The sequence below is a fragment of the Notamacropus eugenii genome, chromosome 6 (genome assembly GCF_028372415.1).
Source record: "Notamacropus eugenii isolate mMacEug1 chromosome 6, mMacEug1.pri_v2, whole genome shotgun sequence".
Taxonomy (NCBI): domain Eukaryota; kingdom Metazoa; phylum Chordata; class Mammalia; order Diprotodontia; family Macropodidae; genus Notamacropus; species Notamacropus eugenii.
The window spans coordinates 256328384-256460483 of NC_092877.1; the positions used below are offsets into that span (position 1 = coordinate 256328384).

At 36.7% G+C, this 132100-nt stretch overlaps 2 long non-coding RNA genes and 1 pseudogene across 3 annotated transcripts; 1 reads left to right on the forward strand and 2 right to left on the reverse strand.

Moving 5' to 3' along the window:
- Window positions 1-8323: 8323 nt before the first annotated feature.
- On the reverse strand, window positions 8324-18465 carry LOC140512802 (uncharacterized). The gene is made up of 4 exons (XR_011969921.1): window positions 18389-18465; window positions 17613-17642; window positions 10033-10256; window positions 8324-9172 (listed from the first exon to the last, which is right to left on the reverse strand). It is a non-coding gene; the product is annotated as an uncharacterized lncRNA (long non-coding RNA).
- Window positions 18466-24407: 5942 nt separating this feature from the next.
- LOC140511357 (transmembrane protein 14A pseudogene) lies at window positions 24408-24690 on the reverse strand (annotated as a pseudogene).
- Window positions 24691-62314: 37624 nt separating this feature from the next.
- Window positions 62315-121301, forward strand: LOC140512804 (uncharacterized). Of its 2 annotated transcripts, none has more exons than XR_011969924.1 (3): window positions 62315-62449; window positions 84465-84599; window positions 121158-121301. It is a non-coding gene; the product is annotated as an uncharacterized lncRNA (long non-coding RNA). The 2 variants fall into 2 exon arrangements; XR_011969923.1 differs by lacking the exon at window positions 121158-121301 and adding an exon at window positions 113295-113575.
- The last annotated feature ends 10799 nt before the right edge of the window (window positions 121302-132100 follow it).

Genomic DNA, 132100 nt, shown 5'->3' on the forward strand with positions numbered 1-132100 from the left:
TTGGAAGCTCTGAGAGTTTAAATGAGTTGCCCAAAGTCCTATAGCTAGCAGTAGATCTGGAATACAAGACTTTCTCCTGAACCACAAGAGGCAGCTATGACAAAATAGCTAAAGAACTTTTCTTTTAGCCAAGAAAATTTGGGTTCAAGTCTCATTTTTGATATATTCTTGCTGGGTGACCCTGGGCAAGTCATTTAATTTCTCAATGCCCCAGGCTACCATCAAAGACTATAGTTAAAGAGTAAGTTCCAATTTGCATAGATATTATCCACATCTCATTATATTGCAAGACAGAATCATCTGTCAGTACCCTCAGCCCTTCTGACTGAACCTTCTGGTTAGAGAGAGGAGCCCCACTTAAGATGACGTCCCATGAATAAATTGTAGTATATAAATTTAATGGAATACTGTTGTGCAACAAGAAATGATGAACAGGCAGATTTCAGAAGAAAACCTGGAAAAACTTGGTGAAACTGATGCAAAGTGAAATCAGTAGAACCAGAAAAACATTGTACACAGTAACAACAGCATTGTGAGATGATCAACCTTGAATGACTGTGCTTTTCTCAGCAACACAGTGATCTAAGACCCATGATGGAAAATTCTATCCACATGCAAATAAAGAACTCATGGACTCTGGATGCAGATCAAAGCATACTTTTTTTCACTTACTTTGTTTTCTTTATTTCTTTTTCCTTTTGTTCTGTTTCTTCTTTTACAACTGTGACTAATAAGGAAATATGTTCTACATGATTGCCCATATTATAATCTATATCAAATTGTTTACCATTTTAGGAATGGGGAGAGGGGAGAAAAATTTGGAACTCAAAATCTTGTGAATGCTGAAACTGCCTTTACGTATAATTAAGAAAAATATTACTAATAAAATAAGATACAGGTCCAGTACAGTCTTTTCCCCATTTCCTACCAACTATATACTGTGCCCTTTAGACTTCTGCATCATATTCCTGAAATGGGTAACCTTTTCGCCATCCCCTACTTTTTAGCTTCCTTTTGTATGTCTTCCCATCCAATAGATTTTAAGCTTTTTGAGGAGAAAGATTGTCTTTCTTTCTAATTTATATCCCTAGCACTTAACATAGTACTTGGCACATAGCAGACATTTAATAAATGTTTGTTGGTTAACTGACTAAACAAAGGGAGTTTCCTTCCCAGTAGTTACCTAAATGAGCAAAGTAATAAATAATTTCCCTCCTCCAAATTTTATCCGTTTCATTAAAATGTCTGTAGCAGGGGTGGGGAACCTGAGACCTCGAGGTCACATGTGGCCTTCTAGTTCTTTGGGTGAAGTCCTTTGACTGAGTTCAAGTTTTACAGAACAAATCCTTTTATTAAGGAGCTTTGTTCTGTGAAGTTTGGATTCAGCCAAAGGGCCACACTTGAGGACCTAGAGAGCCACATGTGGCCTCAAGACTGCATGTTCTCCACCCCTTGTCTTTAGGCTCCCAAAGAAGAAAGATGATATTATATCTACCTCCCCACTTCTTTGCAGAAGTGGAAACTATGGGTTTAAAATACTTCACCTACCGTTGGACATTTTCTGAAGTTAAAGTGGGTTACAGTTTTGAGAAATCACTTCACCTGATCCTAAACTTCCACTACAGAGTACTTGATTCAAAATCAGACAATTTATATTTTAATCCCAGATTTGCTACTTTGGCCTTAGTCAAGACACAACCCCTGTGGACCTCAATTTCCTTTGAGGTCCCTTTCAATTCTAAATTGATGATCAAGTGTACCTTGTACTTTACTTCCCTTTTAGGAATAAATGTAGGTCCCTAGAAAAGGAAATAAGATATCCTCCATGTGCAAACAAAATAGTTTGTTTTTACATTGTACATTCTTCAGGTAGAATGTGAGCCTTATATCCTTTCATAAGAGGACATAGATTGAATCTAATATGTATATATGTATATGTATATATATGTATTTACACACATGTATGTACATAATTAAGCTTTGATGTAGTTAGTTCAGTTACTATGGCTTTCAAAATAACTGGCTCAGGTCATTCATGGTGAATTATTTAACAATCAGCTTTGTAGATAGTTAAGTACTGGACTAATAGACCATGAGAGGCAGCATGGCATAGTAGATAGAGGAGACAACTTAGGAGTCAGGAAGACCAAGGTTAAAGTCCATCTTGTCTTAGAAATATAATGGTGTGTGTGTGTGTGTGTGTGTGTGTGTGTGTGTGTGTGTGTGTGTGTCTATTTACAAGCAAGAAAAACTAACTTTGAGGAGGTAATTGTCAGAGTTGGTTGTCTACACTTGTAAATAGAATTAGATTTTGGATTTCACTGGCATAGGGCACTCATAGGTGAAGAACCTGCCTTTATCAATGCAATCAGTATCTTCTTTGCAACTAGCAAATTAAAGAGCTGCCTCTAGAGTATTAACAGGTTAAATGAGTTGCCTAGGGTCACACAGTCTACATGTGTCAGAATCAGGTCTTGAGCCCAATAATTCCAGGCTTTGAAACTAGCTCTCTATACATTAAACTACATTGCCTCTCAAACAGATAAAATTCATTGTGTGATGAAGTTATGTGTGTGTGTATGTGTGTAGATATAGCCTCTGCATCGTGTAGACTTGGCATCACCCTTATATCCTTAACTGTCCAAGTCTTATCTAAGTTTCTATTAAGAAATATGAAAGAACACATTCATATTTGGGTTGTATTAGAATACAAAAACTGAGTTGATTGAAGCATTAAAAAAAATTGAACGTGTGATTTAATCCATGTGGGGAGCTCCCAGTATGAAAATTCTTTTCCATCAGTGCAGAGTGTGAGGAGAATATATTATTATTCTTTGTTCGTATTGTTTGAACTGAGCTTTATGTGACTAGAAAACTGTCTGACCCAAAGCCTATGGTACAGTTCAAGCTGACTTCAGACACATTCTGGGGAAGCCTAATGGTTGCAAGATTTGTTTGGATCCCACCCAAGTGCTGTTGTGGCTCTACCCAAAGCTTGTGTTTTGAATTCCCCAAATTTGAATGTTTATACTTATCTGCTGATATATATCTCAACCTACCCTTCTCTGAAAACTGCCTGCTGCTTACCTGAGGTCAAACAGGCAAATGTCTTTATATGTAATGTAGCCTCACAAAGACTCAGGTGGAAACCACAACCTTTTCGGACTTTCTCCTTTGCCAAATGACTTTAAAAAATTATTTCTAAAACTTTCTCAGGTATTGGGGTTTAAGAATAGCAACTCTTCTGTAACTGACTGTCTTTTCTAGCCTTTACCTATGACCAGGCCTCATCTAGCATCAACATGTGCTCAGGGTAGTACCTGTCTGCAGACAGGGATGATACTGAAGGGAGATTGGTGGGTGGAAAAAGGGGTCAGACCAACACCTGAAGCAGTCCTGTCATTATCCAGGTCCTTAAAGTCATGACTAGGATGGGAGTGATTAGGACTTTGTTTCAGAGCACTGATATTTTTAGAGTATAGAAATGAAAAAATATATATACTCCTTCAAAAAGAGCTAAAAGTCACCATAGCAATTAGTTTTTCTTTCACTCAACTGAATTTGTCTTAGTTGCTTCTTGTATTATTTTTACATCTTGAGCTAAAAAGTGGATTAAGGGCATGATTTGTGTTGCTAACCCCAAGGTGAGGCTGTATTGCTACTTGCCCTTGCAGCCACAATTTCTGGTTACAGTACATTGCCTAAGACAGCCTAACTAACAGTTAGTTAGCCAAAAATATAATGGATTAAATAAGAAACTCCTGCCTTATATCCTTCTTCCTTTTCACAGCTAAACTTTAGAAAAAAAAAAAGCTAAAACTTTTTGCCTTCATTTACCCTTTTTCTCATTTTTTAATCCCTTATAATCTGACTTCTATGCCACCCAAATGAAAATTTTTTTCCCAAATTTACCTTTGAACTTCTGAATTACTAAATTAATAGCCTTTAAAAAGAAGACTTCATCTTTGATCTCTATATTTTTCACTATTTTTTTTACATAGAAAGAAGGATTTTTTTTTAGAATTCATTTAAAAATTCTTCTGAGTTCCAAATTCTCTCCCTCCCTTCTAACCATCCCTTACTTATTGAGAAGGAAAGAAATGTGATATCAGTTATATATGTGAAACCATACAAAAAAGATTTTCATATTAGCCATGTTGCAAAAAAAAGAAAAGAAAAATGAAATGAAAAGTTGTTCTTCAATCTGCAGACTCAACCAGACTCTGGAGGTAGATAGTATTTTTCATTATAAATTCTTTGAAATTGTCTTGTGTTATTGCTTTGATCAGAATAGCCAAGTCACTTGCAGCTGGTCATCATACAAAATTGCTGTTACTGTGTACAATGTGCTCCTGGTTCCACTCACCTCACTCTGCATCAGTTCATACAATCTTCCCAGGTTTTTCTGAAAACATCCTGCTCATAATTTCTTATAGCACAATAGTATTCCATCACAATCTTGTTCTACAAGTTGTTCAGACATTCCCCAATTGATGAGCATCTCCCCAATTTCCAATTCTTTGTCAGAACAAAAAGGCAGTTACAAATATTTTTTTGTACAAATAGGTCCTTCTCCTGTTTCTTTGATTTCTTTAGGATGCAGACCTAGTAGTAGCATTGCTGGGTCAAAGGGTATGCACAGTTTTATAGTCTTTTGGACACAGTTCCAAACTGTCCTCCAGAATGATTGGATCAGTTTACAACTCTACCAACAGTACATTAGTGTCTCGATTTTTCCACATTCTCTCCAATATTTGTCATTTTCCTTTTCTGTCCTGTTAGCCAACTTGATGTGTGTTAAGATGGTACTTTAGAATTGTTTTAATTTTCATTTCTCTGATCAATTATGACCTAGAGCATTTTAAATATGACTATAGATAGCTTTGATTTCTTCATTTGAAAACTGCTTGTTCATATCCTTTGATCATTTATTAATTGAGGAATGACTCATTTTTATAAATATGACTCAGTTTCCTACATATTGGAGAAATGAGGCCTTTATCAGAGAAACTTACTGCAAATTCCTCTGGCCCAAGTTCCCTGTTTTTCTTCTAATCTTGAGTGCAATAGTTTTGTTTGCGCAAAACTTTTAAAATTTAATGCAATCAAAATTATCCATTTTATATCCCATAATTCTCTCCATCTCATTTGGTCATAAATTCTTCTTTTATCCATAAATATGACAGGTAAAAATATTCTATTCTCCCCTAATTTTATTATGATATCACTCTTTATGTATAAATTATGTTCATATTTTATCTTAACTTGGTATGTGGTGTGAAATGATAGTCAATACCTAGTATCTTCCAAATTGCTTTCTAGTTTTCCCAGCAATTTTTGCCAAATAATGATTTCTTTTCCCAAAGATCCCATAGGATCTTTGGATTTTTCAAACACTTGATTACTATGGTCGTTTACTAACGCATATTATGAACTCAATCTATTCTACTTTTCTACTACTCTGTTTCTTATTCAGTACCAGACTGTTTTCATGATTATTGTTATATAATATAGTTCAAAACCTGGTACTACTACAAGGCTACCTCCCTTCACATTTTTTCATTGATTTTTTTGAAAAAATTCTTGACCTTTTGTTCTTCCAGATGAATTTTGTTATTATTTTTCTAGTTCTATAAAACAATTCTTTACTGGTTTCATTGGTGTGGTACTGAATAAGTAAATTAATTTGGGTAGAACTATAATTTTTATTATATTGGCTCAGTCTACCCATGAGCAATGATTATTTCTCCAGTTCTTTAGATTGGTCTTTATTTGTGTAAAGTGTTTTATAAATATAGGGCTTGGGTTTGTCTTGGAAGGTAGATTCCCAGGTATTTTATGTTGTCTGTAGTTATTTTAAATGTAATTTCTCTTTCTATCTCTTCCAACTAGACTTCGTTGGTAATATGTAGAAATGCTAAAGATTTATGTGGGTTTATTTTATATTCATATTTTTATTTACCTTTGCTAAAGTTGTCAAATGTTTCAACTAGTTTTTTACTTGGTTCTCTAGGGAATCTATAAATATACCATAATCTAGTCCACAAAAAAATGATAGTTTTGTTCCTTTATTGCTTATTGTAATTTCTTTGATTTCTTTTTCTTTGCTTATTGGTATAGTTAATATTTTAGTACAGTATTGAATAATAGTGGTGATCATAGGCATCCTTACTTCACCCTTGATCTTGTCAGGAAGGCTCCTAGCTTATCCCCATTGCAAATAATAATTTCTGATAGTTTTGGATAATATTTCTTGTCATTTTAATGAAAGCTCCATTTATTTCTCCGTTTCTTAATATAGTTAATGGAAATAAATGTATTTTGTCAAAAGTTTTGTTCTGTGTCTATTGAGATAATCACATTGTTATTATTAATATGGTCAATTATGCTGATAGCTTTCCTAATATTGACCAAGCCCTGCAATGCTGATATAAATCCCACCCAGTCATAAAGTATGAGCTTTGTGATACATTGCTATAATCTTCTTGCTAGCATTTTATTTAAAATTTTTGCCTGAATATCCATTAGGGAAATTGATTTATACTTTCTCTGTTCTTGCTTTTCATGGTTTAGGTAGCAGACTTATAGTTTATCACACACAAAAAATTAATAGGGCTACTTTGTCTACTTTTTCCAAGTAGTTTACATAGTATTAGAATTAATTGTTCTTTAAATGTTTGGTAGAATTCACTTCTGGTAAATTCACATCTGGTTCTGGGGATTTTTTCTTAGGGATTTCATTTATGGTTTGTTTATTAAATTTCTTTTCTCTAAGATAGGATTATTCAAGTATCCTGTTTTTTTCTTCTGTTAATCTGGGCAGTTTACATTTTTGTAAGTATTTATCCATTCACTTAAATTGTTAGATTTATTGACTTATACTTGGACATTTCAGTTTTGTCTTCATTAATGGTTCATTTAACATTTTCATTTTTGATACTGGTTCTTTCCTTTTTTAAAAATTCAAATTAACTAACCATTTACTATATTTTATTTTTCATAAGACTAGTTCCTAGTTCCTCAACTCTACCTCTCAGAATCCCTAGCTTTCTTCAAGTCTCAGCTCATGTGCTACCTCCTATAGAAAGTCTTTTTTCATTCTCAAAATTGGAGATGCTGATTGGTCATCCTATAGATCCACATCACCTATCAGCTATTAGACATTTCAAACTGGATGTTCTACAAATATCTCAAACTGAATATGCACAGGAAGCCTATTATCTTTCCTTCCAAATGCATTCTTCTTCTGAACTTTCCTATTTCTGTTGAAGACACTATCATTCTTCTAGTTAAATAAGTTCACAATATCTTGGTGTCATCGTTGACTCCTCAGTATCATTCAGCCCACATTTCTGACAAGGTGCTAGTCCTTGTCATTTCTACACATACAATGTCTCTCACATCTGTCCTCTGCCTTCACTCGGAAAAGCATGACCCTAGTTCAGGACCTCATTGCCTCTCACAGCAACCATCACAATTGCCTCCCAATTGGCCTTCCTACTTGAAGTCTTACCTCATTCCAATCCATTCTTCACACAGCAACCAAAGTGGCAAGTTGCCTAATGATTCATTTGAAGTCACTGAGGAAATAAATAGCTTTGAAGCTAGAATATGCACAATTTTATATTGCATCTCCCACATTGATTATAGTTATATCACATTTCCAGGTTATGCTATTATGCATATGGAACAAGTATGGTTGGTGAATTACTCTCCTGATGTCACTGCCTCACCAACTGTATGAAATACGAAGGAAGATCTGGGAAACCATGTAAATTACAGCATTTTGCAAATACTTGCTAGAAAAGAATCATGTTACTGGGATGATAAAAAAAGAGATGAACATAAACAGATGTAGAAAAGTGATGGCAAGTTTGGAACATCTTAGAATCTGGATATTCGAAAAGGGGCAAAATACTTTTCTCAGAAAGTGAACATTCTGGTAGGCATTTTCTCCCCAGAATCTAAAGACATTTACAGTAATGGGTTTTTGTTCCCAGAAATTAATCAAAATAAATCATATTATTCCCAGAAAAATATGGTATAAAAGCTGCTCTTTCTGAAAGGAAATACTCTATTAGGAATTATTACTCAAAGATTAATTCCTTGCCTGGGTTGAGGTAAAAAAAAGTTGGATCATCACCAACATTCTGGTTCTAGATTCTTCTTTTTTCACCGGTGAGAAATGATTTAGTATTTTTATACATCTATTTTGAAGGACACTATTCCTGCTCCTCAACACAACTTACTTATGATATGCTATTTTAGCAAAAGAAGTTCTTTTTATTCCATTTTTTTAAACATTAAAAGCTTATACAACAGATATGCAATTTTGGATCTCCCACAATGTACTTTAAAATCTTTCAAAGATTTCACAAAAAAAACCCTTCTGGGAAAAAGTAGAAATAAAACTGTTACCAGTGTATCAAGAACCTCCATTTTTTTTCAAGATAGATAAGACTTTATTGCTCTAGAAAAGATCTTTGTCACAGAGTGCTTTCATTTTTTTCTTGTGAACAAAGATTCAGATCAACATGTTCCTTTATGATGAGCTGATACACTTTGATTTCCATAGAAAACAGATGTTTTAAATTGTAATTTAAAATCATGTTACTATTAAAGACCATCCTTCCCTTTAGTTCTTTCCTTTTTCTCTTCCTTGTCTTTGCCTCTCCCTTTTTTCTATTTTCAAATTCATTATCATTTACAGATCTCCTCAGAGTTAGCTGGTTTTCAGAAGAGTATGACCTTCCATGTTAAACTATTTTAAGCAAGGCTTCTCTAGGAAATACTTCTTTTCACTTCTGCAAAAGGACATTGCTTGACATTACTAAGATGAACTCTTTCTTTTCCTCCTTGTGTTTTCCTCAGCTATCTTTTTCTCTACTGGTCCCATTTCTTCCTGTTACTATAAGTGTTCTCTCTGCTTTTTCCTCCTTTAATCAGACATAATACCTGCTATTTGCTTTGCATTGAGCTGTTTAAAGACCACTTTCATTATATATCCACTAGCTTTCTCCCTTCACTGCCTCCTTTTCTAAGTGGATGAGAATCAGGTTTGCTCATAGAAAAATAAATCAATGTCATAAAAAAGTAGAAAAAATGGTATAGCTTGAGTGTTCACAATGGGAATTTCTTTTCTTCTGTCCTCTTGGGTTGAACAATTTCAATTCTGAAGTTAAAAGAAATTAGAAAAAGTTGTTGACTTTAATTGCTATTGTTATAGTGTGGCTACCATTATTGTCACACCATAATTGTACCATTAAAAAACATACTTCTGTGGTGATGTTCTTTTTTAAAAAAAAGTTCTCAGGTGAGTTATTGTATAAAACAACAGTAATAATGACAATATCTGACATTTATATGAGACTTTAAGGTTTATGAAAAAGTTTACATGCATTAAAAATTTGATCCTCCCTTTAAAATCATGTGAATTAAATAATTCAAGTATTATTATTCCCATTTCATAGATAAGAAAACTGATGTTGAGAGAGAAGGGTCTTCCCTGTCATCACTAAGCTAGTAAGTATATGAGCTGGGATAGAGATGTCCATTCCAAGTAGATAAAACAGGTTAAAATTTCATTAGCTACAAGGCAAGCCAGTATTCCCCAGGATATTTCTATACCTGCATATGTGAAAGTCACCCAAAGAATTAGTTATGAATTATGTGTTGAAGATTATGGGAATAAAGGTGGCATTTTGATCATCAAATGATCATTATCTCTTTTGTATTGATGAGTAGTATCTCAGAAACAGAAAATACCTATCTAACTTTGACAGTCAGGAAGGTAAATTACTGTTGATATAATCCATTTCTAAGGTAGGAAAAAGTGAACAGGAAGCTGTCCATCTCAATGACATTTTTCCATAATATGTCAACAGAACTTTTTACCCACTGAAATATTAGAAGAATAATTAGGTATCAGTGTTCTTTCTACTCATAAAATATATGTTTGGACAACTGAGCCATGCTATTTTCTATACAGACATAAATATAATTATCCACAAAGAGAATATAATAATATCTTACCTTTGCATTCAGCTTATATTTTATTCTTCAAAGCACTTTTTTTCTACTAACATCACAATGTTTAAAGGTATATATTCTGGATAATTTGCAGGTTAGTAAACTGAGGCATTAAAAGGCTAAATGATTTATCCAAGGTGATGCAGGTGGTGTGACTCTGGGATCATAACCAATAATTTCTAAGAAGTTCAAAGAATTTTCTACTGAAAAGACTACTCCAGGTTGTTCTGAAAAATAAGATCACCAAGTAAATATTTTAGTAACTCCTTATGGCAATGTCTCAAACCTATTCTGGGAAAATCTACATGGCGCAGTATTTTTTTTTTAGATCTCTCTCTCTCTCTCTCTCTCTCTCTCTCTCTCTCTCTCTCTCTCTTTCTCTTACTTAATGCAGAACAAAGGAGAGGTAATCTTCTCTTAAAAGAAAGCCGTTGAGCCTCATCTCTCTAATAATGCTATAAAGGAAGAATATGAAAGGAGTCCAATATGTTAATATCCTTTAGTGTAAAGCAAAACAACAAATAAAATCAGACAACTTGAAAATTTCACCAGGCTTCTGGATAATCACAGAATTTCAGAATTAAAAGGGAACTCAGAGACCAGACAATACAACTTGTGTCTGAAAAACTCTGCCTTGATCCCCTTAACAAGACATAAGTAGTTCAACTTTTGCTTGAAGACACCCAGTAAAATAGAACTCATTACCTTCCAAGACAAACTATTCCACTTTTCAATAATTCTGTTAAGGAACTTTCCTGACATCAAATTTAAATTCATCTCTTTAAACTCTTATCTATCACTCCTAACTTTATCTTCTGATATTATAGAAAAGTTCCTATACTAATTTCATCTATTATATAATCTCCCATCTTCTCTTTTCTAGGCTAATCTTTAACCATTCCTCAAGACATGAACTAGAGACCTTTCAGTATTCTGGTTGCTCTACTCTGGATACTCTCCAGCTTATCAATGCCTTTCATAAAATTCAGTGCCCAGAAGTGAACACAATTATTCAAATACAGTCATAGAATGGTTGTGTATACATGGACTGTTGCTTTCTTATTGCTGGAAGCTATGGCTCTTAATTTAGCCTAATTCCACATTAGATTTTTAAAATTTCCCATATTATATTATTGACTTATATCACACATACATATTTTCTACAATTCGAGCTCTCTGAAATTGGAATGTGTTGTACAATTAGGTAGTGACTTTCCTATCACTCAAAGTTACTTATTATTAACTAATATATATATAATAACATATACAGTATTTTGAAGTTTGCAAAGAGCTTTCCTCACATCAGTCCTCTGGGGTAGCAGAATAAATATTATCACCCCCATTTTATAGAAGAAGAAAGTAAGATTATGAAAGGTTTAGTCATTTCTCCGTGATCATCAGACAAAGAAACTTTTGAGGTAAGATTCAAATTCAGGTCTCATGATTCTGCAACCAGCTCTTTATCCATTATGCCATGCTATTGAAATTTCTTGGAGATTCTATAGAGGATATTTATATAATTCTTAGAGTTTTGGAAAGATAACCTTTAGTTTTCCTTTCCAACTGTAAGATTCAATGAAAGGGGTGCCAGGAAAGGGTAGGACTTTTAGTGAGAAAGAAATCCAGGGAAAATTAAGGGAAGGAATGATCTATTTTAGATTATTGAAACAAACTTTTTGCATTGATTTTCATTTTAAAATTTTGAATTATCTTTGAATGAAATGTGTTTAAAATATACTATATATTCTCATACACCAAATATAATTTAATGTTATTATGATGTCATTTTAAAAATTAAATTTCTCACCCCTCCCCTCAATCTCCATCCCTTTCCTTACTTTTGAACAATTTTTAAAAATCCACATTCAAGTTCTGCCTTTGACCCATACTGACTGGATGACATGGGTTAAATTGCTTAACTTAATTCTCAGTACTCTAGGCAAAGATGCAGAGAGTCTTGACCTACATTAGTAGGTCATTCTTTGCCTGGGAATTTCCTATATCCATGAAATTAAGGTAGGACTCAGTCCCTGCCCTAATGATATTAATAACAGTAATAATAATAAAATGTCCTTCAAATGTCTGACTGTTGTTTTGTGTGCAACATGATGGAAGAAATGCTATTGCAGAAATGTAGATATAGACTATGAACTAAGGAAAGTGACTTTTGGTGGGGAAACCACCACTACATAGTGGTGATGGAAACTACCCAAGGAATGGCAAAATATGTCAGTAAGATTTTTGTTTTGGGGACTGGGGTGTCCTTTGTTTCATCAGGAAGCTAATTTTACCCTGGAAGTATTTCTTCAGATACCATTAATAAAGTTTTAAAACACAACACAGAATAAGAACAAAAATCCTAGCACAACATTTAAAATGATTACATTTGAGATTCATGTGTTGAATATTCCTGAGGATTTCTAGTCTAAATGCTAGACTTTAATCTTTTCAAATTAATTCAGTTGTGCAAGTTGACTACAACTGAAGTCTTAGAATTAAAGGATGTCAGAATTAAAAAGGGTATGAGAGATCACCAGATTACAGGATCATGGATCTAGCACTGGAAAAGGCCATCTATTTCAACATTCTCATTGCATAAATGAGGACACCGAGGCCCAGGTAAGGAAAGTTACTTGCCAAGCACCACAAAGAGAGTAGATGACATCCAGGGTGCTAGATCTAAGGTCTCTTGTGCCCTAGTCCTGTATTCTACCAGTTACATGTCTTTTTCATGGCAAAATCATTTTACAAATATTCTATTTTCCTTTTCAAGGTGGGGAAGGAACCACCTGTTTAAATAATGTCATCAGGTGCCAAATTTTGCATTCAAATTTAGAATGAATTAAAGATGAGGAAGCCTCCATTTGTGAATCTCCCTTGTATCAGGCAAAATATCCTTTGAGTACATGTTTCTATCTTCTTAAAAAGAAAGGGAAGCAATTGAAAGACTACACAAGCCCCTGCATAGAGTGTTCAGATACAAGTGATAAGCTATCCCATTATGTCATCTTTAAAAATTTCATGGAGAGATTCCTAGTTGGGTAATCTCTCAGGATAAGGATGGCCTATAAGGTCAATTTTATTAAAATTTTATTAAAATGATACCCATTTAATTAATTTATAGTCACTGTTTATACATTTTCCCCATCTCCCTTTTAAACATCAGTCCTTATTTATGGTAAGTTAAAAAAGCTGAAAATATCTGTTTTCTCAGTGACACTTTTAAAATAGCCATACAATTTATAGATAGACAATGAGGTGGTATGGAAAGAACATTGACTTTGAAGGGGGAAGATCTGGGTGTTATTATAATCTGGAAGGCAGAGTACTCACACTTTGTTCCACGAAAGGTAGAAACTGTTATCAGTGGTCTTTTCTAAAAATGTATTTTATAATTAATTTATGGAATAAAACAAACATTTCTGTAAAACAGTGTGACAAAATAATTGCACATGAAACTGAAAATCTACTCTGCACAACTTGCTATTCTTTTCAAATATACAGCAAAATTATCACATACATTTCTTTTTTTCTCCTTTTTTTCTCCTTTTTTTTTCTTTCCCTCTTCCTTCCCTCCCTAGAGATGGCTACTATTAGACACAAATAGGTATACATATGTAAAATTATTCTATACTTATTTCTATTTATCAGTTTCTTCTCTGGATGCAGGAAGTGTCTTTCTTTATGTGTCCTTTGTAGTTAATTTGGGTCTTTATAATAGACAAAATAGCTTATTCACTTAAAGTCACTCAAAATAATTTTACTGGTACTTTATCAGTAGTTTTAAGAAAAGCATCAGCCTGTTTCCTACTTAAAAGAAAGGGAAAATCCTAGGTCTCTTTGTTAGTGCTCCTAAAATGGCTCTTAATCTATGGATTATTTTAAAAGCAGAAGTGTGATGAGATACTCTTATATAAGAAAAATACAGCACTAGGGAATCTGGTTTATCTGAATGGCTTTTACTGTGGGTGTCTATCTGTGTCTGTTTCTGTGTTCCTTTTTGTGCTGTTTCTAAGAGGTTTTCTACATTGGACTGAGCTTAAAGCGGCTTGAGATCTTATCAAAGACTGTATAAGGGTTAGGCCATGATGACCATTACAATATCAGAAACATTAGTGTCCTTAACAATGCTTTCAGATCTATTCCCTATTTTCTTGGGAATGCTGTTGGTTTGGTTAGGGGAAGTCAGTGATGTTGGCACCCTGATGGTGGATTCAAATCCCAGCTCTGTCATTAAAACTCTGTGTCACTTCAGGAACATTGTTGGGCCTCATTTGTAAAATGAGTATGAGAGATAGCTTGAAATAGTATGTAGAAGGTAATCTCTAGTGTAGGAAAGACCAGGATTGAAGTCTTGCCTGTGATATGATAGCCATGTGTCCATTGGCGAGTAAGTCATTTAACCTCTTTGTCATTTGGGCAATTCTTTGTTAGTAGAAATTGTAGACTAGTTTGTGATCTTCAACAGCAGAATGAGTTTCTATGCCACAAATTCCTTATACAGATGAAACCACAGCGCCCCCCCCCCCCAAAAAAAAATAGCATTTATATTACCTACCTTGTATGGTTGCTCCTAGGATTGGAGTGAACTCAAGACTTGGAGAGAGGAAGACCTGAGTTCAAATGTGACCTCAAACAATGCTGACTGTGTAACCCTGGGCAAGTCACTTAAACTCTCTCAGCCTCAGTTTTCTCATCTACAAAATAGCACCTATCTCCCAGGGTTTTTACGAGGATAAAATGAGGTAATATTTGTAAAGCACTTTGTAAAGCTTAAAATGCTATATAAATGCCAGTTATTAAGGTACATGAAAGTTCCTTATGAACAGGATAGTTTGTTATTATTCCTATTACTATCATTATCTCAATGTCAAACTGGATTTTACTTAATTTTTCTAGTCATCTTTGCTGACAACATTTTAATAAAGGAATAAGGCCCTTTTAATTCTAGTGGCTCCTGAAAGGAGGGAAAATATTGACTCGAATCACAAAGGGAGAGGCTAAGCTTATATGGGTCTAATTCTCGGATGACTTTCATTGATTTATCTTTGTTTTTATTTTCATTTTTATTTGTACTTTTTGTTTTCATATCCCTTCATTTGTCAATATATACTTTACCATTTCTCTATTAGCGAGCCATCATTTATTATAGATTTTAAAAAGAAAGAGAAAAAGAGGTCAGCAAACTCAACTAACATTAATTATTTCTGACAATATATGCATATAATTCAGAGCAGAGTCTCTCTAATCTTCAAAAAAAGAAAGGAAGTTACATTTTCTTAACTCTTCTTTGGGGTCACTATTGGTTTTTACAATGATATATCATTTTTTCCCCTTTTTTTGTTCTTTTAATTGCTTATTTCCTCCTGCATCAGTTCAGGTAAATCTTCACATGTTTCTTTGAATCTTTCAGGTTCATCATTTCTCATGTCATAGCAATATTTCACTACATTTTTGAACCAAAATTTATTTAGAAATTCTCCAATTGATGGACACCCAGTTAGTTCCAAATTCTTCATTAGACTGGTTTGATTTAAATAAGCAGTTTGACAGAATCCACCAAATCCCTCTTAAGGAGACATCAAGAAAAAGTCTCATTTCCAAGGTTCTCCTTCCAGCAATACTAAACAGAAGCATCTTTACTAGTAATGATGTCAGAATAAAAGGTAAAGTTATATATAACCATGTTATATAACCTATAGCCATGTGATGTGGCTAAAATTGAAGACAAGAAAACCTGAAGTGAGAAGCAAAAACCCCAGTTTCTTCTGAAATCCTTCTGTATGAGGACATGCTGCTCTGAATGAATTTGCCTTCCACTCACTTTCCCATAAGTGACAGTTGAGAATGTGGTGTCCCTTCATTAGAAAATGCTGCAGCCTGCCGAGCAAGCCACTAGCAAGTTGCCCCAGTCATTTTGACATTCCTTTGCAAATTAGCTCGGCTTTGCTAGTACAGGTCTGCTCTACTGCACAGGGGGGCTTTCAACTTTGAGAATCTGGCAGGAGTTCAAGATCAAAGTGTTGCTTTGAACCTACTTGTTAGCCGTGCAAAATAAACACAGTCCACCTTGCAATAAAAAAGCACCAGCAGGAGAAAAAAAGAGAACATTCTAAAACCCTGCACGGAGACTTCAAAAACTCTCACTCTGGCTGCTAAATTAGGGCTGGAAAAATAAATCCTGCTCCTGAAAAGGAGTGGGGGGGCGCAGAGGAGAGAAGAACCATCCCACAACAAACAACAGAAAAATTAGAATCGCTGAGAACTAATTATGTTTTCATGATCACAAGTATATTCAGAGTCTGAAAGCACATGGATGCATCCTGATGTTGCCATAAAATGTTCCCCTGGCTAATGATTTGCCAGTACAACTGTTCACTTCCTGTGGTGGATTTATGCTAAATCCTGTTATTGCAATCTTGGTCTGCAATTGTCATTGTCCATTACTAGAAGCAAGGCTCAAAGGCTACAGTCAGCCTTTTATTACACAACATGTGAATGGAGATTTGACCCAATGTCTGACCACTTCCCCCTTTTGGTTTTTATGTAAGCTTGCTGAGCCTTTCCCTATAAATCACTTGGTTCCAATGAACTTTTACTCTCCCCCATTCCCCTTTTCAACTCTGTAGGGTTTTTTCTTTTCTCTTCTTTTTGGAGTGTCTTTTAAAAAATAAACCATCCCATTTCTCTTTCTCCGAATTTTTTTAGGTCCTTGAAAACATTTCATTACATGTCATTCCTACAGACCTATGCTACAGAAAACATAAGAAAGCAATACTTGAGTTCTGATTTAGTTCAATACTTGACATTGGCGGTTGTGAAAATAAATTACAAATAAATAATTAGGGGAGGGGTGAAGAATAGTTTTAATACAATTTACATTTCAGCAGGGGAATAATTTAAAACAAACATAGCTTTTGTAAAAGTTAAAGACTTCCTGTAGTGCTCCAAGTGACCAACATTTTCCAGAACATTTGATATTTGCTGTGTTTCATCTTAATTTGGCATCACCTTAAATATGCTTTTCTGTTCTCTGTTTAGATGGAAGTGAGACAAACTAGTGGAAAGAAAAAAATCAGGATGGTTTCTTCTATTCTAAAGGTATGGATGTAAATATAATGTGGTCTGTTTTCAGTAAGATGATACTCCATGATAGATGACTTTGAAAAGGTTCTCTAATTTAGAAGCAAATTTAAAGCATTTAATGAAGTCCACGAAATGTTGGACTTTAAAGAGCAAAATAGGTTGTCCTTCTGGACCTATTCATCTACAGAATTTTGTGTAGAAACTCCCTCCATTGATATAAATCACCAATTTGTCCATAACTTATTATCTTAGCAAGATATGAGGGATATGTTAGATAATTTGATCATGGTTACACAGCTAGTATGTATCACAGGAAAGACACAAAACCAGTTCTTCTTGATTCCAAAGCTAGTCTTCTTTCCATCTACTATATTATACTAACTCTCCAAAGGTAGATAAAGCATACTTCCCTTCTCTTGGTACAGAGGTGAGGATCTCTGGTTACAAAATGTCCCATATGTTGTCTGACACAGTAACTGTCAATCGCTTTTCCTTACCTACTTATATTTGGACAAGGGAAGGTTCATCTGGTGGGGGTAGAAAAACGGAAATTGTTATTTAAGGACAAAAAGCATCAATGAGACATATGAAAAATAAATTCAGGAGTTGAAAAATGAAGTAAAGGAAAGCATTAGTGATCACATAATTCACGTCACACCACTGTAGAGAAGATAACTAGAGAATCTTTCGTACATTTTTAATATTTATTTCTTTTTGAGGAGTGATAGAAGGTCTACACCTATTATTTAATCAGAAAGGGAATCTCCCATGGTGAAAATTCTCTTTACTGACACAGATTTGTAGTGATTTTTAGTTTTTGAGCACTGCTTGGGGGCTCTGACATTACAAATGACTTGTTCGCATTCATACCGTGTGTATCAAGGTTACCCTTGAATTCAGGTGTTGTAGAATTTAGGACTGGCCCTCTGTTCACCAGAGTATGCTCCTCCTCATTTTCTTTGTGACACAACATAATGTACATTGTTTTCAGAGCTTTTGTGATTAATGCATGTCTTTGTGATTAAATGTATGCTACTGATTCCTCTCAGAATATTAATTTCAGTCTTAAAGACAAGGAACAGCAACTTCTTGACCTTTCTGCAAACAATCTGAGAGAGTAAATAAGAATGTTTCAGTGGCCTTAATTTTTTTTCCCTCAGTTTTTCCTTATCTAGTTCAGTCAGCAGCTACTAAAACACCTGACAGTTTGATATGCTGCTAATTCTTATGTGATCTGGAAGGGGTGTGTGTATGGGATAACCCCAATACTCACTTGGGCAGCTGTGTTCCAGTTACTGAAGCTGATATGTTGGAAAGTGTTCGAATGTTGCCTTATGCGTGTAAGGGTGTGTTACATAATAATACTGCCTCTGGCCCAGAAGTCTAGTGAAATTCTAGAACCTATCTAGGGTTCTGATAGTTCTTCCTCTGCTTGGTCCACTGTAGTCTGTGGGCCCTATGGCTATTCACTCAATAGAGACAGGAGAGAATCTGGAGTAAGCAGACCAGGGGTCTTTTTAATAGTAGTTATAGCCCTTCCCTCAGGTCTGTCCCTTTGGGGAAGAGGTACAAAGAGCTCAGCAATCATAGTTGCTACTCACCTCTGTCTGCAGATTGATAGACTTCCAGAGTTGGAAGGGTCTATCATATCCACCAAGTTCAACTTATGCCTCAAAACAAAACAAAGCAAACAAAAAAAACAAACAAAGCAAAACCCTCTGCAACGTCCAAGAAGTAGTCAGTTACGAAGTCTTTGCTTCAAAGCACCCAATGAAGGAAAACCCACTACCTCCTGAGAGAGCTTATTCTACTTGTGAGTAGGTACAATTTGGGGGAAGTTTTTTCTCTTATTAAGACTAAATCTGCCACTTTGCAACTGTTACACACTCCATTGCCCCTGGGGCCCTTTGGGTTTGAGCAAAATAGTCTACTCTGTTTTCCAGATGATAGTCATTCAAATGTTGAAAGTCTTTCAACGTTTAAATTCTTTCCAGATTGGTTTCCTACTCTTCTCTCCAGATATGGTACCCCTGAATGAAGAAAGCACTTCCTTTTCTGCCCTCTGAAGATTCCTGCCCACAGAGTCTGGGTGTTCTCTATTGATCTTAAAAGTTACTTCTGTTGCCTCGAATTCTCATTGGCTTTTGCTACTATACATTTTATTCTTACCTCTCTGACCATTTCTCCTTACTTACTCTTTGGTTTCAGACATAGAAAAGAACTCAGAAGTTACCTTGTTCAACTCTCTCATTTTATAGATGAGGAAAGTAAGGCCCAGGGGGAGGTTAAGCCCAGCTGGGGAATGTATCATACATATGGCTCATTAGAGTGGAAAGAGCAATTGTTTCTGTTTTGACCAGAGACCCTGAGGGTCTTCCTCTCCCAGATTGACTTTTTTTTTTAACTAGGTAAGAGGCCATTTTTTTTTTTTTTGCTTCATTTCTTACCTAGCTTTAATCACTGAATGGTTGTTGCCTCAGAAAAACTGGGACCTAGGAAAGATAGCCTAAAAACGCCAGGTTTCCCACTGCATCAGGGGTCATCTCCAGTCACCCTGATCTATATCTTGCCATTGGACCCAGATTGTTCTGGAGGAGAGAATGACGGTGGTGACCTTGCATGGCTCTGCTTCACTTAAATCCAATTGACTTCCAAGTGAAGACATCACCTTCCCAATTTTCTTACACTCTGCCATGTGTACTCTTCCCTTATTTCTTGCTTTCCAGATGTTAAACTGTAGTCACACCCATACTACCATTGCTCTTGGAGAGGTTGTGCCAATGATCTCCCCATTGTCTCCACTCACGTTTCTTTCCTTTGACCACTATTCCTAGATAATTGTTGTCTTCTCCTAATACAATGCACGTTTCTTCAGAGCAGAGACTGTCTTCTTTTTGTATTTGTATCTCCAGCACTTGGCACAGAATAAATACTGAACAAATTGTTTTTCATTTGTTCTTTCAGGGACTTGCCTAAGGTTACACAAATAGTTAGTGGTAAAACTAGTATTTGAACTCATGTCCTTTGACTTCAATGACAGTGTTTCCTCTCTACCATGCATTCTGCTGTTGTTAAAGTTGGATTTATTCATTTGGCAAAGCTTGGCTTCAATATCTGCTATTCAGTTCTAGCATTTGCTCCTTCATCTTTTTAGAAGTTATGTGACTTCAGTAGTAGGTGCTTGTGCCTGTTTGAATTATATCAACCTCCTACAATTACTAGTATCTATTTCTCATCTCTTCCTGCCACACCTAATTGGTGCTTATTCTAAATAATCGTAAAATCTTGGAGGAAAGGAACTGAGATTTCATCTAAGTCTAACCCTGCACTCAGTGCATAAATTCTCCCCTTGCCCCATCATGCCACTTGAATGATTATCCAGACTCCTCCTGGATACTTCTAGTAATTGGCCAAGGCCCTCCATTGTTTTGTTTAGTTTTGTTTTGACAGGTGTAGCTGCTGGAGTTAGACCAGAGATGAAAAATATCATCACTGGTGTTTGACACAAAAGCATGTTTGAATCATTTTCAACTTATTTGACAGGATTAATAAAATTATTTTACATGATAGCAAATTTAAAAGTAAAACATTTTAGAATGTTAAAAAAAATTTAAGCTAGAAGAAAAGCTGGGGTATATATTTTAGCAGGGTAGTTAAATAGTATAGCTGAAGACTAGGATGTTTTCTTTGGTGTTGTTTTAACTTCTGTGATGTTACTAGACAAAATAATGCTTATTAGGTGTAAGACAATGGAAAATAAAAAGAAATGATTCCACAGAAATACAGATAACAGAGAATATCTCTCTTATATTTACTTTCTAGTTATTTCTTAATGTAACTATTTTCATAATGAAAAATTGAGTTATGTAGGGGTTAAGCTCAGGATACTTATTTTTGTGAAAAAGTCATTGCTGATTTCTGAACACATATAGTGGTAATAGTTTTTGAAAGAAACTATGCTATTTTAATTACCAAAATGAACAATTCTGAGTCAGTCACCTTTCTTGCGAGCTGTCAGTGAAAAGTACTGTCTTTGGAGTGATATGACTTGGTATAAGATCTCAGCTGTCCTATTTACTGGATCTTAACTTGAACAAATTATTTAATCTCTCTTAGCCTCAGTTTCCTCATGTGTATGTAACTCATGGCCAAGGCCATCCCTCCTCTCTTATGATTCTGGGTTCCAATGGACTAGATCTGACCTGTGGGGTTGACCCATTACCCCTATCTTTAGTTTACTTCAAGAAAATTCCATGCATAACTCTGCTTGGATTTCCACAACTGTGAGTAATAGGAATCTGTGATTCCTGTACAAGCACAAGTAAAAAAGGACATATGCGTTTCACTCCACAGAAATTAAAAGGACTCATAGGAACCTACAAACAGATACAGAAAGTGCATACTACATTCCAAGGACTCTTACGAACCCATAAGCAAATGCAGAAAGCACATGAAGAATGTATGACACCACATACATTTCCTTTTAGAAGGAACTGAATTTGAGTTGCCGATGGTACCACTTCAAATTCTAGTGAATATTCAGCACATTCACAGGGTCCTACATAGTCCCCCTCCCAAGCATGGAGTGCCCACTCTATTTGAACTTCTACCAAGAAGGCAAACATACTTTGGAGCTGATGAACATTCTGGTGAGTTTCTCTTTTTCAAACCCTTCTCCACACCCCGAGATTCATAGAGGCATTCAGTATTATATACTACTTTGACTGTTCATATTCCCCAAGAATCAAAACATACTTTGGCTGTGTTACATGGTAACTCTCTTTTTTATCATACTTGGATGGCCAGAACAACTCTTTATAATGGTGTGGTGATGGTGGTGGTGGTGGTGGTTGTGCTGATGGTGGTGGTGGTGGTGTGTGTGTGTGTGTGTGTGTGTGTGTGTGTGTGTGTGTGTGTGTTGGTGGGAACAAGGTCCTGGGCTTTTGATCTCACCATGATATGGCTCTAAACTTTAGTACTGCCCCAGTTGTTGGGGCCATGTCCAAGAACTTTGGCAGAAATTCTCTGATTACTCCAGCTGCTGCCATCTCTTGGGCAGGGAAAGTCCATTCTCTGGTCTCTGAGATCTGAGACTTGTTCTCAGAAAGCTGTTGACAAGCCAGGATATTCCAGTACACTTCTGCTTTATGTAGCTGTTGGGGAGCCACTGAAGGAAAAGGGAAGGATGAGAGTGAAATTCACAGAACACAGGTCTTTTCTGTGTTTTCTTTGGTCAGTTCTCTAAAAGAAAAAGGCCAAAAAAATAGAAAAGTGGGAGAGACAAAGGGGCTAAGGGAGTACATTTTCTTTTAACCTAGATGAGAAGGGTGGCTTCATAGGCACAAGTCTGTCCTCCAAGTTCTAACCAGTTGAATTCAATGTTTCCTCAATCTCTGAAAGTCAATCAATAATGATTTCTTGTCTTCTCAAAAAGACACAAACGGGTGCCCATTATAACAAGGTGCTCATCAGATGCCCCAAAGAAAGGGTCATCACTCTGTGAGCTCATCAAAGTGATCTGAGAATTGCCTAGATTGACCTCCTTGAATATAAAATGAATGGGTTGGTCTGAGTTCTTTTCCAACTCTGATGATAATCGTTCCTCAAGGCTCACTAAATTAGCATTTCCAGTCTGACAGATGCTTCTAGCTCAGCTGACTGGTGTACCGGGAGCCTAATGAATGATTTTGCTTTTTTCTAGCACAAGTGTTTAGATACACCCACTTCCCCAGATTCTCTTTGATGACTCATTTAGGTGCTCTCCATAAGGGAGTGACTTTATTCTGGAATGCTTTCACTATAGGCTTACGATGCAAAAATAGTTTGCATGTAAAATAACAACAATAACAACTGATAATTTCCACCATTAGTAAGAAAAGATCTTTTTTTTTTCCATTTTGCTTATCTCATTTTATCACCTAGAGGAAAATGGGGGGCATTCTTGTTCTGATAGTGAATTTTGACTTTGTGTTCTAGGATTCTGCAACATTGTACTTTCAGGAACTCCTCAGCTCTCAGGTAGCACAAACTGAGAATCTAGTGTATTGTCTATTGGACGGGGGGGAAGAGAAAGTAATTCAGAGGTGGGGGAATGGAGAGAGAAGGAGAGACAGGGAGGGAGGATAAAGGAGAGAAGGGAGGCAAGCTGGTAAGATGATTAAATTTGGCAAATGTCAAGCTGTGACTTAGTCAACAATATTGAAGTGGAACTTGGTATCTTATGTAATAATGAGAGTTTCAGTAAGATTTTATTTCTTTCAAGAAACTGACAACTTGGAATTCTTGTAACAACTTGAAATAACCAGAGATGTTACAAGGTTTGCATCTCTGAACCAACTCCTCATTTAGCCTGTCTTGGTACCTGGTATCTCTACTTTAGAGTACTTCTTGGGAACTGACATTATCTCCAAGGAGTGATAGTTTGGTCAGGGAATGAGTTCACATTTAGACTTCTGCACTTACTAGTTTCCTAAATATGGGAGAACACTTCACTTGTCTGAATTTCAATTTCCTCATACATATAATGGTGCTAATAATGTTGGCGTCACCTGCTTCATATGCTGATTTTTGAAGGAAGTGCTATGGCAGTGTGAACTCATTATTATGTCTCCGGGGAGAGGTAACATATTAACCCATTCCTCATAGCATGGTTTAGTTAATGAGATTAACTGGCTACCAAAGAGTAGGGCCCCAAGAAAGGGAGAAAAAGGACAGATAAGTTTTTTTTAAATAGAAGAACTTTTAATTGTTACACTCTACTCCTACATCCAGTATCTGCACAGAGTGGAATAAAATTTAAAATTCAGGACACAAGTATTTCCTATGCCACTTGTAAAACAAACGGAGACTAGGACAATCCACATTTTAGTCAAACTACACATAAGGCATCCTATTAACTGACAAATATTATTGTCATGTCAACATTTGTTTGGTGACATCATTGTTGGGAGTTTTCAGTAAACAAATAAAAAAGAGTTTTAAAATTTATAATGATGGACAATGACTGCACCTATAGTGATAAATAAAAGGAAGGAAAATCAGGATCAATGAGACATGATTTGGTAAGCACTCTTAGGAAGCAATCATTGTCAACTAGAAAGCAGGTGGAAATCTTTTTGGTTTAAAAAAAGGCTTATAAGCTAATACTGATATGAGAAATGTCAGTTTGTTAGTTGTTATGTTTTCCTTACAGATGCTTGACATTTGTTGAAACTTATCTTTCAAGTACAAAGAATGTATTTAGTCTGCTGTGTCTGAAGGATGGGAATTATGTCCTTGGTAGCTGGGGATTCTTATATGAGCATCAAGATGAGTCTCAAAATCTTCAAGAGGCTTCAACCAGCCAATTAGTTTCTTAGATCTCTTGAACTTTATGCCCATGATAGTGGCCAAAAAGAAGGCAGTGAATAGTGACATTTTGACATGTTGGGGGGCATGGGAGCTCCATAACCCACTTAACAAGCCACAGAAAAGACCAGCAACCAAAGATACACTACTTCCTTTGCAATGATATTCCAAAATGGCTCCAAATGCTATTAAGCTAGCATATCCAAAACCAATCCAGTCAATAGTCATCGTAACATATCCTATGCCCAGGAGCCTATCCCACCTCCAGTACCTTCTGAACTCTCCTCTCTTTCTTCTTCCCTCCTCAGCAGTTCCCGGATAAGTTTTGAAAAAGGATCAGGGAAATTCCAGAGCACAAAACACTTCCCAAGGAAGGCAGGTGTTAATAGGGCCCCATAATGAGTGGTCAATGAGAAACATAATGGCACTAGATGCTTGAGGCTAAGATCTAGGGTGCTAAAAAAATCCAAGGGAATTAAGGCAAATTTTTCCTTTTTTCCACTTTCATTTAAGGACAATCCTCTTCATCCATCGTTATCACTTTTTCTTTTCTTTATGGAAGCAAAAATAAAGCCATCTACAACATAAAAACAGTGCTGCCATCCCTCTCCCTGGATTACTTCCCAACCTTCTACTTGTACTCAAAGGCGGCAGTCCCCAGGGGAACCCTCCCATCTGTGTTTCAAACTTTCTGACTTCAACACCATGTTTCAGCTATAATACCACCTTGGGGTCTCCTTCAGTGCCTGGAGCCTCCTCATTTTGGAATAACCATTCTCCCTTGTGGTTTTCTCACCCTGGAACAAACGTTTACCACAATGGCTCCCTTTTCTCATTGATAAGTTCCTCCTGGGGTCTCCATTTTAGGGAGAGGCACAGCTCAGTCAACCTTCATTCTCTCCTGGCTGTGCTTCCGACTTTCTGAACTTCAGCTCTGTGCTTCTCTGTGGTTGCCTCCATCTGCATCTCCCCAACCCCTCCCCATCCCATACTTTTTAACTTTTTTTCATGTATTTTCTTCTCAGTAAAATGCAGTGTTTTCAAGATCAGGGAGTATCCTTCTTTTTGCTTGTATTTGTATCTCCAGCACTTAGCACAGTGCCTAGCACACTTGTGCTTGTCATTTGCCTTGACCAGAGGGGTGATTTACACTTCTTAGGGTTTCAGGATTAACATTTTGGGTCCATTCCTCTAATGTTGTAGGTCACAAGTCCCCACTGTAATGCCTCCCATTAACAATCAGTCAGTAAATTAGTTCTTATTAAAAATCATTTATTCAAATGACATAGTAATGATGGAAGATACAGAACATTGCTCTTGAAAACTAGGGAAACATTTTCACAAATATACATAGCATCCATGGGAAAAATAGGTTCAAATTTGTAACACAATGGTACTAAGCCACACATGTAGAATACACACACACACACATATACATACATATATATATATATGTATGTATATATATATATATATATATATATATATATATATATATATATATATATATATATATATATATATATATATATACACATTTATGTAGCAAAGGGCAACTCAGAATACCAGTACTATCCTTTCTTGCTTTCCTGAATCCAAAGCTGCCATTCTTTGGTACCTTGAGTGGTCTCACTCCTTGAAGTTGCCAACTTCCCTAGATTGCTGTCTTTCCAACATGTCTCTGACACTGGTGCTTCTCTCTGCTCCTGATACAAATATTTCTTCTGCCATGAGCCAGAGCCTGGAATACTGTAGTATATTCCCATGGTATATTGCCATTCCTAGGACTCTACAACAACTTTTAGGCTTCCAAGTCTCTTTGAATCTTTCAAATCAAGTAGCTTGAACACTTATATCTCACAACACTTTATGTTAACTTAAGAGAGAATAAACAAAGAGAGATAGAAGTAAACATGTATTCATAACTGCCATGACCAGGTAAGGTAATGTGTCCAGCCATTCCTTACCTATCCAGCTCTCAGGACACATTTCCAATTAGTTGTGTCTCATACATCATTAGTAAATAAAACATTGGGGGATGAAAGGGGTTGATATTTTTGTATATCTACTTAGTTCAGGACTAGCAGTTAATCGGAGTCTCTTTATCATCCCTTATGTGTAAACCCTTGCTCATGCATAATCAGGCACAGGATCCCCTCAGATGTGGTAGACTTTGGCAGTGAACATCTACACACATTCCAAGACATGGTTAGCATAGACTATTCTACCCATACAATATCTATACTATACTTTGTGGATATTTCTTCATAAATGTCAAAATTCTAATTATATTAGACCTTATCACTAGTCATAGAATGGTGTCACTGAGCTGATCAGATCACTATCAATCAATAAATCAGTGAGCAAGCATTTATTCAGTACTTACTGTGTACCAACAACTATGTTAGGCTTCTGGGACACAAAAATATATCAAGCCAGGAAACGAACCACTTGCAGTGATCCAGTTGTAGTATTTAAGAAGGTTTAAAACCTCAGAAATACATTTGATCAATGGTGCTGATCAATACCTGGAATTTTAAAAAATCCCTTATATTTTCCTTAGCTAATTGACATATTATTAAGAGACACATAATTTTAATATCTAAACCAGCGAAGAATAAAAGACGGAATGAGAACTAGAGGTCATTTTCATTAATAAATATTGATGTAAAACTTTTCATTAAAATCCTAATAAAAGGACTATATACCCACTCAATTATTTATTATGACCAAGTTAGATTTATATAAAGGATAGATGGACAGTTCAATATTAGGAAAATAACATAAAAAATAACATTAAAAACAAGACCAGCTAAAGCCACAAAATTTTAGCATTAAAAGGGAACTCAGCAGCCATGTAGCCCAACAAATACCTAGAGAAGAATTTTTACTATACTCAACAAATTCTTCATTCCACATTTGCTTGAAAATTGGCAATGAGGAGATATTGTTACTTCATATGACAGCCCATTCCATTTTTGTATAGCTCAATTTTTGTTAGGAAATACGTCCTTACATTAAAATTGAATTTATGTGTTTGCAAGTTCTACCCATTTCTACTAGGTTTTTTTTCCCCTTGGGGTCAAATAGAACAAGTTTAATTGCTCTTTTCTCTCTCAAATACTTGAAGACAACTGACATATTTTCTCTGAGCCTTTTCTTTTCCAGGCATCCTCAATTTGTTTTGGAACCAAATTGATCAACTTAGCTATGTCCAACTGTAAACTTCTGATACCATAATCTCCTTCATTTCTTCTTTATTGGAATTTTTTTGTCTTCAGAATTTCATTCTTGAGAGACTTCCCCTTCCTTTGGTTTTTATTTTATCTGTGGAATTTTAGACCATCCTACCAATTTTTCCTCTGTAATTAATTCTCCTAAAATCAAGAGCATATATCAGACCCATTTGTCATCTTTATCATGAAGGCTGGGCCAGAGTAGTCTCTTGTCCCCAAGTTTGTCAACATTCTTCAACACTCAAGTCTTACTTTTGGGTCAGAATCAGATACCGAATAGCATTTGACTTGTTGCTTCCTTCACTTTTTGAAGAACAAAATTATAATTAAGGCAAGTAAAAAGTCATCACAGACAAAGCACTGGAACCTATGAACAGTTGAAATCCCCATAATTACTGTATCCTTCCAAGTTTCAAATTTACTTCCCAAAGCACTTTTCAAATTGCTTCTTTTGAAGAGTTGGTATGTGGTACACATGCATGACAATAACCATTCTGGTTCTCCTTTCCTTGATCCAGATCAAAATGTTCACAGTCACACTTTCTCCCTTGGCTTCCTGGATCATGAGCATATCTCCTATATATATATATATATATATATATATATATATATATATATATATATAATGTCATTCATTTGCTTTTATATAATACATGGCAACCTGTCCTACTGCCGAGTTTATTGGGATCATGGTCTGGATTTGAAAAGAGACTTACTAAGGGCGAGAGGAATAAGGATGATAGTGTCCTTGGAAATGATTAATTATCTTGTTCATATGAACAAAACTATAATTTGTTATCTATCTCCTGATGACAGTTATCATGTGTCCCCTAAGTCTTCTCTTCAAAGTAGGCACCCCATGTTATTTCAACCTATCTTTAGATGGTCTGGAAGTCCCCTGATCATTATGGTTTGCCTTCCTCTCATCACCCTGTCTTATCAATAATACACTTTACTGTCTGTTGTGGTGCCTGAAATTTTACCATCAGATATTCATTCCTCTGGGTCTTAAAGGATTTTCAATCTTTGATTCCCCTGTTAAAATGCAAATTCTCTGGGGAATTTAAGCCTGTATCAACTAACATCTTATGAGGATTAGCTTCTAAGTGATAGCTAGGTGAGAGAACAAGGTCTTTCTGAAACTGGACATAAAATGGACACCTGAAGGCGGAAAAGATAATAGACATAAAAAGACATAAAGATGTCATAGGTAAATAAATGTTAGCTGACAACAATTTTAGAAAATCTTTAGCATTCATTAGTGGCAAAAATCCTTTAATAAAAGATCTCTTATAAAGGCATTTGGTTAGAAATATAATGTTCCATCTTTAAATTGCCTTTAGAACCTGAGAACTTACCTGTGTAAATACATTTAAATCAGGTCTTAAAAGAATTTGATTCTGCTCTGACCATGTGATGATTGAATAAGTTTTTAATGCTGGAAAATTCTCTTTACTACTGAAAAAATTTAGCTTCAGAATCAAGAGTTTAGAAAGGTCACTAGAATCATAAATGATTATGTTGTGATGACATTTGAAAAATGACATCATTTGTAGAAAAAAAAATTTTGATCACATATTGTCCTCTCCCTTTGTATACATACTTGCATAAGATGCTTTTCTCAACCTTTGAGTACATTCTTCTGATGGTCATAAAAAAGTTAACAATTTTAGATCTTATGAGATTTTACTGTAAAACATTCTTTTTTTCCGACTTTAAACTACTTTCCCCCAGTCCTTTGCAGGATATACCAGAAGGAGAAGAAACTAATTTCAAATGGCAATTGAAACTGATCACTTGTGCAGGCAAAATAGGCAGTGTATCTGAGGGCCTCTGAGATATCCTCCTCCCTAAAATCTCTTCAAACGCTATCACCTGTCAAGTCTCTGTTGGGTTATACTGTAAAGGTAAGAGTATTGTCTCCAGAAGGTCACAGTTAAAATGTGTATAAGTGTTAGTAAATTCTTTAACCTTCTTTTATTATCGGAGTAGAGATTTCTGAATTAGAAATAAGTTGGACTAAATGAATTCTAAAATTCCTTCCAAATCTAAGGTCACAGCAGAATAAATAAATTTCACCTTTAGAGACATCATGGCAACAATAAAGCCTGAATAATAGCAAAACTTAATGGATAGAGTAGGAAAGTTGGGTAGAAAGAGACCTGATCTCGGATGAAGTAGCCTTAAGTTTTAGTATTGATTCCACCACCTATCCCTTCTTAACTATATGGTTTTGAGTAACTTGTTATGCTCTTTATCCCTAAATTGATTTTCTTTTAATATCATCAGTTCTTATATCCCATGATGTTAAGATCCTCCTCAATTCTGGTTACTCTTTGAATTTAGTGAAATTTCTTACCATGTTTCCTAAAAGATGGTTCCTGATATCTTGAATGTGTGTCAGTTCCTTGTATATAGTTGATGTTTCACTTTTATCAGAAATATTTGAAGCAAAGATTCTCCCCTACGGAGACAGCTTCTTTTCTTATTCTAGTCGCACTAATTGATTTTTGTTCTTGTAAAAAAATAATTTTATGTAATTGAAAGTATTATTTTCTTTTATAATCACTTCTTTTCCTTCATTTGTTAAGAATTATTCACCCTCAGCAATCATTGTGAAATATACCCCTTCCCATTCTCCTCTGGTTTAATATGATATGAGTTTATAATGAAGGATTGTAGTTGTGTGCTGTAAGATGCTCATCTCAACATATCTTCTCTTAAACTGCTTAGAAGTTTTGTTTTTTTTTTCAAATAGGGACTCTTTCCTCCTGTGACTTACAGTCTTGGGTTTATTAAACACAGTGTTAACCGAATTTGATTGTTTCTAATTTTTACTTATCCAGTCTTCTACTGCCTACTTTTTATTTACTAATGAGTATCAATTGTTTTAATGATTACTATTTATTAACATATTTTGAAGTCTGGACATTCCTGCTTATAAAAATTATTTATTGATTAAACAATTTAGTAACACAACAGATAATAATTCTTTGGAGAATAATTATTAATGATTATTATTAATTATCAATTATCCTACTACAAATTCAAAAGTATAATCACAAAAATTAGAAATCAGACATGAGAGCTCAGCAATTTTGTATGGGGCCTTTATATGAGATTCTAAGTGTCTAAGGTAACTTTTTTATCATTTTGTCTCTATAACACTGAGCATCTTCATGAAAAGTGCAAAATGTAATGATGTGGATTTTGAAATTGTGTAAATAAAATATGGATCTATCTACACATAAACCATTTGATTTTTCATTTGGATGTTGATATGCTATGGAAATATGATTTAAGTGATGACAACAATAAAAGTCTCCAGCTGTGTTCCCCATGACTTTGGTATCACTGCCCCCGGTATGATTTGAGCCAGTAAGCCCTGTATCACCAAAGGACACAGATAATGTCCTTGCTTTCGAATCCATCACAAAACCCTTTTATGTCATAAAATGAACACCGGTACCTCTCACAATGAACTAGTAACAGGCTTTGTCTATATTAGCAAAGGAATGCGCAGAATCATACATTTATGTGTGAAATGTAATGTATAATGTAATCTATAGGGTAACCAACCTGAATAATTTGGGGCAAAATAACTGACATTAGGGGATTGAGTTATTTAAATAATTCAACTCTCAATTTTACAATACTATTTAAAAGTAACATTTCCTGAGTTAGCAATACACATATCTCACATTCACATAGTGTTTTAAAGAGTTTTCATATACAAATCTTTTATTTGATATTCCTATCAGTCCCATGGCATAGGTTACTATTTTCATCTCACAAAGATGGAAACTGAGATTCAGAAGGATTGTGAATTGCTCAAGGTCATGGCTACAAAGTGTACTCATAAAATTTTAACATTGAAAGAAATCTCAGAAGTCATCTAGATCAGGTGTTCTTAACGTCCACAGAAAGATTTCGGGGGGTCAGCGAGTGACAGAGCCAAGACTGATCTCAGGTATTCCATGTGTTCTAACTCTTATAAAGTCTTTAGGCTCTGAGTCAGGCACTCATTCTGTAATACTGACATGCATCTTTGGGTCTGTTTTCTTCTGAAGCAAAGAGGTATGAGCGTTCCATGATAAATTCATATATCCTTGCAACCCAAACAAATGAACAGAAAATACCATAGCATACCACTGAAATGGTTTTGCTATTAGATTGAGAATTATGACCTGTTTTGGCTTCCAATAATTTTACTATAAATTTATTGAAAAAGGAGAGATCACTTTGGCATATTTTAAGAAAAGTGCAATTTATATTTGTTAAGTTGTATTCAGCTGCTTGCAGTCCCATGGTATAGACGAATCATTCATACTGTAGTCCACTGACTCCTTTGTAACCTTCTGGAAGAAATCTAGGTTGTAAAGATGTTTTCAAACAAGATACTGAAACACAAAGTTTGAGTATTTTCTTTGGGGATCAATGTCTGGCACCTAACTTGTTCTTCAGGAAGACGGAGCCACTCTGGCCAAATCTTATGCATGATTACTCTGCGCCCTTTCCCCCTTCCCTTGATGTCAGTTTGGCAATTATGACCAGGCCGTTTATAACTCTTAGAAGAATGTCCTGGAAACAAACTTGCAAACTGAATGATGAATATTTAGAGGTAGGGAAAGATAGAGGAGAATTGCAAAGAGCAAAAACATGGTCAATATCTATTTAATTCTTTACTGTGTAAGGATAATAGTAGTAAATTCTTTTCAGAAAAAAAATCAATGGATTTTTATGTTTCTTGATAGATAAATTGCAAATAATTCCATTATAACGTCATCAAGATGTCCCTGTATGTATAATTGCTTTTTTTCTTTGTTCCAAAAGCAGCAATAATTAGCTGTGTTCAGCTCAACCAAGCTTTACTTTATTGTTACCTTTCTTTTTTCTTCTTTCCTTCCTTCCTCCCCATTTCTCTCTATCCTCCCTTCCCTCCTGCCTGTCTTTGTTTCTGTCTTTCTCCATCTGCCTGTCTGTCTCTGTCTCTCTGTCTATCTGTCTCTCTCTCTCTCTCTCTCTCTCTCTCTCTCTCACACACACACACACACACACACACTCACACATCCTCCATTCTTTACCTCCCTCCCTTTGCTCTGAAAAACATGTAGTTTATGAAAATATGACTATGTTCTGTCTACTTATTAACATCCCCACCTTCTCTTTCCTGAAATATTCATAGAAATCCCACATGTATTTGAGGAGTCAGGCCTGGGGCCCAGTTTTCACAAGCATGCACAATGCCAAGGACTACAGTTGAATTGTGTAATAATACCTATGTATTTTAAAGACTGGCACTGTAGCCAAAACATGTCTGCTTGCATTCCTCATTTCACTTAAGTGGCATTTCTTATAAAAGGTTTTGTTTGTATTGCTGCAGTCAGGGGGAAAAAAGGGAACCTCACTGCATGAGGGAAGCAGAAGAGAAAGACTTTAAAGAGGGTAAAATCCAGATCCTGTCCACCACCACCTGTTCCAATTCAGATGTGAAAGCAAACTTGTGAGCACTTAAGCAGCTTCTAAAATTTAATGCCTCTATTCAGAGTGCAGAAGAAGCTTATGATTCTTAGAAGAGATCCAAGGGGTGCAGAGGTGTGAGGGGGCAGCTCAAATCTAGAGAGGAGGCTTGACAATGAGAAGAAAAGAGAGGAAGTTGGATATCTTCATTTTCTGCTTGGATAACAGAATCCATTTTTCATCTTTTGTAATGTAAGAAGAATGTACTATAGATAGTTGAGAATGAACATTAATTATGAGCCAGATTGGGGTTCCATGCCCATTTATGGGGATTCTTCACACAACCTTCCATAGTATATTTACTCACCCTACTCAAATCTGCTAATATTAGTTAATTTTTTCTTCTTCTTAAATCTGGTTGGTTTATCGAATATTCAGTCTATAAATGTCAGAAGAATTTTTTTTTCTTTTTGAATTTAGGGTCCAAATGTGTTTCAGATTACCTCTTCAGATCCTTATGCTATCATGAGCATGTTTAAAGCATTTTTATTAACATTCACCAGCTGATTTTTTTTCCCACCTCAGAGAAGCTGATTTCAGTTTGAGTATGTTAACTTTTGCCCAAACACACACGCACACACGCGCACATATTCTGGTAAATGTTTTCACATTGAAATGGAAGACGTAAATGAAACCCTGCAGTCGCTGTCTGGTTTTAGTTACAATGTCTGTTTGTTGACATCTCAGATGAAGGCCTGCTGTGTCTCTGGCTCTGTCTACTCCATTTCCCCTCTAATTAGGCTTTGCCCTCAATTAAGTTAATGATGCAACTTTTCCTATAGATCATTTGCCCTTTCAATCAATTAACAGAATATGAAGGGTGCATCCCTCCCTGGCTTGGGATTCATTTGCCTGAGGGCAGACTGTTCAGTTCACAGAAGTACATATGCAAAAAACAAGATGCTTACTCTCAAAACCATAAGCTCAACTGAATTAGGTAGTCTCCATGAAAATCTAAATAAGATTAAAAAGTGCAGTTCACTAATGATTTATGTCACCATGCAGCCCCTATCTCATATCTCTTAAGAGGGTCAGAATTTAAATTTATGTAAATGACATAAATGCAAGAATGATTATATGAATTTAGGTGCAACCCTTGAAAAGAACATGTGAACTCTTCTGAGATTACCAACAGAATTAGTAGCCTCAATGGAAAGAAAAATTTCCTAACAATTCAATCTGAAACTGAATGGGATGATCATAGATTTAGAGTGGGCAAGGGCCCTAGAGGTTATGTGGTCTAATAATCCCTTTATTTCATAGATAAGGAAACTGAGGCTCAGGGAAGTCATAGGACATGTACAAGGTCACACATCTTATATGCAGGCACAAAATCTGAACCCAAGTCTTCCTTGTTCTAAGTGTAGCACTCTAATCATTCTACCATAATATTTCAAAGATGAGAATTTCCTTTCACTGGAGATCTATAAACAGAGATTGTAAGACTATTTGTTAGGAGTCTTGTAGAATTGGTTTCTGTCCATGTGGTTGTTGACCAAATGTTCTGAGGTCTCTTTTAACTCTGACAATCTGTGCTTTTTTAAATGACACTAAATAATAGATTGACAAAATAACCATCTACTACATGTCTCTAGATCTCTTCTCTGTATGTGTGTTCTCTCTCTCTCATGCCTTCACTCTCATGCCTTCATTTATCTCTCCAGTTCAGATGACTACTAAATCTATATCTCTACTTTAGGCCTTTTCTCTACTCCTGCATTTTCAGTGGTCTGTTGCACATCTCCACTGAGATACTCCAGTTTCTCCAAAGCTAAACTCTTTGTCTTCCAAATCCACCCCTTCTAGTTTTCCTGTAGCTGTTCACCATTCCTTTAGTCACTGATATTCAGAATCTTGAAATAATCTTTGACTCTTCCCTATCCCTCCCCCTTCTGTCCTTCCCCTCCTCCTAGCTAATCAGTTGCCAAATCCTGTTGACTCTGTCAGAAATATTTTTCACATCTGCCTCCCCACCTTCACTGAAATGAATTGAAAGCTTTAATACCCTTGGAGTTAGAGAAAAATGATCTGTCCTTAACAGGACCATAATTGTGTGTCACACTTCCATTACCACAGTTTCAAGCCTTCATTGCCTCTGCTAGATTATTGTAGCAGCTTCCTACCTTGTCTCTTCTTCCTCTTCTCTGTCCCCACTATAATCCATCCTTCATAATATTGCCAAAATGATCTTCCTAATGTACAAGTCTGAACATGTAATTCCTCTACTTAAAAGTCCTTAATGGTTCCTCATTGTCTCAACAAGTAGTCACCAGATATATAAAGATGGAAAAAAATAATGGAAAAAAATACGATCTGCTTTCTCTACCCCTGAAGAAACTCCATAATCTGATTCCAGCCTACTCTTTCAGCCACATTCCACACTTCCTCTTTGTTCCTTCTACATTTCAGCTAAATTAGATTGCTAGAGACTCTCTCATCATGTCCTGAGCTTTATTTATGTACCCCATCCTTCATTTCTAGAACAGAATTCTGCCTCTTCTATTTACTGTTGAGAGGATCTTGTGGAGCAAATTGGTCCTCCCTGAGGAGGACTGAAGCTTTACAGCTATGATCACAAGATCTGAGGATCTTTCTACAACTCTGTATATTGATATCTTTCCTGTGATTCAAAATGCCATCCTTCCATGAAGGCAGCTAGGAGTTGTCCCTCTTCCTCAAATCTTTCGTGCCTGCTTGCATTTTCCTTGATGTCTGTCTCTTTCTAACTCATCTAAAGTTATCTATGTTACATTTCACTTGCCTATAATATTGTAAGTTCCTAGAAAGTAGAGAGGGTGTGATTTTTTTTCAATTGTCACTTAATAAATATTCACTCAATTGAATTTAAAGCTTTAATGTTCTTGGATGAACCCATTCCAATAGTACCGTACTTGTGTGCGCAGTCTGTTTATGGATGAATTGGTATTAATTGGTATTAATGGAATGAATTGGTATTAATGAATAAAGATGAGATCATGACAAGACCCATTCACAAGTTCAACCGACATTGGAAAGTTGAAAAGAACAAGGCTTTAAAAGGGAGCTTCCTGACCAATAAAATGTCTGAAGTTTGGGATGATGAAAAAAGCCATTAGAAAAGTTTGATATTTTGTTGAAAAATAGTAACCAGATAGAATAGGATACCCACAGGGACAATCTTTTTCATAACATCTCAAGAAATTTGTGCGATGAACTACCCTTAGTACACCATATTAAGAGAGTAATATTCATTTTATTTGCTGTTACTTCCTTTTTAGAGTGTATGTTCCTATTATAAAGAGGTATGTAGGGAAACCATTTATATTCTTTAAAGAGAAGGATATTAACATACAGTTAGGACTTTTCTCCCTATAAAGTTCATCCTCTCAGAAACTGACTAGCCGTGTTACTAGGGAAAATCATTTATCATCTGTCTCCCTCACTTTTCTCAATTGTAAAATGGGGAGAATAATAGCACCTACCTCCCAGGGTTACTGTGAAGATCAAATGAGTTAATGTTTGTAAAGTGCTTTGCAAACCTTAATGTGCCATAAAAATCCTAGCTATTCTAGCTACTTAAAACAGCCTTTGGAAACAATAAAGAAATACAAATACTAATACAAAATACAAAGAAACTTGGAAATAGTAAATTCCACCAAAAATGGCTAAAGGAATCAAATTTATACCAAGATAGCTTACAGAAGCAAAGACCAATAGAAGACTTTATTTTTATTTTCTTTCAATTTTCTTTAAGTATGAACTTGTAAACATAGATATTTCCTTGTGGAAAAAAAAGAAGGAAATAAAGATTGTCTGTGACAGAAATGTGAAGCTCTGCATTGGGTCAAAAGTGGTCTGCAAAAATCTATAGTGTAGCCTAAACCATAAAAATGAAATTGAGAAATGTTTAATGAAGTAAATAAAAATGCAGTACAGCCTATATAATGTTAATTTCTGGTTTTCTAAATCAATATTAGCCATGCAGGGAAGCACTTCTATTTGAGTTGGACATTACTGGTATATAACCCTGTGAATCTCTCTTACATAAAACTTAGGATTTTTTTAAAAGCATATATGAAATTCAGATCTGTAATTCCAACATCATCCTCCTTGTCTGTGCCCTCTTCTCACCAAAAGATTTTAAAATGCCCTAAAATTATATGAAATTACATTTGAATTTCATTAAGGAACTCCTTTCTAATTCCATTGAAGATAGGATCTATAGTTCTAAAATAGTAGAGCTGGGTGAGACTTTAGTGATCTAGTCACATGTTTTAGTTTTACATTAAAAGTTACTAAAAAGAAAAGAGGGAGGAAATAGGTTCTCCTGAAACCCCAACTTATTCATTTGTAAAATGAAGCAATAGGGTAAGATCTCTCTTCCGTGTCTACAACTATGATCATCAGATCTGAGGGGCCTTCTACAAATTTGGCAAGTTGTTCAAATTCACATTAACTAGTAAGTGGCAGAGTTGGGAATAGAAGTCAAATCTTGACTCAAAGTCCAGTGTTTTTCGGGATTTTCCCCCATTGTACTCCCCTACAATCCTGGAAGAAGGTCATAAATTACAGAGCTTTGAATGAGAGACATTAAGCAGGAACTTACTGACTATATATGTTGTACCACAATCGATTTATATTAAAATGAACCCATAAGCATTCTTCTGAAAAAAAAATCATAAAATAATAGATTGGGAAAAGAATTGACTATCGTCTTGGGGAAATGGTTTATAGCAATTCCTGCTTCATGCAGTGGAACAAGTGCTGAATGTGCAATTCAGAGACATAGGTTTAAATCCGTGCTCCTTTGTGCAACTTTGGTCATGTTACTTCCCTTACCCAAATCTGAATTTCTTTGTTTGTAAAATAGAAATAGCAACATTTCCATTCCCCACATCAAAGAAGTAAGAAAAGTTAGCATTATCTTAAAGTGTTATAAAAATGGGAGTTATTTGTATGTGACCCCTTCAGTGTGTCTTAGGAAGCATAAAATTTTAAAACTCAAAATAATTTTAAAGTCTATAAGCAAAGCAAATTGAGTTTGTCTCATCTAAACTTTTTATGTTGTCCAGTACCTAATTCGTAGTTCCAAAGAAACATGAGATGTGCAAATTTAAAGACATCTTCTCTCCAAGTGTTCATATGGACCATAAGTAGTTGACCTGTGGTACAGCCTTCAGAGTTCATATTGGTTCAATCAGATACACCATACCTTGGCCATAACACAGTGATGTCATTTTGGTCCTTTTCAAGTATGAAGGACAATAAACCCAAACCAAACCAAGACAATTAGTCCTCTACATAAACAGATGCTGAAAAACTAACCCATAGGAGGAAAGATCAAGAGAGGACGTTACTTTTATTTTATTTTTCCAAATATTCTATTTACTTATTGAATTAATCTGTACAAATTCCTTAATTTTACAAGTAAGGAATTTGAGCCCTATAAAGAATTCAATGAGCTGTTCGTGGTCACACAGCTAGTAGTAATGGGCTAAAACTTGAACCCACATTGCTTGATTCTTGGCCAATGGTCTTTCCTCTCCACCATATTGCCTAGTAAGTCATTGCATTAATTTGTTGTTTTTTGGTTTTTATATTTTAGTTATTCTGGATGTAAATCCTCTTCCCTCTCTCCCTTCCTTGTAGCAGAAAAACACATAACCAATGAAAGGAGCATGCTCATCAGTGTACCCAGCATTCTGCTCTTGTGGATCCCCATCTTCCTTAGAGAATGGAAATTTGAGTCTTCATTGTTTTCTTTTACAAGATCAAAATTGACTCATAATGGATCTGAATTAGCTGCCTTTCAGTCATCAGTTCTTAAGATCTAACCTCAAATATCTGAATTTCAGTTGAGACATAACAGAAACGAACTAATGTTGTTACATAGTTATTGTGCCTGACACATCTTCTATAGGCCAAACCAGAGAGCTGATAGTGTCCTGGAGATATATTGGCCCAGGCCATCTCACACTAGGGTTTTTTGGGGGGAATTTCCTAAGCAGGGGAGTGACATTCTTTGACCTGTGCTTAAGGAATATTATTTCAGCAACAATGTGAATATGCTTTGTACTTATTAAATGACTGCTATATTTTTCAGAAGTATGTTCATAGGTGCCTATATTTAGGATTGTAAAGGAATTTAGGGGTTACCTAATCTAGTCTCTTTCATTTTACAGGTGAGAGAACCTAGGCTCTGACTGCCCAAACCTGTACCTTCTTCATCAGTAAGATAGGAACCAGAGAAGATCTTGCAATTTAGTTAAACTTGGTTAAAGCCCAAATAAAAGCAAAGTAGCTTTTCCTAAGCACAAAACAGTTATTTGCACTTCCATCACTTAAAAAGGATTGTGTGGCCTCAGGCAATCCTGCTGGAGGGTTTGCTACCCTAAATGAATTCTGCCCTGACCACCCTTTACCAGTCCCTATCAGAGGACAGTACTTATATCCACAATCAAATTTTGGGAAACTTCTTTTATTACTGCTTTGCAATTCCAGTGAGTTAATAAAATCTACAAATCTATCTATCTATCCATCTTTCTTCCTCCCTCCCTTCCTTCCTTCCTTCCTTCCTCCCTTCCTTCCTTCCTTCCTTCCTTCCTTCCTTCCTTCCTTCCTTCCTTCCTTCCTTCCTTCTTTTCTTCTTTCCTTCCTTCCTTCCTTCCTTCCTTCCTTCCTTCCCTTTCCTTGAGAGTAGGGATTATTTATTTTTGTCTTTCCTTCTCATTATCATGTGCAATGTCTTTCAAATACTATTTTTTAAAATGTTTGTTGAATGGCATTGAATTGAAGTTGGGGTTTACATGAGGCAGCTGCAGTGTATCCAGATGAATTGGACCAGTATACTTTATAACAGTGTAAAGCTTCACCCATTCCTTTGATTTAGGCATAAAACAGAGAGCCTGAAATTCTATTTTTGCCACTTTCTTAGAAACTACTTCTCTTGTAGTACTAACAAGTTGTGCTCATGTAAGCACAGCTCAGGCTATGAAGGAGCAGAACTGAGGCAGAGATTAACTACCATCCAAGTTCGGGAAGCTCTTTAGCCTCCCAGGAAAGGTGCTGAAGAGTGTATGATAGCATTAACGGTTGACATTTACGTAGCACCAGGACACTAGCTGATTTAAGCTTCATAAAACATCTGTGAGGCAGTTACTTTGGGTATTATTTCTATTTTACGGATGAATCTGAGGTTGTAAGAAATGAAGTGAGTTTTCTTGTGTTTTCACACCTAATTTCACAGATCAAATTCTGATCTTTCTGATTCTGAGGCTGTCTCTTTTTTAGGACATGCTGCCTCCCTAGACTAAACCCTAGTTATCAACTATATGCTAGATGATAGAGTGGCCTACAGTTAACTATAAAACCAATTTCAGCAAGGCACGGTCTATAGAAAATTGTAGTGGAATAGAATATGGTTATACAAACCTTCCTGTGCTAATGCAGTTATAGGTCTAAATTCTTTTGTCTAGACCTCAATACAAATGTTGGTTCTTTTGGGAGACTGTTCTGTACTTCCTTAATTTAAAAAATCCTTGGAATTTTTTAGTTTTAATTTTAAGGAAAATTAACAATATTGTTGTTGAGATTAAACAGTATTTGCTGCTTCCTTTTGAAATTATGAAAATATGAAAATTAAGTCAACAACAATATAAAGGAAGAATCATATTTTTAAAAAAAGACTTATCTTACCTACGATTCCAATGGTACAGACTAAAGTAGGACTGTGGGAGCCTTGCCTGTTTCATTCGGTCCCCCACAGAGAATTTTAAAAAAGCATTTTTTTTGGTTTTTGTTTTTTATACTTTAGTTTTTCTGGATAGAGTGCTTCCTCTCTCACCCCCATTGATCCTTTCCTTGTAATAGAAAAATACTTAAACAAAACCAGCTGATGAAAGGAGCCTTCCCAGCAGCATATGCAATATTCTATTCCTGTGGAACCTCAGCTTGCTCCTTAGAGGGCAGAAATGTCTAAATTCCCATCCTAGCTCTCCCCTTTCACACAATGATCTATCTCATTGCTCATCTGGAACCATCTCAATCAGGAGCCAACCCAGGCACCAGCACCTCTGTATGATCATTTGGGCTACCGTCTTGATCTGATTCTATTTATTTTTCCATTCTTTTAAGACCACAATTTGAAATGAAGAAAGAGGAAACAGGATTAGTGACATAAGAGAAAAGGAAGTTCCCCAAAAGTCATATAGATTTTAGTGTTCTCAGTTTTTATTGCATCATAGAAACTGAAACAGAATTGATTACTGGGCTATCCTAAACTGCCTACATAAGAGATTTTGGCCCCAGAATGAAGTCTTGATAGGTGATTTCCTGAAAAGTAGCGTTGATCTGTGGTGCTAGTTTAAGAGCTCTTGAAAGTGTCTCTGTATAACAGGTACATAAACAAAGGGAGTTTTAAAGAAGATGAGAATAGAGGATATCAACAGAGAAGAGGGCCCAGATGGAGTTGATTCCTATCACAGAGGTTTCAGTAATCAGCCCGTGGAAACACATCAAAAGAGAGTATAGATGATAATCAATATGTGTCAATGAAACAGAAGTGAACTCAGTCGTAGCTAGGATTAAGGGAAGTTTAATGTCCAGATCATAGGAAGTGGTAGTCCCACTATACTTTGCCTTGATCAGAACCTATCTGAAGTATTATTTCAGTATGCTCAGTTCTGGGCACCGCATTTTAAGAAGATCATCAAAAAGCTGAATATTATTCAGAAGAAGATGACCAGAATGGTGAGGGAACCTTAAGACCATGCCATATTAAGCCAACATAAGCATTTTTTTAATAGTTTACCATGTGTTACTGCACTAAGACCTGGGAATTCAAATACAAGCAAAAAGAAAAACAGTCCCTGTCCTTAAGGAATATAGATTTTAATGGGTGAAAATAACACATAAAAGTAGCCAAGGGACAAAAGGGAAAGGGAAAAGGAAATACGTCGTGTGATCACCAGCTGAAGAGGTTAGCATGATCCTAACTACTGGTGGAGTTGTTTCCAGAATCAAATATAAGATCCTCTGTCATTCAAAGCCTTTTATAACCTAGCCCTCTTTTACCTTCCCATTCTTCTTATACCTTCCTCCCTGTCATGTACTGCTTGCTGTTTCATCTCTCAGCTCTGGGTATTTTCTCTAACTGAACTCCATGTCTGGAATGATCTCCCTCATCATTTTTACCTACTGGCTTCTCTGATTTCCTTTAAGTCTGGAACAAAATTTCTAACTTTTACAGGAAGCTTTTCACAACCCCTTTTAACTCTAGTGTCTTCTCTCATTTATTTTTGATTTGTATTGTATGTAATTTGGTTATACGTATTTTTTGCTTGTTTTCTCCCGCATTAGATCATGAGCCCCTTGAGGGAAGGGGCTATCTTTTGCCTCTTTTTTGTATCTTCAGAGCTTGGTACAGTGCCTGGCACATAGTAGGTGTTTAATAAATGTTTACTCATTAATTGGTCCTCTAGTGACAAAAGGGATTTTTAGCTCATACCTGGGAAAGGAAATTAAAATTGTATCAGCATAAAAATGGAGTAAACCCAAAGAGTAGAAATAAAATGAAAAATTAGACCACTTGAAAGAGATAATTAAAGAATAAATATCCCAAAGAGTTCAATGCTTTAAGCTCAATTAATATGAGCTTGCATAGTTGTGTCTTTCCTGATTTAAATGCAGACTATACTATAAGATTGCCTCACTGGTAGGAGTAGGTTTTCAAAAATATATATATTACCATGTTTTATTTTTGTATCACTTTGCTTTCCTAATAAATGTTCCCTTTTCCCCATCTAGAAAGTAGTTTTCTAAAATTACTATCCCTTATGATAAAGAATAATAAAGGAGAAAAAGACCTTCTCCTCTATCATGTCCCAGTTTTTAATCTTGATGCCTCACTCCAACTTTGGAATTCAGACAATGGAAATTCCCTCCACTCCTGTAAACTTTCCCTTTTGTTGAATGGCTCCTTGTAGTACTTCCATTTAATGATGCCACCCAGGCCAGCCATACTTCCTTCCTCCCCAGATTTTACTCAGAGATTCCTCTATCATGTTCTCCAACTGGTACCTTTGACCCCTGCTCCCACTCCTTTATTTTTCAGCTCCTTCTTCCATGTGTCTCTCTCCTACTCCATTAGAATGTAAGTTCATTGGGGTAAGTTGATCTTTTTTGCTTATTTTTGTATTCTAGCACTTAGCACAGTGTCTACACAGTAAGTGAGTAACAAATGTTTGTTGACAGATAACAAACTAACCGATATGTCAAGCAAGTTTGATGCTAAAATTACCTCATTCCTAACTCACAGTCCTTCACCTCTGCAAAGAAGGGTGAGGCTTAGTCATTACAATTATGTAATGTTCAGTTTAAATATTTTTATTATTTCTATTTCTATTGTCATCATATATATTATTTTCCTGATTCTGTTTAGTTTGCTGTGCATCAGTTCATGTAAGTCTTCCTATGCTTCTCTGTGTTCTTAATAGTCATTCTTCCTTATGGTACAGTAATATTCCATTACATTGATCTACCCTAATTTGTTTAGCCATTCCCCAATCAATAGACATCCACTTTGTTTCCTATTCTTTGCTATGGAGCATGATTAGTTGAAGAATTTAGAAGTGTTTAGCTTAGAGATGGAGAAATTTGGAAGGACATGTTTGCTTTATTTAAATAGAGGGGACATCCTGGATAGAAGGCTTAATATTGTTCACTTGATGTTAGAAAGAAGAACTAGCGCCAGTAGGTCCTAGGGAGATAGATTTTAGCTCACTGTAAGGAAGAACTTTCTGATAGTCAAACCTTTCACAAGGCACAATGTACTATCTGCTAAGGTCTTTCATTGGAATTGTACAAGTGGAGTATGGATGACCACCTGCTGGGTATGTTATAAAGGAAATTTACCTGTTGGGTAGGAGATTGAGCTAAATGACAACTAAGGTCTCCAATTCTAGAGTACTAAGATTTAAAGTTATTGTGTCCTTTTAAAAGGCAGCCTACATTGTAGTGATCACTGCAGGGAAGGAAGCAAGACTGGGAATCCTGGAACCTTGGTCTTTGGAAGATAAACTCCATGGTCATCTTCTGGTGGGTTGCAGGCAAAGGAAATTGCTGTGAACATACAACAGCAGGACCCACATAGGGAGCCTATAGTCTAGTGGCTCAAACTAGATGATTAAGGAGGAGAAGTGATTTTTGGAGATATAAGCTTTCAGTTTGATTTTCTTTTTTGGCTGTACATTCTATCGTAGAGCCCCACTTCCCAGGGTAACTTGGAAGACACATTTCCAATTATTTTCATTCATTCATTCATTCATTCATTCATTCATTCATTCATTCTTGTTTGCTTTCACAAATCATTCATTTATTATTCTGAAGTTATTTTATCTGTGACTGTAGAGTGGCAACAGCATAGTTCCCTTAGCCTCAGTTCAGTTCCTAAAAGGGAAAAAAGGTATGATATGTCCATAAAATTTTAGCACATGAAAGCTTCAGATTCACTAAGCAAAGTGGAACCAGTCCAGCCTTAGAGGCAACTCAGTAATTTGAGAAATGCCAGATGAAGTTCCTAGTGAAACTGTAACCTTTCCCAGAGTGGAAAAAAAAAAAATGAGGTAGAGAGCATGGGAGAAGGCCTATGAATGGTTTAAGAATAAGTGTGTGTGTGTGTGCATGTGTGTGTGTGTGTGTTTAAAGAGACCTCAGACACCACGCTGATACATCATTAATGAATCACATGGAGAAACATTATACTAGAAACAGCTTGTGCCCAACATATACATATATAAGGTTCCTGCAGACATACAGATGGTATTACAAAGAGACCATCAATGAATCCAGGATGCACATAGATCTCAATTGTGAATAGGCTGACTCCTTTGCAGATAATACAATCACAACTGCAAATCCTTCATGCAGGAATGAAATTAAAAGTGCTTCTCCACTGTCTAGAGCCAGACAGAATCTGGCAAAATGGTCATTGGGGTATGATCCCAAATGATACCTCGGGTCATAGATGTTGCCATTATGACACTTCCCAGACTCCAGTAGCTCCCATTTTTGTCAATATTGTAGCTTCTTATTCCCTTATCCCATTGGTTTGCTTTTAATTTATTTCCCTCATCAGTAGAATGTAAGTTTATTAAGGGTAGGAACTGTGTCATTTTTATTTGTTTAGTTCCAGCAACTAACATAGTGCCTTGGACATAGAAGGCATTTAATAAATGTCTGATGAATTGAATCCCTTTTCCCAGGAGTGGAATATGAACTGTGTTGACTATAGCCTTTCAGCTCTCTTTCATCCTTTTCTGGAAAAAATGTTAAATATCCTGCTATATGATAGTAATTTATGACCTTCCTTCCTTCCTTCCTTCCTTCCTTCCTTCCTTCCTTCCTTCCTTCCTTCTTTCCTTCCTTCCTTCTTTCCTTCCTTCCTTCTTTCCTTCTTTCCTTCCTTCTTTTTTTCCTTCCTACCTTCCTTCCTACCTTCCTTCCTTCCTTCCTTCCTTCATTCCTTCCTTCCTTCCTTCCTTCCCTTCCTCACCTAGAATGGATTTATTAGGGATTTGAATTACAAGTGCTCAGTTAAACTCAATATAATATGTACAACTTCAATGTCATGCCAAACATTATTATTCTCAGTATCACCATTATCAAAAAAATATTTCCATATTAAGACTGTACTTGTGCTGGGCCCTGTGCTGGGCACCGTGCAGGCACAATCCCTACCTTTTAGGAGTCTACAATTGAAAATAACAACATTAACAAAGAAAAAACCAAATGGGAGGAAAATAACCTAGATTCATGACTGTTAAACATACAGAGAGCATGTATGACTCCACAAGTCATCATGTCTAATCAGAATGCTTCTGGGACAGTATTGTGTAGTCCTTCAGAACTTAATTGGGCATCAAGAGAGACCTGGACTTAACTCTGATGCCAATTAACTGTGTGGTGCTTTTAACTGACAACCTCTCTGAATCTACTTTATGTAGCCTATACATCCTCTGGAGATCCTCATCCCAACTCCCATTCATATTGTCAGTTTGGCTGGCTACAGCTTCGCCTCAGAATTTTAAGGGTACTTCTGAAGGCCGATGAAGTAACTCTAATGCTATCCTCTGGAGGTTTCATTCAACTAATTTCTTCCCAGGATGAGTCCCCTTTAATATTCTCTAAACAGCATCAGTTGATTGACCCTGTGATTAGTGCCTCACTATTATTAAACCAGTGCGAAGAAATATTTACTGAGAAGTTAATATTCCCTCAACATCAGGAACACACTGTCTCTTCTACCATCTTGGTTCCTGGGAAGACTCAAGTACAATGCTAGTGAGATCCACATATAAAAAACGCTGTAATATGAAGTATTTATCCCAGGAAATTCACTTCTTAATACAATAAAGCTTAAGGATGAGTTGCTCCTTTGCTGTAGATCATGGCACCTCAGCTATTTAGGTTGATCCTCTACAGGACTAGATTAAGCAGGTAACTCCTGAGGGACTTGAGGGTGCACAGGGCTTAGCTGTGGACTCCAGGGACTGTACTTCTGGTAGCTTACACTTCTGACTTTTTTGAAGTCCACAAGATTGCCACCCTCTTTAACATTCCTTCACCTGAGAGTAAGAAAGAAGAGATACAACAGTAACGGAAAATACTCTCTGTGCTCTCACACTTCCTGGCAACCACATAAGAGAAGGCCACTGATTTGACTGTTTGTGTCTTTTGGACTCATTTATTAGCAAACCTAAGTCTCCTCTTTGTCACAGCAAGTGTACAAGAAATAGTCATAAAGCATCTGAGCATGCTCTGAACTGGAGAGAAGGATCCACCATTATATATTCCTGGAATTCAGCTTACCCAGCTCAGGCAAAACACTGCACTTCCTAGAAGGGGTGGCACTCTAATTTTTGTTCAGGCTTCTGTTACATTATACTTTCATAAAATAGGGATCATGTCTTCACTACCTACTTGACAAGGTCTATAAAACCATGCTAAGACTATATAAATGTGTATTGTTGTTCTAGAGGATTGATCAGGGGATCCTGAATGATTGGTAATAAAGGCTCACTACCAAACACTCTGCTCAATATAGTCTTTCTGAAAATTTCCATATCTCATGCTGGAAAAGTCCATGTTTCAGGCTTGCATAGCCGAGACCCTACTGACCAGCCTTTAAAGTTTTCCTTTGTAGGATACCATATATGAGAAGGCAAGCTTACACATTGAATTGAGAACCTTCTCTCTCTATCTTTATCTGAGTGACTGAGCTACTTTATCATGGAAGTAAAGGAGCCAGGCATCCTACATATCATATATGATTGGTTGAACCTGTATGTACCACGTCCAAGGATGGCTTTCTTCAAGGTAGCTGTTGACCTCATTTATTCCTTCGATCATGATCTTAAGGCTTGAGATTTCCTTTTCCCCAGCAACCGAGGTTTTGTGTATTTTTTGGTCTGACTCTTCTCTTGTCCTTGTTCCTCTGTAACCTTGCCTCTGAGGTTTCTTTTTAAGGATTTGTGCTTTCCCTTGTAAGGTTTTTTTGTTTGTTTTTTTTTTGACAACTAGGCCACAGAGTGGATCAAATCGGCATTCCAGGTCAGCAAGACCTTGTTTCAAGACCTACCCCAGATGCTTATTTTATGTATGACTGAGCAAGTTAATTTTCCTAAGCCTCAGTTTTCCAGTCTGTAAAGTAACAATAAAAATGGCATCTAACTTAGAGTGTTATTGTTCGAGGCTGTATGTAAAGTACTTTGCAAACCTCTAAATGCTTATATGAATGTTAGCAGTGATGATGATGATGATGATGATGACGATGAGGCAACATTATTGGTCTCTCTCATTCTTTTAAGAAATTTCTTCCAAGTCCTCAAAATACTGTAATAGATTGAGATATTTAGTAGTACTGAAAACTGGTTTTTTTTCTCTATCTTGATATGAAGGCTTCAAGCATTACTGAAGTAGGTAAGATGGTTTGACCCTACACCAAGGAGCCCAAACTACTGCACGTTTTTAACTCATCCATCCTTTTTCTGCAGTTCCTTCATTTCTCTTTCTACTAACAGCTAATCACGATTGGCTATTTTCAGTGTGTTGGTTTCCAAAAAGAGATCTGACCCCCATCAATGGATGTAATCTACAGGTTACAGGGTAAACTAGATAACTAGACATTAAATCAGCTTCAATTTTACGTACAATTAAAAGAGCTAATAAACATCATGATGCTGCGACAATGCAGTGAGCTAGGTGGATTAGCTGACAAAGGTCCAGCTAGGGCAGGGATGATGGGAATGGGTCAGGGAAAGACAGATGAGAAACATATTCAAATAATATTAGGAAGCAAACATGCATCTTTAATTGAAATAGACTGTTACATAGCAAAGTCAGTACAATTTTGAGAGAACGATTAGTCTTATAATCCTAATAATTTTTAACATGTCCAGGGAGTGTGAACTGCTTACAAGGCTAAACTGTGGGTCTTTCAGATAAAAAGTTAACAGGCAGATAACAATATTTAAAGCTATTTTTACCTCTAAAATATCTACTTAATTTGCATTGTTGATTTGAAATGGATTTATTTATCAAAATGAAGGGTAAACAAAATCTCATAGGTGGCATTTAATGTGAGTCCCACAGCTATTTGGGCTTATCTTTTGGGAGAGGGGGGTTGAAAACTTTTAACTTGGTGACAAAGTTCAGCTCCCACAATCTGTCCCCAGCTTGGTGGCTAATATATCGTAATATAAATCCCCATTTTTTACCTAAATTGAGGACTCAGACTTCTCTTATAATAAAGGTTCTTGAAAACCAGAAACTGGTGATTTATCCAAAGAAAGTTTTTTTTTTTTAAATTGAGGAGGGAAGAAATTTTATTCTATAGTATTTAAATGATGGTAAAAAAGTCAGAAGTTCTTTTTTTTCCTCTTTATGAATGAATCCAAATAGACAAAAAACATATAACAATTGTGCCCAAAGGTTCATAAGCATCATTCATTCATATTTTCTTTAAAGAATTAGTTGCCTTCTTTTAATGAATGTGACTCTCCATTAAAATAGGTGTACACAACTGTTCATTTGATTATATTATTAAGCTGAGTAACAAACTAATGAGTAGATATAATGAGATCATAGGATCATAGATTGGAATTGGGAGAGAGGATTTTTTTCTTTTCTTTTTTCCCCCAAATTTATTAATTTATTTGCTTTCAATTTTCAACAATCACTTACATAAATTCCAAATTTTCTCCCCCTCCCTCCCTAAGATGACATGCAATCATATATGAGTTCTATACATACATTCCTATTAAATACATTTTCACATTAGTCATGTTGCATAGAAGAATTAAAATGAATGGGAGAAACCATGAGAAAAAAAAATAGAACATAACAAAGGAGAGTGTGTTCCTACTCCATAGTTCTTTCTCTGGATGTGGATGGCATTTTGCATCATGAGTCCTTTGGAAATGTTTTAGGTCCTTACACTGCTGTGAAGGGCTAAGTCTATCAAAAACAGTCCTCAGACCCTGTGACTGTTACAGTATATAATGTTCTCCTGGCTCTGCTCACTTCACTCAGCATCAGTTCATACAAGTCCAGGTTTTTCTAACGTCTATCTGTTCATCGTTTCATATAGCACAATAGTATTCTATTACATTCATATACCATAACTTGTTCAGCCATTCCCCTATTGATGGGCATCCCCTTGATTTCCAGTTCTAGGCCACCACAAAAAGAGCTGCTATAAATATTTTTGTACATGTGGGTCCTTTTCCCATTTGTATGATCTTTTTGGGATACAGCCCTAGAAGTGGTATTAGTGGTCTAAGGATACACACATTTTTGTAGCCCTTTGGGCATAGTTCCAAATTGCTCTCCACAATGGTTGGATCAGCTTACAGCTCCACTAACAATAAATTAGTGTTCCAACTCTGTCCCATCTTCACCAACATTTATCATTTTCCTGTTTTGTCATGTTAGTCAATCTGATAGGTGTGATGTGGTATGTCAGAGTTGTTTTGATTTGCATCTGGAGAGAGTATTTTAAAGATCACTAAGTCCAGTTCTCTCATTTTACTGATGAGAAAACTGAGGCCTGGAGAAATTGTGATTTGTTCACAGTTATAACCACGAATCAGTAACCAAACTATATAAGGACATGTAGCACAAGAGAGATGGTTGCAGTGGGACAACATTATTTATTGCCCAAGGACTACCTCAAATAAAGAAAAATTTACATATCTAAGACTGTGCAAAGGGAAAATCAGACCATGTCTATATACATTTACTAAGCCAAAAGTTTTAGTCATAGTTGGTTTTAGAGCATGCGCACACACTACACATGAGTAAAATGCACATACACTTGTAGTATGTAATGTTACACATATGTGATAGGTGTACATTAATAAAAGCAATATGCGCATGTTATACATGCATAATATGTTTATATGTTCCATACATGTAATATATGTATATACATATATATACACACAGAGAGAGGAAAAGAAAGACTGAGAAAGAGAAAAAGAAAAACAAAGATCAATGTGTGTGTATATGTGTGTGTGTGTGTGTGTATGTATTCTGAATCTTAAGTTATGGATTGAAGGGAGTGAAAAACTGTTAATCACCTGGTGCTGTTTTGTTTCTGAGTGAGGTTAGTTGAAGAAGAGCTCTTGGTGAATGTCCTCTCTCCATAAGTTTTAATAAATGTGTGTTAAATTGCAGTATAGAAACTGAATTCCACCAAAGTCTTCTTATATTACTGCTATGTGATGAAATGGGAAACACCCTTAAGTCATTATAAAGTGGTTTTGGAACCACTCCTAACAACCACCTAAAAAAAATTTTGAAGAATGAAGTAAGCACACTATTTACCATAGTATATGACTTTGTAAATCAGTTTTTTGGGGGGGGTGGGGGGGGGTGGGAGGCAGGCAATCAAGGTTATGTGACTTGTGCAGGATCACACAGTAAGTGTCAATTGTCTGAGGCTGGATTTGAGCTCAAGTCCTCCTGATTCCACAGCTTGTGCCACCTACCTGCCTTTCCTGCTTTTTTTTTCTCCTAAGACATATGGTTTCAGCATCAAAAGAAACTCACCTCCTCATGTTACTGAATTGTAGGAACCAATTGTACATTGATTTTCCCCTTTTCCCATTTTGGCGTCCCTCTTCAAATTTGCTGAGTACGGGGAAATGTTTGAAGCTTGCTTATCCACATCTCCTCTATCTCCACATAAGCCCTTCTGGTATCAACCAACAATCAATCAATCAAATAAGTATTTATTAAGCATCTTTAGTTTGCCAAGAATTGGGGATAAAATTCCAAAAAAATGCAACAATTCCTATTAACAAGTAGCTTACATTCAGACACAACAGGTACATAAAAAAATATGGATGGATGACACACATTAGAGATATTGTACAGGTAGAAAGAACAAGATTTGGCACCTGGTTGGATATGAATAAATGAAGCATTTATTAAGGGCTTACCAGCACAGTGCTAGCACTGGGGATACAAATAGGAAAGTAAGATAGGAACATGAGGATTAAGGAATACTGAGAAGCTGAGGATGACACCTAGTTGAAATAGAAGCTACTTGACCACTGCTTTGAAAATCTATAGTTAGAGAGATGTAGTGCCATAGATGAGTGAGCATTCCTTCATACTGAAAGGAAGAAGGTGGACCAATCAAGACAAACATTGTTTGTCTTCTCCTGACAAGCAAAGACTTATAAAAATAATGTTTTTATGTCATTTGGCATAGTGGACAGAATGGCAAATTGAATCAGTAAGACCTAGGTTTAAATATTACTTTATTCATGTGCTAGCCATGTGACTCTGAGCGATTTACATAACGTTCTTAGTCTCAGTTTTCTCTTCAGTAAAATGGGGGAAATATTAGCACATACCTCATAAGGATGCTGTATGGAGCAAATAAGATTATGCTCACAAAACACTTTACAGGCCTTTAAACTCTATATGAATGTGACCTGTCATTATTATTGTCATTATCATTTTGTTATTTTGTACCTCACAAATTGGGTGGAAGAACTGGGCAACAAGTCATTAACTAGAGGTCTGGGTTTAATTTTATAGCTCTACTACTACTATACAGTTTTTCTTTTCAATAATCTATTTTAACCAGAAAGACAAGTCACCTTTTTTTTTTTTCAGGAGGAAGACTGGGAAATAGGGTAAGAAAGATATAAAGTGGATTTGTTACTTGAAAAAAAGTTGTGAAGTAGTTATCCAATAAAGGATATTTAGGGAATGGAGAATTTTCTCTTGGTGGAATAAGAAAAATTCATATGGAAAAGTAATGGTCTTGATTGAAACCTGGAAAAAAAGGGCAGCAAAATGGAGACCATCCCATTCAAAAATGAAAGGAAAGGCCCTGATATTTGATTTTATTAGCTCCTTCAAAGTCTTCTGTAATTCACAGTCTGACCGGGTTTTGTAACTGGCACTGAATTGAGTATCTAGCAATTGACAAAGCTGTAATTTACCTTAGGAAGAAAACAACAATTAACAAGGTATATCATATAAATATAATTATAAACTGAAAGCAACTGAATAAAATGATGAAATCGCAAAACACTGCACTTCCTAAATTCTAGCTTACAAACTGAAAATTCTCAACCTATATATCTCTGCCTCTTCAGCAAAACAGGAGGTCTGTTTTTGTGCCAACGAGAGTGTGCATAGTATACATTTGGCACCTGCTCTGTGGCTTTATAAGAGTTTGGTCTAACCTTCTTCTTCTGGCTACCTCAAGTAGATCATATTTGATTTCCATAGACCACCACCTCTCCATCTAGAAGAGGGAAGTACTTTCTCCGGCAGTCCTCTGGAGTCATTATTAGCCATTACATTGATCTGAATTCTAATGTCTTTCGTTGTTTACCTTCACGTTATTTTATATTTATTGTTCTTTTGGTTCTTGATTCTTGATGCTGCATTAGTTCATACATGTCTTCCCAAGTTTCTTGGAATTTTTCGTATTTTCACTTCCTATAATGAAATAACAATTCATTATATTCATATATCAGGGTAACATATATGGCTATACCAATATGGCTATGGCCTCCAATCATTTTATAAGGGAAGGATCCTTAACCTGGTTTGTAAACTGGTGTTTTATTCACAGAGCCAGTAAGACAGTGTCTCCTTGAATGGGTCCAGGAGACGAACATTGTTGATAGTGTGGGGTACCAGATGAAACACTCCCCAATTTCCATAGCTGCTGCAATTCTCATTTGAGAGCAGCTAATATCCTATGGCATGGTGCCATCTTAAATAGATTAGTGAAAGCCATCAGAGTGTCAGAAACCACTACAGCTTGGGTAAATTTGACTGTTCCCAGTTTAGAGGAGGCACTTTGACCAGGCTCAGTGATGCCTGACCACAAGAACCATACTGCTGGTGTCGTTGATGTGACGATATCTTTTGAAAATAGATATTCTGCTTTCATTTAGCCAGAGTGAGTCAGAGTTCTCAGAATTATTCATATTTATCACTTCCTACAGTGACATTTCATTTTATTCATATACTACAATTTGACCACCTATTCCTCAATTAGTGGTCACCCATTTCCACTCCTTAGCTCTCATTCTTTCCCTTTTTCCTATAGTAAAAAATACTGCTATAAGTATTTTTGGAATATAGGGCCTTGACTTCCTTGATGGATGGCCTATGGGGAATAGCTTTTCTCCTCTCCATTACTGGTCTTTTGAGTATTTTGCTACTCGTTGAAATTTCATCAAAAATTAAGAAAAAGTATATACTGCTTAACTCAAAACAGAAGTCCCTGCTAGACATCTCATAAAAAATTGCATGAATCGAAGCCTAAAATTATTGACTAGAAGGAGGGTGCTGCGATGCAGTCAAGGTGTAATGGAAAACTCAGTGAATTTAGTCAGAAGTGGCTGAGTTAAGCCCCAGCTCTGCTACTTATTAGTTGTGCAGCCTCTGGTAAGTGAATGAAAACTTATTTTCCCCGTCCATAAAATGAGGATAAAAATACTTATGTTACCTACTTCTCAGGGTGGCTATGAGAATCAAATGAGACATGAATTCCTATAATAATGTGAGAAATCATTATCATTTTCTCTTGTTTTCTGATCCTAATCCTGTCTACACGTTCATAACTCAGACTTTCCTATACAGCAGCCTGTCTCCAGAAACCTCAACTGATGGGATATCAAAATAATAATATCCTATATGCTATGGATATAATATCCTAATATGCTATGAAGAATATTGAAAAGATACAATTAATTTTCATGGATAACTCCATCTTCTGAGAATAAAGCTTACAAAACTAAGAGAACTTAAAAAAACTAATTTAAGTAATATGGCACAAAGAAATAAGTGCTTGGTTTGGAATAAGAAGTCTTGGGTTCAAATCTTAGCTCTATCTATATGACCTCAGGCAAGTCATGTTACCTTTCATGGCCTCAATTGTATCATCTGGCTGAAGAGAGATAATACGGTCATAGATTTAGTGTAAGAAGGAACTTCAAAGGTCATCTAGGCCAAACTTTTCATTTTACATATGAGGAAATTGAGGTCTTGTAGCTTGTCCCATGATATGTACCTTGTAAATGTCAGAGCAAAGAAGGGAAAGATGATTTCTACCTTCCCTTCTAGCTCTATATTTATAATCTTTGAAATATATTTGGTTAGTGACTAATTTAAAACCACTTCAAGAAAGAAAAAAAGTGCTATTTAGTTTTTCCCAATTCTGTGCTCGGGCACCAAGAATATTCATTAGAGATTTCTAGCTAAGTTTATACCGTTGTAAAAAAGGATGGTATCAGTTCCAATAAAAAGGCATCCACCTTAATTATTGTTTGTTACAACACTTCCAGTATAATTAATTGAGGCAAATTTCAACCACACTTGAAAGCCAAAGTATAATCCAGTTCAGGAAGACTTCTGCAAGTGACCTTTGATCTTTATTTCCCTCAGTTAAGGATATAATAATTCCTTTTATCTCATCGTGTTGGCACACATTCCTAAGACTCAGCCTTCAGTTGTGCAAGAAATGATCTGTAGTTTAAATAAAACATTCAAAAAGGAATTCAAAAGACTCTCTAAAAATTATTATTCTCCAATATCTTGACACAGACACTTGTCACGTTGCTTCTTTCTCTCAGTGTAAGGTTCACAATACTTAGTATATTCTGGCCAGCAAAATATGGACCCATATTCCAAATCAAAACTTTTGTTATTCCAGGTTGTTTCTCATAAGAGAGTGAATTCATCAGGGAAATGCATAGGTCTTCTAAGCAGCAGAGCACAGGGCTTGAACAGTTCCCATCATTTATGATGGGAAGTGAAGAATCTCTTTTTCAGCTGAAACTGAAGAAAACTTTTAGGTAGTAGACTCAAGGTATAATTATGTGGTTTGGAATTTAGCCAGGACACTGAAATTTATACTTCTCCACTTACTAGATGTGTCATGGACCCTTTAATTACCTGAAGTGGGTCAGGACTTCTGTTTTCTGCCTATCCCATCGGAAAGACAACATACCTTCATACCTTAGAATAGCAAGTTTCCTTTATGACTCTCTGGGGTGTTTGCTATGTGCTGAGAATATGCCTGATCTCCTTGATTGAGATGTTTTCTGATGTCATACATTTAGAGTTCAAAGGGATCTTAGAGGTCATTTGATCCAACCCCCTCATTTTACAGAGTAGTTTTTGTATACAAAGATTAAATGGAATCTTTTGTATGAGAGTACTGTGGTTTAAAATGAAGGAAGGCATGGGCACCCCACCTACACTCATACATACCAAGTCAGATTGACCTTTTAAACGAGAAGATCTGTGGACCCATGAATTCTCAGGCAAAGCAATAAACTCCATATGTTTCAGGTAAATTAACTCAGTCCAAAATGCACCACTGATTCAGAGGGTGTGGTAGGAGACACTTTCTCACATTCAGGCAGCAGGTCAGAGAGGCAGAGAGCTGTCTGTAAACAAGTTACCCTATAGCAACAACTGAAATTAAGCCAGGACTTGCCTCTTATCCTGTAATAAGTAACCCAGTGTAGACAAGCCTTTAATAGGAGTTGCACCTGCTGAATCATCATCCGGTCCTTTTTTTGCTTCCCCAGCCCACCCCAAGAACTTGTCCCAAAGTCAGCATCAGAATGAAAAGTGTTCACAATCAGACATCCTCTCTCTGTTCAGACCAGACACAGCGATGTGATAGACTCAGTTTGATTTCATCGATGTTCCTCTGACGATATTCATATCAACAAAATACTTAGATTGAGAGTTGGGATGGATGGACCTTAGGCCCTGAGAGGCCCTAAGTTCGTACAGGTGCTAAATGAAAAAGAGGATTTCAACTGAGGTCATCTGACTCTATGGACAACTAGGTGACTCAGTGGAAAGGGCATTAGGCCTGGAGTCAGGAAGACCTAAGTTCAAAGCCATTCTGACACTTACTAGCTGTGTTTAACCTCAAGCAAGTCATTTAACCCTTTTCCCCCCAGTGCCTCACCTGTAAAATGAGCTAGAGAGGGAAATGGCAAATCAGTACAGTATCTTTACCAAGAAAACCCCAAATGGGGTCATGAAGAGTCAGAAACTATTGAACAATATAAACAGAAACAAAAAAACCTCTGACTGAACCCAACACTCCACTGTACCATGCTGTATTTCCTTCTCAAAGGAAGCACAGGATCATAGTTTTAAGATTGGAAGGGAATTTACAAGTCATTGTGTAGACCTCATTTTATAGATGTGGAAACTGAGGTAGAGAGAGTAAGTGATTTGCCCAGGTTCACACAAATAGTAAGTAGCAGAGTCAAGATTTCAACTCAGATCCTCTGACTCCAAATACAACAAGCTTGTCATTGTACCATGCTGCCTTTTGGAGGAAACAATTGAGGGCCACCGAAGAAGCTCTCCAGTTAGGGTAAAATAGCCTGGAATTTAGACTGTTCTTATTTCTGAAGCATTCAGTGCTCTTGTTGACATCTTTTTTAGGTAGACTATAAGCATGAATTAATACAGGTTTTGACAAATGAAAAGGGCCAGAAATTTGTATCATGTAAGTACCTTTCCTAAGTTGGACTATGTCTATACTAAGAAATCAGAGCAGTGGAAACAAGGAAAAAACTTGGGCCAGGATCTACCATAATCATTCATCCTCCAACAGTGCTAGCATAGGGGTTGTCTGGGCAACTAATTCAGATGATCTAAATTGTTTGCCTCCTTTATTGATTCATATAACTCTAATGGCTACTGTTACCCATACTCAATTTTGGTGAATAATAGTCATGTCCTGTCCCCTTTGTCTCTTTCACCCAGAAGTACACGAAGACTATGTTAAGTTTGTTGAAACAGTTTGCTCTGAATATGACTCTACAATATATAGTAGCTAAGTATCTACCATCATCAGGAATAGGGCTTTCTAGATCCGTGGGGCTTGTCATCAAAAATAGTAATAATAGCTAGCATTTATGCAATGCTTTAGGTTTACAAAGTGCTTTATATGTGCTAACTCATTCGACCATTATAAAAACTCTGTGAGGTAGGATGCTATTATTATCCCCAATTTAGAGATGAGGAAACTGAGATGAAGAAAGATTAAATAACTTATCTAGGAACACATACGTAGCAAGTATATAAGGTGAAATTTGAACTCCAGTCTTCCAAACTCCACATACTGTACTCTCTGCACTGTGCCACATAATGATCCTGAAGCCTTAAAAGTTTTCTTAAAACTTTCACCATTTGTAATGGAAATCTTTCTAAAATAAATTACACATTTCCCTGCCTTCTTAAATAGACTATGCTGAAGGTAATTTAACATTTTTGTGGCTATTGATTGTTACTATGAAAAAAATTGGATGTATTGTTATGAAAAGAAAATTTTGGATGAGACAGTGTTGTCCAAAGAAAAGGATCCTGGATTTGAAGTCAGAGGGCTTGATTTATCTATGTCCATCCTTCCCTCCTCCTACTGTGGTCCCCGTTGGCAGCTGAGTCTTGCAACAAATGTAAATAGGAGCACTCAGTATGATAGAATTAAGTCAAGAGGAGAGGTGGCAGTCCCCAGAAAGAAGACCTCTGTTAGTTACAGGGTATGGACTCTAGTTCTTTCCGAAAGCCTTCTAAACCAAGATCACATCATATCAACATCCTACACCAAGGTGTCAGCTGAATCCAAAGGTGACTACAACCAAGCAACGAGGACATATCTTTTGGAGTACATATAGTGGTGTCCAGTGGAGCATCATCTGGCATGAACCAATGGAAGAGACTACAGGACCAAGGTCAGCAGGAGCAGTGGCAAGACATCCATGACCCAGAGCACTAAGAGGGATGAGTAGACCTTCTTCACATGTGCCTTGGCCACCTGTTTTCTCTACATATGTGTCTCACCACTTAAGAAGTCTCTGTATATCCATCCACCTCTTACACTGAGAATGAGTGTATTTGTATGATAGTGTACCTCAGGTCTATAAGGAAATTATTTTTATTGTAACTGTCCTTTCTAGGGTATATCAGTAAATGCTTTTTCTCAAAGATAATTATATCTTCTAGTTGACTAGAGATAAGCTAAATATACTTGTGAGCTCTAGTCTTAGGAACATGAATCCATAGAGCACCTGCAATTTGAAGCAGTCATTTCTCTATGAGCATGAATTGCAGGGTAGCCCAGAGGGGGTGCTAAAAATATTAACTTTTATTTTTATCATAGTTATTAAAATTCCATTAATATTGGTAACTACTGTGTTTGTACAGGTTACAATTTTAGTTCTATTAAAGTTCTCCTCTTTAGAGAATAAGTGCCTTATTGTCGAATATAGAATACCTTGGATTTCCAAACCATAGATCCTGAAGGTACTGAAGTAAGTATAATTTTAGGTGCTATTATTCTATAGGCTTCAATATAATGGATATCTAATAAGTTTATTAATCATCTCTTGTTCATGAAATTTAGAAGATCTTAGCAAGGGCTCAAGTGTACCAATTTTCAGAAAGATTAGATCAAGGTTTGACCAACCCTGAACAAAACTGTGAAATAGGTCAAATCTGTTCTTGATACCTTCTTCAGTCATCCAACAAGCATTTATTAAACACTTACCATATGACAGGCACTGTGTTAAGTGCTTGAGATACAAAGAAGGGCAAAAGATAATCCCTTCTCTCAAAAAATATGGAATCAACTATGTACAAACAAGCTATATACAGGATAAATTGAAGATGTCTCTTTCATTTTCTGCATAATTTCCCTGATGTTGAGTTTCTACTTCTTACTTTCATTTACTGGAACCCTTATCTTTCCTTTTCTCCTCTGTGAAACTCTGCACTCAGGATCTGATAGCAGTTATTTCTATTTCAGAGTGAATTTATTAATGTGTTGCCTCTTCCAGGGTAACCATTTTCATTTAAAGCAAGATTTTTAATTGTGAAATGGAAGGCTTTTTTTCTCTCTTAAAAATATTTCAGACTTCTAAGAGCAGGAATGGTGGGGAAGTGTTTGGGGTAGGAGAGAACAAGAAGCCATTCTGCTCCCCATGAAATTACATCCAATCCAACCAATTAAACACAAATGAACAAGATCCAACTACATGCAAAGCATTGACCTAAGAGTTGGGAAGTGATGCACAAAACCAAAATGAAAAGTCTCTAACCCTAGATAAGGAATATAAGGAAAACAATATGTAGGCACTGTCGACATGATAATTTGAGGTTGAGGAATATGCTTACAACTAGAGTGGGAAGAAAGGAGAGACTTCTCTTAGAAGGTGACACATTAGTTAAGACTTGACAGATGCAATGGCTTCAGAGGGTGAAGATTTCTGGCTTGGGAGACAGTCTATGCAAAGGCAGGAAGGGAAGAAGAATGTGCAATGTTGAGTTCACACAACTTTGTATGAAATGTAGCATGTAAAGGGGGATTAATATGTAATAAAACTGGATAGGTACTCTGGAGCTAAACCTGCAAAAAGCTTTAAATGTCAAACTGATGAATTTGTATTTTATTATAAAGGCACAAGTGAGCCACTGAAAATTCTTGAGCAGAGGAGTAATAATAGCTAAAAAAGATTTTTGTGTTGCCATGAAAAAATCATTGAAACCTGGTCTTACATCCCTCATATAAATCGACTTTGGAAATAAGTACATCATATACATATTTGCCCTAGTTTTTTTGCTTAGCTAAAGGGAACTGTGATATCAGACATAAAGTACTGCAAGCCTGAGATCCAAGGCTCTCCCTTCCCCCTTTCCTTGAGTTCACATGGATCAGATCCAGTTTGGGTGCTTGACCCCAAAAGGTTATATTCTCTTTGGCTTATTGCCCCTACGTGAAGTTTACTTTGGGAAAATATCCAAATATAACTTATTACAGCTTGTGTCCAGGTTTTCACAAATGTGGCTAACAGGATTCCCATGTAATTACTCAACATGACAAATGTCTATTAAGTATAGGACTACTTCCGTTTCATCTCACAGAAAATGCTAAAGACAGAAAGGATTCACAGGAACCCAAAAGCAAATGCTGAAATACAAAATTTGGCCACCCATCAGTAATTAGCAACAACATTTGCATAACATCTACTATGTGTCACCGTGCTAAGTACTTTACAAATATTATCTCATTTGATCATCACAATAACCTTGGGAAGAAGGTGCTGTTATCATCCACATTTTACAGAACAGGAAACCAAGGTAAATAGAAGTGACCATGATCACATAGCTAGCAAGTGACTGAAATTGAATTCTTTCCTGACTCCAGGTCTCAAGCTCTATGTGGACTGTGCTACACAGATGCCTTGCTGTGCAGTCCTTCCTCTGCAATGAGTCCCGATTCTTTTTATCAGGGTCCTAAAGTTCTTCCAGTTTATCACCTTTATGTAGTTTGGGTATCCCTTAGAAGGAAACTTAATTTGAGATTGCCAGTAATGCAACACTCCCACATTCTGTGTGAATCCCTCTCCAGCTGAATCTTACACAAACGTCCCAAATTAGTGTCATTCTGTATCTTGGACTCCTTCCCCATCCTCCTTTAGCTGAGACTTGAAGGAAGTCAAGGAAGCCAGAAGACAACAGAAAATGAAGAGGGAGTTTCACAAATAGAGAATAGCCATTGAAGACTCCTGGAGTTGAGGGATGGACTGTTAACTTCTATTCTTGGGAGGATAGAGTCCTGACTGGAAAAACCAACTAAACCTTCTGTTCTGACCTGTAAAACTTAAACAGACAGACCTGATTAACTTTGAGGCTCCTTTTTTTCCTTGTCTTTAAGATACTGGTAGCATAGCATAGCTAAGAGTGAACCTGGGTCCTGGAGGTTCAGAGTGGAGAAATGTTCTCTGAGCTTTATAAAACTGTCAGTTATTATTATTAGAACACTCCACAATCTGGATGCAACCTGCTTTTGCATTCTTATTACGTTATCACCACTAGGACATTTTTATTACATTATCCCCTGGCCTCTTTGGGCAGTCATTCAATTAGGATCCATATACTCTATCCAATCACCCACATTCTCTAATAGTTATGGCTTGCCTTTGAGTGCCTGGCTCTCCAGACTTCCAGAACATCGATTAAATTAAACTCTAGGTACTCTCTCCGGCCACTTACAACTCCACAGCAATTTTCTTGTTACTTCTGTTACACTCCACCTCCCCACACAATTTCCAGCTACACACTATTGCCTAAAGCCCCAGATTTTGTCTATAAACAATGCTTCCTGTCTGAACCTCTACATACTGATAATTCAGTAACTGAAACCCATCTCCTAGGAGTCACAAGGGACAGCTCTGAACCAACTAACTCTCTTTAGGGTACCAGCACTAGTTCTGATTGCAGAATGTAATTAAGAGTTGTCTTTTGGCCCTTGAACAAGGGTGATATTCTGTAGGGAGAGGCCCATTGAAATGTTCTAGAAGCTCAAAATGAGGGTCTTTATGGACCTACCCAAAAGAAAGAACAAAGAAATGTCGTAGAGTCCAAGCAAAGATCATGAACAAGGAGATACTAAGAAAATGAAGAGGAAAAAGAGCATGTAGGACCATATGCATTTTTCCAAGGCAAAAGAAAAATTATATTGCTTTTCTTTGGGTGTGAACCAGCCTCATAATGACTCTGCTGAGCACTGCAGTGGTAGTGGTTTGTGAGGTCATCTGACTGAAGTCAAGTGTGTGTGGATGGGGCTGAGAGGGTAGAAGAGGATCCAGAATAACATGAAAGAAATGGGAGGACATAAAATGGTAAGTTGTTAGGGAAAAAAGGAGGAATAATAGGAGGGATGGAAATTTATGAAAGGGGCTATACTGGGAGCAGCAAAGGTCACTAAGTCCCTGTCTGGGCCACTAAAAAGAAATGGCTGCAAAGAAGAGACAAATGGACATCAGCTATAAAATAAACCACTTCAAAATTTTGCTGGGAGCTATTTTCAGTCCTTAGAAGTGTCATTACCAGTCCTACATTTAAAAAGTCTCTGATAAAACAGTAAATACCAGAGATTTTCTTCTCAAATGGAAGATTTTCTTCCAAGTTACTTTCTTTAAAAAACCCAATGATTCACACAAGTATTATTAGTATAAAAATATTTGTTATGGTCTATGCAATGTGAATTTGGAAATTGACATTTGAAATTGTCAACAATCTTGTACAGTTTCTCACAAGTCATGCATCAATAATGCATTAATAATGCTGTAGGAACAACTCCAATATCCGCCTGCTATTAAAAATAATTGTCTGTCATGAATGGATTCCTAATTTAAAAAGGTAATGACTACATTTTCAACTGTGAGCCAATTGTGGAAACTGCCACAGATTAAAAAGAAAAAAGTACAGGATGTTCAACAGCATCCTGAATGCAGGAAGAAAAATAAACTATGAATTGCATAGTCTTTGTTCGGAGAATACAAATGACTAAGAGATATGATTTTTGATACATTTTCCAAAATTATAATTGATACACAGAAATTTATCTACTAGGTTGTACTTTAATAGGATACTATATCCAACACAACTGTGATATCCTAGTTTGGGAGATATAGTACAAAAGAAAATATGCTGAATAACAATAGATTATTCTTCTATAATAACAATGTAATCACACATAATGGAATTCATGCTTAATATTACAAAAAAGCAATTGTTTTGCAGCCAAAAAAGTACCCAGTGAATCTATAAGTAAGCCTGTTAGTCTTATCAGGTTTGTTCCTGCCAGAATGTTTTGTGACTAATGCACAGGAACAAACAGAGGAGGATAGATATTCAACAAAAACAGAAATGCGTTTATTTTTCCTGTGTATACCAAGACTTTGTTATAGAGCTACTTCAGATTACAAAAATACCTATGATACCTTTCAGCCAGGCTTATTATGCATCACTTTCTTCCAGGCTCTCTACTGTCCAGTCAAAATGGTCATTTTGCTCTTTCTCTCATGATGTTCTCTTTCTCATCTCCATGCCTTTGCATATTGCTCTTTAATCTTGGCATGTAGTCCTCACTTCAGCCTCTGAGAATCCTTATTTCCCATCACAGTTCTGCTCAAAAGCTGTTCCCATGATTTTTTGCTGTATTCCTCCATCTATTAGTGCTTCCCTCTTCTCTCCACCCCACCAACCACACACACGCACACACACACACACACACACACACACACACACACACACTCTAATACCTTACTTTGTTTTGCATATACTTGCATATTCACATGCTTTCTCTTTCCATTGAATATACACTTTAAAAAAAAGTTTATTGATTGATATTTTTCCAGAAGTATATTTGCTTTATGGAAGAATTTGATCCATAGAAAGAAATCTTCTGGAAATATTTAAAACAACATAAAAATAATGAATTGTAAACTCAACAGATTTCTAAAAAAGAAAACTGCTAATTATTAATAAAAAAACTATTTTAAATCCCAAATTATATGATGTCTACTTTAATACAACAGTGGGTTCATGACCTTATTGCTGTGAGTGCCTCCACTAGTGTAGATAATGACTTCTTCATAATTCTCACACTAAGTGAACCTTGTTCATATCTTTCTAGCTCCCTAAAGAATCTACCTAATGTGATAGAGGCCATCCTCCAGTTCCTTTAGTGGTTAATAGATAAATACCAGAGCAATTCTTGGGATTTTCCTCTGTTATCCCTCCCAATACACTACCAGCCTACGTTCTTTTCCTTTCACATGATCCACTTCATATATATTAGTCCTCATGGTTAATGTATTGCAATCTGCTTTGTCCACCATTTGCTTTTCCTCTTTCCTTTGGATCATCTTCAATTTAGATTCTTTAGACATCATTGATGCTCTTGGAGAGCCTTCATGTTCACATACCACTACCAAAAGAATTTCCATGTTGATATTGGTATATATAATATACACAAAAGACAGCATGAGGTCAGTGGAAAGTTAGCCTTCGAGTCAGGAAGATTTGAGATCGAGTCTTGCAGTTGAGACCGAACCTCTCAGTGACCCCAGGAAGCTCTCTAAGATTTTTAGTACATTACCAAAAGGGGTTTCCTTATTGGATGTTTCCAATGAAATCATAGATCCAGGACAAAAACAATAGGCACAATTCCATAACTTCCAAAACTGAGGGTTATTGAAATCTTTAAGTTCTTCTGTGCATAAGATAGTAGTTGCCATCCAAGTAAATGCTATGCATATGAAGTCTGATAAAGATACCGGGAATGAGAAACGAGAATAGGCACACATAAAACAATATTTTGCTGATACCTTTCTTTTTACATCACAGTCATTTATACTTGTATTTCCACTCCGTCCCCCAATCCCAGTAAGCTTTTATTTGTGACAAGGAAAAACAATTAAGCAAAACCAACCAACGCTGCTTCTTTATCTAACAATGTAAAGAATATTCCACTCATATTCTATCCCACCTTTTCAATGGAACAAGGAGGGTTCATTTTTTAATCTCTTCTTTGGGATCAAATTAATTGTTATTACTTATTATGTTGGTTTTTTCATTGTTATTTTCATTTAAGTCACAGCGGTCATTTTGTATATTATAATCTGGGTTCTATTTACTTTATTCAGAGCCACTTCATATAAACTCCCCATGTTTTCTGAAATCTTTATGTTCATTGTTTTATTATGAACCAATGATATTCCATTACATTCATGTGCCACAGTTTGTTTAGTCATTCCCCAATAAATGGGTATCCACTTTGTTTCTAGTTCTTGGCTAACACAAAAACATGTTGCTATGAATCATTTGGTATATTTGGGACCTTTCTGCTTTTGTCTTTGATTTCCCTGGCTTATCAATGTAAATTAGCAAATGTTTAATTCCCTTGAATCTCCTTCCACCCTGACCATCTCAATTTCAATTCTGATAAGTGCAGTTTTCTTCCTCTTTCATTCCTACTGTTTAACTCTTGAACAACTGCTAGGAAAAGCAAACCAAAAAAGAAATTGTATTGTCTTGGTCTACCATAAAAATGCTCCCTCTTACCTTAATTGGGCTCCCAAAGCTTTTGTTCAGCTTCTTATGGACTCCCTATCACATTCCCCACAGTGGCTCTTCCAAGTCATCTCTTCTCTCCTCTAATATTCAGTTCAACTCCAGCCCCTCACAGCTCATCACTCTTATCATTGTCTGCTTTACTGATAAGCTTAAGTTCATATGATGCGAACTCCTTGAACTACCTTTGCCCATTGCTCTTAATCTTAGTGTCTTCATCTCCCCTCTTATCTTTAATTCTAGTCTCAGAAGAAGTGGTTCATCCTGTTGCTGAAGATAACCCCTCAGCCTATACTCTAGGGACAATCCCGTATGATCATCTTTCTGTCCTTGCTCTATCAATCATCTATTATGTGTATGCTGTCATGGGGAGGGAGAGGCGTAATGGGGGGGAGATGTGGGGGGGATAAAATCTTAATTTTATGGTAGTGATTGTAGAACATTAAAAAAATAATAATAAAATTAAATTAAATAAAATTTTTTTTAAATCATCTATTATGCATTTTCAATTCTCTCTCCCTCTCCTCTCCTATCATCTCATCTCTGTCTTTCTCTGTCTCTGTCTCTCTCTCTGTCCCTCTTTCCCTGTCTCCCTCTCTCTTTACTTCCTCTCTCCCCATTATGATCTTTTCTTTAGTCTACACACACACACTCACATCTCCTTTATCCTAAAAAAAAACAACAAAAAGCTGCTTTTGAATCCATTATTTCCTTCAAGCTCTCGTTACAGAATCATAGAATCTGAGATTTATTAGGGACTTCAGAGGCCATCTAATTCATCCTATACTTGAACAGGAATCTCTTATCCTATGTCTCTCCTTTCCTTTTCTGCCTACATTCTAAAAATTGGATCTCTACTTGTAAATTCCACTTGCTTCCTACCTCCCCATTCATCTTAATAAATAATACCTGAGCTCTGGAGGGATAAACACAGGGCCAGATGAATCTCTTCTGCTAAGTTGTTTTGAGGCACTCCAATAGAGTTGAAGTCTCTGCCCCGGTACTCAATTCATAGACTTGCTGAGGCTGGTATTTTCAGAATTAGGTTAATTGTATAACTATATGGCATCTATAGAAGCAACTCTGCTGGGGCAATGCTAAAAAACATTCTGAAAGCTCTTTTTCTTCTGCTTTTTTCCCCTTTAATACCATATCTTTTTTTACTTTTTTTTAGTGTGTGAAGACCAAATCTACAAAGTGTGTAGAGGCTCTTGAAATTCACAAACCCACAGTGAGTGTTGGTTTAGAAGTTCAGTATTAAGGGTTAGGAATAGATGTATCATGGGGCAGGGCTCTAGGGATTAGACTGGAGACAACTGGTTTATTGTCTCTTTCTACCCAGCTCCAGCAATGAACAGACCAGTCTGTTGAAGATTGTTAAGCTTAGGGCAATGTTGATGGTCTCAACCTAGAACCCTCTGAGCCTCATAGACCCACCTTTGTTATGCATTGAATTACTGAATGAGCCAAAAAAATTTAGATGGGATCTTCACAACTTTGATCGCAACCAAAGTCCAGACTAGATATAGTAGGGGAAAGAAAGGGAATGAGCATTTGTAGAGCACCTCCTATGGGTCAGGCACAATGCTAAGCACTTTACAAGGATCATCTCATTTGATGCTCACAACAATCCTAGGAGGTAGGTGCTATTATTATCCCCATTTTTCAGTTGAGAAAACTGAGGTAAACAGAGGTTAAGTGACTTGCCAAAGATCACACAACTAGTAAGTAAGTACCTGAGGCTGCATTTGAACTCAGGTGTTCCTAGCTCCAGGCCCAGAACTCTATACATTGTACCACCTTTCTGTTTCCTAATAAAGGCATATTGCTAGATGAATATAAGAAAATTAGTGGTGATCCGTCTCCAGACTAATTGATCATGAAATAGGTAGTCAAAAGTCTTTCAGTGATTGTTTGGTCAGGGGAAGGATCATTTACCATTTTCCTTTATTGAGCTGAAGAATATAGTTATTAGCAATTTCTGTTTGAAGAGGAGCATCAGAAGTTTCCTTGAGCTCCCTAAGAAATTCTTCTACACTATCCAAAAGGAGCTTTTTCCTGTAAGGTTGGCAGTTGTGGAATCAGATGATAGGATCATAGATTTAAAATTGGAAAGGACCTTAGAGGTCATACAATTTGACCCTTCTATTTGACAAGTGAGAAACGCGAGGCTCACAGAGATAAAATGACTTTTCTGAGATCAAAAATCAAAGTCAGGATTTGAACTCTGATCTTTCAAATACAGATCCAATGCTATTTTCACTACATGATGCTAACTCTTCATTTACCATTCCAATTCCCTAAGCAAGATATGATATAAACTACTTTGCTCACAGCAAGACATGCACCTGGTCTATAAATGGTTTCTTCTGGTCAGTTGTTTCAGTTGTGTCTGACTCTTCATGACCCCACCTGGGGTTTTCTTGGCAAAGATAGAGGAGTGATTTGTTATTGCCTTTTCTACCTCATTTTACAAAAAGGAAACTGAGGCAAACAAAGTTAAAAAACTCGCCCAGGGTCACACAGTTAGTAAGTGTCTGAGGCTGGATTTGACCTTCGATCTTCCTGACTCTTAAGCCTGGTGCTGCATCCACTGGGCCACCTAGTTACCCATAAATGGCTTACATTAAATAAATGGTTACGTAAATGGTTTACATTACATCAGATACCATCAAATACCATATTGTACGTAATCAATGAAAAATTGAGGAGATTCACTGTGCTGTTGTTGATAGGATGACTAACTTCATTTACTTTCAGAGCTACTCATTTGCTTGCTATGAAAATTCAAACAGTCTCATTTGCATAGCAAGTTTTGCACAGGTGTGTTTGGTTAAACTGTTGATACAGTACTATATGGTCCCATGATTTTACACTAACTTTTAGGACCTACTTTATATTATCAGTTCTGTGTATTTGTCCTATGCCTTTAATAGAGGATGCCTTTTAATTAAGGTATTTTGCTTCTGTTTCTGTGCTTTTACAGACCTCAGGAGACCTTTTCCAATTTGACCTTTGCTAACTTCTTCCCTTGGTGGTTTCTACAGCCATGGTATCCCAGGATCTCCATCTGGAAGGGCTATCCTGTAATCTCTTTCTTTTTACTACAGGTCAATGGTATTCTATGGTCTTTCTCTCATGGAGCCTTATGTCATCTTTCCAGGTCTTTTTCCCACTTTCTTCTCAATTTAATTTTTTCTCCCAGAGCCAGAATTTTTAGTTATAGCTCTGGTTTTCAGGGGAACCAAATCTAAGTCATAAGTAGAATCAAAAATTTCCTAACAATGTGTAAAAGATGTAGAAGCTGACACAAAGTAGATCAGAGAAATATGCTATGAAAAGAAAAAAATAGATCTTGGCAAAACTCTGTTTCATCTTTTCAAACATTTTGAAAGAAGAGTTCTTTTATTCAGTAATATCATAGTCACAACTCTCCTTGAGTTGTACCTTGCAATGCATTGTTATTAACATGGGCTTGGATAAGTACAAGTATCTCCTACTTAATGAAATCTTACCTTTACCATGCTGGTACCAAATGAAAATATCTTTTTCAATTCATATTCCTCATAGAATTTTGTCTGGGACATTCTTTATACACTTTCCCTTACATGGATTATCTGGATTGTTTTATTTTTCCCTTGAAAGGACCTTGAGGATCCTTAAGAGCCAGATCTGTATTGTCAAGATTGAAATTAAGGGAAACTGAGGTACAAAGTTCTTAGTACACTCAATCTATTGATAAGGCTAGCAGTTACCAAAAAAAAAGGGTCTTTGGATTATATCTAATGATGTATCTTCTAGTGCTGACTACAATGTTTGCTTATTAGAGTCTAATAAGCATTTACCAAATAGGTGAATATGATGGTGTCATAATGAATAGAAAACTGGTTTTGAAAAGAGGAAAAATTAGGTTCAAATCCCTTACAGAGAGCCATATCAAGGCAAAAATCTTTCAGTGCCCCCACACAATTCTCCCTTGTCAACTATTCTATTAATCCACTTTTTTAAAAGACCATAAATTTCAAAGTTGCCATTTTACCCTGATGGAAGGATTTTCCTCACCAGAAAACTAACTAACCCAATTAAATCTTAGATACAGTACCCCTACCCTTTATACATGCAAAACAGTACTAAATAAATCTAGAGGAGCTCCAGTGGTATGGCCAATGCTAGTTATCTCTCTAGAACTATGCCATCTTCCTTTTCTCTACAACACTGGCAGTTTACGTAACCTTGGGACAGGATGGTTATACATCACATAATCAGGACCAAAAAGATCTTTAGAAGTGGATACAGTGCTTTTAAACTAACACTACCACTATCATTATTATCGTACTTATTCTTAAATTTAATGTAAATAAATATAAGTTCTCTATCAGCTACACAATTATTAAATTGAAGTGACCTGTCTTAGTAGCAACTAAGAAAAATTGATAGGGGATTATTTCACTAAAAATTTAACATGATTATGATCAGTATAATGATGTAGCTGCCAAAAATGCTATTATAACTTCCATGAAGGTTCGGGTTATGTCTTGGTATCCCCACAGAAGCTAGCACAGGACTTGTTACATAGTTAAAATGATAACTATTTGTTGAGTAAATTAGTAAAATCTAGTATGAATGGTATGTCTTCATTTTCATATACTTTGATGTGCTATTTTTTAAAAAATTAATTGTTTGGGCTCCTGGAAATAAAACCAAGAACGGTTTTACTTCTAATACTCAACATGGAAATAGGCTTGTCTCATGAGAAGTTCTCAGGACCCGCTGGACACATTTGACTAATTAAATAGCTGAAAGAACAATCCCTTTTTTCATTTGACAGGATATTTACCTTCTGTATGTGCTTAATCTGCAGTATTTACTATTGACAAATCTAAGAGAGAGCATATTTGCATTTGCTAATTCAAAAGCAGCCATAATTAGAGCCACTGTTTTGATTGTGAGGTAAAACTGAAAACAGGAGGAAAAAAAAGGAAATATTATCCAAATTCTATTTTGACAGATTAGATAAATTACTATTTATCAATTAATGATAGCGATTGGACCTCTTATTTCATTGGCATAAGAAACTTCCAGACAAGGAAACTCCTCCTCTGCAACTTGTAGCGTTAGAATGTTGCCCAGAGCACTGACGAAATGATTTGTCCAGACAGTTAATATATGTGAGAGGCAGGGAGTTCATACAGACCTTGCTGGTTTTATGGTCGACTTTCTAACTACAATTCCATGCTGCCTCTCCAATTTACTAGCTGATAAAGATTAATCTTCATTATCTTGTATCTTTAAAAGATATTTTCTTTTTATAGCCATTTATTGGGGTTTGGATTCCAGGATAATGCATTTTAAAACTGGAGATCTTCTTGCATTTTACATATACTACCCTTCTACCACTAAAGTTTCCAAGAGACTAAATTTAAGGGTTTTGGCGGAGAAAGGATTTTTAGTGTAGTCTGACCCTATGACATACTAGGTATTCTCCAACTTCAGCTGCTTCACATGGAAGGGGGAGCCTCAGCAAAGTTAGACTATTTCTTTAAAACAAAAGAATACTCAAATAATTTCTATGGCATATTGGAGAAATTCTGCCTACTTCTGTAATTTTCAGCTAGCCTTGCATGACAACAGGGGCAGGGATCAGATGCTCCAAGATGGTGCCATGGAGCTGAGAAAATAACGAATACAGGCTTCAGTATTTGGCAAGATGCAGATACTTGCCACCCCAAATGTCAACCTCTGGAACAATTCAAAGATAGTCTTTATGATCTGATAAGTCGAAAAAAGTCATTACTTTGTGGCTACCCTTCGTAATGCATCTCTCTAAACTTGTCTTTCAAGGGCAGGCACATTGGGTGACTGTGTGTGAGTTCATCCTTCGCTGCTGAAGAAGACCATGCCATCAGAGAAATGATGACATGACTTGCACTTGACTTTGTTTTGAGTGAAGGAGGGCTGTGCAGGTCACCAGTCTCACTTCTGCTCCAGAGCCATCTGAATCCAGTAACCAGATATTCATCAGGATGACTGGAGATGACCCAGGATGAGGCAGTTGGGGGTAAGGGACTTGCCCAAGGTCACACAGCTAGTGAGTGTCAAGTGTCTGAGGTGAGGTTTGAACTCAGGCCCTCCTGACTCGTGCACTGTTGCTCTATGCACTGCACCACCTAGCTGCCTCTCTGTTACTGTAATCATAATTAAAACTAATAAGGTAGTAGTAGATTACTCTGTGTGTATTTCTATAACTTCTTTGAATAAAAATAGTTTTTCTTTTACATGTATCCTCCATAAAACAAAAGAAAACCCTTACAACAAATATGCATAATGAAGCTAAACTAATTCCTACCTTTCACCATGTTTAAATGCGTCTTAATTTCTGTCTTGCTGTCTCTGTCTCTCTCCCCCCAAACTCCCACCCCAGTCTCCCCCAGTCCATTGTGTCTTTATTAGAACATTGGTAACATGCTTCATAATAGGTCCTCTGGATTTGTGATTGGTCATTGGATTCATTAGAGTTCTCAAGTCTTTCCAAATTATTTGTAAGCACAATGTCTTAAGCTGTTTAAATTTTTATCTCAGTAGCTAGTACTGTGCTGACATAGAAGTTATTTAATGCATATGGCACTGCGGATTTTAGAGCTGAAAGGGGCCTCAAGACATCATCTCCTCCAGATCCGGACTGCAGGAGGGGAGGTATCAAGTGAATTTTAGAGTTTAGTCAACTAGGACCTACAGAAGTGAAGTGATTTTCCTAAGGTCATATTACGGTAAAAGGGGAACTAAAATTTGGGTTTCCTGTCTCCTAGTGCAGTGGGTTTTTTAATCTCTGCCTCCACACTTCCCTCTTGAGGGTGGAACAGGGCAGAGACAAGTAGAATGGTGACTCTGGGGAAATAGGGGTGAAATCCACAGTGCCTGCTGTGTCCCCAGTCCTGTGCTAGGCACTGCAAGTGAATGAATGATTCAGTACAATAGGGTCACTCTGATCATCTGAGCTGTGACCTTGATTGGCTTTTTAGACAGGCTTTGCTTTGCTCCTTTGGGTTCCTGTTCCTCACATGTCCCCACCCCCACCACTGTTAGAAATGCCCATCAAAAGTTGACTGTATGCCTGGCTAGACATTCATTGAAGACTGCATTCAGTATTCTAGCAATTGTACACTGAGTACATTGTACTGATTTATGGAAATGAAAAAAATTGTTTCTTTCAAATAGAAAAGGTAGAATATTATTGGATTGCCCGAAGTGCGGTTTGCAAACATAGTAGGGGACCTCTCTCACACATATTAATTCCAAGGACAATTTATGCATTAATATTTAAAGAATTTATTACAGTAAAGAGAAGAAAAAATAGTCTAATCCCAGTGGTAGTATTTCTAATGTAAAAATTCTAACGTATTGTTCTAGTTTCTTTTTTTACTCTCCTTAATTTTTGCTGTTGTCTATGTCTTTTGTTTTTATTTCATAATCATCATTTATATGCTGTCTTCTTTCCTTGGTGCCCTACCTTCAAACTAAGACAAATACTTCAATGAAGTCTACCAGCAGAGTATCTGTGTCTGGCAACATATGTAACATTCACACCGATAGTTCCCCCAGCTGTTTATAGAGAAGAAGAAAATGTTTTGCATCATCTGTTCTCCTGGACCAAGATTAGTCATTATGATTAATCAGAGTTTGACAACATTTCAATGTGTGTGTATGTATGTATGCATGTGTGCATATGTGCATGTAGCTTGGACGGACTTTGCGAGACAGTGGAGGATTAAAGAGCCTAGCATACTATGATCCATGGGATCATAATGAATCGGACATGACTGAAAAACTGAATAACAATGATATGTGTATATGCATGCATATACACACGTGTAGGTGTGCACATACATATCTTTGTTCTATGTACTTTACTCTTCATTTACCACCAAGAATTTATATTTTTTCTGTTTTGGAAATTAATAGGTATGATTGTTTCAATTTTCCAGTGTAAGAGTATAGATAAATTAGGAGGGCTAAAGTGTGAAATGTTTTAGATCCAGAGCATGGCATAGTCCAATCAGTCAATATTCAATAAGCACTCATTAAGTTATGGAGTACCTGTCACCGTGGTGAGGGCTAGAAATACAAAGGAGAATACAAACAGTCCCATTTCCCAAGGAATTTACATGTAAATGGGGGAACCATGTGAATAAGTAGCCGTGTACATAGAGTAAATAGGAAGTAATCTTAGAAGAGGAAGCAGTAGCAGCTGGGGGTAATTGGAAAAGGCCTCCTGGAGAAAGGTAGGATTCCGCTAAGCCTTGGAGGAAGCCAAGAAAACTAAGAGGCAGGGGTGAGAGAGGCAAAGGATTTTTTTTAGACATAGAGGACAATCAGTGGAAAGGCACGAGACTGGGACATACAGTTTTGTGTTCAAGGATTAGCAAATAGGATAGTGACAATAGATTGTAGAGTGAATTGAGAGAAGTAAAACGGAATACCATTGGAAAGGAGGGTGCCAGGTTTTGGAGAACTTTAAATGTCCAAAAGAGGACTTTACAATTTTATCCTTGATCTTGGAGGTAATAGGGAACCTCTGGAGCTTACAGAGGTGATAGAGGTAGTAGAAACATGGCAAGACTTTTCCTTTAAAAATTCCCTTGGTAGATAACTAGAAGATGGATTGGAGTAGAGAGCCTTGTAGCATTGAGTGTTAGAAGGCTCTTGCAAGAATCTAGGCTAGAAGTGATGGTTATTTCCAATGTGAGTGGAGAAAAGTGTGTGTGTGTGTGTGTGTGTGTGTGTGTGTGTGTGAGACAGAGAGAGAGAGAGACAGACAGACAGACAGAGAGACAGAGAGACACACACAGAGAGAGAGACAGAGACAGAGAGAGATGTTATGAAGCTTGAATCAAGAAAATCTGGCACTGGATTGAACATGGCAAGGGGATGGTGATGGTGGAAGAGAATTTTAGATGTGTGTTCAAAAGACCTGCATTCTAGTTCTGACCCTGGCTTCATTTCAGACCAATAATGAACATAGTACTTCAGCAGTCTTGAAGTAGTTATTTAGCCTTTTTAAAGTTTTAGTGATTTTTTAAATATGGGAAATGAAGAGAAAAATAATCTATCTTAAAGAGCAAAGCTGTTATGAAGATGAAATGATATGAAATCTCATTTGAAAACTATGAAATACCCTGCAAACATGAGGTGTTTCTGTTCCTATAAAATGTATGTGCCAATTGTTCTAATGTGATAAATACACTAATGTGCAATTAACTCCTTGGGAGAAAAGAAAAGCCAGAGAGACCTAGACAATTCACATAAGGGCCCACCAGCCTTTAGCTAAGGGTTGACAATCTGAATTAACTACAAAAGACTGAAGGATGGGAAACACAGTAGGAAGAAAAGTGAAAAGTGAGAAAGCTCCTTCTCCCCACCCAGCCCCAAACCAAACGAAAACAGGAAAATAAAAGAAAATAAGCCAGGGAGACTAAAGCTCACCACAACAAACTGGAAAAAGAGGAAATGGTATCAACTTTTTTAAAATACACAAAAGAAAACATACCTAATTTTAATCAGATCTTCTCCATTTTCCCCTTACAGCAATGTTCCATTTGTCTGGTCAACGAGCTAAATGATTACATATGTCATCTTCTCTGTAACTTTCCTTCAATTATCTCTGGTTTTAATGTCTTTGGGGATCTCTAGTTAAAGACACTTTATTCTTCCTGTTTCTGAGTGCTTTCCTACAGTCTCAATAAACTAAGGTTTGTTCTCTAGTTGATCTTTTGGCTTCTACTCTTTCACCATTACATTTTATCCTCCACTCGGCGGCCAAAAAGAGTACAACAGTCTTCACCATACCACCCTTCTGTTGCTGAATAAACTCCATTGGTTCCCTATTACCTTCAGCATCAAATATGGGATCTTCTGCTTGGATTTTAAAGCCCTTCACAACCTGTCCCCTTCCTACTTTTCCAGTCTTCTTATACTTGACTTCCTTTGGGGTAGCTAGGTGGTACAGTGAATAGAGCAACAGTGCACGAGTCAGGAGGACCTGAGTTCAAATCTCACCTGAGACACTTGACGCTCACTAGCTGTGTTACCTTGGGCAAGTCCCTTACCCCCAGTTGCCTCACCCTGGGTCATCTCCAGTCATCCTGATGAATATCTGGTCCCTGGATTCAGATGGCTCTGGAGGAGAAGTGAGGCTGGTGACCTGCACAGCTCTCCCTCACTCAAAACAAAGTCAAGTACAAGTCATGTCGTTATTTCTCTGATGGCATGGTCTTCTTCAACAATGAAGGACAAACACACTTGACTGCCTTCCACATATTCTATGATCCAGGGATGCTGACCTTCTTGCTGTACTCCATCTCATGAAGAAGTATTTTCCTAGGCTACTCCCAATATCTGGACTGTTTTCTGTTTTTTCAGCTTCTGCCTCCTGGCTTCTTCCCTGATTTGCTTCTAATCTCAGCTCAAGAAGACCTCTCCCAGGGGTTTTCTACAGTTGCTCCATTCCAGTTCCTTTTCACTAAGATCATCTGCCATTTATACTGTATATATCTTGGTTCATGTTTTCTTCATATTATGTTCTCCATTAGAATGTCCATTTCTTGAAGACAGGGACTTATTTTTGCCTTATTTTCTATCCTCAGTGTTTAATAGACAGCCTGATAAATTGTAAATACCTAATAAATGCTTGTTGACTTACTGGTCTTTTTTTTTCTCCTTACCAGTTACATACAGATATGTGTGTGTATTTATACTTACATGTATGTATGTAATATGTTTTATATATACACAATATGTATGGTGTGTGTATATGCATAATATATGTATTTATGATACAACTCACACACACATTTCTAAGCAGTCAAGCATGTTATTTTTTCTACTATAAAGATAATAACTTCATCCTTCAAAGATTTCACTCAGGACTTCAAGCTACCATGCAAATCAAGATATTATTCTTCCTACTTCTTTATCAAAGTTTTATATGTGTTGGGGGTGTAAGCTCAGTTCCATGTGGACAGTCTCGGGCAGGTAAAAGTGAGGACTTCTAAACCTTAGAGTTCTCATGAGGCCCCCCAGGGAACAGCTGGGAATTGAGGTGTGAGACCCAGGCTATCGTGCATTTCCGCCTCTTCCCCGTGGGAAACTTGCTGGGGAGAGCATCCCCGCCCTCGAGATTAATCCATGGTCTGAGCACACCTATTGTTGTCTAAGGCCTGAGAACAGGCAAGGTATTCAGGTGCAAACTATTCGGCGGGAGAGCTTAAGTAGGGTCAGGAAAGCCTGAAGGCGCTCTTAGCGCTGAGGGGCCCTTAGAGGACAGAAGGCCCCTCTTCCCTCTCTCCTATTCCCTCTCCCCTCTCCCACTTCCACTTCCATTCTCTTACTGTAAGATCTTTGCCTCCTTGGGAAGAGGATTCATCTCTCCTGAGGAAGAATTCACCCTGCACATGTAACCAAGACCCTGAATAAAGCCTAACCCTTGTTCGACTCTGGAAAGTCTCTTCTCTCATACGTTTATCCGGTTTGGCCAGTCGAAGACCTGTGACAGGTAAGGAAAGACTAGGGTAGCCCTTAGGCCTCTAGGCCTGACATGTATGTATAGTATCAACTTCATGCATGAACCAGTTACTTTTCCAAACTTTTGGCAGGTGGTTAATGAAGACAAAGTCTATTGGAAAAAAGAATGAGCCTGTGTATTTTAGTGTGAAGGGGTTGGTCAATATTTATTAGTTTCCCTTATAATACCCTATACTCATTTTTGATCCGGCCTGCAGCTGCCTATAAAAAGTAGCTGCCCACATTAATGAAATCTATTTTTTAAATGGAATTCGAAGTAGAATGAATTTGGGGAAACAGTAAGTAGAACATTGCAATGGTAGCTATAAGAATCCTGCTTGATTAGGTTAATAAGCATTCTAAAAATATTTTTAAAAAATTGCAAACCTTAAAGTGCTATGTAAATACTAGATAGCTAGTTATGGAAACAAACTGCTATTATTTGAAACAGAGCACTAAAAATCTGAAAATATAAGATCATAGATTAATAGCTGGAAGGGATCTCAGAGGCCATTTAATTCCCCTCCTTTTATAGACAAGGAAACCAAGATGAAGACAGTTTGAGAGACTTGCCTATGCTCATCCAGGTCAGAAGTGATAGATTTAGGATGTAAACTCACATTATTTGACTCCACGCTCAGTGCACTTTCTACTCTACCTTGTATCCTGAAATACGGAAGCATCTATGTAAACACTGAGAGCATCAAAGCATCATCCCAAGTACTAGCTTCTCAAAGCATCTTAGACTTTGTCTTGGTCATCTATTTATTCAACCTGTATTTCATTTGTTCATTTATCCATTCCATCTATATTATTCAACTTACATTTACTAAGCATTTTCTAGGTATATGCTTAGTATGACTGTATGGTCTGAAGTATGGTTTGGATACTTGGTATTATTAGAGCACCCAAAGAACCCACAACCCACAACCAACAAACAAGTAGTAGTGACTGCCTGTTGAAAATAACTGGAGAAGGAGAACATCAGAAAGGTGGGAGATCTTAGAAAAGTTCTTCATGAGGAAGGAAGACTTCTCTGAAAACAATCCCCTTAGTTACAAAGAGGTTGACTTTGTAATCTTAGCTAATTCATGATTACAAAGGAACTGCAGTGGATATCACCTACTATCTTCTGGGCTAGGTTATTGCACAAGACAAATCCCTAGGGTTTTTAGCCCTATAGAAATAAATCTCAAGTGTTTAGGAAAATGAAACTCCAGGAGCTTTCAGTGCAGCAGTTCTGCTGGATCCATGACCTGCTCTACTCAGCTTCAAATCCATTGCTGAGGCTCTTTCAGACTACTTTTCCTTCTCTAAAACTAAATGGACAAGTATATTAATGATCACTTCAAAACCTACGTTTGATGGTGATTTAAATAATCCTGTACATAGTGAGTACCCTGATGAATAACTAACAAGAATTACTTTCAGTTCTTGATTGATCATTGCTGCACTAGTTTTATTTGGGTGCCTGTCTTTTAATGTGTCTTCATTCACACAGGCCATATTAGCTTCCTTCCTTTGCTAAGTTATGTCAGGAAACAATTTGTTGCTTGTGTTTCTGCCTAATGTGGGCAGATTTACCCTGACCCTCTCTCTAGGCTAGCAGTGGGGAACTTGCGGCCTCAAGGCCACATGTGACCCTGCAGTCCTTAAGTACAGCCCTTTGAGTCTAAGTTTTATAGAACAAATCCTTTTATTAAGGGGATTTGCTCTGTGAAGTTTGGATTCCATTAGAGGGTTGCACTTAAGGACCTACAGGACCACATGTGGCTATTCCCTGATACTAAAGTTGTATTTCCTACTCCTTCTGTCATTCCTAGGGGTCAGTTTCTCCTGTTGTTCCCACCCTTCTCTTCTCTTTTCTTGTTTTGGTAATACCCCTCTGGCTCCTACCTTGTTGCTATGTTTGATGCAGGCCCTGACACACACTGCCTATAACCACTTCTTTTCAGCTCCTGACAATGTCAGCCTTCTTTTCTGGAAGATGGATTTTCATTTCCCTTCCAATTCAAGTGTTGTCCAGAAGTCTTTGAGTTTCCTGAAATTTCTATTAAAAATTCAGGCTAGCCCAGTAATTGTTTTCATATACCACAATTTCTGCTAACAGTGACTCACTCTTCAACCCTGTTTGCTGACTGTTAGGCCCAGCCAGCTTCTCTGCCAACTTTCTGGCCTCTTTTTTAATTTTTTTCTCCCCTTTGGCTCCATGACTTGGTGTATTTCTTGTCATGCCAGAGAAGCATCATCTACAATTCAGACCAGGCTTAGAGAAAGCAAAATGTGTGCCAATGAGTAGGGATTCACGTGCATTGAGCCCCCTTGTCATCAGGCCCCACCTGCAAGCTTTATTTGATCATTATAAAGTACAATGTTAGCCAGGGGCTTTGGAGGCCTAGTGAAATGAAAGATGGCCTATACAATCCTTCTGGAAGTTTAGCCCACAGCCCAGAGTTCGACTGCTCCCTTTCGGCTCCACCCCTAGGACGATGTTACATGCCTGATGGCTTGGGAGAAACGGGGACCTGTCATCCCAGGATATTTTTCCTAGTGGTCTGCCATCATGGGACTCTGTAAATGTGCAAGGAGAGGGTCTCCTTGCCAAAGGTATGCTGTAATAAGGGCTGGCTTTATGAGGGTGGAGTTACCTATATAAAGTAATTTGAAAGGATCCAAGAAAAGTTCCTGCCAAAACAAACAAAAAACAACAAAAACCCCCCACTGCCTCCATTAATGCTTAAAATTTTATCATCAGAAATTCACTACTTTAGGTTAAACATTGCCATCTCTCTGCTGGTTTCTTTTATATGCAAATATTAAGGAGTGGAGAGAGAATGGAAAGAAAACAAAGGAAATTCCGTTTACCTTAATTTGAATGAGCTATCAGGTGGGTGACAGGAAAGAACTAGGCAGCCTGATTGGCATCTAATAGGTACAAGATGCTTAAAGAAGGGAAAAGAGTTCAGAGCAGGAAGAATGAAACAGTAAAAAAAAAAAATCCCACTAATTTCACAATTTCCTGGAGGGTAGCCTTAACTGTAATTGTGCCTTTGCTAGGCTTTCTGTAACATTAAAAATAAATGCTTTCTTTTAGAAGCATCAACTCTATGCTAGACATTGTTCAAAGCCATATAATCACGGAATCTTAGGTTTGAAAGAGACCTTAGAATTTATTAAATCCAACCATGAACCCTACAGAAGAATCTTCTCTACAAAATTCTTGACGTGGTCATTTAAGATTGAGCTCTTCCAGAGAAAGGGTACTTGCTGCTTTCCACTGTGTCCACTTTTGGACATTTAGAAAATTCTTTATATTGAGTTGAATTCTGTTTTGCTGCAACTTTCTCCCGTTGGTAGTAGGTTAAGTCCAATTTCTTGCTCATTCAAATATCAGAAGATAGCTATTTTTCCTAGATTTGCTCTTTTCCACATGAAACATTTCCAGTTCCTTCAACTCATATTCATAATGAAATTTTTTCAAGTCCCTTTACTATCCGTCCACTCTGCTGTGAACATGCTGCAGTTTGTTTGTCCATAAGAAACTATTCAAAGCCAGCCATAATACATCTGAGGATTGTTCCAGAGATTTCTCTGGAGGAGAGCCAGCTACCATCTGCTATGGTATTCCCTGTGGTAGATGAGGGAAGGGCAGGTCAGCTCTGGGTGTTCTAGTTTAAAAGCCTACAGGGATTCCCAAATAAACTAAGCACAAAAGATTTCTGCCAGTTCTTTGCCATGCTCTGAACCTCTCATCCTGACCAACCTCATTTCCAGTCTTCTCAATTACTGCCTTGGCCCTGGTTGATTTCAGTTCCTTGTTGCTCTGCTATATTAAATGGATAACACTCTTTTGCCTCTGGTCCTTTCTGACTTTTAGCTAACCAGCTGACAGCCTCTTTGTGGCAAACTCTGGCCCAGATTTGGTCTCCTAATTTCTTAACATACAATTAGTTTTTTCTCCAATGGACTAAGATGCTTCAGTCTCAGATCTTGACCCATGTCAAATCAGTAAGCATGTAAGGGCCTATTATGTGCTAAGCACTGTGCTAAGTTCTGGAGATAAAAAGAGGGGAAATAGTTTTTACTCATATCGAGTTCACAGTCTAGTGGGGAAGACAACATGAAATCAACTATGTACAAATGCAATACGTGCAGGATAAATTGGGGATAATCAACAATGGGTAGATACTTGTATTTGGGAGAATCAGGAAAGAGTCCTTATAGAAAGAAGAACTGTAACTGGGATTTAAAGGAGATCAAAAGATGGAGATGAATGGGAAGAGAATTCCAGTCATGGGCTGAAAAATGCATAGTTTGGAGTGAGAGTACAGCAGAGGAGGTCAGTGTCACTGGTTAGAGGAGAAAGGGAAAGAAGGTGTAAGAAGATTGGAAAGGTAGAAAGTTTATGAGGGGCTTTAAGGCAATCCTATAGCAGGACTTGACTTAGTTTAAATTCAAATAAGGATAATTTAAACTATAACCCTTTCATTCAGGAATTACCTTTATTTCTATCTCAAGAGGACATCCAGAATATTTGAGGGTTATGATTGCACAGCATTTAAGTTGAGAATGTCACATCTGTCTTCAAGTACTTGAAAGACTTGTCAAGTAGAAAAGCAACTAGACTTGTATAGTTTGGTCCCATAACAGTAGCATACTGGAGCCAGATCTTACTCTCTTGAGAGGTGCTTGTTAAATTTTCAGTGAGAGAATTTATATCTCAGAAATCTGCAAAAACTGCAAATCAAGGCTTTTTTCATCATTTTTTGATAGTCTAGTCATAAAAAAGTGATGGAGAAAATGTTAATACAGAATAAACTTAAAAGTATATGACATTTATACACACACACACACACACAAGCCAATTGTTATCCATTTACCAGCGTGCTCTTTCCCCAGAGGTCAAAATTAAGAGCAAAAAGTAATAGTTAAAAAAAAAATGAAAATTTAGGCCTGGTGTGGAAAAAACCCCACAACTTCTTAACAATTAGGGCTATTAAAAGTGGAATGGGCTGTTTCAGGAGGTAGTGAACTCCTTCTAAGTGGAGACGTTCAAGCAAAGGCTGGATGATCATCTGTGGAGAGTGTTATAATGGGAATTCATTTTTATATATGTTTTGGAATAGAAGGACACTGAGGTCTAGATCAATAATGACATTCCATGGTCATTTGATTCTGTTTACATGGGTTAATTTTATCTCAAGAGTTGGAATTTCATGTAAGATTCAAAATTATTGACACTTAGCAAAGGATAATGCGAATTAAAAAAAAATCAATATAATCATGGATTATTTCAAAAGAATATCATTTGGTAATACTCCTTTAGCAGAATTTATCAATTTGTGGGTCCTTTAACAAAGGATATTTTAAAAGACCTGTTTATGTGCCCATTTCTATTAAAATGGTCTCTTGTCATGAATTTGCTATTTACATGAACTTTAAGTGACTCTAACCCTATAACTATTGCATTCTTTTATATTTAAAAAATCCTAAAAATCTTGATCTTGGTTTAAGTTTCACTTTCATAGCTGCATCATCAATGCAATTTTTAAAAACAAATTTTTATTGATATCTTTTGGTTTTACATTGCCTAAATCTTTGTCATGTCCCTTTTTCGTCCTAGAGAAACATCCAATATTATAACAGAATTTTTTTAAAAGTAAAAAAATCAGCAAAACTTATCAATACATTTAAAAAAAAAATCTGATTTTTTAAAAAAAATCCATGCACACCCATGGACCCTCCACCTCTGCTAAGGAGTAGAAGGAAGTATCTTTGGGATCATGTTTGTTCTTTGTAACTTAATGCAATTGTTTTATTAGAACACAACCTTAACATTTATAGTGTTCCTCCTTTTCATCTCCCTCTCTAGCCTGTGCATATATCCTTCTTTGAGGACTGGTTTTGGTATGTTCTTGCTTTAAATGGAGTTCACAATTCTTTCTGCTGAGAATAAAATTTGGTCTCTGAATAAAGCACTTTTGACTCTTTCTAAACTGCCAAAATGTGAAGTCTTGTGGTTAGATATTTTGGAAAACTGGCAGGTTTTGTTTACATATTGTGGTCTGTCTCCAAATTTATCCCACATCCCACACCCCACAAGTCTAGGACCCTTTCCAATGTAATTGCTGTGGGACAAGTGCAACGCAAAGGCTTCCTTGCAGTTACCAAATCACTTCCATGTCCAAATCGGATGACAACTCATTCTAGGGGAGCGGCCTCCACATCCTCGTGAAAGAAACGCCAAGCTCTAGAAATATCCAAATCTAATTTACTCAACAAATGAGAACCTTCTCTCTGGTAGAGTAAATGAAGAAGAAAATTATTTTTTTCAGCTTTCAGAATAACTTGGCAATCACTCTGAGTCTTTCACCTGAAAACAATTTATACATGCAGAGCCCAATTCTCCCCAATATCCTTAGGGATTGCCAGTAGCATGCATGCTTCCACAGTATGGCTTGTTGGCGGTGGCTCCACACCCATTGCAATGTTTCTAAAATTCACACACAAGCGTGACTTGAAAGTTGAATTGCAGAGGGTTTTCTTTGCTAGGAAAAGGGGAATATCTGGGGCCTATGGCTACTATATCTTCTCCACATGGAGTAGACTACAGAGAGTACTGGAAGATTATAATCTTTGACTTTGAACTGAAGTCAGTTGTGTAGTGCAATGGTGAGTTGGATTCACTGGAGAATTCCAGTGTATACTATGAAATACAACAATATATTGAGACTGATACATAATAAATTTGTAATTTGTTTGGAATATCTTCCCACTAGCATGCACAAACTCCTTCATCCTGCACAGACCCAAGAAATATTGGGCAATGGAAAGGATTTAGGAAAGGTGCATCAATATTTATAGGGACCAGAACTTTGTTGCATATGTGCCCTAATCTCTTAAAATGGAGGCCCCCGTGTGGGTGGCAGCAGGGATCTGCTTCAGGAAGAAGACATCCTGCATTCTACTATCAAGTGAGTGGTAGCAGACTCTTCATTGTCTCTGTAACTGGCCTGTATCTTTAAAACAATCAGACTTAGATATTCTTATTTTCTTTTTAGCAGCATCCAGGAAATGAAGACCCTACTCACCTGACCTCTAAGCACCATACAATGAACTGGTTATGGGGAAGGGGCTACCTTCCCTCACCTCTTTTATAGGGACTGTGGCCCCAAGAATTCAGTTTGAAGTTTCATTCTGTTTTGTCTTTTTCAATTCTAGTTACAGGTGATGTGGTCTCTGAACTCATAGCGCCTGGAGTCATAAAGACCTTGGCTACAGGATTCTAGGTCAGATGTTGCTGCCAGACCAGGAGAGAATTCATGAGAAGATAGAATGCTGGGATCTGAGCTCAAGGTGGGACTTGGAACTTGGTGGGACCACGCTATACAGGAACCTGAGTTAAGCTGTGGATCTAATTCTCCCTTATATCCCCCGGACCTTATGTCCTCAGAGACTGAGGTGGTATAAGACAGGATACTACCTCCACTCTCTAGGTTTTGTGGGTAATATTCATATGTTTGGTTTTGCTCTACCTTTGAAGTAAATATTCCTTTGTAAAAGCTAATCTGGCTCTTAAATGGTTAAATGGAACTAGATTAGTTTTGTTGTTGAGTTGTTTTGCAGCACATCCAACTCTTTGAAACTGCACTTGAGATTTTCTTGGCAAAAATACTGGAAAGATCTGTCATTTCCTTCTCCAGCTTGCTTTGCAGATAAGGAACTGATACAAACAGGGTTAAGTGACTTACCTAAGGTCACACAACTAGTAAGTGTCTGAAGCCAGATTTGAATTCACCAAGAGGTCTTCCTAACTCCAGGTTCACTACTCTATCTACCATGCCAGCTAGCTGTTCAATTAGACTTCAGGGGACCCCAAAAATTGGGGAATGCAATCAGTGGGTACATGAGTCAATGGTAAAGAGACTAAGCACCTTCAAGAGTACCATTGAATCTTGAAGAAGTGAAAGGTAACAAAGCTGGTCTTCAGACAGTGGGGAACAATACAGTCACTATTATATTTATATTAGCCTGAGGAAAAATGAAGTTTAGTCTAACAGGTGAAGGACTGATGGAGAGGGAGGAAAAGTCAGACAGGCCAGTTATATATTTCTAAGCAAAATGTTTTAGATTATCCTCACATACCACCCTACTCCTATTATTACAGAAAACAAAGTATTAGTCATTTTTTGTAAAAGTAACTATAGCTGAGAGGTAGAGAGGAATAGGATGAATAGAAAACTGGGCTAGGAGTCAGGAAATCAAGTCCTGCCTACCTTCTGATACACTCCAATGTGTGACCCTAAACAATGTTTGACCCTAAAGTTCTCAGTGCAAAGTCTTCCAGGCAACCGTCTGAGATTTTTAAGTTATAGCAAGACACTGATCTACATTTTTATAGGAAGTTCTCTTGGAATTCTGATGGAATCATCTTCTTATAAATAAAGAAAATAATCCTGTAGCCAACCTGCTAACATTTACCCTACACTTCTTCATAACTCTTTGGGTGATCTTCAGCTTTAGTTCTTAGGAGATGATAGTGCTCCTTGACTAGAAGAATATTGGTACTGAAAAGAGGGGTTTGCTTTATGGAGAAACTTGGGATAAGAAGTATGGAAGATGTTAAGAAATATATGGCCCCCCAAAAGTTGTTTTCGTCACATTGTGAGAGCCAGGGAGATGTGGTGAGTAGCCTTATGCTCCACTGGTATCCTTAGGATGTCACGAACTGAAGGAAATCTCTCATTTCCATCTCTTCTCAAGCATTTTGGGTGGACTGCCATGGTGAACCTATGGGGTGATCTGGACAAGAATTAAATAAGTTGGGTGGGTATGGATGGGATATCATCTGCATCACTGGAGGGTACAACCTTATTGATGAGATCACAGATCCACTGAGTACTGGATTGTACCTACCAGCAATAATGGGCAATATGCTGGGTGGGTCCTTCTAGAATTTTAAGAGGTAATTTAGGTTTTCCAAGCATAGTACATTTGGGCAAGAAGGGTTATTGCCTTTGGAGTTTTGGGGAAGACACGTGGAACTGATCAATGCCCAGGCAGTATCACTGCAACATATCATGGAACTGCAGAGGAGAGGCTTTATTCACTCTCTATTATTGGCATATGGGCAAACAACACTTTCTTTTTCAAATGTAAAACTGCCCACACAATTAAACATGTGGTAATGATTAATGGGGTGGAGTTCGGGGAACAAGAATTTTAATATGACTTAGTAGGTGAAGTCAAGGCAAATTTTGCTGATAATTTCAAATTAACTGAACAAGACAGTTTTCCATTTTATTATCACTACAAAGTATTTTGTCACACATAATCTCATTTGATCCTTAGAAGTTTACTCTGGCATATGTAATATAAGTATTATTATCCTACTTTACAGAAGGCTTCAGGGAGGTTAGGTGACATCCAAGATAAAGAACTGGAACTCACGTCTTCTGGTTCTAGATCCAGGACTCATTTCATGACACCAAACAGCCAATTTGTTAAGAATATGTCACTATTCAATGTACTTGATTATTTGCTTTTAATGTCCAAGTTTGCCTTGAAGCAATTAAAAAGTCTTTGGAAGAAGGTGTCTACTGCTTTCAACATTAGAAATAACTACCTCAACAAAAATAAAAACATTCATTTGTGGAGAAATGTACAACAATATTAAAAATGCAAAAAAGAAGCCCAACGTAGCAATAGCTTTGATTGGTTCATTTCCCTGGTTTTGGGATGAAAAAATTTGAAATTATTGGTAAATTGGCTTCAAAATTAATTACAAATGAAGCATTTCATATGTATATTTCTTGTTTGTGTTTTGCTCTATAATCCACAAGTGAAAGACCTATAGAATCTTTTTTGTTTATAAGTTATGAACAAGATGTATTTTTCACTTTCTAGGCTGTGGTATCCATTGACATACACACTAAAGTCCCTTTGACACTATGGGATTCATGCCCATAAATTGAAGGAAGAATATACAGCAATTGTGTTAATTACAATAGTGTTATTGTGCAGATCAAAAAGGCATCTCATTGACTTTGGCCTGGTGGGTTAACATTTACATGTTCTCTGTTGCTTGACTACTGAACTCAACAAAATATTAATTAGTTTCATATTAGTTTTACTTCTTAAACTAACCCCCCATATGCTAGTTATAAACTAAAGAGATTTGTATTTATGTGCTCGATAGTTCAGATAACTGTAGTTTAATTTTTCTTCCTTGTGTGTTGTGTGTGTGTGTATATATATATATGCATATATATTTCTCTTTCTTATGGTCTTATTATATTTCATTATGCATTATAGTTATTACATACTTATTGCATATTTTCATGATATCCCCCTTGCCAGACTTCAAGTCGCACAAAGGCAAGAAAACAGCAGTGACAACAACAAAACAACAAGAAAAATACTTTGATTCTTGTGCACTTTGATTGATCCATGACTCTTCAGTAATGGATATTTCTATTGCAAATCACAACCTTCTGACCCACTCTTGTCCTATTCTGTTCTCATCCGTGCCTTCCCATAAATCCTCTATAGAAGATCCAATCTAGTTTACTTCACTTATCTTCTAGGGACAGTTAGGTGATATAGTAGATAGAGTGCTGACCCTGGAGTTAAAAAGATTCATCTTCCTGAGTTCAAATCTGGCCTTAGACACTTACTATCTGTGTGACTCTGGGCAAGTCACTTAATCTTATTTGCTTCAGTTTCCTCTTCTATAAAATGAGCTGGAGAAGAAAATGGCAAATCACTCCAGTATTTTTGCCCCCCCAAAACCCAAATGGGATCAGAAAGAATCAGGCTTGACTGATAAATGACTGAACACACAAAAAACATATTTTAAGTTTGGGGTTTTCTTTTTTTAAGTTACTAGGGAAAATTTTGATAGCCAATGTAGATACTTTAGAATTTTGGTCTCGGTCTTAAATTCTAAGATCTTGATTTAAATCTTTTCTCTTACTGTGATTTCTTTTTCTAAATATTACGCTAAGTGCAGTTTTTGTCGTTCAGTCATTTCAATCATATCCCATTTGGAATTTTCTTGGCAAAGATACTGGAGTGGTTTGCCATTTCCCTCTCCACCTCATTTGATGGATGAAGAAACTGAAACAAATAAGGTAAAGTGACTTGCTCAGGGTCACACAGATAGCTTTTCTCTATGATAAGTCCATCTTTTTTCCTGATCATATACGCACTTGATTAAATCATGTATACCCCTCCTTATCCTGGAGGTCATTGTAGGGGATGTAGGTGATATACTGATACCTGCTTACCAAACATCTTTTCTTTGCCATCTGAGTCACCTGCAGTTTGGTCTGAGATAATGGTATTTTGTGCTTCACAGGATAATATGTGTTAATATTAATTTATGCAACATAAATAATTACGTTACTGATGAACTAACAATAGTTTATCAATCCAGTAGCATATTGTAATCTGGGTAATAAGTATATTTTCAGTCACTTGGTTTTTCTAATGTGGATGGTTAGGTTGTTCAATTTTTAGTGACTATAGGTCTCAATATAATGACCCCAGCCAATGGAAGAATTTGGAGGCCCTGGTCATTGAATTGGCCTGGCCATGGGATCTCTTTCTATTTAGATTCTATGTAGGATATCCTCTGTCACATTGGAATGTAGAGAACATACATTTTTCCCTCATTTGTTATCACTTAGTAAATTGTTGAACAAAGTTATGCCCACAGTTCTGTGTATCATAGCATCTTGTTTGATTTTAAGTAAGAATAGTATAGATCTAGTTAAAGAGAGCCTTTAAGGTTATTTTGTCTTGCCAAGTCAAGTGATTTAAGAAAAATTAGAAAATAATATCAGTATTTTATTTTCTTTGTAACTTTCAGAGTTGATAGAGTTCAAATGTGGTTCTGCTAAGAGAATTATTGTTGTTTGTCGTTTGTTTTCAATGACATCATGGGTGACATTGCACATGAATTGGACTTAAGTGAGGCAGAGTGACACAAAGTCATCAGGCTGACTCTTTCAGTGAGCATGGTAATGGCATGGGATGCAGTGGGATGACCTTGGCATCTTCTATATCTGACTAAGGTCTAAGAGTTCCACAGTGTTTGTTTCAACTATCATCGTGGCCATGTTCTCATCAACCCATTCCAAGATGGTAGTGGGTTGGAAGATGGAGGGGCAGTCTTGGCATAGACATCCCCTTAATTCATCAACAGTTTACCTCAAATAACCTCAACCTGGTTTAGTTCATCTCTCAGGAAGGTTTTCCAGGGTATCGTTGCTGCATATGCTGAAGCTTTTTAGAGCCACAAGTGAGAGTTGGGTGACAGGCAGACACTGAAGGTTGATGAGCAGCCCTGAAAAGGGTTTGACAAACCCTCACACCAGAGGTGCTAGTCCTCCTGAATACCCCATACCCCCAGGATAAATCATACCAACAGTTTTATTCCATTTTGTGTCCATTTGTTTTGAACTTGCACATTCATCTACAAAAGCTGTATATGATAGGCTTAGGTGGATCTTATGCTAAGCTCTCTATAGCCTTCTTCTCCCTCAACTGTTTTTTGTTGCCTAGTATGGCAATACTGATGCCTTTTCAGTTATCTCCTTCATAATGTGTTACAAATGAATTTATTCTCTAGATGGTGTTGCTTTTGGCTGCCGCATAGCCCAACTTAGCAAAGAGATCAGATGTTTCCAGCTGAGGTGGTTTCTGGGGTCAGTATTCCTTTTTTTGTGTCAACTGTTTTGCATGACTTGAACTTCTCTAGGGAATGTTCAGACAATCAATGTCCGTCCTTTCATCTATTTCCCATTTTAGGAATTGCTAGTCTATTTAAATTGGGTAACTTGAAACTGCTGTAACCATGTATCTTATTTTCTTTGTCTTGTTTTTTAAACTAATTGATAGTATTACAGGTAACTTACGCACTGAACTTGGATACAGGACAATCTCAGTTTAAATCCTGCCAAAGATGCAAATTACATAACCCTGGAGAAGTCACTTATCCTTTCTATACCTCAGTTTCCTTATCTGTTAAATGAGGTTGTACTTGATAGCCTTTCAGATCCCTTCCAGCTCTAAATCTATGGCTTTATGATGCATCAATAATCTGGTTGACTAATTCTGAAATAACTCACGTGTCAGGAGCTGTTTGTCTCTTGCCTATAAAGATACAGTCAATTTTAATTTTTTGTGATATTGTTTGGTGCTTGCCGTGTATAAGACATTCACTAATTCATCTTGAAGAAAGTTTTCATTATGTCTAGGTGTTAGGTTATTGAACAACCTATAAGACTCTTTCATTCCTTGACCTTGAATTATATTTCCCAAAACATCTTTCCCCATTCATCAAAGTATAGGTGTCCTTAATTTAGGAAGAATTAAGTTTTTGTTGGTCAAAATATAGCAGTAAAACAGCTAGACTTTCCCAGTGACAGATACACATAATAGACAAAAATATGGCTGGGGGGGTAGAGAATGATGACGGCTTTGCCTCTTTAGTTCATTCTTTGTCCTGGCTCAAATTTATTTGCACAGTAAGTTAAAGAAAATCTTGAGAATGTCTGACCCTAAGTTAGATGGTTACCTTAAACAAAGGACTGTGATTGTTGTATAGACATAAATAGATTATCTGGGGTTACTCTTTCTGGCTCTCTCAGTCTACCCTTACCTGAGAGAGGATACAACTATGGTAGCCTAGAAGATTGTAACCAAATGGCTTAGGTGGTCCTAAAGAGATGAGACTAGAAGCTGATAGGCAAAGAAGAATGGCAAGCAAAGATTATGCTCCCAGAAATTAGAGTAAGAAGGGAATTTATATGCTTAATTGTCATTATGAAAAGGGATAAGAGGATGATCAGTAGGACAACAGAAACACTATACCCATGAGGAGAATTCCCAATGACAGCATCCGCATCAGAAGACCTCAGTAATCCTGCGGTGCTGGAGATATGGTTGCCCTACCATATGTATGCACTGGCAACATCCCTTCCTTGCAAATGTACCCCTTCCATATGATCCATATGTGTGTTCAATCTCTTCATTGGTGGTGTTTGTATTTGTGGGAAAGTATACCCTAGGTTCATGGAAAAAATGTTTTATTGAAACTTTTATTACTAAGCTATTTTATTAAATATTTTGGCTTTGAAATAATTGTGTCCTCTGGCTGACTAAAGAAAACATAAACGCATGGTAGAGGTTCATGAACTGTGGTTTTGAATGGATATAGAACCACAGAGCACCTTGAAACTAGGGTACTATTCTAGATGCCCCATGTGTGAGGGAGGTATGCTCCAGGTGCTTCATTAGTTTGGAGGCTCTTAAATTTTTCATACAATTCTTCTACCTTTTTTTTTTTTTTGAAACAAATATAGGCCCATAAGCTGTAATTTTCTTCATGGTGGTCGTGATTATGCTTGTTGTAGGTACTACAAGGTGAGATGACCAAACTATTCCATAAAATGTTTATTGTTGCCTTTAGGAACACTATGAAACCAATACCCTGCACCCCTCACCCTCCAGCTCCTTTATTCACCCTTCCCAGGAGAACCTGAGGTGTGGCAGTGCTTGCCACCTCTAATCCCTGGTACTAGGGAAGGCTAAAGTTAATGGATTGCTTGAGTGGGGGAGATCTGAGATGCAGTAGAGACTGAGTGCCTGCATTAATCTGAGTTCATGAGAGTAGAGGGCAGCCCCTAGGCTTCCCAAGGAGGGACAAATTGGCCCAAGTTGAAAGGGAAATAAGTCCAAACTACAATGATTGCGTCTATGAGTGACTATTACATTTTCAGTGTGTCTGAGATGGTGTGAACCGGTCATTAAAACAAATAGACAAACTTAGAGTTCAATTCAATTTGCTTTCATTAGAAGCAATTCTGCAATGTAAAGAGAGAGCAGGCCTTGGAGTCAGGAAAGCCTGAGTTCAAATCCTACCTCTGAACTCTCAGTATGTGTGAGAGCCATCTAAGCCTATAAGTTACAGAGAAGAACACCTAAATTGGTAGAAGGAGCTTCCTCACATGGGAGATCCCTATGCCAATAAAATCACGAAGTCACAGAACCAGTATGTGTCAGAGGTAAGATATAAACCCAGGTCTTTCTGACTTTCAAGACAGTGTTCTATAGATTTGGGTCTTACACATGTATATGTATACATATATCTCTGCATATGTATGTTGATTCGTGTATGTATATATTTGTGTATATAATATTGCATATATACTTACATAATTTATATATAGATATTTGTAGGCATATAATATATGAATGCATATACACACACACACACACACACACACACACACACATACGTTTGGTCTTGATTTTAGAGTAATGTTACATTTATCATACTACTTTGTAAGTCTTCTAGCTTTTTTGATTTTGTGTGCCTGTTCTTTCTCTATTATGTATCACTAGACCTTGGACCGCCAGAGTCAGCTTTCAACTCTATCGCCAATGAAAATCTTTGCCTGCATAGGTAGTTTTCTCATACAGGTTTCTACATGGCTCCAGTCTTCTTGGGGCTGCTTGTCAGTCCATAGCCCAGTGCTGACACTGCACAGTGATTCATCATTTGTTGTGCCTTTTCTTGGGTGTGCTCTTTTGAGTACAGTCATTGGCACAAAGCAATTCCTGAATGATTTTCTCAAGGTCTTCTAATGCCTTCTGTCAAATATTGAGTTGGGAGAGTTTCCCAGAATGATACGAGTATCAATAGCAAAAGTGATTGAAGTCTTCCTGATTAACTCAGTCTATTTTTCCAAATTAGTTACAAACCGAGTAATGCAGTTTTGCTGCAAAACTATTTGGAAATCATAGCAATGATTGAAAACAAACATGTATGATGAGATCATGACAACTAGCTCTAAATCTAAACTCATTCTTTGACTTGCTCGAGAAGCTTGGCACCTGCTTTCATTTTTTAATAACATTTTTATATTGTGACCTTTTAAATAATGTTTTTATTACTGCCTTTTGTATAGACACCTTCATTTCCAAATATGCTCCTCCCCTTACCTAGAAAATCACCAATATAATTAAAAAAATAAGTGAAAATAAAAGCAATTCAATGAAACTTACCAACATATCAATAAAATATGAGCATATATTCTATATATCACCTCTATAGTCTTCCATGTGTACAAGGAAGAGAGAATGTGATACTCTCATATGCCTTCATCAGGGCCAAACTTGGTCATCATAATTATATAATAATCAATTTTGATTTTTACAGTTGATTTTCTTTTCATTCATATGTGTATATACACATACATGTACACGTATATACATGCATATATACGTAAGTGTGTATATTTCATATTGTTTTCCTGGTTCTACTTGTTACACTTTGTATTAATTCATGTAAGTCGTTCCATGTCTTCCTGTTTTCTTCACAGTCATCATAGGTGCAGTGATATTCCATTGCATTCATGTACCATAATTTGTTTAGCCATTTTCCAATTATTTGTTACTGCAAAAAATGTTGCTATAAATATTTTGTTAACACTTTGGATTTTTCTTTCTTTCTTTGATGTCTTTAGGATGCTGTTTGGATGCCTAGCAGTGAGATCTTTGGGTCAAATGACATGGACATGTTGAACCTTAGCAATTGTCTTTAGCTCTCTTTTACTCAATTAGTCAAAAATAATTATTGAATGCTTACTATGTGATAGGCACGTGATAAATTCCGGGTATAATACAAAGAAAGACAAAAGGGGGCTCCTATTTACATGGAACTCACAGTGCAATAAGGGAGGCAAAATGCAAGTAACTATTTACAAATATATATTACATGGCATAACCTAGGCACATACATATGGGACATACTCAGTTCTCCTTACATGGAGATGCCCAGTTTACCTGACATAGAGACCACTATATGCCCTAGCCAGTAGGTGAGGGGAGTCTGCTTTGATTGGCTGCCTGTGTCTTTAAAACCAGCAAGAAAGACTAAACCATTCACCTCTTCTGACTGTGCTCTTTACTCTGCTGTCTCTCCTTCTGCTACTTTCCCCCCATCATTCTTTTTTTTCTGCATTCTTTTTTGGGGGAGAATCTTATCTGCTACGACCACAAGATGAAGATCTCAGTTTGCCCACAGTGGGCAACATGAACTGAATTGGTGAGAGGGGAAGGACTATCTTTCCCCTCCTCCCTTTCTTTTACTCTGGTTTCTAGGCATGGACCTGAGAATGTTTGTTCTCTGTTCTTTCTTCAAGGAACCTGGGAGTTTGAGCCATGGTCAACTTGCAGCCCAGATTGCAGATAGGGCCTAGCATGGCAGCTCTAAGAAGCCAGGATGCCTGAGACTTTAGACTTGGGCCAGAGTGGGACTTTTACATTTGGAATTATATCTCTGCCCTATAGGAAGAGGATTAAGCTGTGAATATGATCTCCTTTCCTTCTTCAGAGAGTGAAGTGGTACAAGGAAGAGGAGAAAGATTATTCTGCTACATATTGGGCAGAAGAGTGAAATGTAAATTACTCTAGTCTTCAGGGAGAAGGGGCCAGTGTTGTCTGTGTTATATATATGACACATATAATTAGCTAAGAGGATGGTGGCACCCTTGACAATAATAGAAAAGTTAGGTAGAGAGAAGGGTTTGAGGAAAAAGTATAAATTAAGCTTTGGAAATGTTGAATTTAAGATGTCTATGAGACCTCCATTTGAGATTTTAACAAGGAGTTAATGATGTGGGATTGGATGTTAAGAGAGGGCAGTGATGTTTAAATGTTTAGCAACTTCTCTTCAAAGGGAAAATGTATATACAACACAAGCTTAAGTTCAAGCTGAATTATTAACATTTCCCCCCATTATTTTAAATCTAGACAATCAGCAAATCAACATTTGCTATTTCCAAGGTGTAAATGTTCAAAATGAAAGTTTAACAATTGGTTCTTGTGAGCTGGTTTGAGTTGGCTCCAGCATATCCCTGGAAGAAAATTTTGGAATAGATAAGTATTTCTAAGGTTTGTACATATAGAGATGATAATTTTACTCATAGGAGCTAATGAGTTCACCAAATGAACTAGTATAGAGGGAAAAGAGAAGAGGGATCAGGACAAGACCTTGGGGGCAGGATTCCCACTATTATTGGCATGGGGAGGAGGAAGAAAAGGAGGAATAGAAAGAGTAGTCAGACAGGTAGCAGGATAACCAAGAGAGAGAATGCTCACAGAAACATGGAAGAGTATATAAGGGAGAAAAGAGTCATAGACAGTGTCAAAGTCTAAGAAAGATGAAAATTGAGAAAAAGTTATTGAATTTGGCAATTAAGAGATCACTAGTAACTTTTAAAGGAATGGTTTTAGTTGAATGATGAGGTCCAGTGCCAGACTGCATAGTGTTAAGAAAACAGTGAGAGGAATGGAAGTGGAAGCCTCTGTTGTAGATGGTCTTTTCAAAGAGTTTGGCTTCAAAAACAAGTGATTTTGGATGATAACTATCTTGGATGGATGGATGCAGTGAGGGTTTTTTGAGGATGGAAGAGAAGTGGCATATTCACAGACAGAAGGGAAGTGGACAGAGAAATTGAAGATTAGTGAGAATCATAGAATGAACAGCCAGCTAAAGAAGATGGGAAGAAATGGGGCCACTTGTGCGTGTAGAAGGGTTCACCTTGGCAAGAAAAGGACCACTTCTTCATGTGAAAGATGAGTAAAGGAGTAGATAGTGGCAGAAGACATTTGAGTTATGTAAGATGATGAAGAGGAGAGAACAGGGAGCTCTTTGTAAATTACTTCAAGTTTTTCATTTAAATATGAATCAAGGTTCTCAGCTGAGAAGATGGGACAGAAGGGGAAATCTGAGGAAAGATGGAAAAGTTGTGGTAAGACAGTGTACATTTGCACCTCACTTAAGAAGATAAAAAAGGATTACCTTGCTGCAGTGAGGGCCCCTGTGAGATAATGTAATATAAATTTGTAGTAGACCTAGTCAGGAGAGTTTCATGACTTTGCCTCTCTTCATTCAGCACCAAATAAATAGGAGAGAAGGCAAAAGATTGTGGGAGTGATCCAAGGCTGGGGTTTAGAAGTGCAAGATCTTCAGTAGGAGAAAGGAACAAGGGATTTAAGACAAGAGTTCAATGAAGAGTTGAAGTGGTTCATTGGGGGCAGCTAGGTGGTGCAGTGGATAGAGCACCAGTGCAGGAGTCAGAAGGACCCAAGTTCAAATCTCACCTCCAACACTTGACACTCACTAGCTGTGTGACCTTGGGCAAGTCACTTAATCCCAATTGCCTCATCCTGGGTCGTCTCCAGTCATCCTGATGAATAGCTGGTCACTGGATTCGGATGGCTCTGGAGGAGAAGTGAGGCTGGTGACCTGCACAGCCCTCCTTCACTCAAAACAAAGTCAAGTGCAAGTCATGTCATTAATTCTCTGATGGCATGGTCTTCTTCAGCAACAAAGGACAAACACACACACGCACACATGAAATGGTTCATTAGGGAGTCAAGATGGTGAAGGGAGCCAGTAGAGGAGTGATTTGTTACTTATGGAGCAAACATTTCAGAGAGCAAGGTGGAAGAAGCAGGTATCTTTTGAGTAGCATGTTGGTGTTACTTACCAACATGAGTTGGATTGGTTTAGGGGAATTGGAATAAGGGAGCAGTTAGGAAACCAAGAGAAGATTTGAACAGTGACAAATGGGAGCATGTTAATCATTAAAGAATGAGGTTACTTAGGTTATCACTGCCCATAGGAATTCATACTGGAGGTATAGTTGTCCCAGGGTGTCAGGCAGCAGTGTGTAGCTAGAAGCAGAGGGTTAGGGGTGGGAGAAGAGGTTCCCCCAGTGGAGGTGAAGTGATTGCTCACAGTTGTAGGTAGCCAGATAGAATGTCTAGAGCTCAGAGGAAGAGTTATTCCTCCCCAGGCAGGAAATTTCCTGCCTGTGCAATTATATGGTGATGCAATTCTGTTTCAAAGCAGTGTTGGGAAATCAATGATGGGTAAGTCTATTGAGCTCTTGGGGAAAACTCCTTTTGAAAAATTTTATTGATGTTTTGTTTTTATATTACAAACATTTACACATTACTTCTGCTTCATGAGAGGTCTCTTGTAAGAAAGTAAAACAATTTATAATAGAATGATCTCATCTTAAAGGTCATGTACACATTTCATATCTATAGCACTCTTCCACCTCTCTATTAAAAACAATTAACAAAAAAACTTTTTTTCCTCCCTCCTATGTCCCATGTCATTGAATTATCTATTTTCTCATTTCTTATAGGATAGCAGTACTCCATCACATTTATATACTATACCACAGCTTATTCAACTGCTCATCAAACAATGGTCATTCCCTTTATTTCTAGGGGGAGGGGAGCAGGCAGTTGCCACCACAAAAAAAAGGCTGCTAAAATATTTCTATATATAAAGAACTGTTCCCCTTTGATCTGTTTTAAGTATAGGCCTAACAATGGCATAGGTAGGTCAAAAAGCTCTCACTGTTTAATAACTTTTTATATATATATAGTTCCAAATTGCTTTTCAGAATGGTTGCACTCAATCTCAGGCCCATCAACAGCATTATCCCTTTCCATTTTTGGTCATCTTTGATATTCTGCAAAGTATGAGACAGGATTTCATAATTGCTTTAATTTGCATTTCTCTAGATCACTAGATTTGGAGCATTTTTTTTTTTCATATGGTCATAGAGAAAGCCTGAGTTTTTTTTTCCTTTGAGAACTGCCCATATATTTAGACTGTTTGTCAATTGGTTAATGGCTCTTTTTCTTATAAATTTGAATTAGCTCCTTAAATATCTTGGAAATGAGACCATTATTAGAGAAACTTGCTACAAAAATTCAAATCCTCTTTAACTTTAGCTCAGAAAAAGGAAGGAAAGGAATGATCTGAGAATAGTCTAGTTAACAAGCCATGACTTCAGAACAGGCACGGTAATAGCTTCGATGGACCCAGAATATTCCAGAATATTAAGTTAGGATGAGATATTGTGGGCCAAGAATTCAGTTTAGTAGACTGTCTCTGGGGATGATTTTCCATAAGCTAAGAACAAGACATAGCTTAGGTTGAAAGAAAACTGGAAAAGAAAATTTCCTTAGCCTCCCTAGACATGAACTAGTTCTTAGAAAACAACATTTTGATGAGTTAAGTACAAATACATTAGAAATACATGAAGTACATTTCCCTTGAAAAACACATGTGTTCACAGTCTAAGGCAAAGTGATTTTGGCAAAACATTTTGAGGAACCCAAATATAGTCTGGGATAGTTTGCCAGAAGGCTCTCTTATCCCAAATAATGATTATTTCCTAGAACTGTGCATTAGCTTCATCAGACAGTGTCAATAAGAGTAACAGAGATTTTTTTTTGTCTGGAAAAGATCTCAGCCATTATCTAGTCCAACCTCTTCATTATATAGGTGAAGAAACAGAGGCTCAGAGAAGTTAAATGAATTGCCCAGGATCACACAGCTAGTTTCTGGCAGAGCTGGGATTAAAATTCAAGTTTTCTGACTCACACTCCATTGGTTTTTCCACTACACCACCCTAAATCCCAATTTTAGCATAAAGAAGCTGTGCCAAATTGCCTTCAAAGTATTATTGTATTTCTGGTTACTGTCTAGAGTTGTAAGTTGGGTATTTCACTACTTCCACAGACCACCAGTTTATCGGTGTGAGTACTCTTTCCTTTTTTGTAAGAGCTGAAAATTTCATTAACGTGTTGGCAATCTGACGAGAAGCTTTTTCTGAATGTAGCTAAGCTGGCTTTGCTCTTCAGACATATAAAATTGCTGGGCATATATTGCAAGGCTTTTGAGATCAATTGGACCTGTGAGGACTTGAACTCTATTGACACAGCCATTGAGAAGTCGGGGACACCTCCATGCTATGATGAGATACCAGAGGAGGATTTTTGTGTAGTTATAAAAGAAAAAAAAAACAGGATATGTTTGCCCTACTGGATTCAGTAAAGTGTCATCAGATCAGAAAAGAATTTGTATTATCATTATTAGTATTGGCCTTTTAGGCTACAGGAATTTTAAACAAAAGGATTACTCCCTTAGAGTCTGCTCATTTGATTTGCATCAGACTGTATCTTTCCCCATAAAACTTTCCCCTAGTTACTGAACGGCAGTTAAGTTTTACATTTAAATGTTTGCACCATATTGTTTCTTGCTTGTTAAACAACCATCCAGGGAATATTCTGAAACCTGATCTTTCCTCAGGCCATTCTGACCAAAAGGAATATTTCCCAAGAAAGAGACAAACGAAAAGTCAGATGAGCAAGGAAAAAGAATTCTGAAACTTTTATGTAGTTACCATTTTGAGAAAATGACTTCTATGGTATCTGTGTTCTGAATAGTTATTTCATTCCATCAGTAAAGGTAGAGTGCCTGGAGAACGGGAGATGGGGTGCAGTTCCCCCATTGACTAAGTCACTTAGAAGTATTTGAGGGCAAAGAGCACCTTGACTAGACAAATAAGCAGATTTTGAATTCAAATTAAAGAATTTTAGAAAAGAGGGGATCTAATTGGAGATAAGGAAGTCTAACCCTCTCCTTTTTCAGGCAAGGAATGTGCCAGCTAAAGATTAAGAAGCTTTCCCAAGGTAACACAGAATTAGAAAAAACTCAGGTCTCCCAACTTCCAACCCAGTACTCTTTGCACTACATGACGCTACTTTCCAGGTTGAGTAAACAACAAAGCATATTTAATAATAATGATAGCTCACATTTATATAACACTTTACAGTTTGCAAAGCACTTCACATACGTTATTTAATTTGACTATTACATGAACCCTGGTATTATATACCTCATTTTAGGGAAAGTGAGTTTTAAAGTGGTGAATTGACTTGCTTAGAATACACAGGGAAGGGAGGAGAGAATTAGCATTTATGTGCACCTATTATATGCCAAGCAATAGGCTAAGAACTTTATAAATTTGATTACATTTAATCCTCACAACAACTCTGTGAAGTGGGTGCTGTTATTATCCCCATTTTACAGTTGAGAAAACTGAGGCAAACAGAAGTGACTTGCCCAGAGTCACAGAGGCTTGGATTCAAATTCAGATTTCCTTAACTTCAAGCTCGGCATTCTATCCAGTTTATCAGCTAGCTGCCTACAATAGCAGAAAGGGATGGGAAGTGGAGTACTTAGAAAGAGTCTAGATTTGAGATCAAAAAACCTCGATTCTCATCCTGGTTTTACCACCACTTACAGCCTGTAGGACATTGTAAAATCGATTTCATTTCTCTGAGTCTCAGTTACCTCATCTTTAAAATAAAATATATGGGTTGGACTATATGATCTTTCAGGTCCCTTTCAGTTCTAAAGCCTATGTGATACAAAAAGAAAAAAAATAGCTGTTTTAATGTATGCTCTATGTACTGAGGTCTATACATACTCAGATATCTCAGATGTGATTGGAAAATACAATTTAATTAGTCAGGATTTTTTAAATTCAATCTACTTTTTGTATAGTCTATATTGGGAAATAAAAAAGGAAAAGAATCCAAGAAAGAAAGATCTTCTGTAATACCTGATTATTAATATCTATTGGGGAACTTGTATAATGGGTTCCACCCAAGAAAGGTCAAAGTACTCCACAGAATATAAAATGTAAACAAATTCTAAACTGTGTAAATTAACAAAGCTGTAGGAATTATATTCAATCACATTCAATCCCTGCTTGTAGCAGCCAGGAGTTTTGTAAAGAACTGGGACTATTAAATATGCATCTATATACGTCTGTGTGTGTGTACACACATCCATATATATGTCTACATACGTCTATGTATATACACATATGCACCCATACATGCACACATTGTGTATATATACATATGCATATATGTACATATATGCATACACATACATATGCATATATGTACATATATGCATACATATACATGTATATATACACATCATATATACATACACACATATATTTTAAGGTTTCTAAGGTCATAACCAGGAGTCCAATCTCAAGGGTTCTCTTATTAATTTAATTTTTTTGATGTCTAAAAAAAGGATTTGGCTCCTTTAAGAAGAAGAAGCCTATTTGTAAAATATAAATACAAGACAAATATCAGAAAGGAAAAGGAATAATGCTAAAGAACAGGAGCACTAGATTGCCTATACATTGTAAAAGACAAACTGTTAAACATAGCCAACTGGGGTGGGGGTGCGGGTGGGGATGGGGGGATGGCTCCAGCCAATAGAATGAGGACCACCTAAGCATGGAGAAAGAGAGATACTTTTTTCACAGAAGGGGGTGATAGGTAGAATGACTACTGATTTAGCAGATTATCCCTAGACCAGTAGTTTTCAAAGTGTGGTCCAGGGAACCCTAGGGGTTCCTGAAACTTTTTCAGGAGATCTGCAAGGTCAAAACGATTTTCATAATAATACTGAGATTCTCTTTACCTATTAAAATATTTCTCCCTTTTCCAAATACATATCTCTGTGAGGCCAGATTTTTTTCATGTATTTTAACCATAACAACACACCACAAAAAATTGAATGCAGATATGGGAATTCAGCTGTCCTCTATTAAACCAGGCATTAAAGAGATTTGCAAAAATATGTAAAACAATGCCATACTTCTAATTTTTCTTTGTTTTGGAAAATATGGTTATTTTAAAAATATGTTACTTAAATTAACATGTAATAGGTTTAATATTATTTCAAATGAACATATATCATATATATTTTAAATCTTAATTAATTAAATTTCTAAGATGGTAAATCTAGATAAATATAACCCACCAATAAAAGCTCTTTGGGGTTCTCAATAATTTTTAAAAGTTTAAAGGGATCTTAAGACCAAAAACTTTGAGATTCTTTATGTTAGACATTTGCCTAAGATATGAAGGGTTCAAATGATTTACTGAGTCACATAGTTAATAATGTATGAGAAGCAAGATTGGAATATAGCTTTTCCTGACCCTGAGCTCAGCACACTATCTGCTATACCACACTTCATTTAAAACTGATATTATAATTGGTTCTTATCTACTTTTGAAGACAATTTCTTATGGAATTCTAGGTGGGAACCAATTTTGAATTACTACATGAACCAGGAAGTAACAAACATCGTATTTCTTTTTAAAAAATGATTCATAGGGAAAATGTACAGAAGCAAGTTATACTTTTACTCAGAAAAACAGTTAACAATAAGCCAGTGAAAAGAGCCTAAAAAAATCCATGTGTGAATGAGAAAAAAAAAATAAGGGAGCTATTGATTTATTGATTGCTGGGATTATTTGTGAAGGACATATTGAAGTCACAAAAATAGTCCCATGGGAGCTTAATTGATCCTGGTGACCATTTCAAGCCAGCAGTCAGTCGGTCAATAAGCATTCATTCAGTGTCTATATAAGATGGGGATAACAGTAAAATGAGGAGGCTGAGAGGATACACTAAAGATCTCAGCAGTACTTTTCTTTTTTAAATTTAATTAATTTATTTGTTTTCAGTTTTCAACAATCACTTCCATAAGTCTTAAATTTTCTCTCCCTCCCTCTTCCCTCTCTCCCTGAGACAGTTTGCAATTTTATGTGTGTTCTACACATGTAGTCTTTTAAACACATTTTGACATTAGCCATATTGCATAGAATAATTAAAATGAATAGGAGAAACCATGAGAAAAACCAAACCAAACCAAAATGTAACAAGAGAAAATAGTCTGTTTCATTTCCAGCAGTACTTTCCTAAGATTCCACCCATTGGTTTCAATGAGAGAGAGGTTCCCATTTGATTAATCATTGAAAGTGGAACAAAATGTAGGAGAATAGCCTATATAAGGATAAAGACAGGTTGCATGATGACAATTATTGGACCAAAAAAGGATCAAAAAACATCAGGCCTAGACAAACTATTCAAGGTCAGCTTGTACTTTGTAGGATAGGATTCAGCCAAGATTAGTTTGTAGAGTGTTCCTCTTTGGCCTCTATTTTAAGACTTAGTCTCTTTTCCAATATGTAGGAAAGTAAGTTATCAATCATTCAAGGCCTAGATAAAAGTCCAGCAATTTATTAAATAGCCAATAGCATGAGAAATGTGAATAAAAGGCTATATAATCAATAGAAGAATGGGAATGTTTGCAAGACCAGGGATGGGCAGGAGGAAAAGGGAACAAAATATCACAAGGAAATAAGGATATTCTTGCCTTATGAAAGCAGTCTGGAAAAGAATATAAAAGGAGACAGGATGGGTGGGGTCACTGTTTCTTTCATGGAGACTTGCCCTCTCTCGTCTCTTGGCTGGGCTTGAAGACTTGCTCATTTTCTTTCTCTATATGCTCAAATACACATATATTCCCCAAGGAATTTCAAGGCAACTGATCAAAAAAGGTGCAACATCACCTTGGGAAAAGTATCTTTACTGTCCTGTTCTATATTATTTTCTTTTTTTCAAGTTATATTGATGCCTTTTGTACTTTACATTATAGTCTTTTTTGTATATTTCCTTTCCCTAAATCCCATAATATCTTCCACCACACCCCCAGTTAAGTCTTTCCTTGTAACAAAAAAGAACTAACCAATGAAGCAACTGCATCTGACAAAGTATGCATCATTCTTTCACTGTATTTGTCCACAGCTCCAAGGAAAGGAGGACAACGTATTTCCTCATCTTGTCTCTTGTTCCACCCTAATTTCTGAGAAATACTTGACATCTCTCAGTGCTTTTCCATGGGCATATATGCACAAAGAAATTCTGTAATGAGCCTTAGCTCTATCCATTCTGCCTGCATAACTTTTCCATATGACTCTGGTACATGTCACTGTCAGTGACTAAGAGTAATTATCATGGGTGAAAGTAATTAATTATCCATTGTTGATGAATTCAAATCTTTGCTATTTATTTACTAGCTGTACGACCTTAAAAATCACTTAATTTTTTTCTGAGCCTCAATTCCCCATATGCAAATGAAATAGTTAGAATAGATAATCTCTAAAGGTCCCTTCCAACTCTGAATCCTATAAATCCATGATTTTTATGTCCAGGAAGGAAGGCTTAACAAGGAAGTTAATAATAGTTAAGTAGTGGCTTTCAACAAACCAATCTTGTTGACTCTTGGTTTCCTCAAGCATAAAATGAGGATGTTGGACAGGGACACGACCACATGGAGGCATTTGTGGGTATTGTCCCATCTGGGGATGCTTGGGCCCTAGATGAATATTCTAACTTTCTCTTTCACTCCCTCCCTCCCTCCCAAAGTTTATTTTGTGTTGGAGATGAAGATACTAAGTACAAGTGTGAGAACCTCAGAGTGTGCACTGTTTTGAAAGTAGTTAAGGACGCTTTGCACCCCCCAGAAGACTGTGCCAGATTCTCCTTCTTTTGTTGAATGAAGCAGGAAGGAGAAGAGGAAATACCTAGTACACTCCAGAATTTCTCTTAACTTTCTGCAGCAGTCAAGTCAGCAAGACCTATAGCAACCAATTAGTGGCTAAGATTAGTATAGTTTGCTGAAATTAACAAAGCATTCTATATGTATTGTTTTATTTGAGCTTCACAACATAATTATGCTAGGTAGATAACACAGGCATTACTATTCCCTCTTATAGATGAAGAAACTGGGACTTGAGAAGATTGAGTGATGTCATATAGCAGTGAGAAAGGCTCGATTTTTTCTGATTCAAAGTCCATCGTCTATCCACTATCTGAGCTTTCCTCTCAACCAATTTTAACTGCCTCAGCTGGACTGTTAGTTGTTGACAGTTCAGTCAGCTAGTGATTTTGGTAATTCATTGGAGAAAGAAATGACAAACCACTCCAGTATTTTTGCCAAGAAAGGACCATGGACAATATTGGTGTGATATGGTCCATAGGGTCATAAGGAGTTGAACATGACTGAATAATAATTATTCATATCAATGTGCTACGTGGTCTGTAAAACACTATACAAGCTGATAACATTTAGACCATTCCTGCACAATTTGGCAGTAAGGAGTGACTGAAATAAAAATAGAATGAACTTCTTTGGGCAGCACATAGATTAGACTAGAGACAGACGGACGATGGTTGGTTGCTGTGGGTCATGTGACAGGAGATGGCGTGGTGGCAAACCTACATTTTTCATGAGCCACCTGAAATCCTGTGATGGCTGAAAGTGGCCAGCAGGCCATATGTTGTACAGGCCTGATTTAAAACTATTATAAGATTAACACAATTCTTTAGTGTTTTTCTCTCTTCTTTTTGTATTAAATAGTTGCTCTTTATAATTGTGACAACAGAAGTTTTAAAGTTTGATGACTGGGCCCTTTATCATAGTAGTAATGAGCAAAAGTCCTACGTTTTTCTTTTCCTATGGATGAGTTAGCTTTCTACAGAGAAGTGCTTTCACCACACATTGCATGTACAAGCTTAATCCTTATAAACGCCTGCTATTGATTGCCAAAGAAAGAAAAAAGATGGGATTGGTCAATACTGGAGGGGGTTGGAAAGACAGTTGAACTAATTCAGTCTCGGAGCTTTAAATTAGTCCAGCCATTCTGGAAAATAAGTTGCAATTATGCTAAGAAAGTGACTAAAATATCCATCCACCCCAAGATCTTACTGCTAAGTAGCAGAAAGTCAAAGATTGAAATAAATATCCAATATGTGCCAAAATATTTATAGCATTACTTTTGTAATAGCAAAGACCTGGAAAAAAAACATCCATTAATTTGAACAAGTTGTGGTGCCTTCATGTAATGGGTTATTACTATATCACAAGAAACAATGAATATGGAAGAATATAAGTGGGCATGGGAAGACAAAAACCGATACAAGGGAGTAAATAGATCCAGGAAAATGATATGCATGATGATTATGCAAGATAAATCAAAAGAACAACAAAAATAAAAACTGAACCCTGTATTTTCAAGCTTGGCCCCAAAGAACGCACTCCCTCACCTTCTTTACAGAGGTGAATGGTTACAGAAGTGCTACACATGATGAATTTTCAAACTTGATTGATATCTTGATTGATTTTAGCTGAATTCCTTTTTCTCCCCTGTTTTTCTCTTTTAAATTTGGTATTATAAAGGACATCTCTCTGGGTAGGAGGAGAAAGTGAGATATATTCAGGAATATATAAATATAAAAATGAAAAATCAAACAATGACCATTTCATAACCAGGTAACAGACGAGAAATGACTCATCCCAACCCATATTTTTCTTTTGAAAACAATGTAGAAAGCTGGGAAGAGATCAAATCTCTGGACTTCTAGTTTGACCATAGGATCTTAGTTTAGATTTCACAAAGATTAATCTGACTTATTTTTACATTGTAAACAAAACTATATTTGGATTTATATTTTTAACAAATTTTACACAACAGAAGAGTTTTTCCTAGAAAGTGCTTTGTGGTTCATGCAACAGTGGATCTGGAATCAGAAAGACCTGAATTCAAATCCTAACTCCATTGCTAGCTATGCGGCTTGAGTGAGTCTTCTAACCTCTGTCTGCCTCAGTTTTTTCATCTGTAAAGTGCGTATAACAATAGCACCTGGCTCTGAAAATTATTGTAGGAAATAAAATAGACAATAAGTGTAAAGCTATTTGTAAACCTCAAAGTAGGACATAAATCCTAGTTCGTATTATTACGAATGCTAGTTTGTCATGGGATAAATACATCTACATTTATTTAGGAAGCTTATCCTTGGGAAATCTCATTTGAATAACTGAAGATTGAATCAGCCTTAGTGTTTACTCCTCTGATTGGACCCTCTGGCTGGCATGGTCCCCAGGGCCTCCATTTAAGGAGGCGGCCCAGCACACTCTTCTCCCTATTTCCTACCAGCTATGCTGCTTTTAGACTTTTCTGAACTTCTTAATAATGAACCTGATTCAGGTATCTTCTTTACCTGTGTCTGTCCCACCTCCCTCCCAGAAACATTTTAGCTTCCTTTTGTGTGTTGGCTTTGGCCATTAGATTGGAAGCTGTTGAAGGCAAGGATTTTGTTTTTCATTTGATTTGCATGTCTTGTATTTAGTACAGAGTCTGGTATAGAGTAGGTACTTAATAACTTATTTACTATTAATTTAGATATTAAAACAAATTCTCCATTTTTGGCTGCCTTCTTTTTGAGTAATTATCAACTGCCAATGACTTGTTTCTCTCATAGTTTATTTATTGATCTTAATTAATTATAATAAATAACAAATTAGTTGCTGGAGCTTGCTAGGGTGTGGTTATTGAATTTATGAGGAACAGCTACCATTATCTATAGTGAATTATAGTTAAGATGTATATGGATGAGGAATGATATTGTCCTCATATGGGAGAAAAGTCATAAGGGTAATTCTGGTTGGGAGAGAGGACCATTTTCATAATAAATAAACTCTTATCTATTCTATTAATAGCTTTATGAGCAAGGTGGAGGTTCGCTGACTGGATAATAGTATAGCCTGCTTGCCTTATAATTGGTTGAGTATCCATTCATTCATTCAACAAGGATTTATTAACCACTGACCATGTACTAGGTTCTGAGCTGAGTGTTGGGAATGCAGAACAAAAAGTGAAATGGTTTCTGCTTTCAAGGAGTTTGTATTCTAATGAAGGAAACAACATAAGAAAACACAAAACATAAAGTAAGTACAGGGTCATTTCAGGGGCAATATGTATAATTGGGAAGATTGGGAAAGATCTCTTATAGAAAGTGAACTGAGACCGAAGGAATCTAAGGACTCTAAGAGGTGAAAATAACATCAGAATGCATTGGAGGCATAGAAAATATGTGCAAAGGATCAGAGACACAAGATGCAATGTTGAGTTTGAGAACTGCCAAGTAGGTGAGTTTGACCAGGACATGGAAAAAGAGATAGTATTACAGAAATATCCTGGAAAAGTAGACTGGAGCTAGACTATGTAAAATTTTAATAGTCAATTAGAAGAATTTAGGTTTTATTTTAGAGAAAATAGAGAGTTATTGGAGCTCTTTGAGCAGAAGATTGACACTATTAGACTTGGTCATTAAGAATATCATTTTGATACCTGTATGGGGATGGATAGAAAAGGGAAGAGACTGAAAGCAGAGAGATCCATTAGGTTATTTCAGTAGTTGAGAAAAGAGATGATGATTGCCCAAAATTGAGTAGTAGTTTTGTGAATTGAGAGAAATGGATGAATGTAAAGGAAGTTGAGGAGGCAGAATAACCAAGATTTGAAAACTGATTCTATATGGCTAGGTAAAGGAAAGTAAAAGGTTGAAGTTGTGAACTTAGATAGCTGGAAGGATTAAAGTATGTTCATCCTTCATTTCTGAAGAAGACCATGCCATCAGAGAAATGATCACATGACTTGCACTTGACTTTGTTTTGAGTGAGGGAAGGCCGTGTTGGTCACCAGTCTCACTTCTCCTCCAGAGCCATCTGAATCCAGAGACCTGATATTCCTCCGGATGACTGGAGATGATCCAGGATGAGGCAATTGGGGTTAAGTGACTTGCTCAAGGTCACACAGCTAGTGAGTGTCAAGTGTCTTAGGTGAGATTTGTACTCACCTCCTGACTCCTGCACTGGTGTTCTATCCACAGCACCACCTAGCTGCCCAAGGAAGGATTAAAGAGTCCTTGACAGAAAGAGTAAGTTAGGAATGGGGAAAAGTGTTTTGGGAAATATAATAAATCATATTTTGTATATGTTGAGTTTGACATGCTATTGGTGTCAAACTCAAATAGAAATGGATTCTTACAGGACGCACTGACTTAGAAAACCACAAATTAACATTATCTACGTTGTATTGTATTTTCATTTATTTTGTTAAACCTATTTATTTATTTATTTTATTAAATTTATTTAATATTTATTTTGTTAAACATCACCCAATTATATTATAATCGGGTTTGGGCATCATTTGGGAGTTTGGGGCCCCATGCACCGTACTTTGACACTTCTGGCCTATGGTATATCTGGTTGGTAATATCCAATATGCAGATAGTGATGTGGAACTGAAACAGGAGAAAGACATGAGTTTCATATATAGGTCCAGAAGTCATCTGCATTGACATGATGATTATATCAAGTGAAGCTGCTGGGATATTGAGAGTGGGTGTAGAGAAAATAAGGACACATTGGCTGGGAGTAGAACATGGATGAATATCTGATAAAAAAAACATTTACATAGCAGAGCTGGTATTCACACCCATGCAACTTCAAATACCTTCCATCACACCTGCTTGGCTTACTCAATCAGAAAAGTAATAAAAGTCATAAATCCAGAAACAATAAATTATATTGAGTAAGAGATGTTGTATATATATGGGTATACATATATAGTATACAATTATATATGTATATATAATATTTTATTTTTATATAAAAAGACAGAGAGAAACAAAGAAATAGAGAAGCAAAGAGAAATTTCATTTATTACAGGGGTCCATAACCCTTTTTGATCCCTGTTCCCTTGACTTTTGGCAAACCTCCCTATGTCCTCTATTCAATTTGAAAGCAAATGTGTGTGCATGTTTGTGTGTGTATGTGATATGTATGTAAATGTATATAATGTGTATGTGTATGTGTATATATTGTGTGTATATGTGTGTATGTACACATGTGTATACATACGCACACATATATACATATGTTTGTCATGTATGTCCATAATAAATAAGAGACTTTTTCACAAAGAAAACTTTATTTTGTACATTAGAATTGATTTAAATTATCAAAAAGTTGTTGAATGTTCATCAGAATATAGTCTAATTAATTCATGAGACCCTTGATTCTATTTTTTCATAACCAATAGTTTTATTCTTGATTTAACTTTTGAAAGAAATTCTTGTATACGTGTTCAGCCTCCAGTTTGTTTCTTGCTCTGGATTTGATTGAGAAACAGGACTGAGAATCCTGATTCATAGAGATAAATTATTTTAGATAGAGTCAAAGCCTTGTGAGCATGTTTAGTAAGAGATTATGTTTTTCCCGAGTACAACAAAGGATTTGTAAGCTCATTGACTAGAAACCATTTCTGATGCTTGCGAAGATCAATCAGCTTGCCTTTCATTGTATCCTTGCCATCACTGTTTTTGGCAGTATGAAAAGAGTTTCAAAATCAAACTTCATTTATTTGGTTTTCACTGGTAGGATTATTCCTTCAACATCTCTTTTTATTTTTTAAATGCATTTTAATTCTCCATCTTTTTCCCATCTTACTCCTGCCTCCTCACCTACCTCTCCAAAATAAAAATGTGTTCACTTAAAACTGCTACTTTTGGAATATTTCAATATGATAATAATTATTCACCATAATACCATGGCAAGCTTCTTATGTTTCCTAGACTATCAGACATTCCAAAATGATTCAATCCCCTTTCTGTTATCCTAGTACCCCAGTGAACACTTAATACAATTAACATGGTCTATTCTACCACACACACCCTTTACTACTCCCTTTAAGGAATAAAAAAAAATTGGAGTAAGAGAGTAGTGGGATTTGGGAGTACTTGGCAGAGATAAAGTTCTAAGAGGTGGACACCCCAAGAAGCTGATGTGGGACAAAGCAGGACAATAAGAGTGGGCAGTTGGACCTTTATTTATCCTTCAACCAATGTAAGGCTTTTTGTTTCTGTTTCTCCACTCCCACATTTTTCTCTTCTCTTTTCATTAATATTCAACTTCTTTTGTTAAGAAAAGTTTGAATAAACACTGAAAAATACAAAATATACTATGTTGCTGGTATCTCTGTAAAGAATTATTACTTGATCTGAACACCTGGATAACTTAAGATCACAGAGGTTGGTGACTTGGAAATTTTACCCACTCGGGCAGGATTCTGTCTCACACTCTCTACACACAATCTTAACACCAAGGCCAAAACAAAACAACAAAAAAGGATAAGTTTTTCTTTCAACTGATCAAAAATTGACTAAGAGAAATAAACCAATTGTTTGGTATTGTACATTATTAACTGATGAACATATAATAATCACAACTGACACATATATTGCTGTAAGTTTTACAAAATACTTCATATGCATGATTTCACCTGATTTACATAATGACTCTGTGGGGGTCCATGACAATTACTATTATCTCCATTTTATATATGGGAAAACTGAACTGAATCAGGGAATTTCCCTTGGTTATAGAGCAGTAATTGTTATGGGCAGGTTTTAAAAGATGCATTCAGAAAGTCTAAGTCTTTTTCACTAAACTATACTGCCCTTTGTTATATTTAGAATCTATTCTGTGTCTAGCACTATTTGGTAGATAACTTTTACAAATACAAGAGAAGTATAACATGTACATCCTGCCCTCAAGGAGTGTGCAGGCTAATTTTTGTTTTTAGCTTAAAAATATGATTAACAGACATAAACCAAATGGAAACAGAAATAAGTGGGAGATGACAAATGATAGTACTTAATTAAAGGATGAATGAATTGATAATGGAGTAATTGCTATAGACTATAAATGCAGTGGAAACATGAGAATTATTGAATTAGGGAACATGGGAAATGTGGATTTAGTAAATGTCAGTAACTGAGGAAAGTTTCAAGGACAAAAAAACCAGTTAATTCCTTTTAACATTTGGTATGGGTTTCATTTGTTTCAGTACTACATACTCTATTTCTCTTGGCACCCTTCTCCTATGTCTATAGCAAGGCAACGGAAAGCTGATAATATTGCTTAGTTAAGACCATGACTTCTGGTTGAACCCTGCAGACATAGTCAATCTATCTATATGGCAGAATAATCATCAGATATCTAATAGTATACTTTTCTATCATCTCAATAACATGTAGAATGTAGATACAGTTAGATGGAGTTGCACAATTGGACCAGAATTTTTTGGAACTATTTCCCATGGGTCATGTAAACACAACCTGAAATGGCTTTTCCAATTATTCTTTCCTCTGTCTGTAAAATGGGGATAATAATGATATACACTTTCTTCCACAAAGGGTTTTTATGAGGGTTAATAAAAATCCTGGCAAAGTATTTTGAGTTCTTTTGGATTAAAAGGCCAAAAATAGAAGAGATAAGTAAATTGAGAAATTTGGCTTTAAACATCAGAAAGCTAGTTTTAACAGATGATATTTTACTTTGTTTTATTTAAATTACATCTTCTTTTCTTTCCCCGTGATTCCTGGAAGTATTATGCATGTTCTATTTTCTTTTTCCAACTGGTTTATGGTATTTTTCTTGGGACACTATGCTACTACTACCACAAATAATTTGCAGACTGTAATCTCTCTTTTGGTAGGATTTTTAGTCTTGCTCGATTGTGAATTCATCTCACCATTTATGTACGGAGACATTTTATTTAATTTATAGAAGGGATCAGCATTCCCTAGACATGTTCTACACCATGACATATGATGCTATTTTACCTGACATTCTCATGTCCTATATCCTTCAGAATCCTGACTCTTGACCCAATGAGATAGTCTGAGCCAACCCTACTCCCACCTTTCTCTCAGGAAATTAATACTGAGTTTTCTCTTCCTACTCCTACCTCATTGATGGTAGTTGTTCCAGTTTCCAACCCCCAACCATTTTCTGTTCTTTCCTTTTTGGTCCTTTTCTCTGCCCTTTCACTTCCCAATACTTTGGTAGTTTTGTGTTTTTTGGCACTCTGGGAGGAAAATCTCTACAAAAAAATCTGTCTGTCTCTTCCTCTAATTTATTACATGCATGATGAACAAAAATACAGTTTAGAAACAAGCATAAAACAGAACATCTTTGTGACACTGGGTACTTTTAAATCCTAATGTCGTATTATATCTCTTAAGAACTTAAGGGGAAAAACAGAGATATATTAACTATTTCACCTAAAAGCCCTCTGATTCCCCAACATATAATATAGTCTTAGAAGGTTCACCAAATATCGTCTTCAGAATTTCAGGGAATTAAGCCTAGAATTTAGAGTATGAGATGTTTCATTCTTATCTATTTTGGATCCGGGTTTATTTATTTGTAAATGGAAACTGAACACCTTCAAGTATGAAATGTGACAATTCATTTAAAATGTGTTTCCCTCTACTCAGCAAGTAAAAAGAACTAATATTTGGAACTTAATCTAATGCATTTGTTTCCATAGATCAGGTGCTATACTGAAATTTTCTCCTTTTTTCCCCTCTCCCAGGGATAGTCTTTTGCATCATAGCAGTCTTATTTGCAGAAGTACAGCCTACAGACACTATGGTGAATAAGATGACTTTGCCCCATTCATTAGGGGGTCTCATATATTTAATGTAATGCCATGAGTAGTTGAAATTGTAAAGCGTTTGCTTCAAATTCCTGAAATACTCCTGTTTGACAGTGTGTGAACTTCATTGGTCTCTGGAACACTATTTGGTCCCCTTAACAAAAGCCTGGCACGAACACTGGAAAAAAACAGACTGGAAGAAGAATGCATCTTACCTGAATGGGTAGCCCATTGAATTTGTTCTTCAGTATAAATTCAATATAAATACAATTAATGAATGTGTGTGACATGCATCTATATATACATATAAGAAACTGTAGGTAGAAAACTGGCATACTCTGGAACACCTGAGTTCAAATCCTGCCTTTGATGCATACTAGTTATGTGACCCTAGACAAGAACTTAACCTCTCAGTGCTCTAGGAAATTCTTCGGACTGTGAGCTGCAGAGAAGGTGCTGGCCCATATTGGTACAGGGTGCTCCTCACTTAAGGTCTGCTACACCAATGAAATCACAGATTCAGTCATTATCCCTATTGATACACACCCAGGCTCATGCAATCAGTCAATAGGCACTGCATACATGAAATGAATAGGGCCCAGACTTGAATAGGAGTATAAAGCTGTTTGTCTATTAGAGCATATTTGGGAAATACAATCTCACTTCATTGACTCTAAGAAACTCACTACTATAGAAGCATATACTTTTAAATGCCAACCTTTTTCAAGGGATACTGTGTCCGTGCAAATCATGGGACACTGACCTCAGAAAAAATCAAGATGTAAAGTGACTCAATGAACAAAGGAAAGAATGATAGTGCATGTAGGCAAGCCTGCACAGCATGGCACATACAAGAAGAGATTATATCATCAGATACATATATACATACACACACATATGCGTAAAGGAGATGGACTGGTCATGTTCCGAAATTGACAGACAATCTGAATGAAGAAGCAAATTTCATAAACTGAAAAGAGAAGCATAAGCAGCAATCTGTATTAGGAGAAGTGCTCATACTGGTGGAATGACAGATCCACAGATCTATGATCCTAGGAAATAGTTCTTAAAATGTTGCAAAAACTAGTCTAAAAAGTCATTCTTCCAGGAAAGGGGTCCAACTCATGGCAGCATCCTGAGACAACAGAAGGACATGCAGCAAAAGGAAGGGTAAAGACGAAGTGTTCATTGTTGAGTGGACCCAGAGAATATTTATTATTGAAGACCTGACAATGAAATAAGATGAATGAGTCCCAGAACCATAAACTTAATAGGAAATATTTTTTAAAGGAAGGAAAGTTGAATCTAGCAAAAGACTACATACTTGTGGAAGGACAGATAACTCTGGCGCCTGGAAGGGGATCATAGTGACTTATATTAGGCTACTGGACCAAATATATAGTGACTATGTGTGGTGTGTGGTGTGGTGTGTGTGTGTGTGTGTGCGTGTGTGTTTGTGTGTGTGTGTTGGGGATGGGGGAATTAAGGATTTTTCTGGGGGGAGGGAGTTCAGATGCTAATCTAGAGACAATTTTATGGGGAGAGAGTGGTAACATCATTTTAAACAGCTAAAGAAATCATTTTAGGAATTCAGTCAAGTTCAAAGTAGAAGAACATTCTAGGAGGATAGGCTACCAATATCTCTAAGAAAATGAACGAGAGAAGTATCAGTCTGAGAAGTCTAAAGTCCAAAAGAGAGTTATGGAAGTATGCAGAGAGGGAAGAGCCTCCAAAAAGGGAGGGAGGGGCACAGACAGAATTCCTATTTAGACCAAAGCCAGTTAGTGTAGAAAAATTCCTTTGGGAGTGGGGGAGGAAGATAGTAAGGTAGGACAGTCTATAGACCTAAAGCTAAAACTTGGGTAGTACATTCCAGAAAGTTAAAGAAATCTAAAATTTTGCCAAAGCAAATCCATTGGCTAGAAGTTAGAAATTAAGATGCTAAGCAGTCCAGCCTGTGGGGCACTAACTAGGGAGACAATACATAAATAAAAAACTTCCCTATGAGAGAAGACCCTGAAGAGCAACTTGGTCTGTTTCTCTGTAAGTCTACGTGGAGCGTTAGGAATAACTGAAGAAAAAAAAAACTATGAAATTCTGTATCTTTCCCCTTTGATTGTTACTGTAACTCCCCTCATGTTCTGCTATATTCTATAAACCCTTCTACAGTACTTAAAAGAAAATGTATTGTTTCCATGAACTAGGGCTAGTTAAAGGCTTGTTCCATCCTTTCAAGGCTTAATGGACATTCAAGAAGGAGATAATAATAGATGAGAAGAGGGAACATCAGAGAGTTAAGTTTTGGGACATGATAGTAGAAGAAATAATGTAGCATATCACATGGGATAATGGTATTAGAAGTTGGTCTTAGCTTTATCTGTCAAATATTCTCAATTTCTTTTCTGATTTCAAGGAGTAGGAGCTGTGCGCATAATTTTGATCTATAACAGAAACCTTAGAGCAAATTTCCTGGGAGACAATACTCATGCTCTAATAAATCCTCACTGGCTTCCAATGATCAAGCCAGTTATTCACAAGCCTTATAAACAGAGAAAATCAAGACTCAAACTAATCCTGAAAACTAAGGGAATGAGAGGTAGAGAGGAAGGGGTGATTTTCTTTCCAAAGGCAAACCTAACTTATAGAAATACCTCCTGTCACTAATCTCATCCTTTCCAGAATTCATTAGGTTTTTCCACAGAGTTTGGAACAGTTAATCTCAAAGTTTGACTTGGTTGATTTATATTTGTTGGTGATATAAATTCTAAGAACAGATGCTTGTATTAAGTTTTTTTTTTTTAAGCATACAATATAATATTGTCTTAAAGTTGGAATGGACCCCAAGGGTTACCTTGCCCAGCTCATATTTAAATAAGTACAACCCCCACACCATACCTGATAAGTGCTTATCTAGCCTCTGCTTAAAAAACTCTAGTTATTAGGAACTTATTCCCTCCCATATCTATTCATATTTAAGGCATTATATACATATACACATATATGTCTACATATATGTGTGTGTGTATGTATGTACGCATGTACACACACATCCAAAATCTGTCTCTGCAATTTTTGCTTGCTCCTAATTCTATACTTTGTGGTCAAAGAGAACACAAAATCAGTGCTTCAGGTCCTGAAAAGACAGTTCTCCTGCCTCTCTCAAGCCTTCTCTTCTCCAGTTCCTTCAGCCGTATAGGGCATGGTCCCTACTCCCCTTACCTTACTGATCTCTCTTCTCTGATTGTATTTCCTTGTGTTAGTGTCCTTCCTAAAATGTAGGCCCACAAACTGACATAATCCAGATATGGAGTGACCAAGGCAAAGTATAACGGTCCTATCACTTTCTTGGTTTTGTTTTGAGTTTGAACAATAGATTTGCCCATTTTGATGGTGATTTGTTTTAGTAAACTGGGTGGCAAAAACACTTCTTAAGCTTTCAAAAATGGTCTAGAAAGGCTCTTTTGCCTGAACAACTTAAATTTAACACCAGACATTTCTAACTATGGTCTGTAGGCATCTTAAACTCAACATGAATATTACCTCACTTCAAAGATTCCAAGAAGCTCAGGCTGCTATAGCACATACATCTAACACTATCCTTATTATCTACCACCCCACCCCACCCAGATCTGACCTTCCTTTCTGAATTTGCCTATTTCTATTGGGTGTTTTCTGACATTCTTCCAGTCACCCAAGCATATAATCTTAACATTATCCTCAGTTTCTAAGTCTATATATACATATATATATGTATGTATGTATTTGTAAATCATATATATGTGTATCTATATACACACACATACATATATGTATATATAAATATGTATACACACATACATGTGTGCATGTGTGTGTGTATCGCCTTCCCTCTCCTCACATATCCACTACTCTGGTTCAGAAAATAGTCAATTACTCAATTTTTGCCTGGACTATCTTTATAAGTTTCCTAATAGATTTCCTTGCCTCGTTTCCTCTTACCTAATCTGTCATCCATACAGACACGAAAATGATATTCCTAAGGCACAGGTTTGACCATATATCACTTTTCCTATTCAATAAAGTCCAGTTGTCTCCTGTTGTCTTTAGTTGTAAAGTCAATAAGAATTTACTGAGCCCTTATTAAGCCTGGCACTATGCTAAAAACTGGGATACCAAAAAAAAAAAAAACCAAGAAGAAATAAAGATCGGCCCTACCCTCAAGGAACACATGTTCCTTTTTTTTAAAAATTATTTTAATTAATGTCTTTGTTTGTTACATCATTATAGTTTTTCCGGTATTTCTCCCCTCACAGAGTAGCATCCCATTTTTTTAAACAAGGTATTTTTGATGACAGAAAAAGAAAAAGAAGAGAAAAATATCACCACAATCAATCAATACAATGAAAAAAACAAGTCTGAAGATTTGTATAACGTGTAACACCTATGGACCTTCCACCTATACCAGGAGGCAGGTTGGAAGCATCCTCTTACATCTCCTCATTCAAGCCATGTTTGATCTTTATGATCATGCTGCATTCAGTTTTGATTGTGTGTGTGTATTTTCAGTTGTTCTTTCCATTTACATTGTTGTAGTCGTGTATAATTATTTCCTTGGCTCTGCTTACTTCGGTCTGTAATAGTTCAGGTTGATCTTTCAATATTTCTCTGTATTCCTCCCATACAGCACTTTTTACAGCACAGTAAAAGTCCATTACATTCATGTACCACAATTTGTTTAGTCATTTCCCAGATGACGGGCATTTGCTTTGATTCTAATTCTTTGCTATCACAGAATATCTTCTACAAATATTTTCATGTATAAGGACTTTCTTCTTCTCAATAGCCCTCCTTTAAGTCCAGCAATAAAGTATCTGGTTCAAAGGGTATCAACATTTTAAGTCACTTTATTTGCCTAATTCCAAATTGCTTACCACAGCAGTTGTAACATTTTAGAGCTCCACCAAAGGTGGGTTATTGACTCTGGAGCTTACATTCTAATGATGAAGGAAGACAATAAATAAAAGGTAGGTGAAAATGGAATCGGGGGAGGTAGCCAGCACAGGGATGTGGTATAGAAGGTCTAAAAAAGAGTCAGACGTGTAGCTTGGAGAGAAACTGAGACAGAATATAAACTTTTATGCTTCGTATTTAAAATCCTTCAAATTTGGCCCCAGTCTACCTTTCTAACTTTGTTATATATTACTCCCCTTTCTACCCACTTTGGTCAAGCCAAGCCGACCTTCTTGCAAGGACTTTTCAGAAGCTCTCTCCATACCTAGAATGTACTCTCTCCTCAGTTTCACCACTCAGACTCTCTTGCTTCCTTCAAAACTCAACTCAAAAGTCCCCAGCTCCACGAAGTCTTTCCTAATACCCCTAATACTCCACACCACTTCCTACCTTTCCCATACTATTACCTTACATTTGTTTTGTACGTACTTATTTATGTAGATATTGTCTTCTCCATTAGACTGTTCTTTTAAGGCAAAGACCATTGCATTTTGTGTTTGCATTTCCAAGGCCTAGCACAGTGCATGTGTCACTTAATAAATGTTTGTTGGTTGATTAAAAGTGACTTTGGGGAGGAAATGAGCAAGAACACATTAAGCGCTAGTAATTTATGGGATTCTTCCATTAAATTCTAGTAAATCATTCAGGGTATGGTTTGATCCAGCAGAAATGAGAGTTCCAATGCTAGTAATGTCAAAGTCATACATGTGTGAACTATTTTGTCCTTTGGGAAAGACTCTAATATTAAATTCACCAGGCTATTGTGAAGAACAGCTAATAAAAATGATTATAAACTGTTAAGTGAATGTTATTACTCAGTAAAAGGCAAAAAGGACATTAAGACTGCTGACTTCATTTTTGGTGGGACTCACTTAGGTCAAAGTCTACTGAAGTCACTTTCTATTCTCATTTCATCAACGCAAGCAATTAGTTTGCTGTTTATATCCTCTGATGGATCACAAATGAACATTTTTTAAAAAATACTCAATTGAACACAGCCTCCTAGTAAATGCTATCAGCCAGATGCTGTGAGCACTCCAGATTCTCTATCTCAAATTTATCAAAGTCAACTTTTTATGTCATTAGTTCATATAAATGTATTTTAAAAAGACAAGTTAACTTAAGTTTTAAGGTTACATGCTTTGTTACTGATTTATAAAGGAGAAATGTATGTTCATTATTCTATCTCAGGCTTATCTTTCCAGCCAAACATTTAATATTTGGTTAATTGTTGAACTCAGGTAACCAAATTCCTCCAATAACCAGAATTTGTGTAATACAATACATTATGAGAAAAAGGCAAATGGAAAGATAAAATAAAACAAACAAGTTCATATCAGGGACTTAGGAAATTATACAAGATTACTACTACACCAGCTTCTAAGACAGGTCCTGGCATAAAGAAGCATTTATCCAAATCTCACATGCATTATACTTTATAGGCACCATATATATATGTATATATATACATACATACATATATATATGTATGTATGTATGTATATATGTATATGTATATGTGTATATATATATATATATATATATATATATATATATATATATATATATATATACCAGGAACTGGGAGAATATATATATATATACCAGGAACTGGGAGAACTGAGATTCAAAATAAAGATTCTCTGATCTTTTAGGAGCCTAAGTCAACAAAGAAACCTGAATTATTTTCCAAATTATGTACCTAAGATGGAAAAGTATATTCATATATTTTTAAAAAAAATTTTTTTTAACAATCTAGAAAGAATTGGAATGGCTGTGGCTTCTGGTTAGTAGTCAGTTGACCAGAAAGTTCACTTAACTAGACATTCAATTCCCCAGGCATTCCTGTTAATTAAGATTTGTTGCTTTAAGCTAGTGACTGTTCATTAAGCACATTTTCTTTTCTAGAGCTAGGTCCCTTTAGCAAATAACCACTGCTTGTATGGAACTATATTCAAAGAGTAGCACAGCTCTGGGCAATGAAGCTATTTTGAAAAAAAAAATTGAAGCACTCATTAACAAAGAAAAATAAATAATATTTTTTCAAGTTGAACATGAAAACTCCTTTCTGGTTTCAGTGAACTGTATTTTCTAATTTTCATTAAACTGCTGTGTGGGATTCCTCATTTTCAGATTTTAACTCTTCCTTATTTCTCTTTTTTTAAACAATGGAATTTGGAAGTAGGATAGTTAGGTGGTAGGAAAAAGCTAATTTTAATGATGCTAAAACTATATTGATATTTAACGAAAATATGGCTTTCTTTCCCTCTCAACACATTTTAATTCCTCTTACATGTTCATTATAGCTGGTTAGATATAATTTGGACATTTTACTTGCTTCCCTAAAGAAGTTTGAAGGAATCATTGCTTGTAATTCCTATTAATGGAGAATGTTCCCTCATCTCTTTCAATTTTCTCTTCTAATTTTCAATACAAATGATGAAACATTGTCACTGTGACTTCCTTAAACACAATTGACAACTTCTTTCTCTTTTTTTCTGTATTAAAGGAGAAATCTTATTTTAGTCTTTCATTTCAAGCAGATGTTATTTTATTATCTGAATAAAGTATATGTTGGTAGATAACATGTAACTAAAGAATTTCTTTAGTTTAAGAAAGAGTTATTTTAAGGTATCTTTCATTTTAAAAATCTTTATATACTATTTTATGGTTTGTTTTTTATTTTAAAAAATAGTTGTTTTTTTCATTGTTCTGGTGTTAAATTATTTCCCTTCCCCATTTTTTCCCCTAAAATTCTAAGTTGGATCTCTTAAAAATGGATTGAATTAAAATTTTTAATTTTGTTGTCAGGTAATAGAAACCATTCCAAGTACTGTGATTTGTGACTAAACTAGAGAGCATGAACTATGAAGGTATGTATTGGGACCGATACAAAAACTTAACATCCCTTTAGTTTATCTCAGTGCAACGGATATTTAGTGACCATTTATTATGCATGAGACACTGGACTGGAAAGAGAGGGTGTGATGAGGGGACAATATAAAGATGTGGTCCCTCAAAGATCTCAAGCATTAGAATAAATTTTTAGTTTGTAATAGTTGGAAATATTCAAATGTTATTTGTTGAAAAAATTATATGTTCTATATGATTGGAGTGCCTTTTTTATCAAAATAACTTCTGAAAATGTGTAATTTTTAATTTAATTATACTAAAAGCATTTAAATAGCAGTCATTATATTAGACATTATATTGTGGGTATAATGAAATATATAGACATAGTTTATCTGTAAAATGAGGGGTCTGAATTCGGTAATCTCTAATGTTTCTTCTAACCTTGGTGATTAGGACCATATAAAGTAATTCTAGTGCTTAAGGAATTTCAGCAATGAATAGAAATAGGTACCATTTTAATACTGTAAATCACATTTAATAGTAATAGCTGAAATTTATATAGTGTTTTGTTTTCAAAAAACTTTATTATATATTATCTTCTTCATTTTTATCAAGTAGGGTCTAATTTAAATTCCACTTTGATAGTACTGTGTAGCCTTTGATTAGGTTGCTGTTTCTTTGCAGTCTCAAAGAAATGTTATTTCCTCAGTATAGTATTCTCTCCATTCAGTCAATCAAACAAAAACTTTTTTGAACTACCTGCTATGTACCAGGCATGGTGAATACAAAGGCAAAAAATGGTTTTGTCTTTGAGAATTTTTGTTCTAACAGAGAAGATGACATGTACACATGCAAGTCCATAAATAGTAAATATAAGATAATTTGAAGGAAATTAGGAACTGGGAAATAAGGAAAGTGTTGATACTGAAGGTAGCATTGGAGATGAGTTTTGAAGGAAACAAGGGTTTCTAAGATGTGAAAGTGAAGGAGTTTACAATCCCTACCTACCTTGGTGTATTGTCTTCCTAAGTGATGGGGATAAAAAAAATCATTCCTTTGTGGCCAATCTGTTGGGGATGCCTTTCTGAATTTACTTGGATGTTCCTCATATAAGAGACATTGCTTGCTGCTAGTTCCATATATGAAGCTCTTCTAGTCTGGTAGGACCTGCTCATAACTTGTATTCTGATAGCATAATGTCAAAGACTCAAAATCCACCTCCACATCATGATGAGGCATCAAATTAGAGAGACAAGGAAGGACACAATTGAATAGTTGATATGTCTGTGATCTCATCAGTATAAATAAACTCTCATGAATAAATGCATCCACTCACACACACACATTGTGACACATATCCTTATTTCTTCATAAAATCTACATAAATCATTCTGCTAGAAGCACTTAAATTGATTCTTTTAATTTCTAAGGGATGCCACAAGGTGACATTCAGACGGTCCATCTGTTGTCTCTGATTTTCAGTACATGCCTAGTGTCTCCTTTTTGATTCATGAATGTCCTTTAACGCTACGTCTCTGTAAGTCATCACTGGTAATATGATATAGCCTATTTAAACCTACATTTATCTTTCCACTACTCTTTGGATCACTCATCATTTTGATTCTCCTGAGATTATGACAGTTCATGATCTCAATCATATAGCATCATTGGGAAAACAATTCAAACACACACTTGCATTACTAATTTTTCAAGGTTATTGTGATGGAAGTATTTTGTAAAACTAGTGTTATATAAATGCAAGTTGCTGCTATTTTGAAAAAAAGTCAGGGGGATTTGACATACACAAATTACAGTGTAACATAACAAGCACTTGTTAAGTGCTTAGTGTAGGATGAGAATTGTGCTGAGTGCTGGGGATACAAAGATAAAAGTAGAAATGACTTGCCCATGAGTTGAATTTAAAGGAGCCTGATTATGAGAGTGAATGGAATTATTTATTAAGTGTAGACAACTTCTTCAAGAAGTATAACAGTGAAGGGGAAATACTAAATGCTACTTCCATATGGCACAGTGAGTAGATGGAGTAGGAAGGATCAAGGGAAGCCTTATTATTTTTTAATGCAGAAGATTCAAGCATGTTCATAGGTTGATAAGGAGACAGTGGAGATGGAAATGTTAAGGATGAATAAAATAAGGTGTTTGGTTGCTGGATTAAAGCTCTGAAAGAATGAGTTAGAGACTGTTTCTAAGAGCCTACATAGGATAATTAACCTTTTCTTGGAGTAGAGATGGGCATTTCATGAGAAAGAAGAGAAGAAAGGTCATGAATTTGAGAGAGTCTGTAGATTGAAGACAAAGGGCTAAGCGGGTAATGGTGGATTGTTTCACTCTTCTCAATGAAGTAGGAGGCTAGACTATCTATTGTAAATGGTGCAGACAAAGAAGAAAAGAAGAAGAAATTTAGAACATCCACCTAGAAGAATAAAATAAATTAATAAGGAAAAATAAAAGGATTATAAAGTGGTAGCAAAGGCTACCAAAATATGCAACAGTCTGACTTCCTCATTTTGTGATTCAGAAACCCTGAAACAGAAATGGCACAACTGAATAGTAGGGTTATCCAGAATGAAGTTTAGCAAGGTGGTAGGAGCAAGTCTCAGGCATTATGAGATTCTAAGGTAGTAACTAAAGAATCATTAAAATGGCCAACTATGGAATCAGTGCTGGGTATGGAAGCAAGTGAAACTAGCAAGGGAGAGATACACTGGGACAATTGGCCGAAGTCAGGAGACTAGAGGTCATAATAAGGTAAAGAATAGGAAAGAAATATGTTGTTTTTATCTTGTATTCCTGGTTTCTAGAAGTGTCTTCTGAATGGTTGGCACATAATATATATTTATAGGGCTGAATTTAAATTAGTGAAGGAGATGGAGAACTGAAAAAAGTTTTGGTTAGAGAATAGAATTTTGAAGTTCAGGTTTTTGGAAGTGATGTATTTCTTTGATACGCTAAAGTTTAAGATAGGTCCATGCCAGCGTGTGTGGATGAAATAAAGTAGAGCAGCATTTGTTGCAGTTGAGAAAGCTGGAAACTTGTGTGGTCAGTGTTAAAGTGATTATCAGTATGGTCAGTGAAGTTTTCAAGTATAAGGACAGAAGATGGAATGGAGAGAAAAATGGATGAGCCAGGTAGTGGAGTTGGGAGAAAGATCTTGAAGTCAGTAGATACATATCTACAGAGACAGATAGGGAGGGGATAGGATAAATGAATGGTATAGATCTCAAAGGTTGTTGTTCAGTCATTTCAGTCATGGCTGACTCCTTGTGACCCCATTTGGGGTTTTCTTGACCAAGACACTGGAGTGGTTTGCCATTTCCTTCTCTTCTCCCTCTTCTTCTCCCTCACCCCCACTTCGTAGTATTTTATTTTTTCTCAATCACATGTAAAGATAGCTTTCAACATTCATTTTTATAAGATTTTGAGTTCCAAATTTTTTCTTCCTCTACTCCCCTCTCCCCAAGATGGCCTACAATCTGATAAAGGCTATATATGTACAATCCTATCACGCATATTTCCACATTAGTCATGTTGTGAAGGAAGAATCAGAATAAAAGGGAAAAACTGCAAGAAAAAACAAAGAGAGAAAATATTATTTCCATTTCCTTCTCCAGTTCATTTTACAGAAAAAGAAACAGGCAAGCAGTGTTAAGTGACTGGTTAAATGTCTATGGCCAGATTTAACCTAGGAAGATGAATCTTCCCTTATGCCAGGTCTGGCACTCTATCCACTTTGCCACTTTGCTGCCTAGTCTAAAAAATAATAGGTGCTATATAAACGCTTGTTCCTTTGTCTTATCAAGGGAATAATATGTACACATATGAATAAATTAAAATATACATACATGTAAATATGGATACAGAATAATAAGAAAATAATGCAGCATGTGCATGTGTATATGTACATGTTCATGTGTGCAAGCCTGTGTATATGTACATGTGTGTGTGTGTGTGTATGTAGGAGGTGGCACTTGAAATAAGCTTTGATTGATGCTAGTAATTCCAAGAAGCAGAGTTGAAGACTGAGATAATTCCAGCCATGAGGACAGCTTTTGCAAAGGTGTGGAAGTAAGAAATGAATGTTGTATACAGTGAATAGCTAGTAAACCAATTTGGATGAAGTGTACAGTATGTGAGGGAGACTAATATGCAATTGGTCTGGAACTATAGATTGTGAAGAATGTTAACTTGGGAAACTTTGTATTTTACCTAAAAGGCAATAAATAGGAAGCTATTGAATCTTGTTGAGATTGGGAATGACAGTGATAGTCCTGAGGATGGAGTTTGGGCCATCGGATTTAACAATAAGTAGATCATTGATGACCTTGGAGATAGTTATTTTAAGATGTGTAGTGTCTGGAGATAGAATCCAATTACAAAGGGTTGAGAAGTGAGTAACAAGGGAGAGAGCAGAGGCAACTAAAATTGTTGGAGAAAAAGTTCAAGCATCTAGGGAAGGTTTTTAAGAATAAAGTAGGTCTTCCAAAAGGTATAAAAGAATGGCTAGAACAGAGGCCCCACAAAGTAGGACCTGGAGAAGAGTAGGCTGATTTGAATAGGAAGGATTGTTGTGATTGAGGTAGTAAGGGAACCTACCTTGTATTTGATTTATCCATGCAGCCTTTCAGAAACGCATGGATAAAGCAAGGTAAACCTATATTAAAGGCCTCTTAGGCCTACTCTCCAACTTTCAGTAGTCCTATCCTGGTTTCTTTTGTCTACACAAATACATGATCCATTGTTTATTTTAAAGTTTATTTAAGTGATCTAGCATGACTAAGATTTAGAAACTAGTAGGATGGCAATTGCCCAGTTAATATATTCAATATAGAAAAAAAGATTAGATAATTCAGATTCTTAAGTGGATTTTTTAAAAACTAGACCTAGCTGGTTTGGCTGTTTATGTTTATTCAATCAACGGGGTAATTGCCAAATTCTATTTCATTTCATGCCACATAAAGATAGCTTGAATCTGATGTCTCAAAGAGACTATCAAGAAAAGAAGACACATAGGGTGACAAAAAATTCTTACTTGGCATGCTGGTAGTGAACTGTTTCTCTATACAGAACTGTCCCTAGGGACAGTATGGCAAATCAGGCCATCTGCCCAGGCCAGTTACTGGTGCAGTGACTGGGGGCTGGGCAGTGAGTTAGACAGGAAGGCAGGCGGCTGAGGAGGTGGCTCTCCAGCTGGTGCTGAAAAAGACATAAAGCTCATGTACATGCATGCCTAAAACCAGCTCCTAGTTCTGCAGTGAATAACCTTTCCGCTATCACCACTACCACTGACACCATCTAGGCAAACAGGTGGGCCTAGCCCTTTTCCCTTCTTCCTTACGTACATACTCCTCAGACTTCACGTTGCTCTTTCATATTTTTCTCCTTCATACTGATGATTATTTTATATTATTTAAAGTTTTATTGATATTTTTGTTTTAATAGCATCGTTATATCTCTCCCTTTACCCTCCCCCATACTAAGAAACATTGCTTTTACAGAAAGATAGGGAAATGGGGGGGGGGGGGGTGTAAGGGGGAAGAATACGTTTCAGCAAGCTTACCTAATATTTAGTGTTCATTTTAACTGAATTTCACTGGTACAAAAGTGCTGGAGGTGAAGATGAGGTGAATTAAAAGGACACATCCCTCTTTCTCCTTTCAGAGACTTTCTCTTCATTCCCCCAGGATGAGACTCTGTCCATATAATATTTGTAACCTTAAAAATAAAACTTGATCAAGTGTTTTTGTAGGTAAAAGAAACCAAGATAGGACTGCAGAATATGACAAAACAAGCCTAAAAAGCGGGTTCACCTTGCTTTGTGCAGAGATCTGAAAAGAGTGTATGTTAAATCAAATGCAATTTTAATCTGAGAGAAAATTCATTCTTTAAAGAAATTATAAAATGTATCCTTTACATACTTCAAGAAACCTCAGACTCACTAACTGTATGATCCTGGGCAAGTCACTTAACTATTCTCAGCCTCAGTTTCCTAAATTCATAAAATAGGCATATAATCTCATGGATTTATTGTGAGGATTAAATGAGATAATATATGCAAACTTTTAAGTGCTATGTAAATGTTAGCTATCATTGTTGTTATGTAAAAAGAACCCTCTTGTAAAGGGATATATCCCTCATTAATCTGTTTCTCTAAATCTGAATATTTCATCCTATTGATAAAGGATGAAATATATTCTTTTTCTCTCTTCTACTCATTTTGTTTTTGTCTTTTAAGGCAGTATGTGATTTGGGAAGGGAAACTCATGAGTACATTTCCTGCAGTAGGTAAGTAGCTTAGGAACAGTAGGAGACAAAGATGGCCAAGAAGTGAATGGTAAATGGACTTGGTCAATGGAAGGAATTTCTGGGGAACTAATGATTTGGGAAAACTTTGTAAGGCTGCAATATTCTTCCCGTACATAAGTGGTTATTTCCTTTGCTCTTCTGGGAGTCACTGTGAGCTCTGGGTGTTTCCAATCAGGGAAGAGAGAATTCAAACACAGTCACAATCTGTGATTCTCAAAAGATATTGCAATCGATTTTTCAAGTGTTTTGCATGTAGCCAAGTCTGAGATATTGTTTTGCCTTTCAAGGGAAATCTGCCTCATTCTGGTTCACTGAACTCCTGGAAACATGGTTTTATATGTCCAGAAAGCCCTTTGAGCCTTTTGAAGGAGTTCTGTAAAGCCTTTTTTCCCCTCCTCTGTAGAAACAGGAAATCGTGTTCTGCCAAATGCAAATGAGCTCAAACTCCAAAAGGTAAAAATTTGGTTCAAAACTCCGAACTCCACGGCATTAGACCGTAGTGTGCACACAACAAGTGACCATCTGGGTCTAAGAAACCAGCCGAAATCAAAGTACCCCATTTATTGTGTTGTATCCACAGCGAGGCTAAAATGCTACAGAGTAACTCAAGAACATCTTAGATGCCTTTTTCAAAAGCATTTGAATTCTTTTTTTCTTTTTCGTGTGTTCACAGCCCAGAAGGAGGCAGAGCCTCATGTTAACATAGCTGTTTTGTAACTGAGTTTCCTTTTTGATTCACATGTCACGGCTGGTCTAAAATAATGCTGATTCCCAGAAAGACAACTCTAGCTTCTTATATAAGCTTTTCAGAAAGAAAATACAAGGTGATCCAGTCAGGCTGTGGCTGTCCTCCAAAGGGTTAAAGGAGTCCAATCCAAGGAGTTAGGCAATTCCTGAAGCTGGATAATAAATGTGACACTTTCAGACTATCAGTAGCAAATATTTGAGCTTATCAAATAACGGAGGAAGTAGTTTAGTTACAAATAAACCAATCTCTCATAAAACAAGTCTTCCCACAGGGTCATTTCATTGAACTGGAGACAGCTAGAGGCCACTCATGGGCAGAACTCCCACTCCTTGTACACTTTGTAACAGTCCCTCATGATTAATGGACAGCCAGGAGGGAAGCTAGGCCCTGTAGCTCTGCTGAGAAATGGAGCTAGCCTTCATATCAGCAAAACAGCAATAAATGGCATCTCAGCATTATTGCTAGGAAGTGACTCATCCTCTGGGAACATAACAGGATTTGTGCTTTCTCTCCCGCTCCCTCACCACCCGCCTTTTTTCTCTTTCTCCCTCTCCCTCTCTCTCTTTTTTCTGTATAGCAGAGACCATCATGTCCTAGAGACTATAGTCGATGTCACTGCTTGGCACTTGCTGTGCCAAGAGAGGACAAGTATGTGGGTGTGAGGGGGATCTGGAACGATACTCTTAAAGTAACAGAGGCTGCGAGAGCTAGGTTTCCTAGTCAAGGTTTTCTACCCAAAGCATTTTAAATTAGCTTAGTCAAAACACTTCATTTGGAATCTAGAAAAAGCACAGATATGGCTTTGTGGCTTGTTTAAGTCCCGATGATATATTATGCATGCACTTCCTTGTTTCAAAATAAAATTCACATTTACATGAGCGAAAACGAACTGATCCGCCTGCATGACTGTAAGGGAAGCAGGGGGCTGGGGAACAATGCATGCGGTTCCTAATAGGTGAACACATGTCAACTTATCAAAAAGAGAAATATGAATTTATATGTACAAATAATCTATGCTACCATTTTTTAACCGTGAACAGATAGCTGCCGAACTTGTCTGAATATGTCTTCGTGCTATGAGGAGAAACTGAATGTCATTTTCAGAAGTCTGTGGTTTTTGCCTAAATGAGCTCCTTATTAATTTTCTAAATTTAAAACAAATCTGGTGCCACCTGAAACCTTCTAGAAACTGCATTCTCCACCGGGCATTTACAGCTGAGGCAGAGAGGGTTCAAGTTTCTCCAGCCTCTGACATGCCTAATCCTATTAATGCTAATTCTAAATGTTTAAGTCAAAACCCTTACTGACTGCTTAACCTTCTTCTAGAGACCTCCAGATTGGGGAAAAATACATGGGGGCGGGGTTGGAATACTAGCTCTTATACTCAGTCTGTCCCTCCATTTCTGCACCCTCAGTCCAGATGCTGAAGGGGATTCAGTAAGGCAGGGGTTCGGAAAATACATTCGATTTGCACGCTGTCCTCTGGTTCAGGAATCGACCACTCCGGCCTCACCCTGCACCCCCGACCATTATATTATGTATGAGGGCCAAACAGTGAAGCCAGTGTGTTTGCCCACAATGCCTCTGCGTTTCTCTCTCTGGCCCCAGCAGCCCAAGATGACTAAGTCGGGGCTGCTGGAGGAGCCAGTTGGGAGCTGGGGCTCCCTGCACAGCGTGTGGCATCCCTGCGCTGGATGCTTTGAGCGCAGCCCAGCGCAGCGGAAGGGTTAAAAAGGCTGCAGTCACTGAGGACATTGTGAGGGGGCCCCGGAGGGAGACAGGCGAGCAGAATGCTGGAGTTTGCACCGCTTGCTGGGGAAGCATTTAGATTAGGTCGTTTCCAAATATATTTCCTCCAAACTGAATTTATTTTTGGCTTCTCCTGGGGCTTATTTTAAGAAGGGAGAAGCAGCATGGAATAAGATCTCAGTTTACCTAGATGAACAAATACTTTCAAAAAAGGGATATTGTTCAAAAGGTTTTAAAAACTTTTTTGTTGGTGCTGTTTTGTTTTATTTTGCTTTCTGGAGCTCCTGTTACTCCTAAAGATTACTTTGACTCTTTATTTTGTCTCTTACGGGTTATTTCCTCGTGCAGAATCAAATGATATCCATAAATCTGGGCTTTTATTCAGGCTTCATGTAGAAAAGCAAATTTGGAATACTGAGGGATACTGGGATAGCTATGAAAGTCATTTAAAGTCTAGTTTCAGCTCTCTTTAGGGGATTTCCCTTTTCTTTCATATCAGTGGGAACTGCAAAGAAACCGGGAATCTAGACTAGTGCATTTTGAAGCGTTAATAATTTTTTCCCATTGTTCCTGCAAAAAATTCAGTCAACATTTTTGTATCATTTGCCATGTGAGAGCACTACTGATTCATTTGACATCTTTACTATATGCTCAAGCAATTCTGTGCTTTCATAGAAATGAATATGGATAGGAAAGTGGGCGTTTTCTTCTCAAGATGGTAGATGGCCAGGGGATGGAAATTTTAAAAGAAATTCAGTTGATTTTACCAGCTCTGGATATGAATACAACAAAGAGAGAAGTTGATGTGAGTCTTGTTAGTGGCTCAATTAAACCCTAAAAGGCTCTGGGGTTGGGGGAGGGAGGAAGACAGGAAAGTGCCAAGGACAAGACCATCTCCAGATAACGCGCTGCTTCCATCTCCAGGAAATTCCAACTTGTACACTTTCAATGGGAGCTTTTTGCTGAGGTTACCAGGAAGGACAGATTAGTACAGTAAACAAGTCAATCCCGGAAATGTGTGAGCCTAATTTCAACATCCCTATCTGATGCTCCTTACTCTTGTCAAGTCTCTATGAGCTGACACTGCTTACCGCCCAGGTCCTGCACTTAATGCTGTTGATGTGCCTTTGTTTACTTATTCTGCTCAACCTTATTTCTGCCAGTTTGGGAGCAGTGTTAATTGCAGGAAAGAAGGACCAGATAGGAATTGGTGGTCCATTTGGTGATGAGTTGTAATGCAGAGAACAAGTGTTGCCTCCTGTTGGATTACAGTCAGTTAATTTCACCAGAGGTGGCGGGGGCAACTTAGTTTATTTTTGTGGAGGTCTGAGTTGTGATAGTTCAGTTTCCATTAAAGGTTAATTAGGACAGGGGGTATATAACGTGTACACAGATAAATAAATATAGCATACATATAAAGTAAATTCTAAAAGGGAATAGTGATATTCATTAGGGTGATTGGCCTGGTAAATCAGCCCAGCACTTTCTTTTTCCACTATGGTACAGTATCTCTTTTTAACTCCTTCCACCTGAATGTCTTATAAAGGATTTAAAGAGTCTCTGTTAAATGTGGAAGGGTAGTTTAACAGGTCGAAATTAATATCCTTTGTATACTAGGAAGTAGAAGCAATATATCTTTATAGTAATATATATTGTAGCATACACACACACACACACACATATATATTATATATATATATATATGTGAGAGAGAGAGAGAAGAGAGAGAGAGAGAGAGAGAGAGAGAGAGATAGTATATGAAGTATATCTTTAGTTTGTTCTGTTCAGTTCATCTCAGCTTTCCCAGGGAAAGGGCTCACATGTTGTCCCAGTATTATAATTGACCAGCTATACTTATAATAATACTCATTGGGGTCTTCTCCAGCCATTACTCTTTCTGTGGGACTTTCTCACAATTCTAGTATGATACATCATTCCACTGCCTGATACAACATGTGCCTCAAATCAAATAACTAGTCTCAAGCCCCTCTGGCTTTTTCCAGAATTGATTCTGAACATATAAAAAAGCTCTCCCACAGCTCATGAGTTTGACAGGTTTTATACAAAATAAATGATATTG